Source organism: Poecilia mexicana, unplaced genomic scaffold (genome assembly GCF_051168715.1).
Source record: "Poecilia mexicana isolate PSO_F unplaced genomic scaffold, ASM5116871v1 scaffold_22, whole genome shotgun sequence".
NCBI classification, from domain to species: Eukaryota; Metazoa; Chordata; class Actinopteri; order Cyprinodontiformes; family Poeciliidae; genus Poecilia; species Poecilia mexicana.
Window position 1 is genome coordinate 9351276 of NW_028263391.1, and position 118374 is coordinate 9469649.

The 118374-nt window shown below is 39.6% G+C and overlaps 8 protein-coding genes across 9 annotated transcripts in view; 3 read left to right on the top strand and 5 right to left on the bottom strand.

Moving 5' to 3' along the window:
* Window positions 1-11149, top strand: part of LOC106922796 (interleukin-31 receptor subunit alpha) — a 16973-nt gene extending 5824 nt beyond the window's left edge. The window contains exons 4-15 of the mRNA XM_014995499.2: window positions 456-616; window positions 712-875; window positions 1222-1387; window positions 2822-2904; window positions 3303-3534; window positions 4190-4378; window positions 4471-4575; window positions 6307-6453; window positions 7272-7403; window positions 7480-7576; window positions 7676-7757; window positions 8685-11149. Of these exons, the coding sequence (XP_014850985.2) occupies window positions 456-616; window positions 712-875; window positions 1222-1387; window positions 2822-2904; window positions 3303-3534; window positions 4190-4378; window positions 4471-4575; window positions 6307-6453; window positions 7272-7403; window positions 7480-7576; window positions 7676-7757; window positions 8685-9320 (2194 nt within the window). The 3' untranslated portion in view covers window positions 9321-11149. The remainder of the gene's footprint in view (window positions 1-455; window positions 617-711; window positions 876-1221; window positions 1388-2821; window positions 2905-3302; window positions 3535-4189; window positions 4379-4470; window positions 4576-6306; window positions 6454-7271; window positions 7404-7479; window positions 7577-7675; window positions 7758-8684) is intronic.
* A 4507-nt stretch (window positions 11150-15656) lies between these two features.
* Window positions 15657-33612, top strand: plpp2a (phospholipid phosphatase 2a). The gene is made up of 6 exons (XM_014995500.2): window positions 15657-15975; window positions 30115-30266; window positions 30374-30636; window positions 30996-31053; window positions 31326-31502; window positions 32676-33612. The coding sequence occupies exons 1-6, from the start codon at window positions 15915-15917 to the stop codon at window positions 32826-32828; spliced, it is 864 nt and encodes a 287-aa protein (XP_014850986.1). The 5' UTR covers window positions 15657-15914; the 3' UTR covers window positions 32829-33612.
* Window positions 33613-36971: 3359 nt separating this feature from the next.
* On the bottom strand, window positions 36972-45523 carry LOC106922798 (TLE family member 5-like). Its single transcript, XM_014995501.2, has 7 exons — window positions 45176-45523; window positions 42310-42407; window positions 41501-41564; window positions 41285-41329; window positions 41137-41199; window positions 40651-40725; window positions 36972-39633 (listed from the first exon to the last, which is right to left on the bottom strand). Exons 1-7 carry the CDS (start codon window positions 45200-45202, stop codon window positions 39394-39396), a joined length of 612 nt encoding a protein of 203 aa, XP_014850987.1. The 5' UTR covers window positions 45203-45523; the 3' UTR covers window positions 36972-39393.
* Window positions 45524-48552: 3029 nt separating this feature from the next.
* gna11b (guanine nucleotide binding protein (G protein), alpha 11b (Gq class)) lies at window positions 48553-84403 on the bottom strand. Of its 2 annotated transcripts, XM_014995503.2 has the most exons (8): window positions 82934-84403; window positions 66198-66382; window positions 63790-63944; window positions 61184-61312; window positions 58462-58590; window positions 55773-55902; window positions 55440-55593; window positions 48553-54308 (listed from the first exon to the last, which is right to left on the bottom strand). In XM_014995503.2, exons 1-8 carry the CDS (start codon window positions 83067-83069, stop codon window positions 54118-54120), a joined length of 1209 nt encoding a protein of 402 aa, XP_014850989.1. In that variant the 5' UTR covers window positions 83070-84403; the 3' UTR covers window positions 48553-54117. The 2 variants fall into 2 exon arrangements, with proteins under 2 accessions (XP_014850989.1, XP_014850988.1); XM_014995502.2 differs by lacking the exon at window positions 61184-61312.
* A 316-nt stretch (window positions 84404-84719) lies between these two features.
* On the bottom strand, window positions 84720-89337 carry LOC106922801 (uncharacterized). Its single transcript, XM_014995504.2, has 4 exons — window positions 89017-89337; window positions 87167-87715; window positions 86931-87091; window positions 84720-86049 (listed from the first exon to the last, which is right to left on the bottom strand). The coding sequence occupies exons 1-4, from the start codon at window positions 89182-89184 to the stop codon at window positions 85617-85619; spliced, it is 1311 nt and encodes a 436-aa protein (XP_014850990.2). The 5' UTR covers window positions 89185-89337; the 3' UTR covers window positions 84720-85616.
* A 1148-nt stretch (window positions 89338-90485) lies between these two features.
* tpgs1 (tubulin polyglutamylase complex subunit 1) lies at window positions 90486-92601 on the bottom strand. The gene is made up of 2 exons (XM_014995505.2): window positions 92171-92601; window positions 90486-91194 (listed from the first exon to the last, which is right to left on the bottom strand). The coding sequence occupies exons 1-2, from the start codon at window positions 92524-92526 to the stop codon at window positions 90537-90539; spliced, it is 1014 nt and encodes a 337-aa protein (XP_014850991.2). The 5' UTR covers window positions 92527-92601; the 3' UTR covers window positions 90486-90536.
* A 1552-nt stretch (window positions 92602-94153) lies between these two features.
* LOC106922803 (inositol-3-phosphate synthase 1-A) lies at window positions 94154-99248 on the bottom strand. The gene is made up of 11 exons (XM_014995507.2): window positions 99045-99248; window positions 98825-98949; window positions 98547-98708; window positions 97577-97706; window positions 96835-97028; window positions 96587-96736; window positions 96279-96497; window positions 96037-96201; window positions 95833-95946; window positions 94976-95193; window positions 94154-94858 (listed from the first exon to the last, which is right to left on the bottom strand). Exons 2-11 carry the CDS (start codon window positions 98936-98938, stop codon window positions 94657-94659), a joined length of 1668 nt encoding a protein of 555 aa, XP_014850993.2. The 5' UTR covers window positions 98939-98949; window positions 99045-99248; the 3' UTR covers window positions 94154-94656.
* A 3854-nt stretch (window positions 99249-103102) lies between these two features.
* LOC106922804 (programmed cell death protein 10) lies at window positions 103103-117332 on the top strand. The gene is made up of 8 exons (XM_014995508.2): window positions 103103-103244; window positions 106024-106242; window positions 107433-107486; window positions 109932-110049; window positions 114527-114653; window positions 115179-115257; window positions 115333-115415; window positions 116461-117332. Exons 2-8 carry the CDS (start codon window positions 106153-106155, stop codon window positions 116540-116542), a joined length of 633 nt encoding a protein of 210 aa, XP_014850994.1. The 5' UTR covers window positions 103103-103244; window positions 106024-106152; the 3' UTR covers window positions 116543-117332.
* Window positions 117333-118374: the final 1042 nt, after the last annotated feature.

Below are 118374 nucleotides of genomic sequence, written 5' to 3' on the forward strand. Positions count from 1 at the left end.
CAAAAACATCAGTGTGCAACAATGAAATACACCAATGTGTATTTTAATCTCAGCATAAATAGAGCTGCTCTGTGCATCATGGAGACCGAGAAACAGAGAAGACAGATGAGGGAGAAAGCCGTTGAGAGGTTTATAGCTGAATTATGTTTGAATAAAATATGTTGAGCTTTGAAAATCTCTCAGAAAGACCATTCATCAGCAAATCAATCAAGATTAAAGTTTCATACTGAAATATATTTGTGGTCCAAAGCCTACATCTCCCTGAACCCACCAGGGACGACTGGGCACGTTACATTTTTCAGATTTTTACCGGTGAAAAATTTCAAATTGTTTTATTTTTTACTTTGCGGTTTGTCTTCATCTATAACACAAAGTCACAATAAAACACATTAACATTTAAGGGGAGTCCATGCTTTTCTCTTTTAAAGCCACCGTGTCCATGTGTCATCTTTAAGATCAAAAAACTTGACATTCAGCTGTACCACAACCGGGTTGAGCTGCACCGCAGGAATCAACGGATCCGGACTGAGGTTCACGTTTTGCATCAGCGTCATATCGCACAGCATAAGTGGAAATGTTTCATCTAAAATTCGGTGCCAGTCTGCAAGAATAGAAGGTGAGGCTGTGGTGGTCTTTCTTCCCCCACTTGTAGCACCATCATTCATCCCTGTGCTGTCGTCTGCTGACCTTGCCTCTTCTTATTTGTCTTAGGAAAACTGGCTCCAGCGAGTTTGAACAGCGTCCGACAAGTTGACGGTTCCCCTCACTGCCTGAGTGTGTCCTGGACAAGTAATGTGACTCATTTCCCCCTGGCTCCTTTTGAAATTGAACGTGGAGAGCTGAATTCCCAAATAAAGTTTACAGCAGAGGGAGAGGTGAGCTGTACCGAATTTGAAATCAAAAACATTTGTTCATATAGCAACATCAGGGTCTAAATGTTAAACAGATTTTCAGTTCTGTCAGGAGGAATGGGTCGTACAAGACATCTGACCAAAGTCATACTCTTTTAAAGCGGATTCTAACTGACCTAAGGGAGTAAAATATGTCTTATTTAAAGGCAAACAGTGAGCGAAAAATGTTAAGTGTTTTAATATAAAACATTTTTATTGGGAAAACTAAACCGCCCAGAATTGATAAAAAAAAAGAAAAAAACAAGAGCCCAGATAATGTCTTGTTTAACATAAGTTCATTTGTGCCGTTCTGTTTCTTTCGTCCATGCAGGTAAATGCTCAGGTCAGGAATGTGAGTGTAACTGGATATACTTTCCAGGTGTGCCTCTTCAAGCCATACACCTCGTATACGCTCGAGATTCGAAACCGTTACCTGGGCGAGGCCAGCCCCTGGAGCGAGTGGAGCAACCCATTTCAGGGAAGGACAGCAGAGGCTGGTGAGATGAAACAACATTATTTTAATAATAAAACTACTATAAGCTTATAGAATTTACTATTATCACAGCAGGATTGGAAGCTAGAAAAGAATATATGTCATTTTTACTTAAGACACAAAATACCCTGTTGTTTGAAAATTTCACTGCTGCTCTTCATTTATTGCCACATTAAGTTTTAATTTAGGCAAACCAAACAGCATGTTTCCACAGACACCACATACCAGCAAGCTGATGCTTGTCAGTTCAAAATACCTCTGCAGAAACAAATGTCCTTAATCCTAAATTATATGAAACAGTGTTAATGAGACTTGGTCAAAATTCTTCAATAAAGACTTGTCAGATTTTCCTACTGTAGCCGGTGAAGTGCGCGGCGCGGCGCGGCGCAGTGAGGTGGAGACGCCTGCAGTAAATCCACAGTGATAGAGAAGCTATTACGTTCTTTAAAGGCCTGCCAGCAGTAATATATTCTTCTAATTGGAAACTATCATCACTGAGCTGCACCATTAACACATCATTTTAGCACCCAACTGTGGAGTCGTTCTGCCGACTCTGGCCAGCTTCCTTTCCTCGTGGTTGCAGATGGTAATGTTAAATCTTTGGTTCATGCTTGTCAGTATGAATTAACATTTATTGCACCAGTCAAAAAATGTGTCTGTTCAGAGCCTTGACAACAGGCTTGGAGATAAATTTACTCATCAACTGTCTTTTGACACTTTGACTCAACATGTCTGACTTGTTAGATGACAGCAGTGCACTTATTTTCAGTTGGATTTTGGTTTCGACTTTAACTAGGCCATTTTAATACATTATGACTTAACTTGACCTTCTCATTAAAGCCCTGGCTGTAAGCTTAGGGTGGGTGTCCTACTGGAAGATTTACCTCTGCATCAGCCTCAAGATGTTTGCAGTGTTTATCAGTCTTCTTTTTCAGGTTTGCTCTTGCGTTTTGCTCCGTTTAGCTTCAATTGATTCTCCTCCCTAAACTAAACCAACACCCCAGTTTTCCCATTATAGTCCAGATATGTAGCTCATAATTTCATAGCTCACATACTTTTTCCTCTGCCAGGAAGTATTCCCATAAGAAGATGTTAGATTTTCCTTTAATGATCCATGTACAAAGAGAAACACAGTCATATAGGAAAGATATGAGGGAGAGAGTGATTTTAAAACTGTCTTTCCAGGCATGTCAGGATTTGTTATCATTTGACTTCTTTTCTCACAGTTGAGAGTAAGCAAGGTGAGTCAGAACAGAGGTGTCGTCACATTAAAAGACCGTGTTTTCATTGGGTTCGAGACTTGTTTAAATCAAGTAAAACAAAGAACTGGTCAATGTGAAATACCAACGTTGTGCTCTTGCCTCAAATTAAAGTATCGACATGCTTTCATGTGGCTCCTTGTAATTACTTTGGTAATTTCCATGCTTCTCGTCTTTAGCCCCGTCTGCAGCACCAGCTCTCTGGAGGGAGGTGGGACCTATCGGCAGGAACGGATGGAGGCTCATTTCTCTGCTTTGGAAGGTGCGTGTTTGTTTGTGTGTGTATTGTTTGTGTGTGTATTGTTTGTGTGTGTGTGCGTGCGTGTGTGTGTGTAAATCTCAGCGTTTGACTCATGATTTCTAATGCCAGCTTGTCTCCCGCACATCCGTTTGAGCTTTAGAGTTTCACAGTTTAATAATCTTTGGATGTGATTAGTTTTCTTAATCACCATCTTTCGCAGCTGATTTGTTTTTGTATCTCCCTGAAATTACTTTTGCCTTTCTTTATTGGATTTTTCAGAGCTATTCTGAGATTATTATGAAAAGTCTTCCGCAGCTTCCTTTTTGTTGGCTTGCATTGCATGATCATAATGTCTGTCATGTCAGAGCAGCTTAATTAGAAGTTTCCTTTGCCTCTTTCCTTGTTTGTGTGATATTTAGCCGCTGCCTCGCTTCATGGCCAACGGCAGAGTTGCCTTCTACAATGTGACTTGTCGGGCAGAGAATGGTCTGACTCTTAGCGATTACGGGAGCTGTGGAAAACTGCAGCCTGAAACCATGTCCTGCAGCTTGCCTCTTCCTGCTGGACGTTGCTCATGTAGCCTGACGGCATCCACCTCTGCAGGGACATCACCCAAAGCCTTGGTCTGGATCTCAGGCTCCTCTGAAAAAGGTAGAGCTACAGCCAGACACGTCACCCTGCAATAGCAGAACACCCTGAACTTTTCTGCGTTTGGTTGCCTTAAAGCCACAAGCTTCAATTTCTTTTACTGGGATGAGAACAAACTAAAAGAGCTTTAATCAGAGATGCTACCAGGAAGCGTATGGTAACTTTGATTCAGGTGGATACGTTTCTTCATGTTAAGACAAAGTCTTTCTGAAGAAACTAAATGTAGACCAATTTAAGAAGAAAACCTGTAAGAGGCTTTTGTAAGACTTTAGACTGGAAACAAATGCATTTTTATTACAGAAACGTTTCTTACAATACCCAATTATATTCTCAACAGTGGAGGTTGGTGTTGTTTCAAGACAAAACATGAAAAAGTTCAGCATATAAAAATTCTTTCTGCATCATTCATGGCGCTGGCAGTTGAGGCTTTTGGTTTCCTAACTCCGTTGCCTCAGGCCAGATGGAAGACAAAGTAGAGACTCCCTGAGCCATTGTGCACACTTGTCATGAACATCGAGATGACTTATGAAATATGTCAGTACAACAATAATATGCACCGATCTGCAAGGTTAGCTGAATCAGACGTCAACGACTGACAGCGTGAATCACTGCTGTGCCGTTTTTGTCGCCATCGCCTTTGTTTTCTCTGTGCCTCCAGAGCCGCCGCCTCCGGCCGAGCTCACGGCCACGCCGCTGGGTGACGACAGCGTGAAGATTCGCTGGAGGCCTCCGCCAGATCTGTCAGTGAGCGGCTTCGTGGTGGAGTGGGTTGCAGTCAGAGAGGAAACCAGCAGCGTTCTGCACTGGGAAAAGCTGAATAGTTCCTCTACGAAGCTGATCATCACAGGTAGCCCAGCTGGATCTCCTCTTTTGCAGTGGGAAACCGTCATGGCTAGATGTTTGTGTCATGACAGACATTTTTTTAATATATCTTTTTAGAGGGAGTGAAGACAATGGAACGTTACGCCATCTCCGTCAAGGCTCTGTATGGCGAACAAGGAGCAGGAGGAAATATAACGCTCCATGTTTATACGCAGGAAGGAAGTATGTGATCGACACAGCATGTAAAGAGATAAAATTAAAATGTCTTTTACATCGGAGGAAAAATTGGGACGCCACTTAGGATTTAGCCTTTCCCTCATTAGCTGAAAAGACTGAAAGGAGACACTTCTTGTAGCAACATGTTGGTGTTTGATGTTGAACATTTTCCCGACTCCTCACTCTCAGTGATAGTTTTGAGTTATTGTCATGTTGGGGGCTCAAATTCTGCTTTAGCTGTCAAACATATGATCTTACACGTTTTCCTTCAATACACAGAACAACTCGTGGTTCTGTAATGGTGAGCGGGTGTGACGGAGGAGCCGTCACGAGTCGGGACTTAATTATGAGTCCGTGTCAACATGCGAGCGTTCCCGCACAAACATACACAATCGCTAACTTACTTCTGTTGCAGCTTAAACTGACGCGGTTCATCGTGGGTGCACACGCGGTGTTCCTGCTTCAGTTGGCATATCCATCCTAACCTGTTTTCACTTCCAAACATTTTCCCAGTTTTGTTTTCAAGCAGGGTTATCGGAACATACTGAGTGTTTTCTATTAAATTGAGTATTGTATTTTTGATTACAAGTTTATTTATTTATTTTTCTCATTATTATTATTATTATTATTATTATTATTATTATTATTATTATTATTGTTATTATTATTATTATTTTGTATACTGTAAGAGTTTACTTAAGTTAGAAGTAATTGTTTTGTTGTTTTGCTTGTTTTTGTTGTGGGCGGAGCCTGTGGCTTTAAAAGCAGGGCTCTGTGCCACAGGGTGTCAGTCTGTGCCACAGGGTGTCAGTCTGTGCCACAGGGTGTCAGTCTGTGCCACAGGGTGTCAGTCTGTGCCACAGGGTGTCAGTCTGTGGCTAGACTCCTGAGAAGTCATGTGGAAAGTGATGGACTCTTGCATTGAAGGTACTGCTGTTTGTCTGATTTTAACCTGCCTTGGATGTCCTTGTATCTGCACCTGCCATCTTTGTTCACTTGAAGAAGAGCTAAATAAATTTCACTAAAGTGATCTCTGGCCTTGGGCAGTCATTTTTTGTTTGTCCAAGTCATAAGAGAACCCTGTCACAGCGGGTCATGACTTATTAAGAAAGTAAAAGTGAGGTTTTGGCTTCCTTTGGAAAACCTGTGCTTAGTTACTGGGCAACTAGTCTGCAGAATTGTTATGGGCAAACATTTTCACCTCACTTGTTTGTTTTTATAAAGTTACTAGTGAAATCATTTAAAATCTTAACATTAATCTCTACAATTTTGAACGAGAATGATCAGCTGCAGTCCAAGCTTAAAAAAAAAACAAAACAAAAAAAAAAGACTCCAAAATAATCTTTTAAGTTTTTCACTGAGTCTCCGATCAGTCCTCACCTGCAGCAAACTTAACAATACCTAATTTACCAGGTGATATTTTCAGATTTCCTGTAAACGTGAAACTTTATGAAGTCAAAAACACAGTAGGCCATTAGATGACTGCTCTAGCACCCCCTACCACCAAGTTTTCTGGGGGGAAACCCTGAATTCATCATAAGAAACTTAGTAGTTGAGTTCATTTTTACTCATTGTCTCCTTCACTCCTCCTACTGCCTGACTGACAGTGACAGAGCTACATTTTGCAAAACTTACATTTTAAATGTATCCAGAACCAGTCAGGTGTTTTTAAAGAAAAAAGGTATTTTTTATTTTACACTAAGCTGTAACATTTCTCCTCCCGTTCTGCATCTGCAGCGCCCTCAGCTGGTCCCGATGTGCGGGTGGAGCACATTTCTGAAACCTCGGTGGAGCTCAGCTGGAGTCCCGTACCTGTGGAGCAGCTTCATGGCTTCATTAGGAGCTACGCCCTCGTTTGCACCACCCGAAACCAGCTGGCAAGGAGTGAGCACAGAGTCACACACAGAGCTTTCATTCCCTCGGATATACAGACTGTTGCTGAATTTTCCTTTGGTCTGCTGACATATTTGTTGTGTTTCTTAATTTACTTTTTATTTCGTAATGCTACCTCGACAGTGACTGTGAAAGAAACCACAAAGAAATTTGATGTGATAGACCAACACAAAGTTTCTATGTCCTTCTGTTTCTGGATGTAGAAAGAGAAGCAAAATTATATCTGGTTATGATTTTTAGTTAGTTTAGTTTATCGGTTTATTTAGTTGGTTCATTTATTTATTTATTTAGTTACTTAGTTTGTTTGTTTAGTCATTTATTTATGTAGATCCTGTGCAGTTTACTCTACCTCCTTTGCACATCTAGTGTGTCTTTATCTAAACCAGAACTGCAACTAATGATTAGTTTAGTAATCAATTATTCTGGTGATTAATCAATTAATTGGATAAAAAGATTTTAGCTATTTAAGCTTTTTTTTTAAACATTAAAAATTCATTATATAACATTGAGATTAAATCACGCTATCAACAGTACTGGAGTCTTTATTAATCAAGTTACAGGATTTTACTTTGGTGTTTCAGAGTGATAGGAGCTGAATACAAGTGCAAGCCACACTTTTCAGATAATTTTATTTATCAGTCCAGTCAAGTTTATTTATATATTGCATATCAGCAACAAGGCATGATACCTGTTTTACTGTTTTCTTGGTCCATCTCATAAAATCAAAGTGAAAATCGGGTTTGTGGAGTATGGATGCTTCGACGTTGAATTAAATTAAATCTTTTAAACTATTTTCACTGTTTTCTCAGGTGTAACTGTGCCAGGCGACCTCCACCGCTACACTCTGGAGAATATGTCGCCTGGTATTTACGACATATTCATTCGCGCCAGCACCGTCGCCGGTACTGGTCCAGCTGGGAACCCGGCTAACGTTCACATTGGTAAAGCCCAACATGCGCTCAATATCAGCAGACGGCGTAAAACCGATGGCTTTAACTCGGCTTTATGTGTGTGAAGGCTCCGAGGAAATATCGATAGTGATCTGCATCATCGTTCCACTGCTGCTGATGTCACTGGTGTCGATTCTGATACTCCTTCTGGCTCAGATGAGAGTGTAAGACATAATGTTGTGTTTTGGTTCTTGTAGTAAAGCAGAAGCCTTTCTTTATGACGTCTATGTTTTATTTTAATAATTCTCCCTCTGCTTTTTTAGGATAAAGAAGAAGCTCTTCCATAGAGTGCCAGATCCTTCTAACAGCACCGTGTCTCAGTGGAACCCTACAACCAGCTTCGAGGTAACGGGGCTCAGAAAATGTTCAGGTCGTTTTAAGTTAAGGAAATGATAGAACTTTATGAGACATATATTTTGTATTTTATTACTACCCTATTTGATTAATTTCAGTCAAACTGTTCAGTTCAGTTTGTTTAAATTCAGTTTAACATTTGTTTTAATTGAATTTATTAACGTCCGGTCCTGTCTGCTGTGATTCAGCTTAGTTCAATCCATTAAAACTTCATTTCCAGTCTATTTCAGGTGAGTTTAGTTCAGTAACTCGATTTGGTAACACTTTATTTGAAGGGGGTTGAATAAGACTGACATGACACTGTCATAAACATGTCATAAACACCTGTCATGAACATGAATAAGCCTTCATGAATATTTATGACTGTTATCATAAAACGTCATTCGGTAAATTATGACACTTTTAATACAAAGTTGACATTATTCAAAATGTCTCTGTTATGACAACTTGACATTAACCAAGAAATCATTACTGATATAAATTTGTTATAAAAGTATTACTGATTGCACTTTAAAAATTAGGTAACTTTATGTTATTAAAGGTAAAGTTTAAACAGTAATGATTTATTGGTTAATGTCAAGTTGTCTTAACAAAGACATTTTGAATAATGTCAACTTTGTATTAAAAGTGTCATAATTTACCGAATGACGCTTTATGACAACAGTCATAAATATTCATGAAGGCTTATTCATGTTCATGACAGGTGTTATGTCAGTCTTATTCAACCCCCTTCAAATAAAGTGTTACCCTCGACTTAAAGGGACATATTGAGTGACATGGCGTATGTTATCTTCTTTATATACTTTCGCCCTACATTCGTTTTTATCTCTGTGGGTTTGGAGGCTCCACATCTGCAGCTATATGCTTGTATCTGTCACGCAGCAGATGCTTAAAATAACTTGTTTGTTTTAACCTCAGAATAAGAAGCTGATTATGGAGCAAGAGGAGCCAGAAGTCAGCTTCCCTGAAGTCATCGGGAGGCGAGATCCAGAGTGGGCCCACAGCTACTTACCCATCTGCAAAGCTCAGCTCTGTCTCGACCCGCAGCTCTCCTCTTTCCCGGCCAGAGCATCAGATAGAGGATATATCACAAACATGACCAAGACCCAGTCTGCCGATGATCTTTCCATCAGGCCCTGCAGCTACTCCACTGTCCTCTACAACCAGTGCAACCAGAACCCGCCGTCCTCTCCTCAGGCCGGTCAGAAAGCCGATATCTGCTGTAATGACAGTAACCAGCCAGCAGATGGAGTCAGTGAGTCATCAGTCTTCCGGTTTACGGAGTCAGAAGAACAGAAAGCCTTCGCTGTTTTTCTGGAGCGCCTTAAAAGCCTTCAGTCTTCTTCACCGGACTTCAGCGGTACTCCTCCTTCCTGCGTCTCACTTCCTCACCAGACTGATTCACCGAGGTTAAACGCGACGCTGTCGGCTTACAGGAAACTTCCGTCTGACAGCTTTGCATCAACATTTCCCTCTCTTGCCTTTATGGATTTATCCTCATCCCCTGTGGAGTTTGGCCCTTACATCTCCTCTGATCGCTACATTAAGATTTAAGATTATGAACCAAGACGTTATTTTCTAGCACGAAGTGTCATAGATCTCTCCCAAAATGTAATTACACTGGGGTATCCCTTTTGAAAGGGATAATATCTCAGTTTTTAATTATTCGTTAATTTAAAAAAATTATTTATACCCTTGTATCAATGGAGACGTCTTCGATGCTTTTTGCTTACCTGCTCTGGTATTTTTGCTCATTTATGTTTCGCAATGAGCTCAACGTTTGTGAGGCTGGTTTGCACCATTAGTGAATCAGTCACATGAGAGCAACCTGATAAGTTTTGGTCAAATCATGTTAGCAAATACTGACTGTAGTACCTGTGTAATAATAATGATTCTGTCAAATAAAGTTGTGGAAGTCAACTTCAGATAAAACAAAACAAAAATAGTTACTGTCTAAATGCGTCTGGACCTCACAGTGATTTAAAGATATATATATATATATGTGTGTGTGTGTATATATGTTCTCTTATTGATGGTTGTAATATGTCTTTGTTTTAAAAACTCGGTTGAAAGCTCATTAAGTTTACGTGAGCCAAAGTTTCGCTAAACATTCCACTCATTTCTCTAAATTTATGATCACAGAGCTGTGAAAATGTCGAGTCGCTGCTTTTTTCAGTGTTTGAGCCGTTTTGAAGTTTTTTAATGTGAATATTTGACTCTTTATGCCCAGTGGGGCGACAGTGACAGCTCATCCTCTAACCGGTCTGAGGAAGACGCTTCGCCCGCCTCGCCTCCGTCAGGCTGCTCCTCAGCATCGCCAGTGTGTGAATGTGTGTGTGAATGTAGCGTGCGGCGCGATGGGTTTGATAAAGCGCTGTGCAAGTACAGGACATTTACCGTTTTACTTTATGTTGGGAATGAAACGTATGTCTTAAACTGTAAATAGCAAACTGTTGTGCCTTTAACTTTCACTCGAATGTTTAAAACTTTTACTTCTATTTATGTATGCAGCTGAAAACCAATGCAGCTTTCCCTTTGTTGATTGGTGGGATTTTGTGTTAACAAGTTTGAATCTAAAATCTTGCATAATTTCGACATAACTGTATTCCAGCACGGCAAGAAGTTGTATTTACGTTTCTTGTTTTCTGATCAAACTTGTTCTGTTCCCTCTAACATTGCTGCATTTTGGAGAGTGACCTGGGACTGTGAAAAAACCGTTGTCTAGTTTGTAGATCTGCAAAAAGCAAACTGCTGAAGTAGGATTCAGCTTCAAAGAAATTAGGCATGTTTATAGCATGTTTTAAATTTGTGATTTTATTAAAACATCTGCCTTGTCCATAAAGCTTTTCTGCCTTGAAAAATGTTGACACCGCTTTATTGACGCCTGTTTTTTACATAAAGTTTAAAATATTTAACAGTAATTAAAATTAACTTAGGTGTGAAAAAAAAAAAAATTACAAAGAGGAACTTATTTTAGTTACTGTGATAGAAGAGTTAAAATGTGTGTTTCTTGTCCTTTACATTTTGAAGAAGTGGTTAAAAAGTGTGACCATGTACAGTTGAAACCAGATTACAACCTTTTCCTGTTTTTAGTTCAGTTAGAATTACCAACATTATTTCTATTTTACATATAAGTGATATATATGTATATTTTTTTAGATGTTCTTTTAACTTTTTTTGCGTTAAACAATAATTTCTTGTACAAACAGATGCTTTACAGATAAGAGGGGTGCGGGTTGGAGTCCCCCCATTGATTGTTTATTCACTGTTGCATGATTCTGTGTTTTTGTGTTTAGTGATGTAAAGCACTTTGAAATGCCATGATGCTGAAATGTGCCATACAAATAAAATTTGATTTGGTTTGATTTGAAGCTTAAACTAAAGCTTTAATCTCTTGACTGGTTTATTTAGGTGCTGCTTTAATATTTCCACGATGTTCTGTCCTTTATTTCATGAAGTGCACATTCTGCCACGATGTTCAAACTTTACAGCTGGAATATTGTTATCGGGATTTTGAAGCTCCCACCGTTTTTATCCATATATTGTATAACAAAATTCACTGAGGCTGATGAAGCTTTTCTTCCAAACGTGCAGAAAAAGAGTAAAAGTTTCAATCCTGCCACCTGCTGGCCAGCTAAAGCTATTGCACCCTCCCAATAGAAGCGCCGACACTTTAATTCATCTCAATAAGAAAAGTGCAGAAGAGACTGTGGTCGCTCAGATTCACTGATATTTTATTCATTTATGCTAATTACTAATTTAAATAATCTAGACTTTGTGTTTACTATTTTTTATCAGTACACGGAGAATGCAGTTTTGATTAGTTATTGTGTGGACGACAGTAAAGTTCCCTTGTTTTATCTTGGTTGCTGCACTAGAACATAAACTGACTTGTACACACATTTACTTAAACTCTTAAAAAAAAAAAACACTCCCGATTGAACAAGTGAAATCAGAACAAAAGCTTCGGTATCATTGCTCATCACTTCAAACACATCTTAGTTTCATCAGCTCTCGATCCAGCAGCTGGTTTTGGAGTAAAATCTTTTTCCATGGTGGTTCAGAACTAATTTACCAACATGATTCTTCTTTAGCTGAGGTCTATCTACACATTTTGAATCACAAACACATCTTTCTCTGGGACACAGAACCAGAGAATGGATTTTTCCACGATGCCGCATGGAGGCAAAGTGTTTGAGGTTTTACCTTAAGATGCCTCCATAACAAGGTCTTCGTTTAACTCAGATGCTGTTAATCCCTCTGACAGAAAGTCCAGAACGTCTTTGTTCAAAGGCACAGTTATGTTAGCGTATGTAAACTTCGACATTTAAAGAAAGCAATGTAAATCACCTTGAACTTTCTCTCATTATTCTGAATCAAACAAATGGAAATATTTTGTGGCTGGCTAACCGTTTAGCCGGATTAAATTGCTATCCTGAATCCACACCATGCGATTCTTGTGAGGTCAGGGTTGCGACACATTGGAAAGTATTTACATTGTTGCTGATTGTGTTTAGTTTCCACCAGGCAGTCAGAGTTGCATTGATGGGATTGTGGTTTTATCTGCTTGATTGGATTTGAGAGACGTTCACTGAAAGTAATTGCGTCAGGTTTTTTCTAAATCCTAGAATTCAGAGCCACTTTACGCTCCTGTCAGGTGACTCAACTTCGGACTCTCCTAATCATTTCGGGACAACGTGTGCACTTTAACGCCATTTTCATCCAGGATGGTTTGGTTGGGTTTCTTTTCTTTTTCTTCCTTTTCTTCTACACAGTAGGAAACTACAATCGCAACAAGCCTGCACAACTGAAAGGCCTTTGGTTTGTTTGGCTTCTCCACCCTCCAAACTTGCCTAAGAAGCTCCTATGGGAGCAGCCTTTGTTTGTGTGTTAGTTCAGCATTTACTCAATCACACAACGAAGCCCCATCATGCTTCAGTCAAGCTCCAGACTCAGACTTTTTTTATATATTTAATCATGAAAAAACCTGAAATTAATTTAAATTCCACTCCAACACCAGAAACCATGAAGCCGACGGCGGGTTTTTCTGACCCAAAACGTTGCTGCTTCATGAAACGCTGTGAAAAAAAAACAAAAACACATATTTACACTGAGATAACTTTGCAGATTTGCCCTAATCAGCCACCAGGTGTTAGATTTCTCATCAAACTTACAACTGGAAGCAAACAAAGGTTTGCCTCTGCTGCCCTCAAGCGAGTCAAAGTAGGAAGAAATACACAGGAAAAGTTTCTGTCTCCATTTTTTATTGACTCTCCTCCTGGCAGGATAGAGATTCTTTCTCACTAACCCGTCTGCGTGGAGACTCACGTTTTACCCCTTCATCTTTGTAAAATCTCTTCAGCTTAAGTCAGATGGGACAAGGAGAGTCTGCAACCATCAGCTCTGTAAGATACCCAAAGGTTGGAATAGTGTTTTATAACCTGATGCTGCTTTAAACTTCTCCATTTCTTTCTCCCTGACCTCTGTTCCTTAGTTTTCATAATCCTGATTGGTCAATAATGTTCTGTAAAGTTTAATTGGCAGGTTAGAAAGAAAAGATTATTTCACATCCTCAGATTTTCCTCAAGCCTCCCAGCTCAGTGCCAGTTTACGGGTGATATGCTTGATGTACTCAGGGAGTATCGTGTGTTTGGGTCAAGCATTCAAACTATGTAACACACTTTTCTCCATCACTAGCAAAAGGAAAAGCTCTGGAATAGACTCCCATCGCATCTGGCTAACAGAATAACTTGTAGACAGCAACCAGCTGTCTACGAATTATTGTTGCGGTATTGTGAAAGCTTCTGTTTTTCAAAATACGGGCTGATGCTTTTTTCGATCAAGGTATTTATATACAGGGTGGGCCATAAGTTTCCATATAAATGTAAAATGTATGTTTCTGTTATATTTCAGATACCCAAGAAGATGCAAAGAGCAAAGATCTGAAATGGCATGGCTGCACAAAACTTTAACAGGAAACATGGAACGAGCATCACACACACCACACTGTGGCAAAACTTATTTGCAAGTTTCAGAAAACTGGAAATGTTGCAAATCAACCACAAAGTGGTCCAAGACGTGCAGCGATTACACAGAATCCCACAAAAATAAAAACAGTTGTCCAATATAAAATGTTTATTTTTTCTACGTATGGAAACTTATGGCCCACCCTGTACTTGTGGCACGTTGTGCCCATGTTTTAGCCAGATACGTTCGCCTCAACTAGCTTTCACATCGAGTCAAAAACAGATCCGCAAAAGAAAATCAGTAAAGATTTTAATATGGCATCAAAGCATATTGATGAGTTTATGGGGAAGTGGTTTTCAAGTACATTGAAGCTTTGGTTTTGTATGTTGCTGAGTTTTATTGAATTGTTTCCACTTTCAAAAGCAAACTGAAACCCTTTCTCTTCTCCCCGCCTGCGGCTGGTTCTGGTGTAAAACGGACGGATGTTTACTGGAACACGACGTTACTGGAAACGTGACCTGCTGTAAATTACCAGCCAAAACATTTGTGCAGGTCAAATTCCATGCATGGCTGATGATTAAATAGGAAAACTTATTGCATTAAAATTATTTAAAAAAATAAGACCCAAGTAGGAAAAATAGTCTTCAGAGAAAGTCTATGTGGAGTACTCTGAACTTTATTGGATCTTTAACTGGAGCAGATTTGAGTTATTCATTAAAAATAGATTCAGATATTTAGATGAGTTCGGCATGAAACAAATATTATTTAAAAATCACCTCAAACTCTTTAAATGTCATGAAGAATCGTGATATTTACACTCTGTGGCAGCTTGAACTCTTTGAAATGCTTGGAGATTTTGAATATAAATCCAGTGAGCTCCACCAGAACCAGTTCTGATGTTGGTAAAACTGAGTTCTGCTCATAAGAAAGGGGGCGCTACACAGCAAAACATCTGATTGGTATCTGATTCTGAGGTTAATTCAAATGGTATTTGAGTTTTTGAAGGACTCTGGACAGGATTTGACTACTCCTAGACGCTCAGAGCACAACGTCATTATTATTCTGCAGTAAACAAAGGTTCTTATTTACAGAATCAGATTTTTTTTTATGGACAGAAAATCTTATTCTATTTGTGAAAAGCATTACTTTCTCTGCATTTAACCTGAAGCTGTGAAAATTAATTAGACCTAGGAGGATGTTTGGGTAGTAGCTACTAGCTACATTTACTTGTGTAACATTTACAGAAAAAAAAAACATTTAGGAGTATTTTTACAAAGCTGTACTTTTTACTTTTACTTGTGAAATCTTATTATAAAGTATTGCTATTTTTACTGGAGTACAATTTCTGGATACTGTGAGTAACTTCACTGAATGAAGAATAAACTCATTTTAATAAAAAAATTCACCGGACAAAGACACACACCGGTAGTTTTATATAGAAAGAAACAAATTTGGAAAATGTTTATGTTGCTTGATTTTGTTATTTATATAAAACCAACATTTCCACATAGCTTTATTCTTTAGTCTATCTGATTATTTAGATATGAAATAATCAATGTATTAAACCTTTTTACAGCGTTTTTCCAGGTGTTTCAACTGAGGATATATCCTGCATAATGAGCTCAGCAGGTGCGCAGATCCATGCTAACTGCTGCTAGCTAGTCTGAACGGTTGCCATGGAGATTAAGGGATTTCCCAAACATGCGTGAAAGAATTAAAGCAAAACTCCAGGTATGTTTTTGATGAGGGAACAACGTTAACGCCAAAATAGTCGATTATACATGACGCCCCTTTAAGAATGTTGTAACAAGGAGGAAAAAATGGACAAGAATAAGCTAAAAGTTTTCACCTTTAGCCACAAAAAGAGTTTTGATGAACTCTTTGAATGTTCCCGCGCCCCTCCGTGGGGGCAGTCCACGCTGCGCACCTGAAGCAGAACCTCCTACAATCAGTCAGTCAGAGAAGCAGGCTGCCAGACGGGTGGGAGGTCAGGTACGCAGCAGCGGAGCAGGAAGAGCAACCAGGTCGTTTGTTTTTTTTTCTTTCTTTCTTTCTTTTCGTTTTTTCTTCCCTGTTTTATTTCCACGCACGGACTCCCGCAACCAGGTGCTCCTCTCAGCCCACCTGCGTTTTCAGCGACGTGGTTTAGTTTAGGAAACGCGGCGCAGCGCTGGAGGAAACATGCCAGAAGAGAAGAAAAGGCGGCTCTTCATCGTGGTGGATGTTCTGTGCGTGTTTGTCGGTGAGTTGCCACATTTTGTTTCCTCGCTTTATTTTGACAGTGGCTGGGATTGGGATAGGTTTCACTCCGCGGCCCTTGTGTGCGCGCAGTCAGCTGTAAAACCGGAGGAAAAGGAGAAAAGTTGCGTTTCCTTTTGGGATTGTGTGACGCACAGGATTGCTCAATAGAGCCTCGTTTGATTTACTGCAGGTGATAACTGTTGCTCCACAAGCTAAAAGGGCAGAAAGTGAAATTGATTCTGTGAAAAAGGCTGCTCATCAGGTGGCACAGATGTGGATTTACTTAACTACGGAATGGGTCTTTAGAGCCAAGCAGAATATTTCTCAACACTGAGTGATCTTGATGCTTACTGGCGTCTTTCACTGAAGTAATCGGCAAATTTATTTATTTTTTTTATCTCATTTATTATCCTCCTCCTTGTCTTGCGAAACTATCGCCTGTAAATGTATCCAAGTGGGTGTGTGGAGTTGGTGCAATACTCTGCACTTTTTTATGCTTTTATTTAAAAAAAAACATGCAAGCCAGTACATTTTCCATAAATAAATTTACACTGACAGGACAAAAAAAAAGCACAGCCTGGTGGTGAAGTATAGGTTTTAGAAGTTTGTAAAACAGTTTTCTCAAATCTCATCATGAGAACAAAAAGGCTAATTAATCTGGGTCAATGACCCCATAAGAGGCTCAACAGTGAGCCGCCCTTTGACCTCCATTTCATACTTACACATTGCCATCTTATTCATGTCAATAATTAATTTTCATCCATGAGTTTAAGCCACCTGTTTTCTTTTTTGCTGTATTTCCATATTTTTATGAGTTGTGGACATGCACAGAACTAAAAATGCAGAAATTTTATGTGTAATTTTAATTTAGTTGCATTAGTGCCTGTCTCTATTGTTTGTTCTGATTATGATTGTGTTTGTTCAGTCTTGTGTAATATGTCACATAAAACCAAAATATCTCTAAGCGCCTAAATAGAAAATGACTTTAATTGGTTTCAACAGTAGTTTAAAGAAAAATGACTTATATCAGCTAAAGTTTGCCACCATTTTACCGTAACCGTTAATTTCACAAGCCTTTCTGCCATGAACTGGGTCCAAACATTCAAAATTACAGGAGATGCTATAAGAAACAGAGAATTCACAATAATATGTTAACTATTTTAGTCTTTTTTTTTTTCTTTTTTTTTAAAGTTTGTACTTTTGGCACAATGCCTTCCATTTGTGTCCTGGATTGTAAATATTCCTGCGTTCTCTGAGTTGATCATCATGGTCCTAACATTTCCAGATCCTGTTTATGGTTCTTTTGGTTTGAAAGTCCAAAAGAACCAAAAATGACCAAGTTGAAGCTCATCGTTGTTGTTTCGCAGCGTCGGAGGTTACACTACTGTAACAGCTAAACACGATTTTGAACTCGATATCTGGTCCAGGAATGTCAGGATTGGATCAGAAACAGACGTTGGTTCAGATTAGGCGCATAAAACCTGATTGGTTATAAACTGTATTTTCAGTTTTGGCTGCATGGTCCTTTTCAAAAATGTTAATTGTGACGTTCTAAACTGCTGCTCAAGAGTTTTCCAGAAGAAAACAAACTAATCTGAAAGTGAAATTTGGTTTTAAAGATCAGAAATATAAGCTGATGTACACAGTTGCAGGGTTTCTCCCAGGGTATTATAAGCCTGGCGGGCCTCCAAGCTTTACATGTGCCCCCACCAGGCTTAGCATTGCTTATTTAAGTTTTTTTTTTTTTTTTAATGTTTGCATTTTTTAAGACTTTATAGTTGGTGTTGAGGTATTAATCTCCCAATCTTTCAGTAACACATAATTATCAGGTGATATTTTCAAATTTTCCATCAACTTTAAACATTTTTAACTGAAAAACACGGCAGGCCGCTGGATGAATGACTGCTGAGCAAGTTTTCTGGGGGAAACCTTGCGGTTGCCTTATGTGATGTGACCTGATGCATATAGGCAGGATAAATGTTTATTTTGATTAAATAACGATTCCTGATAAATGGACGACAAATTTTTATGTACAAGTCTGGTTCATGGCTTTAAAACAGTCAGAACAAAAATATCTGTCGCTGATTCTTCCTGATGGTTAAGATCCTGTTTTGGAAACCACAGATTATGTGTGTTGTTGTCCGTGTGAGTCCATCTATCCGACATGGAAAAGTCTTTGTCAAAACAAAGTTTTTTCATAACTTTAAAGGCCCCATTCAGGAGGTGTGTGTGTGAGTGAAGTGGGGGGGTACAGCTTGTCGAACCGCGTCCTCGCAGAGACCCAAAGGCGGCCGTTCATGCATGCTGCTCAGGGTGGGCTCTGCTTGTGTGCAGGAGCGAGTTGTGCACGGGCAACAAAGCGACGTGCCGCAACTTGCTCTGCTGCCTGGCTCTCACACAAAGCCATTAGCGGGTTATCTTCCAGCTGTTTGCGTCACGCTGCACGCGTTTCCGACACCGCGATCCCGCCGAGCGTCGGTGATGACCCCCGATGTCGGATTCTCGCTTCGCTTGATTTTCCACAGCTGCGTGTCGGGGAGGGGGTCAGGTCAAGAAAAGCGGAGAGTTCCTGCTGGAGGATTACAGGATTTATGTTTGGCCTTTGCATGTTTTCCTCCACTTGTGGATGCTTCTGCTGAGTGACATGGAGGAATGATGATGACTGCAGACCCTGCTGTAAATGCTCTTCTGTTTGCAGGAGGAAGTCTTGATTAAAAACAGCTTTTTACTGAGTTACTCAATAAAGACGGTCCGAGTCATTCTAATCCAAGTGATTAAGCATAATGTGATGACCACTGCCAGATTGGGGGAACAACACTGATTATGACGAGGCAATTCGTTCATACACAGGGTGATAGGAAGTCCTTCACAGATGAAGGTGGAGTTGAATGAAGCAACATGTTTTGTAAAAGCATAAAAACACTGAGAGTTCATCACAAAAATTAAACAAAGTGATCAAATATGAGCAAATAAACATACGTGACAGAAATGACCCTTTTTATAGAACTGCTGCAGTAAACAGAAACATTTAAAAGAGCCAGCAGTTTTTGTGCATCTCAGGTTTTCAGGCAGATGTGAAACGTTGCCTCCTCTTCTGCCTGGTCCTTATTTGACCAGGAGCTCTGAGTAAATCAGACGTGTTCATGCCTCAGACCACCAACAAGACTTTGAGATCAATCTTTTGACAAACAGGGAGCCGATGCAGTCAGGTTTATTGCTAGACCTGATTTGGTTGTTTGAAATTCAGCTCTTGGTTCTTGAATGCAAAGTCTACAGTGAAACTGAGTCCTGATTTAGAAATGTTTGCGACAAAAACCAACAACTTCTGTCTCTTCTGCATTAACACTTCGACTCAGGGACATCATTAGAGATGAGGCTGGATAAGATATTGTAAAGTCACAATATCAATATCACAAATAACGGATTGGATGGCGATAAATAAGCGCTCTGCACTGAGGCTCTCTATGCTAATTGTATATTTGGTGAGCCTTTGGCACTTTTAATGCAAAGTTGTACTAAAAGTTGCATTAAAAGTGTAAACTTTGCATTATTTGGATAATAATGACCATTTTAATACAAAGTTCCATAAAAACTTGCAATAAAAGGGTTGACTTTACGTTATTTTACCAAATGACGCTTCACGACAACAGTAATCCATGAGGACTCCTTCATGTTTATACGGATAATTATTAGGATTTGTTTGTGTTTTCTGGACCCACATCCAGTTGAAGTCCTTTACTGAAACACCAGAACCCTTCAGGGGTCTCGTGGGGTAACGAGGTGTTTTTAGACAAGCGGTCGTAATGTTCTGCCTGATTGCCGTAGCACCTTGTTGTGAAATCGGAGGTGAGTCATTGTTGTGATGAGGAAGACTCATGAAGGTGAGCTTTCCCATCTGACAAGTTCACACAGCTTCCTAAATGTCCTGGATTTTTCTGTTCTTCCTTTTACTTGTAACCATTTATGATTAAATCTTTGTCACTGGCTGATGAACGCTGACGGCAGAAATGTCGCAAACATTCCTACGCCTTTCTGTTCCATCCTTAAACTTGTAATTATATAAAAAAAGGAAAGGAAATTCTCTCCTCATCTCACTCCATGTGTTGTTGATTTCTCTGACGCTTTAAATCTCCTTACAAAACACAGAGGATAAAATTGCCAAATTTCTCTCTTGACGAACGCTTCCTAAATTCCTGAGTTTTTTTTTTTTTTATCCACATTTCTTGATGCAAAGTGTTGGACGTCTGTATTTGTTTCTCACCAAGTTTGAATATTATTTGTGTTTCGGCTGTTTGGCAGATTTTATTTTCCATCACATCTTATGTAGCTTTCTGAAAGTAAATATGACGCCATTTTTTAACTACACCAGTAAGAAATACAAGCAGAAGGCCTTAAAACTCCTGCAACAGTTTAGTCATTCTTGTAACATGACTCTTCAACTTGTCGTTTTGTTTGTAAGAAAAACAGGCTAAACTAGATACTGAAAGCACAATTACTGTTGTTTTACGCGCCAATCATGTGGGTCATTTTTAGCTTTATGCATTTAAATATCTTGAGTGTTTTGTGAGTCATTCTTTTTTTTCAGTGAAATCAATACAAAGCGTATAACAAGTTTTATGTTGAAGAGTTTGTTGTTTTGGTTGTAAAATAATTGCCATAGTTTAACTTGTGTAGATGTTGATTTCCAGGTTATTGCTAAAGATTCAAGTCAAAGATTTATCTATTTACAGTAGACTTTATGCAGAAGTTATGTTTTTGGACAAATTATTAACGCATAAAAACACAAACTTTTAAAAATTGAACAATGCAAAACAATTCTTTTGACTGAGACAGTTTGTTAGTAAAAATTTCACAGCGACCGAACAATGATCTCTAAAGCCATTTTAAGACCTGATTATTCAGTGCATCATGTTTTCTGAGTAAATTTCCCAAAGTTTGAACTTCAACATTTTATTGATTTATTTATTTTTTTTACATGTGAAAGTGTTTTTTGGAGGCAAGAAGCTGACAAACATGTTTCGGTATTTTTATTTCTTCCTCTTTCATTCTGCACACAAACTTCAACCCTGTGGCTCTTATCTGTCGCCGCTGCATGCAGAACCATCACAAGCCATACACACAACAAGCCGTACAAGTGTACATAACACGGCTGCTGACTCCTTCACACACTCGTTTCAACATCCTAACCTCACTCTGAGCAGACATGGAGCAGTGTTTTTAAGATGTGTATGAATATAATTTTGTTTTCTTTCTCCTCTTAGCATTGCTCTCATGCATTAACATTTAAACAGCCTACATTCAGAACATTTTGGGGTTTTTATCTGCTCCTAATGAAAGGCACTAAATGAATCGCCATGACAACAATTAGAAAGTATTGAAATGATGAGAAATGTGAATCCCTTTAGCAGTGGCTTTAGATATTTAATGATGCCACCTGTCATGGCGAGTCGTGTTATGACTTTAAACGTGTCAAACTCGAGGCTCGTGGGCCAAATCTGGCCCGCTGTAGCTTTTTATGTGGCCCTCTAGATTCTAGACTAAACACTAAGTGTGCTTAAATATTATATTGATCAAATCAATGCAGTTTTTATCCGTTTACTACCAAATTATATCAATCAGTCCCTCCAGATTCTTGAGAATTATCGTGGAAATTCACACAAAATCTACAAATCCTCAAACCTTTTTGCTCTAACACATAATTTGGAGCTTATTGCAGATTTTTATCAAAAATTCTCAAAAGCTTTCTTACTATAAACAGCTGCCTCACTCTTAATTGATAATAGTCTATGATCTATGCAGTGAGTAATTTATCGTCATAAATAAGCGCATAAACACATTTTGCAGCGTTTCGTGTGCTGCTCTTTGTTGTGATCTAGATCTTCAGTGGTTAGTTTTGTAGCTGTGTAGTCTCACCAGTGACTTTCACCCCATGTAACCAAAAAAAACCAAACCTAACGGCTGCTCTGCAAGCTCAAACTCCCTTTTTTCAAGTCCAACTTTAAAGGGGATTCTGGCAGTTTTTTCCACATGAATTCGATCCCGTCGAAGCGTACCTCCGTATGCACACGCATCACAAATCGTTTGTTCACATAGACCTGGGATAATCTTACATTTTCTGTTGGATTCAGACCTACTTTTGTCAAATCACACTTTACTTTCTCTTATATGCTGCAATTCAAAGTTGGTATGTGCAGTTTAGACCCAAGAGAAGCAGAAACAAGTGCTGATTGCTCCATACGGGCCTGCTGAACAGAAACAGAACCTCCCTTAAATCTAACTGATAAACACTATTTTTCTTTTTCAGCAAGTAAGCAATTAAAATCATCCAACTGGACGGTGAAAATCTCAGATGAGAAACTGAAAATGCTAATTTCATGTACTTTTGTTCTGAACCACAACAAAAACCACCTAAGACCTCCTGTAGAGTTTAATAGGAATCGTCCATATTCGGCGTTGACAGTTTGAAAACATAATTTGTGCTCCTTTCAAAGTCACTGACAGATGTTGTTGTTTTGATTAATGGAGACACGGCGTCGGTGTCGCTTTCCGCCACGTCAGAGTCGATCGGAGACGAATGACTCCGGATCCCCGACATTCCTGTGTGACGGCGCCGCTCACACGCTTTCCTGTGCCGATGTATTTATTATGTAGCGGTTTCATAATAGGGGAGTTGTTTCAGTTTCTTTTGTTGCAGAAAAGGTCATGAACATCCATGAACGTGGTGCAAATTACAAAGTGGCAGTTGCTGGTTGGACAACTTATTTCTTTTTTTTATTTTTTCATGTTTGTGCCTTTTGAAAAGAAAAAGTACAACTCTGTCAGCATCTGGTTTCTTTTAGTATAGTCGTATGTTGGTTCTCATAAAAACCAGTAAAAAAAAAAAAGTGCAGAGAAATAAATAAGTACAAAGAAGGTGCAAAACGGAGTACACTAAACCCATGTTTAGTGGTTAAACATTGATTAAACATTTTGAAGTTTAGCTAATTTTTACTATGTTGGACACAATTTCAACAGCTGTGTCAGCTGAAAGTGTATCTAGCAACTTGCTGGACACAAATCTTGTGGTGATAATTTTTGGAAATTTTCTGTGAAAGGAAAATCTTTCTGATGAAGCTCGGTCGTTGCTCCAGTCAAAAGTCTTGAGGGACTGAATCTAAAACATGCAGGAGTCTGGAGGCGGAAACTCCTGGTTTAACCATGAGGTTTGATTTGAAGGAATGATCCTTTAAGTCTGACACACTGTGTCATAAAGTGAGACGGGACATAATCCTGGAGGAGTTCTTGTTTTTCACTAAAGTTGACTCCACGTCAAGCTGGATAGCTACACTTTTTTTGGTTACCAAAGCATAGAAAAGTCACAGATTTATTTGTTTTTAGATTGTTGATGTAGCAGCAGTTTGATTCCCCAGTAGAAAAGATAAATCTTGAGAACGTGAGAATATCCCCACTCACTAACAAAATTAACATTTCAGTAGGTAATCTTTACTGTAGTTGTGTGAAACATTAAATATTTTAAACAGAATCCTGAACTGTATGATTTTTAAATCACTTCTTCAAGCTGAAGACGATGCATAAAGTAATTTAGCCTCTTCAAAGTTATTTTACAATTACAAATTCTTAAAAAAAAGATATTTGTGGAAAAGCCATTATTTACCCCAAAATATTGCTAAAACTCTGTCCCATTCTTTTGAATACAGTTGGCAAACTTATATTTTGTTAGACACAATACTTTGACGTTTATTGAAATCATATTTGAAAATAACTTTTAGCTACAAATCTCTTGTTTGGAGAAAATACTGCTCTGAAAACAAAACTCGTCTGTTTTTTCTTTTAACACTTCATGCCTTTTGTTACATTTCCAAATGTTTATAACGATGATTTATAATTACTGATGCTCTCATAAAACCAACAAATTGTTTAAACGACAGCAGTAGCGACCTAAAGATCCATTAGTGTTCATCAGAATCCATCACAGGTTGGGAAAGTTTATTTTTAAAGTTTTCATGTCTTCTAGCCTAAATCAAGCTGTACGGTAATTATTATGAGGGTAATAAATCCTCTCTGAACATGAACAGTTGAGAAATGTGAAGCATGTGGTAAATGTACAGCAAGGCGTAAAGCAAATAAGCGCCAGGCGCGTCAAGCCGTGGCCTTTTGGACGCCGCTGCTGCGTTAACTCCCAGCTTTATTGACGTAGTTAAGCCTCAAGGTTATTGTTGAGTTCCTTCCAAGCATTGCATCAGATTTTAATACATTTGTCGTATCAGTAAAGCTCGGGCCAGCAGCAGTCGGGTTATCTTAACACAAAGGCTGGAAACGAGGGGGGGAAACGGTGCGGCTTACGCTGGCTACACTTGATAAAGCTCGCTTTGTGGCCTTCTCCAGTCTCGTAAAAATCAGTTATTTGCCTTCCTTTGTGTCGTTTCTTTTTATTTTTTCCCAGGAAAAACACCCGTCCTAACAGGAAGCGATGCTCTTTTTCTGCAACAACGCTCGTCTCGATCGCAGCGGCTGTCCAGAGAGTTCTTGGACAAACGGCGAGCGTCGCAGACGGATGAGGTCTTGACCGAGCGGCGCTGACGGAAAGCAGCCGATGTGGACACAGTGTTGCTATCGCGCCGCTCTTCCTGAGCTCATGTCATGGGAATGCGGTTCAGGAGAAACATAGCGCAACACAAACCGAAAAACCAACGTCACTCGTAAACGGAAAGATCTGAACAAGTTAAATATTTGTTTTCCTAAACGTCTCCCAGGAGGATCGCAGACTTCAAACATTCTTTACCTTTCCCCGTTTTTGGTTCTGCTTTTTGACAAATATCTGGAGTGATGGCCACTCATCTTGAGCAGAATAACAGGAACACTTCCCCCTTCCTGCAGGGTCGTAGGTCAAGGGGAAGTTATACTTGCGCATGATCCCAAATTTCATCATGTTTATTTTCTCAGGGTAGATTCAGGATCTTTTCAGACAGAACTGTAAAAGTGTGAAACAATACTTTTGCTCCCCTCCCTGTTTTTCTTCCTTTCTTTTTTTTTTTTTTTTTTATCTGTCCAGTTGACATTTCATATCAGCAAAAACCACGAGTGTGTTCCTTCTCCTGGGTGGAAACGTTGTGAGACGAACCCATTGTTTGTTCGGAGCGCTGACGGCTCACGCAGGAACTAAAACTTGACAGCAGCGTGGAAAATGTCACATCGGGATGAGACAAGCTGGTACAAGCCTGAAACTTTTTCTACAGATGTGTGCAAAACGTGGAGTTAAAAAAAAAAAAAAAAACATTTTTATTTAAGACGGATTGTGGGAGAACCACTCAAAGACAAAGAATCAGGCCAAAAATCATTTATCAGGCTGCAGAAATGGAGGAAGAATTCACTTTAGGCTGTTGGAAAATGCAGAACATTTTCTGCATGAAGTGAAAAATGCTTCATTTTTATCAAGGATCTCTGGTATGTGTCGGTCAGGACATCAGCATGACGCACAGCCCGCCGTGCTTCACTGTGGCTTGACTTTAGCGTTTGGTTTGTTAAACTCTTAGTCGCTTTGAGGTGCGAATTTATTTCGAGATCTTTTCCTGAAGTGGACTGATCGGATCCTGCTGATCCACTTTGAACTAAACCAACAGTAAATGCATGTGTGGGGTTTTTGTAAAAATATCACCCGTAGGAAGGCGGGCCCGCCTCGAAAACAAAACCAGGCCCTCTGGAATAACAGAGCAGATAGAAACTGTCCAAAACAGATAACAGGAACTCTAATCTGGCCTCAGCTCGCAGTCGATGTCCACTTCCTCATTCCCTATGTGGCTAAATGCGCTGTTGATTCCCGTGTCTGTTTTTTTTTTTCTTTTTTTTTTTTCGTTTTTCTTTAACAACAGCGGCTTAAATTTGTCCGGTTGCGCAGCATGTGGCCTCCTTGCGACTCGTGTCGAACAATCGGCGTCTTATCTTAGTGTTATCCCTCCTCCCTGCCGAACAAACGCCGGTCGGACTCCAGTTCAAAGCCAGGCTGAGAGCGACGCTTGACCTGCTGGAGAAATGTTCCTCGGAGATGAGAGGAGCAGAGGGAGGGGCGGGACTTCCTGTCATGGAATAAATCCTCCTAGACGAGGAACCGGCTCCTCATCAAAGATCAGAACGGACATCAGGGTTCGTCTTTAGGTGTCCTGGTGAAATGTGCTGCATGAGTCACAATCTGTGATTCGCTAATTATCTAACTGGTCTGACTCAACGTAAGATGACTAGGAACAACTTGTGGTTGTAAAATGTTTTGCAACACTGAACATTTCATGCTTCCCTCTGATGGTTCACCTTGGTTTGGAAATTCATTTTAAGCAAAAATGTGATTTTTCCTGAACCATCAGTTTAATTTTTATGAAAGTTTTCCTCAGGTGACGGGTTCTACTGGGTGGAAGAAAACGATTTAAGATTTTATAAGCTCATTTAATGTAAACAAAAAAAAAAACACTTTTTTTTGTTAAAATGTGATTTATCCTGTTGGTTAGGGAGAATCTTGTCCATTTACACATTTTTCCACAGATTCTGAGGGGATTTAGATCTGGACTTGGACTGAGCCGCTCGTACGCAGCAATGCGCTTTGATACAAACTGCAGTTGCATCAGATAAAGAAAACGACCAACCGTTTTGCCCACTCCAGTATGTCTTTTCCTTTGTTGTCTCGTCCCCACCGCTCTTTGTGAGCTTTTGAATCTGTTAAAAGAATAGTAAAATCCTTCCAACAAGCTAAATATGTTACTGGCATGCAGGAATTTTGTCCATGGCACTTTAAAATAAGATGCCAAATGTCCTGTGCAGCGGTCGTATTGCAAACTTCCACTGGACAGTGAACCTCTGCCACGTCTTTTTTTTTTTTTTGCAGCCTCTGACTGGATTTCATCCAGGATTTTTCTCTTTTAAGCTCCTTTCATTTCCCCCCACAGCATGATGCTGCCACTCTGATCAGATCCAATTACCGTCGATCTAAATTATAAAATTTGTTCCCCATACTTGATTTGTAGCAGTCTAAATTTTATTTTTGCTGGCATAAACTTTACATTTGCAAAGAAAAAGCAAAGTGTCACATTAAAACCCCTACAAAACACATTAAAGTCTTTAACACAACAGATGGAGAAATGATCAAAGGTGTGTGAATGCTATTGCAAAACACTCCAGTTGTGCTTTTGGTGCAGAATAGTGAGGTTTATTTGTTCTTCCAGCGTTGCATCAGCAGCCATTTACATAAAAACAACATACACAAACAAATGTGTGCAACTGTTCGCTTTGAGGCCAGCTTATAGTCGTTGCATAGTTTCCCCTGGAGGAAACGATATAAACGCTCGTACCTCTCAGTCCTGAGCTCCAGTTCTCTACGTCAGATTACTGCTGTGACTTTACATGCGAGCCGTTTGCGTCTCCGCTTGTGTTTTTGGTGGATTGTTGTCTTTCTGCTGGATGAACTGAAGGTGCGCACACCGAGGAAGCGGAGGAAGAGCCGTCGTTGTAGGGAACACTTGTGGTGTGTGTCGGTGAATACGCAGCTACTGGCCTAAAACACAAACTCCATCCAATTCCTCCCCCCCCTTGTTTCTGCCTTCAGCAGAAAGTTCTTGAAAACAGGAAAGCTATTTAAAGGCTGTCAGTCGGATAAAACTGTTGTCTTCCTCTGATTTAAGAGACGGCTTTGTCATCTTTTGTCTTCTGTGAGGGGAAGTTTTGAGCCCAGCGTTTCCTGACCGTCCTCAACAAAAGCTTTTTCTCATTACGACCTTATAAATGCACACCTCTCTTTTTCGAGTCAGCAAACTTCAACCCTTTTTTTCTTTTGTCTGTCAGGAGTGTGTGTGAGCACGTCAGCACGTCTTCAGAGGCATGTTGAATGTGTGTTTTCCCCCTCCGCTGCTCGGCTTCCCAGGCCCTTTACAGTGTGAACGCCGCCCCCGCTGTCAGAGGTCGCCTCTGCAGCGTCCGGCCGGTTTCCACGGCCACCGGGGTGTCTGGGTTTTTTTTTTTTTTTTTTTTTTAAGAGAAAATGCAACCTGCAGGGATAAAAGCTGTTGCCTCTGACAAATTCATGCTTTTGGGAGAGTGGTGTCTTGTCTGAAGCTGAAATATTGTGTGTTTGAACTATTCTTACTGGGACTTTAAAAACATTACAGACCCACAAACTGGGCCTGTTTTGACTCCCAACTGGCCACCAGTTTATCGGCATCAAGGCAAACCAAGATTTTTAAACAGTTTAGGTCTTAAAGTGCAACAAAACCTGCGATTCTGTCGTGTCCACCTCTCGCTGCTCACAAGTTGACCGGCTAATGCAAAGCTACTCCGTTCTCTTTCTTGCTTACAAAAAAGTTTAACGAAGCATTTTGGAAAATTGAGCGTGCACGACATGGAAACACTTTGCTGCGTTAACGATTACATTTGCTTTAGACTTTTTGTCACATTTTCATGTTTCAGAAAAAAAAATATAAAAGATGACATTGATCATGAATTTACAAAATCATAGTTTCAGTGTTTACTTCACCAGCAACACCCGGGTCTGATTACTGCCCGACTTGTAGGGTCAGAAAATTGACTGAAAGAAGGTGAAAGGGGTAAAAAACGAAACACGTCGTGTCAAAATTTAAGACGGGAGAATCATCCATCTCTATATCCTGACAGAAGCTGCTGCAAAGTTTGCTTTCTCAGACTTTGTGACTCCATTGAGCTGCGACAAGACACTATCTATGAAGGGAGAAAATATGAACAGTGGCGAGCATCTCTATGAGGGGCCAGCATCACATCACCTTAGTGAGTTACCCAAAGGAGCAGAAAATGGCAACATTTAAAAATACTACAGGCTTCATGTGCCTCAGATCAGGTCAGTGTCTGGATTCAACAGTAATGACTTGTAAAAAAGCTCCAAGGCCAAAACCACAGCTGACAAAAATAAGAAAAAGACAAAAAAAAACAAAAAACACACAATCTCACATTTGTTGATTTTGATCCTCAAAACTTTTGGGAAAATGTTCTCTAGGCCAGTGAGAAGAAATTCTACTTTTTTTCGCTGTTGCATCTGATATGAAACTAACAGGATTTTCTAAAAAGAACACCATACATGCACTCAAACACGGCGGTGGCGGTATGATGGACTTTATAAGATGTGCTGGGTTCTGTGGCAGAATAATTGTCTAAAATGCACCATAGAGTTCAAGTCAAATTGAAGGGTTTGCAGTGGCCTAGTCAAAGCTCAGATTAGAAATTAATAAAAAAAAAAGTGGTTTGACAATTAAGAGTGACAAAGATTGGGGAACAGTTCCTCCACAGCGACGTAAAGAAAAGTAATTGCCAGTAATTGTGAATCCTTGGGCAGCAAAAACAGTTTTAGGGTGAAATTATTTTTGACTTTTCGCAAAATAAAGTCTGTAGAAATCCCTAAAACGTCTTACTTTCACTCTCATTTGTATCTCATCACCAATAGCTTATTAAAGCAACGAGCGATCTGGACACGGCCATGTTTTCAGACGAGTCTCATTTACTGCCGATGCTGCAGAATCATCGAATTGTTAGTCGGCACATTTCTGAAGCGACTCGAATGTTGCTGCTGAACGCTGACTCAGCTCATTGTTCTGATCAAATGTAACGATGGGCTCCGTTTCTCGCTGGATTCTTTAAATAAAAGCAGGATGCATACATGACGCCATCGCTGCAGCAGACTGTAGATGTGTTGCCAAACATTCATGCAGCGCTGCTTGTGTGCGTCGGTGATGTTTTTGTAAAGAATACATTGATAATGTCCATTTTATATTAGAATGAAATTGAATTTAATGTAGAAAGTGATGACAGTTTTTGCTTTGCGTCATGTTTTCTCTCAGCCTACTGAATTTATCAAAAAAATTAAGTCATAATTTATATAAAGCTTGAACAAAATACCGGATTAATTTTGAATAATTCTAACTCTCTAAAGAAAGCAGAACTTGGTTTGTTTTTTTTAACATTGTTAGACATTTTAATCGTAACCAAGAAGTGACTGTCTGTATTTCTAGATATTGAAGTTCTTTCATTGTAGGATCACCACCGACGTTCAGGCATTTCTTCTCCTACCTAAATATTTAAAAAAAGAAAAAAACAAGAAACTGCCTTTATCACTAAATAAATTTTCCTGCGTCTCCAGCGGCTCTGCCCTCAGCCATCCTCACGCTGAGGTTCAAACCGTACCTGAGAGGAATCCACTGCGACGACGAGAGCATCAGATATCCCTACAGGAAAGACACCATCTCCCATGGAACCATGGCCGCCGTCACCATCGCCTGCTCTATGGTCATTGTAAGTCCCGTTGTCGAGCTCACGGTTGCGACTTGGCGAGAAAGTTGTAGTTTTTTTTTTTTTTTTTTTTTTTTTTTACGTTTTCCAAATGGCTTTTCTCGCTGCAGATCACCACCGGAGAGGCCTACCTGGTGCACACGAAACGCCTGCGTTCAAACTCCACGTTCAACCAGTACCTGTCCGCGCTCTACAAGGTGGTCGGCACCTTCCTGTTTGGCGCGGCGGTCAGCCAGTCCCTGACCGATCTGGCGAAGTTCACCATCGGCCGCCCTCGTCCGAACTTCCTGTCCGTGTGCGCCCCGACGTCCTGCAGCGGATACGTGCTGAACATCAACTGCACAGGCAGCCCGCGCAATGTGACGGAGTCCAGGTGAGAGGAAATGGATCCGTCACTCGCTCAGTGTCCTCAGAGTTAGTTTACACACAGCATTGCAGCTAAAACTCAAGAGTCAATTCATGTAAAGCTGCATGAAGTCCACTTCTGTCCAGATTGGATGTAAAATCAGCGTCACGATGCTGAAGTTGCACTCAGAGTGAATGATTTATTCCTCCTTGAAGGAATAAATATGACGGTGTCTTAAATTATTCCTCAACCGAAACTGCTTTTTCAACCCCCCCTAGAATTATTAAAAATATATATTAAACATTGTGAATTAAAAAAATCATTATAATCTCCCAATGGAGTGAATTAGTTGAATCTTCATTTTCATTTTCTCTCTTTCCCCTCAGGCTGTCGTTTTACTCCGGTCACTCAGCCTTCGGGATGTACTGCATGCTCTTCCTGTCGGTGAGTGACCCCGTGTGACCTTTTGTCCAGATGTGAACAGGCTGTTTAGTGGAAAGCCCACAAATGAGCCACAACAGGAGGAGACAGTCGAGACACAGACGTCTCTGGACTGAAAACACCATTGTTGTCATTTTTCATATTTCACCGTAGGAGGAAAGCAAACAGATCTAATAATAACTTTTAGGAGGGAGATGGATTTCCAAATAAAAACCTCCAGTAGTGTCATCTGGTCAGAGTTAAGTGTGTGTGTGTGTGTGTGTGTGTGCGCGCAGCTCTACGTCCAGGCCAGGATGCAGGGGAAGTGGACGAGGCTGGTCCGGCCCACCATCCAGTTCTTCCTGGTGGCGTTTTCTCTCTACGTTGGATACACGCGCGTCTCCGACAACAAGCACCACTGGAGCGACGTGCTGGTGGGGCTGCTGCAGGGCGCGCTCATCGCTGTGCTCACGGTGAGTCGGCTAGCGAGAGAAAACCAGGTCACTTAAAAAAAAAAAAGTCTTTATACCCCTGTGAACCATATTATAAATATTTAGAGATGCTCAAAGATGGCGAAAGGTTGTGAAAACCTCATGATGGAGAAAACAGAGGCAATAGCATCATGATTAGTTTGCAGCCTTATTCTGTTGTGCCATAATCTTCACAGTTTCAGATCATGCATTTAAAGCTGCAGTTTACAAAGAATTTATATTTTACATATAAACTGTCACTACGGTGTAATAGTTTGGCATCAGATAGTAAATCTGTGGAAAAAATCTTAGCTCTTCTTTCAGCACCAACTAGAAACAACCAATCAGAGTAGACTGAAAACTCCAAGACGCTCCTGATTGGTTGTTTCTGACCGGGAGCATTTTTTTCAGACGTCTCAGGGAGGAAATGGAGGAGCTCGATCTTTTCGCAAATTATCTGTTTCATATTCTACTGTCGGGACACTGTAAGAGTGTTTTTTTTTAAATACACTTTTTTCTTATAGAAAATGTTAATTCTGCAGATTCAGTTTTATATCCCAGCTCTCCTCTGAACGTTTCCATCTTTTCTCCCTGACCTGTCGGATGTGTTGCTTCATCGTCACGATTCTGTTTGTTCCTTAATGCACCATGTGCCTGAGTGAAGTTGGTTCTTCAAATCAGACAAAATTGGTGTCAAACGTTTGTGCAGCAAAATGTTTTGTTTGAAGACATTAATGAAATTTTAAAGGTCAAAACATTAACTGGACCCTCCCCCCCAACTTTTTTGACCTTTTAACTTTCATTCATGTCTTTAAAGTCAAAAGTCAACACAAGTCGGGCTGATTAACACCAATTTTATCTGATTTGAAGAAGGTGAGGAGAGGAGCCGGTTGACCTTTCATGACCTCTGGAAACATTTCTTAATATCTTTAAAATTATAGCGGCACAAACGGACATTTTCGCTGCACAAACGTAGCAGAAGATTAGGACGAAGTTCATTAATTAACAAACCTTTAAGGCCTCCACATCACAACTGCACTGGATTGTATTTATGTAGCAGATTAAAGAGAACTGAATACAAATGCTTCTCTCTTCTGGTTCGCTTGCAAAAGTTTAAATGCACATTATTTTATTACGTTCTGTGTTTTAAACTTGCTCGCTTCTCTCCGCTCTCAGGTTCGATACGTGTCGGATTTCTTCAAGCAGCGGCAGCCGCCGCTCTGCTCGCAGGCGGACGAACAGGCGGAGGAACAACTGGAGTGCAAGCCGAACCCGCAGCCTTTGGACTCGCAGCACGGAAACCACTACAGCCACCCCGGACTGGCGTGAGCCGCAGACGAGCGCCGACAGCAGCAGCCGCTCCGTTATCCACAGAACTGTTTTTTTAAAAGCCACAAATAACCCACACAGAAAACTTTGCCGCAGTTGTTTTATAACTATGACAAATATGATTCCCCCCCCAAAAACCTGTTAGAACAGAAACTTTATGACCGGGTGTTTTTTTGTGGGTGTGTGTGTTCACTGCAGAAAGATGTGCCCGATTAACTTGTGTGTGTGTGTGTGTGTGTGTGTGTGTGTGTGTGTGTGTGGATTTGTTCACCAGTGTAGAATAATTATATTTTATATCGTCTCTTAATCACTCAGCCTTTCAAATTGTGCCAAATTAAAAGTGACAGTTTTAAACAAATGGCAAGAGAACGTTCCTCTTCTTCGGTGGAGTAACAAACCGTTGTCGCAGTCCGGATCGGTTTTATATTCGCTGCAGCTGAATGTATCTGCACATTCCTGACATTTTAATTTTCCTATGCATGTGTTTTTATCCTACTCAAAGGCAGATGCATGTTTTCAGCCATGTTCTCCTCTTTATAGCTACTGTATGCGTTGAATATATAATTTCAAGATTAACATGTTTTCTATGTTACAGTGGCAGTTCCTGCTTTAATGGCAGGTTGACTAATAGAGGGTTAAGTTTTATATATTTTAAAGAATCTGTCGACAGAATAACTATCTCCAGGTTTGACTAGTGTATTTAATGTTTTGATTCTTGTCTCATGCTAAATGGTTCTAAAGCCAAAAGGCAAGGAAAACAAATGGAATAAAGATTTCATACATATCAGGTATTTTTTATATATATATATTTTTTTTACAGAAATACTTTTAAAGTTGGGCCAGTTTTTAAATGGCTTAAAATTTAAACCACAGATTACAAACTAGAGTTAAGTCCAACTTGAATCAGTAGGCGGCTAAAATACAACTGGAAAAAATTAGACCACTTATCAGTTTTTATTCTTCATAGGTTTATGTTTGAGAACATTGTTTTATCCTATGAACTACTAACATGTCTCTGAGATTACAAGCAAAAATTAAGCATGTATTTGCACAAAATGAGAAATGGTAAAAATAATAAAGATGAAGTGCTTTCAGACCTCAAATAATGCAAAGAAAACAATAATACTAATGTTTTAAGCCAGGAAGACTTTAGAAATCAATATTTGGAGGAATAACCAGGAGGTTTTCAATCGGGTTCAGTGCAGTGGGCTCTTATTTTTTTCCAGAGCTGCATGTAGCGAAGCCCCTATCAAAAACCATTTTACATTTACAGCATATTTACCGTATTTTTCGGACTATAAGCTGCTACTTTTTTTTCCCCCACACCTTGAACCTTGCTGCTTGTAGCTCGGTGTGGCTTTTCTGTGGATTTTTCTTCAACCACCAGGGGGCTCTTTAGCGTTAGGAAGTGAATCATTGGAAGTCAAAATTGGAAATCAAAGAAGAAGGCGCTAATTTTCATTTAGAACAAGCACATGCTAGCAGCAACCACACGAAGAAGTTCATATGATGCAGCTTTTAAGTTGAAGGTAATCGATCTGGTGGTACAGGAAGGAAATGGAGCCGCTGTACATAAGTTCAACATGAACGAAACCATGGTTCGGTGTTGGAGATGCAGGACTGCCTCCTTAATAGATTTATTAACTAAACCAAGAGCAGCGGAGAGATATCAGCGGCTTATATATATGTACATTTCCAGTTTTTCTTTTCTTTTTTCTTTTTTTTAACTGTAGATGCGGCTTATAGTAAGATGCGCTCTATAGTCCGGAAAATACAGTATTTACCCTTTTGTCTTACGTCATATAATGCAACCCATATTGGCTGTAATTCCCACCCTGCGTCCCGCTTCAACCAGGAAGAAGAAAGAAATTGCATAACAATGACTCCACTGAGAAAATGCTTCAATTGCTGTTCTCCGTTCAGAACCTGCTCAGACCGGGTTCATGTCAGAACCTGCTGCGAACAGTTCAGATTCCTGACAGAAAGCGGACCGGGCCTGTCGAGCCACATCACACGTAGCAGAACAAAAGACTGTGAATAATGCTTTTTTTTTCTCCTTTTCATAAATGTAATCCTCATCTGTTGGATGGATTATTATTACGGAAGCATGTCAGACATGCTCTATTTACGCCACAGTTTAAATTTTAACTAGTTTAAATGGTTTCCACTGATCGTCGGCAGCAAACGGAGTAGAACTACGGGATGGGTGAGGCACTCTGCTTTTATTTAAATCATTTTTATAATATCCAAAGCAGTCTTAAAGTATAAATTAAGACTTAATCATAAGGAAAAACCGGTAAGGAAATGTCTGTTTCTCAATACTGAAAGGATACGTTTTTTTTAAAATCACAATTATCAATTGTTTTGGTTTTTCATTCCACAGTTCACTGCGTTTTCTTTCACTTAAACATAGCTTTTATCCAACAAGCTAATGTTTTTTTTTTTACTTTTGTTTGCAAACAAAATAAACGTATCAAATATTTTCCAACTCGTTTAAGCTGCTTTTTTAAATTGTTGGAGAATTTATCCACAATATGCAAGCAGGTATTATAGATTTTAAAATCGAGCTGAGTTTAGTTGGTCCAGGTTGAAAATAAGTGTGAAACTTGCAGGCTAAATGTACTGCAGACAGAAGTGCCAGGATAGAAAACTAATTATTTAATTTTTTATAATGTGTGTGGGGGGAAAAAAGTATGTTTTCATGTTTTTTTTTATTGTGGATCACGAGTCTTAAAAGAATCAAATATAAATCTTCATTAAAACCAATGTTTTGTATATGTTTAACAAGCTAAGAGCCTAAATATTAAATTATGTAAAACAATTTCTGGCTCTGAATTAAGAGACTGAATTTGAATATTGTGAATATAACAGATGTATACAGGAGACACAACCAATTTACTGTCGAATAAAACCCACCAGAACCCAAAAGTCCTCTAGTATGAAAAACAACCTGTTACTTAAACTTTTTAAAAATATTGTCTTCATTTAGTAGCATCTTCCACACCAAAGATGACTGAGGGAAAACTATATTTTACGTGACAGTTTTATTTTAAGTTGAAAGTAAAAAGAACCATTAAAATGTAATGCCAGACCTAAATGTCCTTAATTTCATATAGTTAATTTAAGGGTCAGAAGAATAAGCGGATCTGTGGATTTCCAACTCCTGGAATAAAAAAACACCTTATAAGCTGTTTAAGCCTCCTTTATCGTGGTAATTAATTTATGATTAGACACAGATGCGTTTTACACTTAGAGTGGCGCAAACGGCACAAACCAGAACTGTTCTTGTGGATGAGACGGTCTGTATTTGGACCCTAATTGAACACACCTTCGCCCCGTTACCTGGAGATTTTACAGACTTGCAGCAATGCAGAGACCTGATGTAACTTTGGCCAATTTTGTTTGTTTTAGAAAAACCCATCCCCAACATACGGTGAATTTTAATTTGCACAGGAAAACAGCTGTTGTAATAATCGGTTTACACATCTTCAGACTGTTCAGCAGAGCCTCAGGAAGGAAGGAAACATGGAAAGAAGAGACAAAGGGAAGGAGTATTTACACAAAACATAAGATTTGAAAAACAGAAAAAAGGAAAATCAGAACAAAGGATTGAAAGAAGAGGACACAAGGAGGGTTACAAAAGCAGGAAGAACAAAGAAATTGAATTAAAAAAAAATTTAAATGCAACTCGTATTGTCAGTTGTCGGTAACGCTGGGGCAGAAATGATCTCCGGTAGCAGTCAGTCTCGCAACAAATGTGAAGTGGTCTCTGACTGAAGACTGATCCGACATGCTAACAGCTGCTAGCAGAGATGATGCATAGCATCACGTCCAGGATGACCCCATCAGTTGTCGGTGAGCTCTGCTAACCCGCCTCATTTGCTTTTGCCACTCCTTAAATTTCCATCTGGCTGCATGGTGAGAGCCTCTGGACCCAGTGGAGTCTGGGAAATGGTCCTTCCCGCTTGTGGTTGAAAGAAAGAACAATAAGGAAGTAATGATGCAAATAATTACTCCGGGAAAGATTTCCTTTTGATAAAACGAAATTCGACACGATGGCTTAGAAATCAACGCCGTACCTTTACAGTAAAGAGCTTTTCTACTTCCTCTTTTCCCTCCAGACAATTAAAGACAAACGTAAAACACTCTTAATCACATCTTTTATTTGTAAGGCACCAGAGAAGCTTCCTTACTGCTAAAAGGTTGATTGTTTCTTAAGTACAAGCTGCTTGCTTACATCATTTTTTTTCTGTCCCGAGTATTTTTAAAATGTGTTTCTTGACACATTTAAACAGGGTTTTTTTGTTTGTTTGCACAGAAAAAGAAAGAAACATGTAGAAAACTAGAATTAATGTTACAAGACAATGAGAAGGAAATTAAACAACAAAAACCATGTTATACAACATTGCGCCTCTATGCATGTAATGCGCGCACACATACGACACCAAGGTCTTTTTATGATATACACACACACACATTAAAAAGCAGCTTTGAAACATACAAAAATGCTTTAAAAAATATGTATATTGATATATCCGTATGTATACAAATTGGCCCTTCACAGCAAAACAAACGCACAAACTATTCACATGTCTGAGTTTTGCCAAAAGGGGGTTTTAGGAGAGCGAGCTCGTAAATGTGTCAAAGTTAAATCTCACCAAGAGACTCTCTCTTTTTTTTAATCTTTTAACTTCTCCAGCAGCCAGAAGAAAAGCAGAACAGGACTGATACAAATCTTAAGTGCTTCAAATTAAGATAAAGAGGGTAAAGTTTTTAATGCTGATCTCAGGTGTTCATGTAATTCGAGTAAAAGGAGTGAAAGCAAGCAGGAAATGCAGATCAGGGGGAGGAAAAAATAAAAATAAAAACTTTTCATCCTGGAATAGAGAGCAATGCTGCCCTCTGCTGTCGAACGAGAAAATTAAAATCCAACCATGGTGCTATTTGAAGAAATTCAAAACTGTCAGAGATAATTCATTTCTAATTATTAGGAGTAAGTTTATTAAAAAAAAAAACACACTAAATCAACCTGATCCAATGAAAATATATTTGACGTTTTTGATGAATTGTGAATTAAATAATAAACCGAGCCGCATTTTTCTGGTTGTATTTCACCAGCCACTCCCCAAAGTGATTATTGCCACACCTGTAGGATAAAGAAACGCTTCAAGAGATTCTGTTTAACAACACAGGTGAGCTGAAAGATCGCAAACAGCAACACTGTATGCCCCAAACGGTGGAAAACTCATCGACATCCAGTCAGGAAAGGGTTACAAAATCATGTCTAAGATTTTAGAGCAACGGTAAAGGAAAGACTCGGATATCGCAACACTTGATAGAAAAAAAAGAAAACAATGATGTGCTTTCATAGGAACAGGTTGGTTTAAATAGCTTTATCCCGCCTTAATAAACGAAATTAGCATAAAACAAACATTTACTCAGCTCGTCTTTCTCTGGTATTAAACCTGCTTTGATAACTTGAAGCATTTAAATGAGACGAAGAAAAAAGAAGCAAAAACAGTTTTACACCAGCGAATGAAATCCGATCCAACGTGCCGGCAGGCGGCGCGGTTGGTTCTCTGAGCACAGAAACTCAACACAGAATTGATGCGACATGCATACAACTCACTCAAAGTCTAGTAAGGAAGGACTCCGAGTCCAAAAGGAGTAAAAAAATGAGAGTATTCTGGTGTCTGAGCTTCACGTCTGCGTTCGACGGCGAGAGAGAAAAACTAATTTAATCACCTTTTCTTCACCTGCAACCTTCCAGTCAGTGAATTTGATGTAGTTGGATAAGGAGCCATTCCTGCTGTGCACTGGAGGAGGATTATGTTTTTGATAGGAAGCTGAAATTCACCGGGCGGGTCACGATTTACTGGAAGCTTCGTCTCATGATGGATTTGTCGGGAGCGACACTCTTCAGTCTGGTCCTAAAAATACGATGTTAACCTTTTCTCTCCAGAGGACCAGCTCAGTAAAATAAAAGCGGCGGTCTGTCTAATGTGATCAAAGTTAGGATCAGATTTTGCTCATCTGGGATGAGCAACCGACTCCAGAGTCAGACGTTTGTCTTTCAAAAGTCGTATCAAACAGACTGGAGTTTTATTTGGAATAAACTGACTTTAGTTTCACCGACATGGAGGAGAACAAAAGGTCCAAATGAACTCGGAGGATTTTAAATCTGCTTTCTGTCGCTGCCAGACCCGCGGGAAGGAAGTGAAGAAAGTCTGCCGTTATCGTTTCTCACTCAGCCCTCTCTCCGAAAAAGGAACAAACATTTATATTTGTTAGGCCTAATAACTGATTACACGCAAAGAAACTATTGAAAGTCTGAGGTCTGGACTGAGTCTATTACCGCTAAATGAAACAGACGTTACCTCTCGGGTTTTAAGCGTTTCAGGATCCAAACGGTTCGGCTCCGTCCTCCCTGTGGTTTCTCCTCTACAAGACCTGCATCAACCCCCGTTTACAGTCTGTTTCTCCGTTTCGTTTTAAACACTTACACCCCTTCCCCACCCACCCACGCATCGCCTCCCCTCGGCCCGGTGACCTCGGCGTGCCTTCACTAGTCGGACTTGTCTCCGTCCTCTGCTCTGGGCGCCCTCTCCGCGGCGTCCCTGGCCTTGTCCTCCTTGGCTGCCTGCGGCTGGCTGTGGGAGTAGTTGGCCAGGATGGAGGAGAGGGAGAGCAGGCCTGAGCTGGAGGAGACGGCAGGCAGGGAGGGCGGGGTGAGGCCCAGGGGCAGCGGGGCCACGGGCAGGGTCAGGCCCTGCAGCTGGGACAGGTGCTGCACCTGCAGCTGTTGCTGCAAAACGCAAAAGTCAAACGATTAGCAGAGCCCACGGCTCGTCGTTAAATGTGTGCAAGGCAACGTTTGGGGTTTCAATCATCAGTCAGCGCCCTCTGCAGTCAAAACAAACCCAGCTTTCATTGTTGCCTTATCTTATTTTACTGAATTCAACAGAATTACGGCAAAAAAATTAAACTAAATTATTAAATTAAATAATAATAAAAGCCAGAATTCTGAGAAAAAAAAGTTGGTTTTTCAGCAGCCTAATCCCTGTCAGTAGCTTACAGTCATTTATTTGATGAAGTAAAACACAAAAACATCGGACACCCCAAAAACACCTCAAGAAATTTACTCAAACTGCAACTAACACATTTTTACTTTATTTTTTTAAGCAGCAACAAGCTACGGCAAACATAAAAAGAACAGCAAAACTTTACCTGTTGACAAAATGGATGCTAACAACTGGGCCACCGGTGATTCAGTAAAATATACATTTTAAAGCGGAACCAATATTTTCTGCTTCAGGTGTAAATTGTCCTGCAATAATTTTTGTTTCAGGTATCTTACACACCTTTACCCTGGAAGTTAACGGAGGGTAAAGGTGTGTAGCGTAGTTAGTTAGTTAGCTAACTACGCGAATGTATGTAGCGTAGTTGGCTACAAACATTAGCTACATAATTAGCAGGCAAAACTTCATGTTTGCTTCATCATACTTTTAAAAGACAAAAAGACTTTTTATATGCATCACAGTAGATTGGTGTAAAAATCTAAACGGTAATAAAGTTTTCTGTTGTGATCTGACGACTCAATACTAAAACAAATGATCAAATTCCCTACAATAATATTTTAACTTCAGGCCCTTAAAGAAGCGGTTCTTCCTCCGATCGCTTACAGAGCAAGATAAAGGAATAAATGCCGTAAATAAGAACGTCTGGAGAGTCGCTCAGATCAACAAACAGGTGACGGCAGATCACACTGTCACACTGGACAACGAGGTTAAACGAGGCAGGAACAGTCATGAGGTTTGCTCACCCGTATGATGGAGTTCATCTCAGGAGGCGTGACCTGCTTGGCCCTCTCTATCGCACCCATGACTTGCTGTTGGTGCTGAAATGGTGAGATTTAATCGTCGTGTTAATGGATGCAGGTGATTTAAAAACGCCTTAATGTTGACTACGAGAGAAAGTAACAAATGTTTCTGTTTTTCCCGCCATTTATGTTCTGTCGATTACAGAATTAAAACATTTTAAATGGAACAATAAAAACAACTTGCAAAAATATTAAAACCTCTTTTTCTCTCTATTTTTGCTAAGTTACAATGTGTTGGTGGCAGTATTATGGTGTGGGGAAGCTTTCATTCAGAAGACGCCAGATGAGATGAAATTAAATTTTCAGATCTGACCAACAGCATCCCTCTGAAACCCGGTCTCTCCAACTCAGCCAGGACTTTGGCTCTGTAAATAAAAACCCTTATCCGCTGCAGGACGGAGTCTAATTCAGACAAGATGGCGTCCTCACCTCCTGGGACAGGTAAGGCAGCACCTGAGCGCAGATCCCGTTCAGTCTTTTCACTATTTCAGCCTGCAAAGGACACAAATTTAGCCAGGAGCCTCCTGAGCCTGAATTTTGACATTAGGAGGATTTCTAATGAAACAGACTGACTCACCTGTTTGTGCATTTCAATGTTGAGCCCGTAGGACATTTCATAATACTGCAACACAGTGTGACAAAGACAAGAATGAGAAGCAACGAAAATCCGTTTTTCAAAGCAAAAAAGTGAAAAATAAAGCCTCACAGTTAGCTACAGATCAGTAATTGTGTGAAATGTAACTAATAAGAGCCGATTTTGTTGCTAAGATGATTTTATCTTAGCGACGCTCACCATGATGTAGTGGCGCTGCATCTCCGACTTCTCAGAGGCCAGCTTGTCACACTCCAACTTCAAACTGGATGGTAAAATCAGAGACGGTTTAAACAATGGAGGTCAGATCCAGGCCCTGCGATTCTGTTTTAATCAGCATTTTAATGAACATTTTTAAAGATATCCGAAAACTAAAACTATTAAATGATTTTTTTTTACTGACTGAGTAAATGTGAAAAATAGGAACAATAATAAAATAAGTATCAAAATCAATACTAGTTATTATTTTGATTTCATAAAAAAGAAATCATTATTTCTTTTTTATGAAAGAAATAATGATTTCTTGAAATAATAATAATATTATTTTTTAATATTATTTTTTTTAATATGACTTTCAATTAATCAAAATATTCATACATCCAGGCAGAAGAAACATGTTGGTAAAATTAAAACCTCTGAACCAAAATCTATATATATAATTTTGTGTATAACTAGTGAATAAAAATATATATTAAGGCTTGATGAGATACTTCAACAAAAAGCAGCTACCAATTAATCTATCGATTCACCTTGAACCAGGTGAAGCTATGCCACTTGAAGAGGTTTGGGTACAACATATTTACAGAAAAAGGCCTTTTTGTTTATATTTTTGTACATTTTTGGCTTAATTACTGCTCTGAGCGTGTTGTTCTTTCAGTCAATGGCCTTTTTTTGAGTCTGTGTGACTCAAAAAAACAATTGGTCAACTGCTAAATTAGTTGATGATCATTTTAATAATGGATCTAATAATTTCACCCCTGTATTTTAGGGAGCTAAAAACGCGTCTGTACCTGTGATACTGTGCTTGGAGGAACTGGAACTCGTCCTTGATTCGGTCACAGGAGTCGGAGGTGGTGAACTTCAGAGGTTGGCCGGACTGGGATGACGCCTTGAGGAAAACGGAACAAGAAACACGCATCAGGTTTAGAAATGTAGAGAAAATAAGCCCCTCGCACCTGAAAAGGCTGCTCCAATTCACAGCCTTTCGATTTCCAATTTGACAAGCGAGGCCGGCGCGGAGAAGAGATAGACACGTCGCCTGCAGATAAGCGGGTTGTGTGTGTGTGTGTTAATCAAAGTGTGGTTGAGTTTGTTTAGAAACAGCAGCTTGACCTCTGAGATTAACCATGTGAGGTTAAACGAGGTTCAGCCTAAACTCCGGCTTCATTTTGGATTGAAGTGCGTTAGATTTATAGCGCACAGCTAAAGCACATCGACACGAAACATCTGTCGGCCCAGAAACACCCCGCGCCCTTTTGAGGAGCGCAGAGCGCGTCGACAAAAGGGAGCGTGTTTACATAACGCCGAGCGCAGCAGAGCGCACCATATGCGGCGAGTATTTAGACGCCGCATTAGAAGTCTGGTTATAAACCGACAACATTTAAACCATCCCGCAAAGCTGTAATCCAGGGTTTATCTGGGTCCCTAAACCTCATTACTCTCTAAACAAGTGGCACAAGGGCAAGAGGTTTCCAGCCGGATTATGGGATTGAAACGGGAGGAAGGAAACATTCGGTTAAACGGAGGTCAACGCTCTCCATCCAACATGTGTAGCGCCAACATCAATCAGAGCAGAAGCAGCGGGATTAGGGTTGGTTCTTAAAACAAAGTCCAGAATTAATTGCAATAACATTTGAGGTTGATACAGCAGATATATTGCCAGTTTTTTTTTTTTTTTTCAGATTTCATTAGATTGGAGACAAAGGATGACCACACGGTTCAAGCAGAGGTGAGTTTATTACCCGATTTGGTCCGTCTGAAAAAAAACTAAACATTTTCATAAGGACCCGATGCAATCTGCTGGGTTTTCTTACATAATAACTTCTTAAACTTCAACAACTGGAATAAGCAGAATGCATGTATGACTGAATTGAAATTACTTTTTTTGTAAGAAAAAATAAATAAACAGAATTTAACCGAATAGGGCGGCTGCCAGTATCAAGGTAAAATGTTTTCAAAAATTAGTATCGCGTCTATATTTTCCATCAAAACGTCCCTTCAATTAAAAACCACAGAGCAATGTCATTGGTTGACAAATGAATCAACAGAAACATGTAATGTATGGATTGTGGACAGACGGACAAACCGAGGTGGCCAAACGGTCACATCATACAGACAAATGGATGAACGGACATGAATGGGGGAAAAAAATGGACAGAAAAACAGACAAAACTGATGGACAAACGTAAAGACAGGTGGAAAGATGGACTAAATAAGTAGATGGACAACAAATACACTCCCTCAAAAACTATTAAATTGAGATAATTTAGTCTAAATGTTTACATTAGTCCAATAAATAAATAAATATATATATATAATACTCAGTCATTTTAGCGCAATTTTAGGATTAGTTTTTGATTTTTCTAACCAGCCCATCCCTAAATACATCTGAAAAAAGCTGGCCTCTATTTGTTTAATAATAAATTCAAAATAAGTCAATAAAAAAGTCAGAAACTACAGATGGGAGTTAGCAGCTGTGACTTTTGGTTTTTGGTTTTGGTTTACAAAAGGTTATTGGGACATAACATAAAAGTCTGACTGCAAGACTCAATGACCACATTTGATCAATGATCAATGTTCTCTAACCCAAACCCTCAATATCTGCTTCTGATCGGTCAAATGCTGAAAAATGTGACATTTTTCCCTCCAGTGAAGAGATATTCCGTTTATAAATCTTAAAGGCTGATTGTGTCAGACACTAATAGCATCAACGTTTGCTTTAATGTGGAAGTGATAACTACTTTTTAATTCCTTCGTTCTCTTCTGGATTCAAAACTAGCACTTACTATGAAATAACCTGGATATCTGCTCTTGTTTTAGTGCTTAAAAAAGCAGAATTGGTAAAAATAGTCAGACCTCAAAGATACAAACTGGTATCACTCAGGGAAATAAAAAAAAAGGGAGCAACAGTTACATCCTGAAATTCACCCAAAGATATGTAAAACTAGCTTTAAATACCTCTGATTATAATAAACACATAGTTGTGTGATTATACACATAGCTCTTACCTTGCTTGTTGTTTGGCATGTGTTTATTAACAGAGTCAGTTAAAGCCAGTTTAGATGTAAAGCTGCAGCTCATGTTTTCTTGTTTTTTTTTTTGCTGTCCATATTTTTTTAAATTTATTTTCACAATTGACTCAGAGCAAGAACAGGAAATGTGCATTTATGTCAAACAAAAAGAACAATTAAGGCATGTCTGTCTAATGCTAATAATATTTAGTATCACAGAAGGGGAATGTTATAAAGCATGTGTACTCAAATGTTACAAAAATATGTAGTTTAGCTATTTCTTGTGCATTTGTGTTATTTTAATAGTATATCTCCATTATTACAGACTTGAACTGAACAGGACATAAACCTCTATCACCTGTGCTAGCTATTTTTAGGAAGGCTAGCTAATGGCAAGCACTTAGCAGCTTAAAATAAAAAGCCAAATACACCTTTCAGCTATAAACTACGATGTTTAATATTTTAAACCTGCTTTAACTAGTCGGTCCAGACGCGGTGAAGAGACGGGCAGAGGTCTGGCTTTGTGGCAGCCAGCTGACAGCTACCTGCAGCGCTCATGTTATCAGTTGTCGGCTGCTAGCTAACGTTAGCTCGGCTTTGCTCCGTTCCCAACCGGGACAAGTTCACCCGGGCTAACTTTACTCACCGAGTGCCTGGATTGAGGAAACATCATGTCAGCGGAGCGTTTCGCAGCGTTTCCCTGGTCTCACCGAAACTACAAGGCCAGCTGGCTAAGCTAGCTCGTCTCCAGATATTATTAAATTAGCGGAGAGGCTGTTGGCACATCGTACTCTGTCATCCTTTAAAATAACATCAGCTAACGTAAAAGCGGCGGGAGAAAAGGTGCGTCTTCTGCTCTTTAGCAGGTTGCTAACGCGGTCTGAGGAAAAGAAAAGGCTGTTTCAAGGCAACATCAGGTATTAATGCTACGCCTCCCCGGGGAAAACCCTGGATGTTGACACACGAAACCCCCCCCACCCCCCGACCGCTTTGAAGGCAGGAACAGCATCACCCGGAACACAAACTGAGCAGCGGTGGAGCGGGCGCCCCGTGTGACCACGCGCTGTATTAAACATAGGAGAGCGCGAGCTGCAGGGCCGCAGACCGAACCGGTCCATCACCGGGGCTCACCCAGACTCCCATACAAAAATAAAAATATATATTTATGTATACTGCTGTTGTATGCTAATGTAAAAAATATTAAATCTTAATATTAAATATAAATATTTTAGATTTATTTGCAACTAAATCTAAAATAAATTGATGGCAGTGACAAAAGCTCTTTATCCCTTTCATGCCTAGTAGTCACTGCTATCTAAAAGCCATTCTCTTATGTTTCTTCTGGATTTTTATGCTATAAATGCACATAGACCACTGAAGTGGACGCTAGTGCATCATACAATACACCAATTGCGCTTCCATGGCAAGAGCAAGACATTTTTTGTTAACTCCAATATGGCTGACAAGCGAAAAGCATGCCAACCTGTAGAGGACTCTTGCATATATATATATATATATATATATATATATATATATATATATATATATATATATATATATATATATATATATATATATAAATTCCCTTCTCACCCTCCGCGGGTGGTCTCTCTTTCATCCTCTGAGCTCGGGTCCTCTACCCGAGGCCTGGGAGCTTGAGGGTTCTGCGCAGTATCTTGGCTGTGCCTAGAACTGCACATTTCTGGACTGAGATGTCTGATGTTGTTCCTGGGATCTGTTTGAGCCACTGCTCCAGTTTGGGGGTGACTGCTCCGAGGGCCCCAATGACCACAGGCACCACTGTGGTCTTCACCTCCAGGCCTTCTCCAGTTCCTCTCTGAGGCCCTGGTATTTCTCCAGTTTCTCCTTTTTCCTGATGTTGTAGTCACTTGGTATTGCTACATCCGCCACAACGGCTTTCCTCTGTTCTTTGTCCACCACCACAATGTCCAGTTGGTTCGCCATTACCATCTTGTCTGTCTGGATCTGGAAGTCCCACAGGATCTTAGCTCGGTCATTCTCCACCACCTTTGGAGGTGTTCCCCACTTTGACCTCGGGGCTTCCAGTCCATATTCGGCACAGATGTTCCTGTACACTATGCCCGCCACTTGGTTATGTCGTTCCATGTACGCTTTCCCTGCCAGCATCTTGCACCCTGCTGTTATGTGCTGGACTGTCTCAGAGGCCTCCTTGCACAACCTACACCTTGGGTCTTGTCTGGTGTGGTAGATTTGAGCCTCTATTGCTCTGGTGTTTAGGGCCTGTTCCTGGGCGGCCAGGATGAGGGCCTCTGTGCTGTCCTTGAGTCCAGCTTTCTCCAGCCATTGGTAGGATTTCCTGATATCAGCCACTTCAGTTATTTGTCGGTGGTACATCCCATGTAGGGGCTTGTTTTCCCATGATGGTTCCTCCAGCACCTCATCCTCTGTTCCCCATTGTCTGAGACATTCGCTGAGCTCTTAATGCTGTCAGGCATTTTTTACGCATTTTCTGTTCATGCCTCAAGTTTTCACTGATCTCAAAGAACGATACCACTGATGCACTCAAATAACAACTTTGGAATAACAAATTACAACTAATTTGTTAGTTGTAATTAGACTTTAAGAAAATCAAAAAGACTTTGCAAAAAAAAAAATCCTGACTTAAAGGATCATAATTCATGCATGAAAATGACAGGTCCACTCAGAGAAAAAAAGATATCGACACAAAGAGGTGATTTTTTTTAATGTTTGTATTATATTTAAAAAATCATTGTGCATGAGTAACAATATTGTAGGATAATTCCTGCCACTCCTTTTACACTATCTGTGTTTTCTAATGTATCACTCATGGATGAAAGGAGGGAAAAAGTGTGCTGGGTAATGAAGGGAGGGTTGACCAAGCATCATGTGAAAACTCACAAGGTTAGAATGATACTGGTTCCACCACAAGTGGAAGTTTTTCTGCTTAACTTCAGCTCTGAGAGGAGATGGTTTTTGTTGCACAGCATGTTTTGCCAATGCAGTAATAAATGTTTCTACTGTGAATGTTTATAAACCTCTTAATCTTTGGATTTGTAAGGTTTGAGCTGATTTTCCTTCTTTTACTTTCTTTTTATTGAACTGTATACTATACTCCTTTCTCTGTGTGAGCCACTTTTTTGAACCGCTTAATGAGATTAAACATGAATTTAATAAATTGAATTTAGAAATTAGATACAAAAGAAGTTGTAACCAATTTTACCAGCTTTTATCTGTTCAGTCCTCGCAGGTTCATTTTAGTCCAAGATTTTTATTATATTCAGGGTTTCCCCCAGAAAACTTGCTAAACCTGGTGTTTGGGGCGCAAGAGAAGTCTTTCAGCCGGCCGCCATGTTTTGAGTCAATTTTTTTTTTTAAGTTGACAGGAAATTTTAACTTGATAGTTATGCATTTTTGGAAGATTAATACCTAAACACTAACTATGAAGTCTTAAAAAAGGCAATAATTAAAAAAAACCTAAGATAAATTAATAATGCTAAGTCTGGTGGTGGCACAAGTAAAGCCTGGTGGCCCACCAGACTTATAATACACTGAGGGAAACCCTGATATTAATCAGATATTTCATTCTGTACTGCTGTTTGACAGCGACAGATACTTTTTGCAAGATGGTACAAATATGATGCCCTAAGGCTTATAAGGTTGGAAAAAAACAATACATTATGAAAATACACTGCTTTGTAAAGATAAACTGAACTCAAATCTTCAATAAACACACATCTTCCTCTAGGTGACACTCAAACTAAGTCAGTTTGTTGCACATTTCTGGCTTCATAAACTTCACTCTTAATCGTAAGCATCTTTAATTCCCCACTCCAATACCAGAAACTCATTCTATTTCTCCATCACTTGTTTAAAATCTTACATTTTTTGGACCCTTTCTCACAAGTTTATCAACTTTGTAATACATTTGCAAAATAATAATAATAAAAAAAAAAAACATAGTGAACTCCAAAATCTTGCGTCTTTCCTTCAGTTAGCATAAAACCCACAGACACGCCATCAGCAAGTATAGGAACAAATTTATTTCAATTTAAAACAGATACCTTGTCATTATGTTTCTCTCTTAGAAGGCGACAATGATCATAAGTCATGTTCATGTTTGAATGAGGATCAGGCAACAGTGGTTGAAACAAATACATGAAACAAATAAAAAAAATATGGCAAGAGTTATTGTAAATCAATAATAACCAACTGATTGAACCCTATTCAACAGAAGGGCTCTACTTCAGTGAAAAACATCCAAGCCCTCACTTTCAACACAAAAACAAACACCACATGCAGATATAATTACAGTTTCTTTAAAAATATGAACAAAAAAAAAGAAAAAAAGAGCAGATTATCTTTCAAATCAATCTTAAATACAGAATAAGATCTTTGTGTGTTCATAATTATCACTTTAGTCTCTGGTTTGTTTTACAAAGGGGAGCCCCCTCAGCCCCCGTCTCAAATGGTGGACCGTCTGATAGCGACCACAACATTGGCACTTAGAGAGAGCCTGGCTCTGGAGAGTGGGGTTGGCACACTCAGAATAATACATCATTTACATGTTGGTTTGGATATAAAATAAAACAAACAAAAAAATCACATTTTATACAAACCACTACATGATTGAAATTCAGCTTTTACTGGAGTGAGGAAACTAAATGAAGTGGTCCAAAAAAAAAAAAAAAAAAAAATAAGGGTTCAGGAATTGTTTATATTACATAAAAAAACGAGGAACAAGCTTTGGGCTGAGTGTCCAACTCTGTAAAGATGTGTAAGAGATAAGTCTGATTCCCTTAGTTTAACAGCAAGCTTACAGAAACATTGTAAAGGGCCATCTCTCTCAACTCAAGGCAATAAATAAGTAATGTAGTGTGAAAGGAGGATAATAAAACACGGTCACGATGAGTGACGGGAGACTGAACTGCATCCCTCTGCGCTGCTTGGTTATGTTGAAATAGTTACATGTCCGAAACAGAAAGGAAAACTGAGACCGCCGACTCGAGCGCGCCGACACCAGCAGCCACCTGGCCCTTCGCCACGTGTCAAGGGCTGCAGAGTCAAGTCAGCAAATTCAAGGTCGGAAACCGTCTGGGTGAGCTGCGCTCGGCAGAAAGTCGAACTAACACTACTGATAAAACACTGGGTTACGCGCACTGGCGTCCTGATCCTCTCTATATGACAGCAGTCACAGCAGCAGTCGTGAGGTTAGTGTCATTTTCAGCAGAGAAAATGGCAATGCCATACTGGTGGGCACTGTTGCATATTTTGAACCTGATTGCACTGGAAACCAGCTCCTCTGTCTTCTGCTTTAACAGAAAGATGGCTGAAGGTTTATAGACATCAGGTTCTGTAGAAGCGTTTTAATGGATTAATATATCACCCGCAGAAGCTTCATTTAGTATAAACCGGGGGCAAATCTGGACATAATGGTTAGTCTGAGAAGAACAGAGACCAAAGTGGACTTCTACGGTATTTGTGATGAATGCAAACTATTTTATGAACATTTAAATCATCAGCATCATCTTCATCATGTAAGCGTTTGCTGGCCATTTAAGCAGAAGTCCATTACTTGCTTGGGAAATTTGAGGTAGCAGGCGGTGCGCCACTAATAAGCTTCCTGCGTGAAATATGAACTGAGAACAAAACATGTGAAGCATTTCCGGTCAGAAAACTAATGCAGTGGAAAAATTAGACCAGTGTTCACTTGACCTGTTTTTTTGTTTGTTTCTTGATTTATACCATAAAACGACTATGAGTGAAAACACTTTACTTGTTCTGTTCTCAGTATACGATCAGTGCCTCCAAGCTCCATTTCCAGTATCCCCATGTAAATAACCAATGCAAATAATGCAATGATGTTTGCATAAGCCACTGCCGTTTTGATGCTAAAACAATAAAGAAAAACCCTTTAATATTGGTTTAGCTGTTAGCTTGAGACTCTGGTAACAACTAATCTGAATTTACACTAAATTAAAACATCATCTTGAAAACGATGAATAAGAAACCCAGATTTTTATTTTTATTTTTTCCAACAAATGCGCCATTCTTAGCCGATACCAGGTAACGCTGCAACCAACACTCTTCAGTGAGGACGTCATTACTGTAGGAAGAAGTTAATAGATACTATAAATGGTTAATGTTAAAACTCAGCCAGATGGAGCATAAAAAGTGTCAGAATCTTCTAAAACAGGAAATGTATTTTCTACGGCTGCCTCATCGGTGAATTGGACGTTAAAGGGCTGAATAGCAACTTGAAGTTTATAAATTCACATTTGCATACACTTTTGATATTTTCGGTGCCGTTTTACGACAATAGATGTCCAATTTGGTCTTAGTCTTGCAGTAAGCTTCACCAAGTAACTCTGATTTTTGCTAAATTAAAGTTCCTCCACTGCTTGCAAGATATCAACTTAAAGTCTCACCTCAAAAACCTTAAACTATCCTTTTAGCTGGACTTTTATCACCGCTTTGCATGTTATCAACTTCAAAACAAAATGAAGAGATTTCTCAAAATTACACACGTTATGGTGGGGAAGGAACACCGTAATTGATCTGTTCAGAAGGCAGGCAGTTGGTAAACTGCAGCACTTTACTCCCCCCAAAAAAAAAAAAAAAAAAAAAAATATTTTCATTATCATCACTATTCGACCTCCTTTAGCTGCCATAAAAGCAGAAATGCACACAGGTTAAAATATGCAACAACACCAGTATGGTCTTAATAACATCTCTTGGCTTACGAGCTACAACTCAAATACTTGGGGAAATCATGCAATACTTGTCCTGGTAGTAGTAGTAGTAGTAGTAGTAGTAGTACTAGTAGTAGGGTCCGTACTGATAAGCCCCTCAACACTCCATGATGGATTACAAGCAACACTGCGATACGGATGCAAACAGAAATGGTGGTGAGAAACCAGAGGAAATACTTAAAGAAAGCATCTTAAGTGTTGGTAAAAATGCTCTACTCGCACACATACACACACCTTACAATTGTGTTAACACTCTTCTGCCTTACTTCTTAATAGCACAGACAGCAAATAATCTCTTTCTAAACAAGTAGTAGTAGTAATAGTGGATGACTTGGTTCACTGTGGTCCTTTGCTCCACTCCCCGCTGCCGGATGCACTGTGATATAGCCCTTAATGAGGATGAAGGGTAAATCACTTGTAGAAAAGGTCGTGTACGAGACCAAAAGAATATATATATATATATATATATATATATATATATATATATATATATATATATATATATATATATATATATATATATATATATATATATATATATATATATATATCTGCACTTCACTGGCACTATTCAAAGCAAGCCTCCAAAAACTGGAAATAAAAGCAAACAAACAAAAACAAAACAAAACAAAAACATTTTATCTTTTGTTAAGTTACAAATAGCAAGCATGGACCTCAGAGGTCTTCAATCACTGATAAAAAAAGTCCACCTATTTTTGTACTGTACATTTTTCTAGGTATGTATTACAGCGCTGCATCTATAACCCAACGGGGAAAAAAATAAAAGAAAATAAGTCATTAAAAAATATGAAAAAAGAAACGTGAGGGCTCCCTAAGATATCAGAAAAAAGAAAACAAACAGCATTATAATGGATGGAAATGTAATGGCAAGTACATCTGGAAATGTCTATAAGAAATAGAAAGCGGAGATAAAGTTCTTACTATACCAGACATTCGTTTTTTTTTTTGTCGTTTTGTGATTTTTTTTTTTTTTTTTTTTTTTAAAACAGCAGTTCAGACTCAAGTTAGGCTCTGCCATGAGAAAAGGAGCCCTTTAACATGACAGAAACACGAGCAGTCAAATTATCAACACCTTCATCCTGGTCCATAAATTATATAAATAAAAAAATCTTTAATTACTCTCAAAATCATCCTTTCACCTTAACCGTGAAGATCTTTTTTTTTCTTTTTAGTTGAACCAGCCCTAGTTAGTTTTACTCTGAACACAGAGCTGTTGCAGTAGTGTGGTGTTCAGAGGCTGTCTGTTTCTCCGACTCCCTCCCCCCACGTCCCCACTTCATTTCCTCAACACCATGTGGCTCTTTGAAATCCTATTAATCAAGTGAACATAATTCATAATCACAGTATCAATACTACCATAAATTCATAGGAGAAAACTGTATGCTAAAGAAAGTCTTTTTTTTTTTCCTTTTTTGTCTTTTCAAAAACCAAAGATGGTGTACCACAGAGCACTTGTTTTGTACAGAAGAGTTTTGTGTATATGTATTTACAAATATACACAAAAATTTGCAGACTTCAGAGTATTTTACTGTGAAAGGCGCATCTTCCTACCTTTCCCCTTAATTTAAATCTCTCAACGAAACCCAACGTAAAAACAAAAAACATAAGAAGCACGTCCTGACGCCAGTGATGGCCGCGTCGCATCAGGAAGCGTGACGTCGTCGGACATGTTGCATTTCTGGCCGATTTAGCTACTCGCAGATCAACTCAATGATTGAGAGTGCAAACATTTCTAATGCGGGGTCCGAGACTAGTGTTTTGTACTGAGGGAGCGGTTTCGCACGCTGCGTCAAGTGGAAGATTGTCCCTGTAAATTCATTCAGGATACATTTTGGAGGAGGGAAGCGTGTGATTAACTTAAACTTTAAAAAAAAAAGGATACTTATGTCAAATAAGTTGCTTTTCTAAAAAATTTTGCAAAATATTTTTTTATACGCTTTCTGCTTTCATGCCCGCTTGACTCAGCCTGTGTAGTGTTAGTGTTTAAATCAGTGGAAATCTGCTAAAAAATTTTTATTCTGCAACAGATTTTCATTAACTCCGCTCCCTCTCTTCTTGTTGAAAATGGATAAATATGCATTAAATTCATAATATACATTTCTTTTTTTTCTTTGCGATTGCGATGCTCACACCTGGGGTACATTCATAGATGCGAGGCGATGACAGAATCCTCCAGTCCGTCCCTTTGTTTGGTGTGCGACCTCACATCCGGACCGCGTCGCTCTGGAGCGCGCGTCTGTGTTCAGCACCGCTGGTTCTCCGATGATGTCACCAGATAAGTCAGTCAGTGCCTTCCACACTGGCAGGAAAGGAGACAGGGTCAACACTGCGGGGCCCTAAGATTACCGTTTTTTGTTTTTTCTCCACCGAAATTCATTGGCAATAAAAACTGCCCCAAATACAAATGCCAAAGAAAAAAAAAAAAAAAAAAAAAAAAGATCCCTTCCGGTCGCCGCCGCAGAGCCCGTCTGAAAGGTTTGTATGCCAAGCTCTGACACACGGAGCAGCTTTTTAAGGGCCGAAGACTGATGCGACAAGCTGCCGAGAGAAGGAGGAGAAGGACGGAGCGGCTTTGGTGAAAGAAGGGGACACGATTCAAGGTGGGATTACCTGGAAATACACACCGTACTGGACAGGAAAAAAATAAAAATTAAAAAAAGCAACAGTTCTGTTGGTGTGTGAATGAGTGTGTGAGAGCCGGAGTGCTGCGCTGTGCGATGCGTGTGGGGTTTGACGGCACGTTCCCGAAGAGGGGTGCGCTTTGTGCAATGGGTGAGGGGGGAGAAGTGCGTGGTGAGCACCGTCCCCGCCCCTCTCACACCAGGTTGTACTCTTTCAGGTTGAGCTGTAGGATGGTGTCCTTGACGGCCGCAAACACAAAGCGGATGTTCTCAGTGTCCGTGGCACAGGTGAAGTGGGAGTAGATGATCTTGTCGCTGTCTGGGTTCAAGTCCACAAACATTTTGAGGATGAACTCCCGTGCCGCCTGGGCGTCTCTCTGGGGACCTGGAAGTGGAGGGACGGGGTAACGTGAATGTTTTTGTTTTCATGAACACACAAGGTGACAGAAAGCCCTATTTTTGATCAAATCGGGGTGTGAAGTGGAGAGAAATTTATGTTTTTTTTTTTTTTTATTGCAGTTGTAAACAATGTCCATCCACCATGTCTAAGAGGAATCGTCAAATGTAGAGACGGAGCCAACTGGCGATTCGTTTACACTTTACCCGAGATGGACACAAAAAACTAGCAATAGTATTTTAGCAGCTAGTTAGTAGCAGCTGCAACCACTTCAAGGTGACTAAAATGATTGCCTGATAGAAAAGTCCCTAGATTAAATAGCCCTTCCACAACAAAATTTAAGACCTCTGATTAATGTATTTAAGGCCAACTTACTTTTTTTTTTTTTAATAAATGTAAGACTTTTAATGATGCAAAGACAAGCTAGAAGACGTTCCATCTTACCATGTAATGGCCTCAAAACATGTTTTGGTGTAATTGGACTAAATTTGAACATTATGGCCTACAGGAAATGCTATTTGTGGAAGAATTTCAACACTGCCTTGAACCACCTTAAACACGGTGGTGAGGTACTGAGGGGAAGCTTTTCTGCAGGAGGGAGAAAGAAACTGATCACAGTTGGATGGAAGGAGTCAAGTTCAGGTTAGATCTTTGCCAATTTGTAGAAAACCCACACAGGTTTGTTAGAGCACTGAACAATTTATAGAAATGTGTTTGTAAAGCTTTACTGCTCACAATTAAAAGCTTTTCAATGCAAAATCTGCATTAAAAAAAGGCCCCTTATTACTGAAGGCTTTGGTGAATAGCACACGCCTCCAAATTGCACCAAGACTCATTTAACACATAATCTGTGGCATTTTATAAATCGAAACCTAACAGGATTTAAAGGTTCAGTACGACTGGCTCACTGTGACTTGGAAATGGCACAGAGGATCATTTTGGATACCGGGAACTTCAGGAAAAACTTATTTGAGAAAAATCAGCATCGAAGCATTAACGTTTCCATCTCACTGACGGTGGTTTTCCATATTTGCGAGGTCGTTAAAACCGTTGTTCGGTCTAAATCTTGCACGCAGGATGACACTTTTGTCGTTAGTTTGGTCTGAAATATTAACGCACCGTCAAATTCTGGGAAGTAGTCCACCAAGTGCGAATAAGAAATCTTCTCCTCTAGTAGGTCCTTCTTGTTGAGGAAGAGGATGACTGAAGAGTTTTGAAACCACGGGTAGGTGATGATCGTCCTGAACAGAGCCTTGCTCTCCTCCATGCGGTTCTGATACGGAAAGAAAAAGGGATCAAAAGACTCAAAACCGTCACAACTTTTACGAGAAAAAATAAACAGAAAACTCCACGCGGCCGAGCAATGACGACTTTAAAAGCATTCAAAGTTTGATCTGCAGTTTCAGTTCAGAAAGGCTAACAAAAGCAACCAGTTTATTCTTCCTCGCTCACCTCGTTGTCGGACTCCACCAGGACCTGGTCGTACTCACTCAGCGCCACGAGAAACATGATGGAGGTGACATTCTCAAAGCAGTGAATCCACTTCCTCCGCTCTGACCTCTGACCCCCGACATCCACCATCCTGACGGCAAGATGATGAGGAGGGAGGACACGTCAGAGAAATTTGTCGCAATTGGAGCCTCGTGGGGCTCAAATGTAATCGTGTTTATTTTTAAGACTTTAGGCTGAGAGTGCTCAGGCAAATCAGAAGAAATCGGTTTTGAATCCATCACAGTGCATTTGGTGCTATGCCAGGATATAAAAACACCAAATCAACAGATAGACAGATCAATCGTTCTTTCTAGTCGTAATGAGGCCTGGGGTATCTGTAATTGATCGACTGATTTTGGCTTTTCCATTTAATGACATATTAATTGCTTTTGACTTTCTCTAGATGTTTGGCTGATGTTCTTTCTCCCCCATAATAAATATAAAATCAGATGGGGACAAAAATGGTTCGTTTTCCCTTCATATTCTCTTGGCAGTATTTTCAGCGTTTAACTTAAATAAAATGCACGCCTCATCCAAAAAAAAAAAACAAAACAAAAAAAAACATTTTTTACTCCGTCGCATTTTTATTCTCTTTACAGTGATGTAGACAAATGCACCTGATGGATCCCAAACCTTGACAAAATGTTATCAAATATAAACAATCTTACCCTAATCAGTGCTTAAATGTAATGCAGATTTCCTTACAGATCTGCACCCAAAAAGTATGAATGTAACTGAGAAAATACGCCAACAATTTCCAGTCTGCGTTAAAGGAATGCCGTTCATTTCACAAAAATTTAATCTCACAGCTGTGTTTCAAATGATCACTGAGTGAAAACACGGTGTTGCTTTGAGGTAAAACTGCACTACTCCGTCCGCGGGGAAATCAAAACGCTTCACATTTCAATATCATACAAGTATAATAATATGAATAAGTACAAATAATGTGGCAACTTGGGGAAAAAAGCAAGTGACCTCTAGACTCAACGACTGGCTTGGTGGCAGCAACTAACATCAAACGTTTGCAGTAACTGGCAATACGTATTTATTTATTTTTATTTTTTTTACAGGCTCTGCCTTTGACCTTTCAAACAAACCGTCTGTCTACATCTGGCAGGGCAGATCTGCTCTGCAAAGCAGATATCTAGCGCAGGCATCTTAAGTGTGTTGACTTTATTAAACATGTGCTTGCATGACCTTCAACCATTTAGATTACTTGCATATTGGTGCATGTGTGTCTGCGTGACTCACAGGCAATAAGTATTTCATGCGGCTGCGGAAAAATACCAGTCAGATGAATATCTAAACTGTGAGTCCAAGCCCTTCATTTTGGTTCTTAAAGTTTCTTTTTAGCCATTTATTGATGTAATTTCTATTGTTGTGAGGTAAGTGTATTTATTAAGGTTATGTTTGATCTAAAATCTTTTTAGAGGACAAAAAAATAAATAAATCTGGAAGGACGCTACTACTTTTCAGGGGATTGCATACCAACTCTTTCGTATCCTTATTTAGTTCATCAAAATGCAGCTTAATCACTGAAACACAGCTCGACGTTTCATAGTGTTATTTTGGTTTCTTAAAATGAGCGACAATCCTTCAGATCCGTACACTGGAGGTAAATCTTATATGAAAATCTTATATGTACTTGGGAATTTGAGCATCAAGGTGATTCGGTTTCTGACGAGGTTTGTCAACTTTTCCCACAACGACAATCGTCAAGTTTCAGAACATGCATGGAAATGAAAAGTGAGAGAGCAAAAGATGTGGCATGAGGAGCCGAAAAGTGGGACACGGGAAGGATGGAGGACAGACAGAGGACAGGGAGAGTTAATAGTCTGGTGAAAGACAGAGGGAGCCAGAGGTGTGAAGGAAAAGTTGATGTCGAGAACATGCAGGAAAGCGAATGGCTGATCACTGCCATGCACACAGAAAACATGAGGTTTTTTTTTATAGGTTTCCCAATGCCTCCCCTAGACAGTGTCACCCACTGCTCATTTTAATAAGCCCTACTTTGTAAAAAAAACAGAAAAAAACAACAAAATAAAGATCCTGTCGGATCCTTCAGGAAACGCTAATGCAGAAAAAAAAATGCCTGCATCGCAATTAAACGTTTCCCTTTGTGAATCTGCGCTCCTCCTGATTCACAGGTGCATCGGCGCCCTCTGGTGGTGGCCCAGTCCACTGTGGTCCACAGAGACCCAGGGCCAATATAGGCCCTGCAGGACCTGCTGCCCAAAATAACATTCCTCCACAGCAGAGAGGACGACCTCGTTTCTTATGATGGCCGGGGAGGAAAGGAGGAGGAAAAAAAAAAAATGAGAGAGAGAGAGAAAGAGGAGGCGACCCATTTAGAAAGACCGGGCGGCAGAATGTAGGACTCTGTGTTCATTCTCTGTTGTGTTTTATGTGCACTGTAGGATTCTTCTTGGTGGCAGCAGGTGACACTAAATTAGCAAGGACTTCACTTTCATGATCGCATGGAAGCAGTTAGAAAAGCACGGGATAGGAGTGGGACATAGACAAAGTGTTTTTTCATTAATGGAGATGGATGAAAGATGTTTTTAAAGGCCCAACGGGAAAAGAAAATCAAATGATTATATGGACATGATGGAGAAAAAAAAAACCCACTTGAGGTTGGGCCTCTTTCTACCTGAAAATGATGCTTTGCAAGTCGAAGGGGTACTCTATGATTCCTGTAGTGGGGATGCGCACTCTGAGTACATCCTGCTGAGTGGGAAGGTAGTTGGGATCGGCAATACGATCCAGATCCGAAAGATAACTACGAGAAGGCCAATCAGGAAACGGGGGAGGAAAGAAAAAAAAAAAAAAAAAACAAAGAGGGAGGGAAAAAAAAAAAGACCGACAGGAAAACAGTTACATAAAGCGTGACAGACAATTATCGCAAACCGCTACAATTCCAGGAAAGCGCTGATCAGTCCTGTAGAAAAGGCTTCACAGGAAAAAAAAAAAAGACCACATCACAGAAACAAAGGGGTGTTAGTCTGTGCCACTCCTCCAGCAGTACTCTTTCCAGAAACTAAGAATATGGCCAAAGTTCAGTAGCAGCAGCAGCTTTTTAAAGTGAAAACAAAATCTGGAGTCAAGTCACTGATGGGTTCTGGCTCAGACGGTGAGATGGTGTCAGTGACTGCAGCAGCATTTGGGCCACATAAAGAGGGACTGGGCATGTATGGAGACAAGATTCATACAGGAAATGTGTCATTTTGATGTCAATTTATGAGTTTTTTTTTTTTTTTTTTAATTGCACTTCAGTTCCACACATCATGATTTCCTTGATATCCCTGTCCAATCCGTCTTTATCTGGGATTCTGTGGCTGCTCCCTACACGCTTCAGTGCAGCGAGGTCTGGCCTCGGGCCAACACGACTCTAAACACAAACCACTGATCACCAATCAGATTAACTGCATCAGCTACCATCCACTTCCATAAGACAACTTAGCTTGTTCCAATCCATAACCTGGAGTCGCTTCACAGATTTTGAATTTGTGTTGCAAGGTCATGCAGGAAGAGATGCACCGAGGAAAGCGGCAAGTTGGGACGCTCAAATCTGAGTTTTTGAACACATTGGGTACCAACTAGCTGATTTTAAAGTCCGCTAACCTCAAAATTGTGCAAATTGGAGTAAAGAAAATAAATACGTTTAGAGGAAACACGGCAACGTTTTTCAAGAAAAAGTTTTTGCATTACGATAAAGCTATTTTTCTACAGTATCAAAATCGGTGCTATTCGCAAAACCGCAAGAAAAGCACTTATTTGGATCACGTCAGCTTGTATACACTTATTTGTAGGAACTGGCCTCTTTGCAATGCGTAGCCACTCCCAAGTATGAGGGCCTTGTTGTTAAATAAATGCCTGAATAAAACGTAAACGTCTCCTCTGATGGCTGACGATGAGCAGCAGGCTGAAATATGAATCTCTCCAAAGTGTTTACATCCATCACTACCACAATTTTTAACGGCTTATCAAGGGTACAAGCTTATACACCTTTGATTTTAAATTGCATTTCTTATTAAATAGAAACACAAATAATGTAACTAATGGAAACGCAGCTACTGACACTCTTCAGTGTTGAAGCCTTCACTGAGGAAGGAAAACTCTGAGTTAGCCATACAAGATCGTTTGTTCCCATCTGCCTGTAAAAAGTGAAATCAAAACTTGTCAACCGCAAATTGACATATGGCAAGTAAGTTGAAAAAAAAGTCTTGACAATAATTTCCTTCTCAAATATTTAGCAGAAATTTAAACTAACAACTTCTAGATCCGGCTTTTACAAAATAACAGTTTTGAAGTGAGTCAAAGAGCAGTGGGTGCTGCTTTGGGTCCCTGCCCTACCCAAAAGTGATCACAGACTGCCCCGTAACTAGTCAGCCGTCCCTCCCAGCTGCAGTCGGAAGAAGAGAGGCTTACCCTCCGAATCCAGACTGCAAATAAAACTCAAAGCTGATCTTGGCTGGGTCATTGTTGTAGGCGCACGCTACAAAGGTTGAAATTAAACCAGACCCTAGAGCACGTAATGAAATCTACTGCCAGATTGTATTTTGGGTCATTTTTGTCGGCTACTTGATAAAGGAGCAGGATATGGATTGTAAAAAAGTAAAATAAACACGAGGCTCTACAGAAAAAAAAAAAGGTGTAGTTGTAAACATTTTTATGATGATCTAATCTTCCCTCTTAATCTCGACTATGACATTATTCCTCTCCCACAGGGTGCATTACATTTGCATGGACACTGTTAATTATGCAAATTGAGTGGTGACAACATTCACTGATTTCCAGACTTTCAGGACATTCAGAATTTCAGCAGAAAGCAGAACACAGCGCGGTGAAGTCGCTCCATTTATCCTTTTGAGTGTTCACACCGCCATCTGTCATGTATTTGGAAACGTTGGCAGCCTTTTGGAAATCATTCACTTGAGGTAAGAATCCAATTTCCTAAAATATACACACACAGACTCCTGTTTGTGTAACGCTAGCCCCGCAAACTGCCGATACACAAAACGAAAGATGGTTTAATGTGTCGACTAATCGTTTCGCCAGTCGTAGCAATAAAACACTAGCTTTAGACCGACTCCTGGCTTATAGGAAGTGATGTCACTTCTGGTCCTAATAGACATAATTGATGATGTAAGGAAAATTAACCAACACTAGCAGGTAGAAAATCTCCAGTTTTGATATTCGCCACAAAACTCTGATCAGTGCATCTCTGCATACTTGTAACGTTCTCGTTTTTGATTGGGAGAGCAGAATAAATGTCCACTCTTTCAACTTTCTCATCTCTACTCTGATTCCCCATCAGTGGTTCATGTTGTCGAGCCCTGGTGATGCTGCAGTCCTGGTGCTTTTGGGGGTACCTGAAGATGACGTTCTCCAGGTCAAAGGGGTACTCTATTATACCCGTGGTGGGAACACGGACCCTCAGCACATCCTGCTGGGTGGGAACGTATCCCTCCGCAGTCACACGGTCTATATCGCTAAGATAACTGGAGATATACATGAACAGTGTGGATAACTGTGAAATGAAGACAGATATGATGACTGACTCATATACTTTCTCACACACACACAGAGAGAGAGAAAAAAAAAAAAATTTAAGATGCAAACACAAGGGAACCAGCCTGAACATGAAATCAGATGTAATACAGCTAAACCACAACCAGGGGGCATTATAAAGTGACTCAATTCCCCCTGGTTGTGCACCCTGGGGTCACACACAGTGTGAGTTTACACTGCAGTACACCTAGTAGTACGGTTCAGAAATTTAAACCTTTAAATGTAGAATCATATAAACATACATAGGCCTGTCACAATAACAAATTTTGCTGAGCGATTGTCTAAAAAATTATTGCGATAAACGATAATATTATTTCAAGATCTTTTGACACCGATTTAATAGAAATTATGTAATAATGCATGCAATCTCCTGCCATAGATAGATCCACTTTATTTTCAAAAGAACACATAACACTGGAACTGATAAACTAAATAAACAAAACAAACAAAAATAAAATGGATTCTCAGTCTCCATTAACAAAAAACGTACTTGAATAAAAACTAAACAACATAAAGCCAAAGTGGAAATAAATACTGCATTCAACCAAAAGAGTGCAGATTATGAAGTCTATATACTGTATTGGCCTTCAGTAATCACTAGATTTAAATATAGAAGATGGGCACATCCGACTACCTAATGCAGTAGTTCACACTACACGACTTTTTGCCCCTATTTTCCCCATATGACAATCTTACATCGTTGGCTGATCTAAGATGGTCGCTGGTGATTTCGTAACCGATCATCCTGCAGTGTGTGGTGTGTTACGGTAGATCGTGGTGGCCGCTCCGATCTAAATCGGGGTTTTCCCCGACTGGGAGCTTAACGCTGAATGTGACAGGTAGCCAATCAGAAAGCGCGGATTCTCCTCCTGCTTTCTGAGGGGAAATTACGAGGGGAATCCCAAACAGCTGACATGGTGCAACCCAAAATCCGTGCAAAGAATATAGAAATGACAAACGGAGGAGTCGGAGCCAAATTGCTACCACAGTTGATAAACCCGGTAAGTTTTCAGCTGCTCTTCGTTAACGTGACATAAATAGATTATAACGATTTTCATTCAGTCGGGACTTTACGCTGACTCTAGCCACATGCATCACAAGTAGATTCTAGTAAAGCATTGACCAATGCCTGGTTTTAAAATGAATTAACTTGTACTTGGACTTGTAGCCATTATTTTGTGCCCATGTTGCTGGACACCACACGGCACGACGAACCCGATCGAACCGTTATACCCAGGATTTCTGTCGGCTAATGTGTCTCTCAGGTTTTGAAAAGCCGACAACTCGTGTAGTGTGAGCTGGACATTACACTAAGGAAATGAGGAAGGGAGGGTCAGTGGAGAGCACCGGAGTTGAGCTTTTTTTCCATTCAGTGTCAGCAACAGAAAGAATAAAAGGCAGGAAGAGACGATAAAGCCGATAATTAAAATGAGGTCGATAGGTTTAATTTATGGTGCGATTAATTGATTTATCGTTTATCGCGACAGGCCTAATATATACACACATTCATCTCTAATTATTCAGTAAAACTGAGTAAAATAACCAGAAGAATGTGGATTAGTATACTAAGGAGAACCAATGATCTTGATTCAGAGTTTTCTGTCCAGGCTCTGTGCCTTACAAGCATTTTAAATTTGGGGGAAATAAAATAAAATAAAAAATTATTCTTGGGTTTGGTTACTAGGCAGATTTAGTCTACTTGGGAGGTATTCTCTAAAGTAAATAACTCTAAAGTAAATATTGGGTTTCTGCTATTGGGTATAAAAGGCTCCACTATAAGAGGCACAGGTGGTCTCCTTAAGCTGCTAGCTGGCTGACTTTCTTTAATTATTGCCGTTTTAAATTTGGAAAAGATTTTTAGTTTTCTTCAAACCCCAAATAATGTTTTTAGGACTAACTTTGAGTTTTTAAGAATGCAAGATTATAAAACTTAAGTAATTCAAATCCAATATCACACAAAGCATTTTTTCTCCCCTTAATCACAACCTTTTATGAGCCAATATGTCAGCTGTTGCACAGAAAGCAGCCAAAACAGCCGTCATTCAATCTGATAAGATTCACAGCAGAAATTATGTGCCAACAACGTTTTCTATGAATTTTCTCCATACACAAGTAAAAAACTTTACTGCAATAATTTACAAACTGCATTATGAAGAAGTCCAAACCAACCATGCTAGCGTTGGCCTGGCTCATTGTAAGCACTTCTAGCTCTGCATGTAAAATCCTACACAGTTTTACAATTTTCAGCTCCTGTTGGGACAAAATGTGTCGCTGTCAAGAAAGACCAACACTGAAGCTTCCACAATATCACTGGTGAACGAGATGAACACAATCACAACACTGCACTTAAAGTGACTGAATTTTAAAGGATCAATGCACATTCACACAGAAAGATGAGCACACGTACTATTTAGTGGAATCGGAGAGCTGGTACTCTCTGCGACGGTCGTAGGCCTCCTGGATTCCTGGATCAGCCCACAGGCTTTTAATAGCTACGACATAGTGCTGATCAAACCCATTGATCTTCTCAATATCCACTTCCTTCACAAGCATGGCGTTGGCCTGGAAAGACATGTGAGAACAAAGAGACTGGGATTAAAAGAGGACATTAAGAAATCAATCAAATTTTATTTGTATAGCACATTTGTATAGCACAGCAAGGCATTTCAAAGTGCTTTACATAATTAAAAACACAGAGTCATGTAACATTGAATAAACAGTAAGAAAGAGAAAGATAAAATAAATAAATAATAAAAGTTAAATAAATAAATAAAAAATATAGATAAAAACATTAAAACCCGCACACCTTTTAACCAGAGGGGGACGGCACCCGCACCCATCAACAGAGTAAATAAAAAAGTCTGACAAAACTATTTTAATAAATTTGAACTGAAGTTTTGATAAATGAAACATTGCTCCTACACATTTTTCATTTAAAAGTCCCATATCTTTCCGGTTTAGAGACACAAATTATTCAGTTTTTTGACGCAATGGACACTTGAGGACAAGTATTCTGTTTTTTGTCCGCAAATGGTTGACTTTGAACTCTTATAGGGCTACTTCACCTTTTTGTGACATCTAAACACACTTGTATCATTTAAAATACATAAAACTTGGGACCCTTTTACATCCAATACAAGGACTGGGGTTTCAAAACCAAAAAAGAAAAGAAAAGAAACAAAGAAAGCTTGCAAAGTTTTTTTTAAGAGCGCATAAAATAAATTGGTAAAAATTAGATATGCATCTTGAAATACTAAAAATGGAAATGAAGTCTCAAAAATTTTACTTTTCTATATGCTCAGTTTTTTTTTCTTTTAATAATGCAGACATGAAAAATGACAAAATCCAATTCCACACATTTCAAGACTGCGTAGGAACTGCTGATAAAGCCTTCCTCACTGTCTGCCTGGACCAAGCAGGAAAAATCTAACCACCCACCAGGTCTATGTCCTCCAAATATATTTTCGCCAGACAGATTTTAGCATAACTTTCGGTGCCAGAAGTTGGTTCAAGGTAAGACCTAAAACACGCCGTCTACCCACGCAGATTGCATTCAGAAAAAAAATGCTAGTTGATTGAGTTTTAAATAAAAGGTCTGTCGCTGTGAGGACATTTTGTAAGGGTTTTAAATAATAAAAAGTAAATTTTTATATATATATAGCAACGGGAAAACCCGTTGAAGTACAACTCAAAACCACATTTTCTCTCTCTCTGCATCACGTACTCATTGCGTGTAGCTTCACTGATGTACTGCATCACTAGCACGCTGTTTCTTACTCTGCAGACGCGGAGTCAGAATGTCTGGGATGATGAGCGCCCCCTGCCATGAGGCAGAAGAACTGCCTGCCTCACCTCGAGTGTTCTCTTCCGTTTCTGATCGCTCCTCAGCACACGAAACAGGGTACACAGTTGGTGACAACACCGTACATTATACAGATAAACTAAATGATGGGAAATTATTTTATATATTAAAAGTTTTTTTAACCATTTTATTGGCGACGTATAGACAGGAGGAAGAGGCTCTCATCCAGTTAGCGAGAGGTTGCGCAATCCAAGGTTAGGCTCAGCTAGCTGCTGCTAAATACTTGATGCACAGAATGAAAATAGTAATCTAAATTATCTTATATTATTCTTCCATGATGACAGGCTCTACCTCCCAGGACCGCAAGTCAAGTTCCTTGACAATATCAAAAGAACAAAGAAATTTCTATTACATTTCTTATTCTTATCCATTAAAAAAACAAAAAAAAACAAACAAAAAAAAAACATAAATCCATAGAATATTTTATTCTGTAAATAAAATTAAATATGTTTTACTTATAGAATAAAATGGGATGCAGATCCTATTTAATTCTATAAATAAAACATATTGAATAAATCCTATTTATTCTATTTCATTAATATTTATAATAAAAAATACAATAAAAAATATCCTTTATTGTCCCGTAATGGCAAAATTGATGTAATGCACACATATTCAAACCAAGATAAAAGCAAGCCATAAAAACAAAAATACGTTTTTCTATAGTATTAAAGACCAAATTATTTAGATTTCCCTTATCCAGTGGAAACAAACAAAAAAAAAATCAGGCAGTTCTTTGCACTACCCTAAAGAAATAAAATATATTTGAAAAAAAGCTACTCTTCTTTCCTCAATGTACAAAATCAAAACAGACTTTTTGCATCCATTTTTCAAGCAGTAGAATGCCGTCTTTAAGATGGCAGACAATACATTTTTTCTTAAACATGAAAGTAATTAAAGGAAATAACCAAACATTGAGATTTTCCCGTCGTTTCCTGCGGGCCAGCATTTACCCGGTTCTGTTCATATTTGTACGGGATCTTGAGGTTCTCGGTGGCGCGGATCATGGCCTGCATGGAGGTGAAGATGTTTTGGTAAACAAGCCGGATGAAGCCCCGCTTGTCTTCATCCGAGTAGCCGGCTCCGTGGATGATCCTCATCTGCTTGATGAAGGTGCTCTTGCCACTTTCTCCCGTACCTGAACACAACAGGCAACAAAACAAAGACAAAAAGCAAAGTTACAAGGGAGGCATAAAAAGGGCCAGGAATGAAAGCAGAGACCGGAAGTGAACTGGTTTCTCTAGAAACAACCAATTATTTCAGAATTCCAGTCAATTTACACAATTAAAGAGTCAATTGTTAAAATATTTTGTTTAATGGACACTAAAGAGCAGTTGAGATAATCTATATTAAAACATCAACTCTCCACATAATCTGCACTCACCAGTTTAAAAAAAGAAAGGTTCTGTTTGATTTGGATCAAATTTCCAACATCTATTGTTTGATGGGTCAGAAATTTAAAGTCTTTTTTTCCCCAGCATTTCTTCCGTCACCCTGGCCAAGTAGTTCAGTTTCTCATAAAGTGTGAAGAGACCAGAGGGAAATGTAATGTCTTCATGCTCTAGACATGCCAGATTCTCACACAGACCCATTCAATCAATTAGAAAATTGTTGAAAAGTTGATTTCAGTTATTCACACACGGACTGATGTTTGCAGGCTTTTTATTTCTATTGATTAAATCGGTTGTCAACTTGTGTCTAATAAAAACAATATTAGAATACGACTGTAGTCCAATTAAAAAAGTGTGTGTTTAATGCATGATTATTTTCATCTTAATTTGACAAACAAGGTTCATCGGAACACATATTTTATTTAAGAATGACTTTTAACCTATGAGATATTCAGAAATGTGAATAATTTTGATCTCAGCTATACAACTGTCATTTTCTCACTGGGACATAAAATATATTTATCTACTTCAGCACTGCAGACATGACGTTATTAGAACATCAAACGTTTTGTAGAGGAGCTGCTATTGCCGCAATCTGTTGCACGAAGGAAGGCGTGGGCCAGCTACCAGTGGCAAGGTCCAACAGAGTTTTTTAATAAGTTACAGTTTCAAAACCACTAAAATATTCCATCAGATGATATCTACAGTTCAAAATCCTTTCAAAGAGATACCAGAAGCAGTGCCGGAGATCTCCGGCTGTTGGCATAAAATAGCGCAAAGCTTCCCGTCCTGGTCGCTGAAAGAAGGAAATTCATCTTTATTTGCTTGTGTGAGAGAAAAAAATTCAACTGTAAATACTTCAGGGTGTTAAAAAAAAAAAACAAGTGAAAGAGAATATGGTGGTGGCAGCATCATGGTGTGGGTCATTATTGGTCACTTTATTTTCATTGAGCAACTAGCAGCATGTGTTTAAGCTAGCCAACAGCTTAATCTATATTTTATCTTTGTATCAAACAATAACAGTAAATATATACATATGATGTTATTACGGCAGCAATAAAACTATTTGTTGCTATTCTGTTCACTTGTACCAAAAAGATACTCAGTGAACGGCACAAATGGGCAGCAACAAATAGAGTCTTCTTTAAAATGTCCAACCTTAGTCGGATTTAGTTTTTAGGAAATTCCTTCTGTTAAATGCCAAGTTGATTAATCCGGTCATGATGACAAATATGTCAAAGCACCCTTGTCTGATGTCAGGAAGTAGCCCTACAGTTTGGTAAGTGACCAAATTAAAAAATACTTCTAGGAAGAAGGCATGAGTGGAAACAGAGAGCTAACTGGATTATGATAATTAAGACAGCTAGCCTCATTTCCTGGATCCAACACTGAGCTACCGCTGCCTAAAAAGGTGACAGCAGAGGTTGCATTTCTTGAATAATCTCTCCTAAAATCTGCATTCTTATCGACCATATCTAGTTGTAAACCAAACGAGTGGAGATTTGCTTTTTTTCCTAGAAAAATGAGTTTAAGCTGTTCAAGATTTAACAGCCCCCATACTCTACATTCTGCCTGGAAACGCCACCCGGGGGCCATTTAAATAATACAAATAATGAAGAAGAAAAAAAGTCAAGCTAATGGCATTTCAGTCCTTACTGAGATCAGAAAGGTTCCAGCACTTCCATAATATCTGCAAAACTGAGAGAAGACAAGGTTGGGGGAAAAACACACACACGCACGCACACACACACCTCACCACCACCTACATTCAAGGTTTTTGAAGAGCAGCCATATTTCTGTTACTATAGCAACCCCTCCTCTGTCTTCCTCGCTTTTTCGTTCCTGCTTTTTTTTGCTTCTTTTTTTAAACCCCTCCCATCCGCCCCTACTCTCTCCTCTCTTTCGTTGCAGACAGCAAATATAACCGAGAGCCCCTCAGGCTCGCTCTGTGCTCTTCATCTTCTGGTGCACCACAGAGAACAAGAAGAAGAAGAATGGGCCCGAGTTACAATCCAATGAGACGTTAAGAGGAGGGGAGGGCAGGAGAGGGGCGGCACCGAGGTCAGCGGTATCCATGTCCACGCAAGAATACGTACTTTCTATCTCCTCCAACTCAAAGTTGGGCCTTCGAGTCCCTCTCTGTAGCAGCAAGTGACTCCTCCTCCTCCTCCTTCTCCAACAATCACTTCTCCAATTACTTCACGGCAGTAAAGGCTAACCACTGACATTAATTAGTACTGCAAACCAAACATGGAGAAGAAAAAAAAGAAGAAAAAAAAAAGTCAAATACAGAGTGCGGCACTGGCTGCATCCTGCTTCTGCAGACGAGCAACAAGATCACTCCTCAACTTACAGTCTGATTTATTTCTCGTGACCCCGTCACAAGATCTCCCTCCGCGGCGTACTCGTAACCGCCGTGTCCCCCTTTGACCAGAGAGCACACTGCGCGCCTCTGTCTTCCCGGTTTCCTCCCCACGCCGCGCCAGCCGCAATCACTTCCACGCCCTTACCAACTCGCTGCCCTTACAAATCCACACCACCACCCCCCACCCCCCAACAACCTCCTGCTCCATTTCATCTCAACCCCTCCTAGCCTCCCCGAGGCAAGAAATATGCCTCTCCATTCTCATCCCTCTCCGTCAAGAATTTTGGATATTCATAACTAGAATCAATCCATTCTTTTTTGGTAATGACCCAGAAAAAGGAGGTCACCTTTTAATAGCTCAAACACTACTTTGGCTTGATAACGCCTTCTGTTCCGAGCAGCCAGGAGTGTGAGGGAAGAGAGGAAAAAAAAAAAAAGGAGAGAGAGCTGAGATTATGTCCCAATGCAACAGTGCAAGGTACATAGCACAGCCCACACACCAACACCAGTCTTTTGTGGAGCTACAGCGTTTCCTGAATCACACAGACCTGGACGAAAGTAAAAGTTTCCATTATCATTCGCTACAAGTACCCAAATGTCAAGGAGTTGGTCAAAGAAGAACTGCATTACAGTAATCCATGATGGAGCAGGTTCTGGACCCCTGGTTTTCATAAGTCTTTACATAACTACGGGTGTCATTTTTGAGTAATACCCAGTAGAACTCGCACAGTGGTATTAAATACGGCGGTTTTAGATGAGTTGATGTCTGGAGAAACTTTTTTTACCTCCCTCACACACACACACCTCAGATACTACGGGCGTGATGTTTAGGCCCGAGGCAGATTCTGGTACCAAGGAATACAGATCAGTTAACCCACTAAATGTTTTCATCGTACCATTCCTAAGATTTAAAGTCCATCTAATGAGAGGCTTTTCTGGCTGCATCAACCAGAGGTAGGTTGCTGAATGCTTTGCGTGGCCATCGATTAAAAAAATTGCATAAACATTATATGACAACCTTGGTGGTTAATGCAACTCCACATTTAAAAAAAAAAAAAAAAAAAAAAGAGGTAATTTTTACTGATAGGCCTTTCAAAAAAGACAGAATGGTAATTTTATGCTTTAGATTTACTTTTGATGCTCCATTTAAATATTGTGTGTGTGTGCGGGGGGGGGGGGAGTTTTTGTAACTTTAATTAAAAAATAATCATTTCTAAGCCTGAAAAAGTTTTCTAAAAATTGTGATTTAATTGGTTACAGCTTCTTCGGTTTTCACACCATGACTTTCTTGTTCTCAACGGCAGCAATAGCAGCCAAATTACTTTTTTTTTAATGAAGAGGAAAAATGTGAATGTCAATACCAAATCAGGCTAAATTTTTCCTGTTCGAGGTCGGAAAGGATTGTCAAATCATTTCAACAATTAGCCAGCAACACAGGTCCATCTAACACAGAACCAGTTTAATAAGAGAGATTCTTGATTGGCTGCCTAACAACCACCAGTCGCCCAAAGTTGCACTGTAGTCAATCTGCAGTCTTTTAGGTATTTTATTTATTTTTCTTTTCTTATAAATAGGCTCTAGTGGCCTTTATTTGACAGTTGTCAGACAAGAAGTCAAAGGTCATCGGGCCAGGACTAGAACTGCTTCTATGATGGCCTCCGTATATGGGTTGCGTTCTCTACCAGAAGATGCTCTACAAGCCCACAAAGCAAAAAAGAGAAAAGAAAAATTTACTTTTCTGTAAATTTGAAGTCATGTCTAAAGAAAAATATAGGCAGGGATCAACTGCGACTGATTTTAACCATTTCATTTTAATGCAAAGTGACTACTATACTACTCCAATAAGTTAGTAGTTTTAAGAATGGAACTATAATTACACAGTTCTCTCATATGGCACAGCAACTGGATAATCCCACATAAGACAGATTTCATAGATGAGAGTTAACATCACGCGACCTCATTACACCCTTACAACTCTTCCCCGCTGCTTACCTGGCGCCTGCCTGCAATACCTGCCAACTCTCTCTATGCACCAAAGATTATCATGGGAAACCCGCATGCAAATACACACACAGATATAATACCCCACATTCAGCAGTGGTGGCTTATCGCAGGTTATGAACTGTCCACTCAGCAGGACACATGACAATTCAATCTCAGCGAGGCAAACGGATTTGCATCGACACGGCATCGAGGTGAAAGTGCTACCAAACCTCGAAACTGGGCTTGAGCACGTGTTGGCATTTCTGTCAGCACCCTGGAAAAATCACCATGCGAGTCAGAGGAAGAAGAGGGCTGACCAAAACGCAGCGTGGGTCCCGATCTTTACGCCATTGAGGAAAGTGGCCTCTTTACGGCACACAAAGAGAGGAGTCTGAGCCAAGACGGCCTGAAGCCCCACAAGACACCACCTGCCTGGCTAAATGTACCACACACAGGCTCTGAGGTCAACCTCAAGGCATGGATGTTACCTCCGCTGCGATGGCCCACTTCTCCTCAGTCATGACCCAGGCCATCCCAGGCCGCACCAAAAACAACAAACCTGCACACGTAGAGACGCAGAAAAAGAACCGTCGCCACTTGTCGTCAGAGTCTGGATGTGCTGCTTTGTGCGGACGGCTCTGCAGCTGCTGAGAGGCCTGCACGCGCGCGTGCGTGCGTGTGTGTGGGTGGGTGGGTGTCGGAACTGTAAATCGAAGATGCATGCTGGAGCTTGTGCCACACACAAACACACGCATCGCAAGCTAACACACTTGGATTGAATCACCTCAGGATCGTCTTGTCTGTCGAGCGAGCGAGTGTCGTTCTAGTCAAGTGGGAGTGGGTGAGCAAAACCAGGATTCAGAGGGCGCAGCAGCGGTGTGTTTTACCTGCGTACCTCGTTAGGGGCATGAATTGCTCAAATTATTAAAAGGAAAAGCAAACTTGGGGTTCAAAATAGGGGTGGGCATTTACCGTATCGTTTATTGGGATAAATTTCTTGTCATGATCTTATTTCGATTTTAAATTCCTATCAATAAAGTTGAGGAAACCTCCAAAACTGTCCTTTTTTGATGTGATTGTTAGCTTTACTATTTTCTTCACTGCTTGTTCAACAAAAGTAACAACAGACATCAATAAAATTTAAAATATTAAATGCAGTTGGTGTGACTGGTGTCGCATAAAGAAGTGCGTCATAAACGGGTTTTTCAAAAGCAGCATTTGTGTTTGTGGGGTATGATACAGATACCTAAAAAGGGAGTAATAAATAGTTCTTTTCGTCACTTTTACCATTATCACAATAGCACCAGAATGTATCGTGACTACTCTAAGTCCATATCGCCCGTCCCTAGAGCAAAACCAGAAAAAAGATGAATCTGCATGTCACCTGATTGGAGCATACCTGGACGAACATGTCTGCTTGTGCAAACCTGACTAATATTTCTAAGTTGTGATGGGAAGCGATAAACTTTGCAAGAAGCCACTGAACGACAGAGAGAGAGGTGAAATTCAACTCCAGCGTTAGCATGCCAAATTTGATCCTCTCATGCGCCTGTAGATGCTTTTCAAACCACAAAGCAAAAAGCAACAGAAAAACAAACCCATACACAGTCAGGCATACAAATATGTCGTCTTGGAAAAGTATTCACACCCATTAACTTTTCCAAATTTAGTCGCATTACAAGCACCGATTATTAGCTGATCTGTGAAGACCTGAGAGGTTAACTAGAGAACGTTAGCAAACGATCAACATCATGAAGAACATCGAACCCGACAGACACGTCAGGGGAAAAGTTGTGGAGAAGATTTAAAAAAAAACAAAAAAACCCCACAAAGGTCAATATCCTGAGTTTTGCCAAAAGTCACTGCTTAGATGGCAAAATCTCAACTTTTACATTCAAACTCCACAGATCCATTCTTTAGGAATTTTGGCAAGAGGAAAGCTATTGCTGAAAGAAAGCCAATAGTCCCATGTGAAGTTTTCCACAAGAAAATTGGTGTTAAACATTTTTTTCCACAGTGGAAGATGGTATTGGCAGTATCATGCTGTGGTAACATAATACCAGAAAGCTGGTCAGAGGTAATTGGAAGATGGATGCATCAAAAATGAACATTTACATAAAAAATAAACAGATATTTTTCTCATTTGACTCTAAACTTCAGTAGGTCTATTTATTTTCTATCACTAATTAGAACAAGTTGAGCTAACAACTCAACAAACACAATATGTGAAAAAAAGTTCAATGTTCACAGCAAAAGATGCAACTAAATTCAACAAACTTAGATTTAGATTTGTGGACTTCCAGTGCAGCAATATTCCACTATGCACAGTCAGTGTTGTAAAGGCCATGATGCTTTTTTACGCCTTTTCATTAAAGTAATGATTTATTTTTTTTAATTGGGAAAACAAAAAATGGCTGCTGCTGCACTTGGTTGAAGATTAAAGTGACAAGAAGTTTAGTTTTGATTTAAAAAATGAGACAGACATCCTTCTAAATAAAAAAAAAACTATGTAAAGGTAGAATCAATTTTTAAAAATACCCATTTCCCCCCCAGATTATTAAAAGAAACTGCAATGTTGCAATAAATGTATAGCCTGTTCATAACCAATGGAAAAATCTTTGGCTTTAAACCAGTTAAACCAGTTTTCTAACAGAGCAGCTTTATGCATTTTTCCATTTTTCTTATCTTTAGCCAACTCTACAGATTCTGTCAGATCCAAGTTGGGACTCTGGATAGCCTGGTCCAAAACATAAATATCACTTCCAGTCAAAAATTAAACACCAAAATCACTTCTTAATAGGAGAATGACACAATCAGTTGGTGAGCTTACTTTGAAAACACTTTCAGGATCTTTACAGACACATTTATTCACCCACTTATGCCAATTATCTCTCTATAGCATAGAGCTAGTTCTGACCATGTAAAGAGCTCTGCAATACCCAACCATGTGCAGGGCTCCAGATCTACTGGCATTAGCAGCTCTACACACACACACACACACACACACACACACACACACACACACACACACACACACACACACACACACACACACACACACACACACACACACACACACACACACACACACACACACAGAGCAGAAGAGTTAGAACATCCCCCCTTTGCCATATATGATCAAAATAAGACCACTTGGCAAGAGTAGCGAGTTCAGAAAAAACAAAGTCAGCCTACAATCTGATCCTCTTCCTGGTTCAACCAGACTGAAACACATTTTAACCAAGGTAACAACGAGGATCACATGCAACAATAAAAACAGAGCATTAAAATATGTCATCTGAGTCAATGTTTGAGCAATGCGGCACACTTTTAAGCCTTTGATCACAAAACATCCCTTTCTAGCAGCATCCATGTTTAAATGTAATACGCTGCAGCCAACATCGACTCACTAATGGAGCTTTACGAGAAGCCTAACCTCAAAAGGTTTTTGCCCAAGCATCTCACCTTCCTGACATCTCCAGCAGTCCATCTACCCAAGGCAGCAAAGGCCGCAGTTTCTGGCTCGCTGTGTTTTGACCAAGTAGAGGCAAATTACTGCTCTGTGGAGCGGGATTTTGTCAGTATGGCCTGATATGGCACTCCGTGACAAGCAGCCAGACTGCGGGCACTGCTTTACTCGAGACAGAGATGATATCTCAATATACGCGGCTACAATGGTGGTGTTAGCTTAGAAAATACATAAGGAATCCGTCAGCTCTGAAAAAAATATTTTAACCTTTAGAGACGAAAGTATGTCAAAGGATTTTCAGTCTTGTGCCCCGAGGTAAAAGTTAGCAATGCGCAACTTAAATTTTTTGAGTACTTACTGGTTGTGTAAAATAAGAAAAATGGAAAGACTGAAGTGGATCAAGCTTTTTGTTTGTGTCGATTCCACGACTTGGTAGCAAACTCCATTCCTCACATTTCGTAAACGTCCAACTTGACAAAACCTGCTGGTTACTAGAATCGGACGATTTTCAGTTCGACTGGTTAGCCAGATGGAAACTCAAAAATCAGATCTTTTTCTGATCAGTAAATGCACCACAACTAGACACAACTTTAGGCATTTGAAAACTAGGTCAGTGTTCGCAACTTGTGAAGCTTGGTTTACTCGCTAATAAGTAAACCAAGCTAAAATGATTATAGAGGAAAATAATTTTGTCACTGAGATTGGGACTTAATTCACCTTTAAGTTACAGAAAGAAGAGAAAAAGAAACTTTCGACTTGACTTGGACTCCAGTCTTTTAAACAATCTTATTATCTTAAGTTAAATGGAGGGGAATCAAGCTAGTGAGCTACACACTACTGACGTCATCAATACTGCCCACAATAAACACTATTAAATGACTCCATGCGATTTCAGAATAATATTAACAAAACATAATTCAGACAAATTATTTTCCTGTTGTTAAGACGACTGAATCACCACACGGATACTTCCTGCTCATCAAAATAAAAGCTCTTTTTATTAAGTGGGATCATAAATTGAATGTTTCACCTCAATTAGTTAAGTTGCTATTTTTAGTTTACCATCATGTTTAATGATAAAACTTGATAGATTTGACTTATAATTTTCATAATAATATGAAGCAGCTATTTTGTTTGCCGAGTTGTAGAAATAATTCTTAAATGTTAAAGTGTTAAATTACATGCAAAGAAGCGGTGCGGGTCTGCATTGCAGCGCTGTAGGTAAATTACATGGATTTCTGAAATTAGAAATTGTCTCTAATTTACAAAAGAACTACTAGTAATTTCTCTGCTTTGTTTCAAAACGGTAAAACACTGTTTTAAAAAGTTTTACAAAACCTGCTGAAATTAGAAGCTGCTGTTAATCTCTGATTTGTGCATTTCTAATTGGGTCAAAATCTGAACTACTTCTGAAGTCAGACCTGTATTTAATACACAACAGATAGTTTAAAAAGGTTTGATATTTAGGAAACCTTTGTTTTAGTTTCAAAAATACAAATCATTTCCAATGTTTCCCTATATAAAAAAATGTTATGTTGTCTTATCTGAGTCTAGTAATCACTAATCATTTTATTAAACCCTTTTTTAACACTTTAATAAGTTAATAAAACTCCATTAACAGTTTCAGCCTACAAAATAAGGTCCAAAATAGACTCTCCTCCATTTTGATGTACTAAAGTCAACAAGGCGTATCCAGAACTGAAGTACTTATTCATTTACGGCCACCGATTTTGTAATAGCATATGAATTATCAGCAAATAAGTACTTATTAACAATTTTAGCTTTATCCAGTCATTAATAAATTAAATTATTGTGCAAGTGCTACTGCAGTCAGCTGTAACACATTATGTACAAACTGTGCATACCTAACTAGATTAAGCTGTCGGGGAACATTCTTGCAAGATCAGCTGAAATGAACAACAAACTGTATCTCCTGCACATGTGCTGAATTTGCTGAGCAGTGTAAACACAGAAAACCTCAAGATTTACCCAAGAAGGCGATTGTTATCAATGTTCAACTCCAGTACAGTCGAGCACACCTGACGGCGGCTCTGTGGCTCGGTACAGCAAGTCTAAAGCGGAAGGGGTCACCGGTCTCATTTCCCTTGGGCAAGACGCCGAAACCCAATCGATCCGGCGGTCAGGGCAGCGTCTTGAAGGGTGGGCGCTGACAACCGAAGTAGTCTTCAGAGCAGCTTCGCAGCTCTGAAGAACTATAAACATCGTCTCAGTGCGGCACATGTGGTTAAACACTTGGAAACAGACATTGTCCTGTCCTGTCCGTGCAGAAGGCGACTCACTGAGGGTTGAATAATGCCAGAGGGGGATAATAGGAGTCAGTGACATCTTAAAGTCTGAGCAGCAGATGTGTTTAACCAAGCCTATTAGAGCCCGGACTAATCCTGCCTTACACGTCCTTATCCAGGCATTCACCAACAAGACTTAAGTCACACTGAACGATCCACTTATGCCGTGACTAATTGCAGCTCTTGCTTGCTCTCTGCCTTTCACCCTGACACTTTGATAAATGTCTTCTATTGCCTGTCATCAAAACCAGGGTTCATTCGGAGACACGGGCAGAGACCAAAGCACAACACCGGAGAAAGAAAGTCATACTGAGAGTTTAGATGTGGCCGTAGGCAGGGGATGAACAACGGCATCGAGGTATCGAGGCATCAACCCCTCGGTCCGGCTGTGGCGTTGATGAATGGGTCATTTCAGGTAAGGAAGCGTGAACGTCGTCGTTCACGCAAAGCATCGTGGGTTGTAGGAATAAGTTCTCCATTAAATCCTCACAGTTCAAAGTGACAAAAATAAAATGCTGCAATAGAAAGTTATGGTGTGACCAGAACTTTCTCTGGTTGAGCTGACAGAAGGTTGTTTGTCTCTACCTTATGAGACAAATTTGACTGTTTGTGTTTTCAGCAATTGGATTATTTCCAATCGTGACATGGAAACTAAAGAACGCCATCCACTAGAAGGGTAATTCTGTTTTTAAGCAATAGTTGATTAACTAAAAGGAAAATAATTTGTTAGGCATATTGACAAAAAAAAACAAAAAAAAAAACACATTTACTTGAAATCTGCTACTTAAACTTCAATGTTATTTCCAACCCAAGACACAAAGTCAAACATGATTTTAGCAAAATATTTTAGGAAAACTAACACTCTGTTTTTAGAAATAAAGGTTTCACAAATTTCATTACACTTTTATAAATTAAGTACTTAAAAAACTGAAGACCAATAACCACAGAGAAACAGTTAAAATAAAATCACCAAACCTGATCTGTAGGGGTGTAACAATGAACAATCGATATCTTGCATACTTTTGGGAAAACCAAGAATCCTCCCACCCCAAATTTCACGGGAATAAATGTGTCACAAACTGTTCAAAGGAATCTGGACTAAGTGTGGAGTCATCCAAGTCCAGGTTTGACTGGTCCATATTTTTACACGTTGTAAAGAATCTGTTAAGTGTAAAATGATCCCGTTCTTGTTTGACCAGCCTAAGAATATTACGATTTCAACCTAGAAATTATTAAATAGCGTTGCAATAAAAAAAATAAAAATAAGATAACCGTTTGGCGCTGGTAGATCGGAGTTTGGTGTTATTAGCAACTAACGGTTAGTCAGTCAAGATCTTTACTTGGTGCTTTGAAAAGGACACTAAGAAAATATAAATATCAATGGTATGCCCCCATTTATTTTTTTCTACCAAGTACTCAAAAATGCTGCCAGATTAAAAAACAAAAAAGGTTTCTTGAGTTTTTATGTAACCAAGTGTTGTCCAAGTCCAACTCTACTACCCAACAGCAAGGCAACGACCCAAGAACTACTCCCTTTTTCATACCAAAATTGGAGTTTTACAGAAATAGTGTTGAGCTGAAAGCCTTCACATCCAGTGCCTATAAAACTATTTGCATTAATTTCACCATAAGGATGATATTTATCACTTTGACAGCAAATACGTTTTAATTCTGTAAATCTCTTGACGCATCATCATGCTAGACACTTATTAACAGGCATTTTACTCAAAAATACCTTGGAGATTAAGTTATAATAGGAACAATTATGGCTTTTCAGTCTTTAAGATGAGTAATTAGTTTGTGTAAGGTCTTTGTGTATCTAACGTGACAATGAGAAACCCTGGTATTTTTCCTTCAAGTTCCCATATCATCAGAATCTCACACCAACCCATGCACGGTAGCTCGAACCCGTAGATGTGTCGAAATCCGTCCCTCACAGACAGTCTGGCAAAAACCCAAAATGATTGCAGCACACAAGCTTTTTCAAAAGCACAGCAGAAAAGCAAACACCTCTTTCCAGATCCTCTCACCTCAGCAGCGAGGTAGAGGAGAGCGCCACAGTGGTCGAAATGTACGACATGAAGCAGAATGTGCCCCATCAATGGTATGGCTCTAGTGCGGCCTACTTTACTGAGCTGAGGTATTCAGCGGGGAAATAAAGGAGACACACATGTCGGATAACCAGGACTGCTTTTGGTGGGTGAGAAATGGGAGCAAACGTTTTGAAACCAAGGATGCAACCTAGATAATTCTAATTGTCCTAAAAATGGACACCTGTGTCCCCCCCCACCACTCCTCCACCTCCCCGTTCCCGCCTCCCCCTGCAAGTTTCCAACATTCGACGATCCAAAAAGGTGCTTGACGAGCGGCTGAGTGGCGGCGCATCTCTCGACACGCGCTGAAGGAAATGAAAAAGGAAAACGGGCGCATTTGTGATAAATCGCAGCCAAATGTTCCCGTGTCCACAGAACTATGAATCAATGCAGTGGAGCTCAACTTATTCAACAGCAGCTCCCACCTGCCCACACACCAGCTATAAAAATAGCTAACCTACTCAGCTAGACTCCAGGACGAGGGGGCAAATCCATCAGAATCCTTGTCCTCCAGAAGGGTAAACTCTGTGCAACGCAGTGCTTACCGAACAATAAAAAGAAATGCAGCGGTGACAAACTGGACACCCAGCAAGGTCTAAGTGAGGGAGCCAAAGCCCTTTTCTAGCCATACAAATGTTACGCAACATGTTGAAGGCAACTCAAAGCTGCTGCGTTTTTTTTTTTTTTTTTTTTTTTTTTTTCTACCCTCCAGACTCCATTAGGTTTCTAAGTGTATGTGAATCCATCTTGAGCTCTCACACTAGAGATGTAAAGGCCGGAAGCTGCACAAATAATAAAAAGATTAATGAATATAACATGGAACGGAAGTCCATTCAGAACAACGCTCATGGATCACAAACGCTCAAACAATAGACATCCACTGATAGGGCTTTTATTGGCCGACACCAATTTAAAGTTTTGTCTAATGCCCTACCCGCCGCCCCAATCTCAACGGTTATAAAACACATAAAATAAATTGCAAGATTATTCCGTCTGATGCAACAAAGGATATGTAACCAACTTTCTTTATATCTAAATTTTAGAATCATTCTCAGACATTTGTAATTGGGTACACAAAACAAAACAAAACAAAAAATGTGCAAGATTTGCTGACACACGTCTGTTTCATTGTTAAACTGAAAAAGCACATTTAGGCGCAGGATAATGAAAAAATTCTGAGTTTCAAACTTGATGCATGAAAACAAAACAAAACAAAAAGTTAGATTTTTTTCCCCAGCCTCTGAACTGCCAATAAATTGGTGTAAAAAATTAACTAAATAACTGCTAGTACATCCACATGTACAGAAATCCTGAACATCTTCAATCACAAAAGACATTAAAAGTTAGACATTAAAATTAAAACAGTTACTTTACTTTATCTAGTCAACTACAATGCACTTATTGAGCTATACCGATTATCATTATTTTTATACAGATACATCTTACGATTGCTAGTGATTATTGTATTATTTCTACACTAAACTTAGAATGACTTTGCAAGGATTTCCTTGTAGTAGCAGCACAGTATAGAATAAAAATGATGACAATGACGGGTGAAAGTTGCCCTAATAATTATGAGATGGGAAATTACAAAAGGTGGAAACAGAATGGCTCCAAACTAAAAAGCTGTGCAATGTGGCTGTGGTGTTCTCTGTTGTTCACCTGAGCCAAGTCTTCCTGTTGTCTGCTGGAGGCAAAACAGGGGGAGTGTTTTTTTTTGTTGTAGAAATACTCAACTAAATTTTCTTTAAACTGCGTAATCTTTTATTCAATGGAAGTTGAAACTGATTAATTTGAAAGTATAAGATCATTCTACAATAGTTAAGGTTGCTGGAACTATAACTAGCCTGCAAGGAAGCGTTTGTTTTTGACAGCCGATTTAACCACAAAAAGAAAATGGAGAATATTGTTTTGTGCAAAAAAATCAGTAGTGCAAAAAACATGGAGTCCTGCAATGAACTATTTCATGCAAAACAAGCAACCACCGTTAGTTGCGTTCATGATTGCCGTTTGCAAATCCTGCAGTTAATATCATCTTTTTTATAAAACATTTGGAGAAAATGTATCATTAAAAAGTGAAGCGGTTGCACAACATGTCTGACTGCTTTACTGCAACATAAGTGTGTCAACATGTTGTTATTATTATTAGTAGTAGTGCTAATATTTTCCCCATCATTTCACTCAAGTCTTTTATTCTAATAATTACACTCAGCTTGTTTTCACATTAAATCTGTCAACTGTAATTATTGCAATTTAAATGATTGTTTAAACGGGTCTCTCGTAGAAATCACCTGTAGAAATAAACTTGAAGTCAATAAATGGGATACTTCAAAATGACTTCTATTTTTTTTCCTTTTTGCTAATGTAGATGTGTTAAAAGTCCAAATATTGTGGCAGATTTTCACACATCATCTCATTAAAATCTCACTAAGAATTTCTGAAACTGATTCAAAGATCATTTGTTGCAGATCCAAAGCGCAGGCATAAAAAAAAAAAAAAAATTTTAAAAAGCTTTTGCTTTGTGTTACAACCAAGTCTTATTTCTCTACATATCGCTTCATTGCATTTACTTTTGCAGCAGCAGCAGCAAAAGGGCTTTCTTCATGCGGGAGCTGGTGTTTTTACTGTTGGAAAACAAATAGCCCAACAACTGCTGTACATAAATGAGCAAATTGCTTAACAGCTCAATCTCTATCAGCAACACATGCTTCCTAATGCACCCTGCTTCTAGAGTTGCTACGAATGGCAACAAAATAATTTCACAAGTTTCTTTTAATAAATGGCAAGACGTGTCACAGGCTAATTACAGTTTGCAGCATGGACACACAGCGCACTGAGATTGCTTTGTTATGAGCTCGGCAGACACTAGAAACTCCCTGAATATGCTATTTGAAGTTCAGAGCATGCAAAATATTCTTTAGGCTCTTACGACTAAGGAAGTTGCATCACAGTTCATTCACTGTGCAGAGAAGGTCACAAAAAAAGAAGAAGAAGAAGAAGAAGAAAAAGAAGAAGAAGAAGAAATTTGCAGACATGCGTTATTTACATGCCGGTCAAGTAAGAGAAAAATTTTAGATGCAGTGTGCAAGTTGTTAAAAAAAATAACAAAAAAAAAACTTACAAACAAAAAAGGTTATTAAATAAACTAAGAAGAACCGAAAAGAAAATTTTAATTCTGAATATGTCAAATTCAGATCCAACAGGTCAGACCTCTCAGAAAATCTGTATTGACCAGAAAACCTATATCACTACATATTTAACTTCATACTTTTTTGAATTACCTTTAGAAAAATAAAATCACGTTATAGGGATATACATATAAACATGGATCATCGTGTAATTACTGCTTTTTGGATAGAATTAAACGTAACTGCTAACGTGCCATCAAAGCATACTTTAAAAAACTCAAATAGGCAAATCAGCACTTTGCATAAAAAAAAAATGCACAAACACAACTATGGAAAAGCCAGTTCTGTGCATTTCTAACTATCATCCACTTCTAAATAAAAAGAGAATAAGAAAAGTCACAAATGTTAATGACTTAAAGAGCTATGTAAAGTCCTAATTTTCCATTTTCTAAATTTGACCATAATAACCAATAAAACTTGCAACAGTTTGATCCCTGGTGCAGATGAAATCATTCATCAAGGAGAGGCAGTAGCACAATGGAAATGATTAATGACAGGTTTTTGGAAAAACGTGTGGCTGAAAAACAAATTGTATTTACAATTGTTTTACATTTGTTTATCAAAGTATGTGTTTTAGTGGTTCAATTAAGGTGTTTGTTTTTTTTACACGTCTGTGCCCAGGAAACCTTTGTTTCATTATTTGTCCGTGCTTTTCACGTATACGCCCCTGGTCAATTTGAATGCCCAATGTTCCCCCCCCCAACTAATCAAAATTCATGCAGCGCATTTCAGAGAAATCATTAAAAGCCTCATAGTGAAACCTGCCTTCCAGTTAGCAGACTGGGTAGCATATTTGTTAGCATTGCCAAAAAGGCCCAAGACGGTAAGTTGCCCACACAGCAAAACAAAACACTGCGAGCGATAACGGTGCTTGAACGTTTTCATGCTACATACCGAGCAGCAGCAATTTCAGCTCTCTCCTGGAGTCCCGCTTGTCTCGGCGGAGTTGTTTGTCAATTTCTGCATTGATTCGTTTCGACTCCTTCGCCTCCTCGCTCAGGCAGCAAGCCATCATGGACTCCAGAGTCATCCCCCCTGGTTGTGGCAGCCCGGATCAAACGGGACCTGACGAACACTGGCTCACGGTTTCCGTTTCTCCCGAATCCCCGGCCCTCGCTTGGCTCTCAAGCAAGCGAGGAGGAGGCGGTCAGTCGGACTGGACTGGACTGGACGGACGGATGGATGGATGGTCGGGGCTGGGGGAGGGGAGACTTAGCCAAGGGGCCTCGCTGTCAAGTTGTCCCCCGGCCGGGAAGAAGCGCGACTTCACCCGGATGTTCCACCGTAAATCACGGGAGATTCACACTGGAAACGGGAGCTAAGGACTCCTCTGACTGCACCGCTCTGAACACAGCTTAGGTTTTTTGCTTTTTTGTTCCTAATGGCAGCAACTTAAAGCCCCTTTAGGTTTTTTTTTTTCTGTCACTGCCTTTTCCAATTCAATCTTCACCATCCGTCAAGAGTGGTTCAAACCTGCAGCATCCAACCCGGTGACAGCTGATGTGTCTGCAGTCTCTTCGGCGTTATTCCAACAACATCAGTACAACCTCCCCTAAATTAGGCCAAAGACAGTCGGGAGTGCTCGCCCTGCTAGCCCGCTAGCTCGCCCAACTAAACAGCGCCTCGGCTAACGTAGTGACAGCCCGCAGTGATTGAAACAGCAGGCTGGTTGAAGGAATTTGTCCGCCTAGCTAAAAACAACAGGACAACACCCAGTTACATCCTGAGTCATCCCGACGGTAAATGACAAAGCTAGTGCAAAAAGCTGGAAATAACGGAGAAAAATCTCGTGCCGAACCGGCGGCCCTTCCCGTAAATATGTTCACATCAAACGCCCGTCGCAGGAATAAGGTGGGCACACTCCTGGATGCTGCCAAGCGAGGCGGAGGAGGGAAGCGCGGCGTTGACTGACAGACGGCGGACTGCATGAAACAGGTTTGGGGCAGACCAATTGAATGAGCGAGGCGGGTCTCGGGGTGGGATTTGTATCCGAGCGCCCCAACTTACGTCCATGAGATGCGAAAATTGTCCACAGCATATATAACCGTCTCCTATTATAAATGTAGGACGCGTGTGGTGTGGTCTAAACAAAGTGTTTGCGAAAATGGAAAAGTATGCCTGGAGCACGGTGTTAAAGTGGAACTAGACCCATATTTTAACGGCACTGAAGCAGCACCGCCGCATAAAAAAACAAAAAACGATGTAACCAGAAGGCGAAGGTGCGCTGGAACTGCAGCGACATCTTGAGGCCAGGGGGAAGAATTGCATAAGACCCATTCACAAAAATGTGTGGGCTACACAACTTCCAACAGTCTGTAAACCTCTCATATTTTATTTGCAATAAATAAGAAATTTATTGCAACTAAAATATTTTTAAAAATATGCATTTTTTAATATAGAAGTATTTTTCCTCTTCCTTTCAGAAACAGCTTAAACGTCCTTGCAAAACGCTGAATTTATAAAACTTAAAAATTTTTAATACAAAAATAAAAAATCAAATCAAAACCAACTAAAATGCCTTGCAGTCATCTACCTCCAGATAGCTAACTTGTAAACACAATCTAGTCATCTGTCATTTATTCTCAGTGTAAATTCAGCTGCCACATGAGAGCCTTGGAGGTTTGTTGGAGAACATTGGTGAGCAAACGGCATCATAAATACCAAGGAACATACCAGCAAGTGAGGGATAGAGTTGAGACATTTATAGCAGGGCTAGGTTATAAAACAACATCTCAAGCTTAAAAAAAACTCTCACTTCACTGTTTCTAAATTTGATCATAATAACCAATAAAACTTGCAACAATTTAGCCGTATTGCCCAGCCCTAGATCACATTTTATAATAAAAGAAAAGGGGAAGAGGATGCCATATCTGCTAAAGTTCCAAAACAAGGTTGTCCAACCAAGCAGACGGGCTAGATAAGGAAAACATCAACAACCATAACAACCATAAACATTCAGTCATAATGAAGAATTCTTGAGGTATTTTGCAAATAAGAACGGAAGGGGTGGGGGGGTGGGGGGTGGGGGGGGAGTCAGTCTTTAGATGTGCAAAGCTGGTAGAGACACTATAGGCTTCCAGCAACATACAAAAAAGTGATTCTGTAAAACACCAGCTCTGGGAGGATGAACACAAACCCATTACATCATTTCTCACTTTAAAAAAATAAAATAAAATCATACATACGTTTTACAAATATGCACGTCTTTTAGATTTCCACGTAAAATCCCAAATAAAATCCATTGAAATTTGCATGTGGCAAAATGTGCAATAGTTCAAAGGGATCAGTATTGTAACTGCGTTAATGCACCTGCGTTTATCTGGCGGTAGAAATCATCTTCAGGTTAGGTTTTGCATTTCCGTAAGAAAACAGACCGGACTGAACTGGCCTTAATGGAGGAACTGATACCAGACAGGTAAGTCAACATGCTGTTTTTTACAGAGAAGATGAAAGCGCACACCTGTCTGTGTTCAACATCAAAAAGTGTTTATGCTTTGAATGGATAAGTTCAGTAGGTTATATATTTGCAAAGACAAAATTGATATGCCAGTTGAGAAAGCTTTCTCGGCAGCTAAACTCAGGTCCTTTGCTGTTGGAAATAGTCACAGAAGAGGCCTCGGACCTCCTCGGCATCACTTTGGTCCATGCTGGCAGGAGCCAGGGCTTTGTGGCAGGGCTGGGGGTTCTCTGCCTCACACACCTCCACCTGCCACTCTGCTTTGAAGGCGTCTCCGTGGGACTCGCACATGTTGTGCAGAATGCAGCAGGCCAGCATCATGGTGGGCACCACGTCCAGCCCGCAGTCGTTCCTCTTACTCAGGCACTGCCAGCGCGCCCTGAGTCTCAGCAGCGCCTCCTCCGAGGCGTGCAGCGCTCTGCCGAGGCGCCGGTTGAACAGCTGCTGAGGCTCCGGCAGCGCCGTGCGACATCCCCGTCGGCTCTTTTGCTCCGGATAGGCCTTCATGAGCCAGCTCTGGAGCGGGTAGCAGGCCTCCCCCAGCAGCACATACCTGCAGACAGTAGATGGGTTTCAGGCTGAAAATCAAAAAACACAAGGCCCTCAGGCACAAACGAGTAAACAATGTATATATTCCACTTCTGAGGCTGACCTGGTCAATCTAATCTGCTTTGCATTTCCAACTAATATTTTTCCAAACGCTTAAAAGCTTTCTTGCAGTCTCATTTTACATCTTTTATAGCAGGAAAGATGGTTTTTGTTTGATTGGTGTCAAGTTTTGTTAGTTTTATGCTCAGTATTCTGAATTCAGTTTTGATTACCTTAAATCTTAAAAGTAAGTATTTTCATTTTACCAGATTTTTTCCCCCATACATGTTGTTTCTTGTTTCATTTTAGTTGTCAAAAGTATAATTTCCCAGCTTAAATTAATTTAAAGTTTATTAGTCTACATGGAGTTTGAAATTACGTGTAACAGAATCTTTGGTTATTGTTTTTGGGGGTTTTTTGGGAGGGGGAGTTGTTGCTGAAGAGAACAGATTTTTATTTTTGCAAAAGGTGATCACATTTTTGGGATCATTTTGAAATGTTCTAATGGTTTCGGTTCTTTTACAATTTTTTTTTTGTTTGTTTGTTTTAGTAATTTGCGCAGCCGCAGTTTAATGTTTTGCTACCAATACACAACAGAGTGGTGAGAAAGGAGAAAATGAGTACAACAAAAACTAATCAATAATTATTTATATCAACTGATAAGAAGCACTTATATTGTGATATATTTTTCAGCCATGTTTCCAAGCCCTAGATCATATTTTGTAAAAAAAAAAAAAAAAGAGAGAAATATTAGTGAAACAAAAAGACTGAAGGATGATTTTAACTGATCCATTGTCGTCATGTGAAGGTTGTTCTGTGATGTGTTTACTTTCTTACTAACTGTACCTAAGCGGTTTCCCCATGAAGACAGGCGTTTGGGCAGGAGACAGTCCACCCTCAGCAGCTGTGGCCCACAGAGCAGAGTTCTGTAAGATCTCAGCTGGATCGGTCCCACCGGGGAAACTGGCACATACATCCCAGAAGTAGCCTTGACCGCTGATGGCAACCTGGAGAGAAAGCAAAATATGTTACAAAAGAAAGTCTAAATCGGATGTGAGCGGGAACGTGAGCCACACAGACACCTGAGACAGGACAGACAGCCAGCCAGCGGGGTTGGCGTAGTCCGACGCGTTGCTCGATGGGGTGATGATGGCTGTGTGAAGCGTTGTGATGGCAGCCACGCAGTGAGGAAAGCCCAGGTAGGAGTGGAAGAGCTGGGCCGATTCCTCCAGCTCCTGCTCGGTGGGGGGACGCAGGTACGTGGAGCTGAGGAGCGCCACGATGGCGTGGCACATGTCTCTGACACACCTGCACACGGTGGACTTCCCCACACCGAACAGGGCGCTTATGGTGCGGTACTCGACGTTGGACGCGAGACGCCACAGGGCCACAGCCACGCGCTTCTCTACCGGCAGCGCCAGCCGGAAGCTGGTGTCCTGGCGCGCCAGGCGGGGCCTCAGCTTCTCGCACAGGTAGAAGAAGGTCTCCCGGCTCATCCGGAATTTGTCCAGCCAATCAGAGGGCTGGAACTCCGTCATCACAACCCGCTCCCACCAGTCGGAGCGGGGAGTGGTTGTCCAGGGTCGGGTGCGGATGCGGACGTTGGAGCGCATTCCTCCCGCTATCATCATCTGTCGGGGCAGAGGCAGAAAAGATCAGAAGAACTGCTTTTGGAAGAGGCTGGAAGTTTCAAGCTTGCTTGTCATCCTCAGAAAATTTGGGTCTTCTCAAGACGCAAACCTGTACATCAGCTAAATAAGGTAAAAACAAGCTCTAGTCCCCTCTATATAGGTTACAAGCCAACAATAAAGTGTTTTCTTTGGTTTATTTGGGTATGGTTTTAAAAGTACTTCCCAATAGTGTTCACATTAAGTTTTTCCCCACTTAATCATATAAAACAAATAAAGTTTAGTGTATTTTATTGGGATTTTCGGGGTATAAACCAACAAAAAGCAATTTATAATTGTACTGTGGAAGGATATGAATCATTGGTTTCAACCCTGAAAATGTAGGCTGCATGTATTCGGCCCCTTTACTCGTGAATAAAATCTATTTCCACCATCTGCCTACACAAGACACCATTTAAGTAAATGGTAAATGTAATTTACAGCTTAAATGATTTTGTGTGAAGATTTGTTAGGGAACACATGCGAACAAAAGCATCATATGTATGTTTGGTAACACTTTATTTGAAGTGAATAAGACTGACATGACACATGTCATGAACATGAATAAGCCTTCATGAATATTTATGACTGTTGTCATAAAGTGTCATTCGGTAAATTATGACACTTTTAATACAAAGTTGACATTATTCAAAATGTCTTTGTTATGACAACTTGACATTAACCAATAAATCATTACTTTTATACATTTGTTATAAAAGTATTACTGATTGCACTTTAAAAATTAGATAACTTTATGTTATCAAAGGTAAAGTTTAAACAGTAATGATTTCTTGATTAATGTCAAGTTGTCATAACAAAGACATTTTGAATAATGTCAACTTTGTATTAAAAGTGTCATAATTTACTGAATGACACTTTATGACAACAGTCATAAATATTCATGAAGGCTTATTCATGTTCTTGACAGGTGTTATGTCATGTTTATGAAAGTGTCACAACAGTCTTATTCACCCCCCTTCAAATAAAGTGTTACCGTATGTTTTTGTATGCTGACAATATTAGTAGTTTCTTCTATACAACTAGCCTTTATGAAGGAATGAATGAAAGAAAGCCACCGTAAAGAGAAAGGCTTTAAAACTCTTACCTGGAGTTTCCCTGGTGTACAAATACACAACACAGTTATGTGTGCAAATGGGACCCCATAACTAGAGTTCAGCTCTGGATTTGAGACATTTTAACTAAAACTGAAGTTCAAAGCGCCAATAACTATAGATTATTACCGAACCGGCTCCCAAAGCACTGACCATGAGCATCCTCCTCTGTCTCTGGAAGAAGTACTGTCGATGTCGGATGCGCCTCTGGATTTCATCGCGCCTCTGAATGTCTGCGTGGTTTATGTCTCTCCTGCGCTTCAGCAACATGTAGGTCAGGAGAAACATCAAGGAGCGCTGCTGCTCCTCCTCGTCTCCCATTCTGGAGAAATTAACGGGGAGTTAACTCGGATAAAGCGAGAGCATCATACTGAACTATCTGAACGGTTAGAGAAGCGACAACCAAGCTATGATGCTTACTTCCGCCTTTGCGTCCAATGTCTGTTTCTAAATGGTGCTGCCATCTAGTGGTCATACGTAGTCACTGTGTCTGTAGGTCAAAGATTGAGCAAAGTCCAATTTTCGCTTTTTTATTGATAATAAAACGGACTTCATAAAGTTATACAGTAAAAATACAGTAAAACCGACACCGTAGCTACAAAAAGAGGTGGTCTACGCAAATGCTGTTTGTTGTTTCTTTAACAGTTTTTTTTTATTTAGTTTCTTTGTGTTATGTTGAATATCTATCTCTTCTTCAAATCGTGACTAATGGTAGTACTTTATTGTTCTGTGCTTGTAATTAATTTTGATTTACTCTCTTCTCAGACTTGAATTTTTAGTGACGCAATGATTTGGTAGAAGTTTCCAGACACGTTGGATTGTTTTTAAAATACCATTATTATTTTTGACACACTTAGTCACAATAGAAAAGCCAAATGGAGAATGTTTTGATTCCCCTCCTTGTCGACGCCAGCACACTTGGGAGGATCAGGTGCATGTTCGCAACTTTGGATGAAAAAAAATCTCTAAACGAGGATAGCTACTTCAATGTCTGCAAAACAAAAAAATATATTTTTCTGTATTTTCTTTAAAATAATATATTGCTTAGTGAGCAATATTAACTAAAGGAGGTTCAGTGTATGCATGAAACGTTTGAGACACAAATCATCAGAAAGGCTAATCAACATTTCTTACAGCAGGTGTAGCTAAATTTTATGTGTGGCAGGCATATTATATTTTGATAGTGAGGTTGGAGAGACATTCTGATTGATATTTTTGTTACTTTTCCAATTTGGAAATACCAGACTTCTGAGAAATAATGACCTGCATGTTTAACTGAATCACATCCTTTAAAAAAAAAGCATGCTGTAGCAATAGATAAGATTTTTTTTTCCTTTTAGTTTTTAATTTTGTGCAGGGCTTGTAGTAGTGAAGGGCTTGTACTACTATTTCAAAATATCTCTCCCTAAAAGAATCTGAGATCTAGATACTAAAAAAGTAATTACACTTGCAGAAATATATGTTGTTGTTGTTTTTTTTCTCATTAAAAAAGTTTCTGAAGATGAATACTTATAGGAGCTGATTTAATAAAATATCAGAAGTCACCAAAAGTGTTTACTGTGGTTACTGAGTTTATTGTTAGTGTTAAGGTTTGTTTTTATTCTGGAGTTTTCAGACGTGTGTTAGAGATGAAGGATTGTTTATTGCTGTACATTCATGACATCTATGTACCTCTAGGATACAACTTTTACACGAGCGATGAACAGGTCTGCGGCTGCGTTTTCAAACTCCTTCGCATCCATGTTGCCACCGGGCCCGCGGGTCTGGGCTCCGGCCATGGCCTGTGCCAGTTTGTGGGGGGAGATCTTGGCGCTGGCCTCCAAGTAGCGGATAGCCTTCGCATTTGCTTCCAAACAAGCACTAGATTTAGCGTTGGCATTAACGAAGCAGTTTGCATCACAGTCCTGGGAGGTCTCAAGCGCTTCCTTTAAGGTCCCAAGCACTGCGGAGCACAGGGCCCTGGTGGCTGGCCCCTCGTCGGGGCAGCACACCTCGGCGTAAAGCCTCTGAGCCTGCCGGATGTAGTCCGAGAAAACAGCACAGGTGAGCACGCCATGACGGAAGACATCGTAAGGGACAGCTTCGTGGTCCTGGCAGCAGAGGCGTCGTAGGAGCGGGGCGGAGGTTGAGGCAGGGACGCCGCCTTCGCTGCAGAGGCACTCCAGAGTCTGCGTGTAGAGGCCTCCTTTTACGCCCCCGCTGCCCTCTGCGTCAGGAGGGACGTCAAGGCAGGAACCATCTGGGCCCTCCGGATTCTCACTTGCCTGCCTCAGACACCTGTTAAGGTTCAGGAGGTCGTAGGCCACACGAACATTGTTGCTGAAAGCTGATCTAAAATACAGAAAAATCATACGGTCAATGTGTAGAAAAATGTCTTTTTTTAGTTTATTGTTACTAAAGATGCGTATTGACTGTTATTTTCCCAGCAGCGACAGAAAAACAGCAATCTCCGAGACAGAGGGCTAGAGACGAATAAGAGCAGGGGGATTTTTTTGGAGCTAAGTGAATAATCAAGTGTTTTGTTCTTTCTGACAACAGTGCTAAAATGTCTTATTGAAAAAATAGCATTATAAACTCAGTAAACAGATATTTTCAAAGACATTACTGCCAGTATGATAACTTATACTAATAATAAGAAATGAAATTGTTGGGATGATAATACAGTATCCCTAAAAAAAAACCTCATTGAACTTTTTCACTTTTTTCTCACATTACACCCATAAACTTCAGTGTCTTTAATTACGATTTTATGTGATGACCAACACAAAACTGCCTTGTTGTAAAGTAGAAGATAAAGTAAACATGTTTCTAAAAATAAAAAATGCACAATAAATATTGTGGTGGTGTATCGGTGCCACCACAATATGTACTGCTGGGGTGGGATGTTCATGGTGCAGTGCTTGTTTTCTCCCAAATTTGCATGCAGGTCAAGCATCTTATTTCATCTGTATGGTGTTCTTATAATGTAAAGGACTTTGAACTGCCTTGATGCTGAAAATGTGCTGTAAGCAAATAAACTTGACTTGACTCATGAGCTCCTTCTTTTACTGTTTCCAAATAAATACGTAAAAATATGAGAATTAATAATATTTTGTGTTGATCTATCGCATAAAATCATGACATTATACTTTGCAATATGTTTCTGTAAAATGAATACATTTGAAAAAAAATACATACGCATTTGTAAAATTGTCGATACATTTTTAAGTGTTTCTCAATCAGCAAATGTAGTCTCGCGAATAGTAATCCTACTGACAAATGCTGGTGTCTATGGGTGCCTCAAATTGAGCGATAAATCCGCCCACACCTCTGAGAGTGATGCGCCAGCCGCAGGTGCCACAGCGCCCTGTTAAGACGCTGCTGCTCGTGTGCGCCTGCGCCAGCAAGGCCGGTGCTCTGCTGCTGCTGCTGCTGCTGCTGGTCCTCATCCCCGCATCCAGCCGTCCCGCTGTCCGTAACCGAGGCCAGGTTGCAGAAGTGGTCGGCCAGGAACCCGATGGGATCATCCGACCTGGCCTCGACCATCTTCAGAATGGCCCCGCGGAGCAGGTCCCCGACGCCGGCCTGCTCCAGGAACTCCCTCTCGCTGTCCGATTTGACGACTTTGCCCGAGGACATCCCCGAAGGAAGAGCCGCAGACCGGCGCTTCTCCTTGTCAGCCATCGCTGTTGACGTCCCGTGTCGCAGCAACGGCAGCGGAAGTGATGGAGCACCGGTCGGGAAGCAGGAAGCAGTGCGTCATACAATAATAGCGCATTGTTGAAATTTGTCAATATAATGACAGTAAAGAACAATACATTTGGATAGATAGATAGATAGATAGATAGATAGATAGATAGATAGATAGATAGATAGATAGATAGATAGATAGATAGATAGATAGATAGATAGATAGATAGATAGATAGATAGATAGATAGATAGATAGATTTGGAAAAAATATACTTTATTTTGCTCATAAAATAATTTTGATATCGTACCTGACTGAAAAAAAAATGTATGTAAACATCTGATTTCTGCTCCAGATGGGTTTCACAAGGCCAAATTGAATTACAAAGAATCTATAGTTCATAAAAATAATTCAGTCTAAGCTCGAACCTTATACACTTTTTGGTTGTATTAATGATCTTAGAAAAACTGTTTAAAAATAGTACTCCATCTTCAGCTCTTCATTAAGCTTTTATAAATCTCTAATCTTTTTTAAAGGGGAAACAGTTGTTATAAAATACTATATATATATCAAATATGATTTGAAAGACATTTTGCATCTTAGTTTGACTATTTGAAATTGACCTCTGTCTCTTTAAGGAGCTCCTGCTCTTCAGCCCTTCTTTGTGGAAATAAGCAGCGTTTAGGTACCCCCTGAATGGTTGCTATGGGAGATTCAAATATGAAAGAATTAAAGCAACACTGTGGGTATGTGTGCTTTCAATTCTTGTTCAATTCGAAAAGATTTCGGTGATTAAATAGGATATTTAATCCTATTTAATCACCTGAATCGTGTGACAGAAGGATTTAAGTGGCAGCTAACTGGTTGTCTTTTCATGATACAGATAGGAGAATAAAAGTTTCCTTTAACTTTGAACATCTGAGGTCAAGTAGCTGTGAAATTATATATTTTCGATTACACACCTTCTGGTTTTATCTAGGGCTGCACGGTGGCGCAGTTGGTAGAGCTGTCACCTTGCAGCAAGAAGGTTCTGGGTTCAATTCCCAGCCCTGGTCTTTCTGCATGGAGTTTGCATGTTCTCCCTGTGCATGCGTGGGTTTTCTCCAGGTTCTCCGGTTTCCTCCCACAGTCCAAAAACATGACTGTCAGGTTAATTGGCCTTTCCAAATTGCCCCTAGGTGTGAGTGTGTGTGTGCATGGTTGTGTGTCTCTGTGTTGCCCTGCAACAGACTGGCGACCTGTCCAGGGTGTACCCCGCCTCTCGCCCGGAACGTGAGCTGGAGATAGGCACCAGCACCCCTCCTGACCCCACTGAGGGACAAGGGTGAAGGAAAATGGATGGATGGTTTTATCTGTCCTTATCAGCAACAACACATTCATTATTTTTTTTTATTAGTTTGGATTTTAGTTGTTGGACCAATAAAACATAGTGTATAATTGCTAATGATAAAATATTATATTAAAGTCTAAAATATTGTAGCCTGCATGCTTAGCAACTTTACTGAAACTCTTAAACAAAATCCAGAGCAAAAATTGCTTACATTACTCATTAAGTACAGCCTGTCTGTTAAAACATTTAACCAAACGTGAGACACCGGATAAATTTAACAAAAACTTAATGTTCAACCTAAAAATTCTAATTTTATTGTAAAATACTCAATTTCACATAAAACCTTTAAGAATTCTGCAATACATCAGAAACAAGATGTCAACCCTAAACCAGTGAATGCAACATTCCCTCTTTTCACACCATAGGCTGTCTATTCAAGTAGAAACAATACAGTATTAAACATCTATTTTTCAGATATATACATTACATTTGTGCTTTAACATTCTAAACTTGAAAACCTACTTTAATTTAAACATTGTAAACTCGTAAAAACAGCATTAAGTAATTTAAAAACAGTGAAATGTTAAAAAGGTGGAGTACACAAAAGATTTGGTCAGTTACTGTGTGTGGTTTCCACACATTTCTAAACAACTGTGGTCTCTACCCTCAAGCACATTTAGCTAATTCCTTTTCATATTTGGATCAAAATTTGATCAACTGGGGTGTTTGTTCATCTCAAACAATTCATTAAACTTCGCAGCAGTCCGTTTTGGGCTTCAGTGGAATATCTGCCGTTACATAGCGCAAGCCGTGTCGCTCTGGTGAGTGTAGATGCCGTTTTTCAGTGGTACAGAGGTATGGTTCCCATTGGCGAGGGCGGCTTTTTTTAGTGTGGCCACATCGTTGTTGATGTAGGTTGAGTGCGCCGTCAGGAAGTTCCTCTGCAGCTTGTGCTCCAGCAGCATGTGGTTCTGGGGAGGAAGGCCAAGGCACGCTCTGGACAAGAACAAAAAGAGATCAGTCAGAACTTACAATTCTTGTGTTGGATGGAACGTTAAGTTCATTAGAGAGAGAGAGAAAAAAAACACATTCTCATTTGAAAGCAGTTCATACCTCATGATGTTTTCTATGCAGGCTCTCTGGCGGAAGAAGGCATTGACGACTGGAGTCCCTGATGGGACCAGAGGGGCCTTACAGAGGAAGGAGAGCAGAGCGAGGACGCTGTGGAAGGACTGGAAGTCCTCCTCTCCCTGAGGCCTGACTGTCACTCGCTGGCAAAGCTCAGTCAGGATAACCAGGTCCAGGATGATCGGGCTGGCCAGGAGCGAGTCCTGTTAAGATTCAAAGAGGAAAATTGAAAACTTAAGCTGAGTCAAAACAAAGCGTTTGTTTTCTTAGTTTATCTTGATTATTATGAATAACTAAGTTCAAATTAGAGTAGTATTTGGTAATAAATGAAGCTGTTAAATATAGAAGAGCTATGTCTCATATGAAGCTATTTAGATGTCTGATGGTGTGGGCAAGGCATTCTGCAGAAATGCTCGCCTTTTTTCTTTTTAACCACTAGAGGGAGACAGAGTAAAAATATCCCAAATCAAGACGAATGTGTTTAATTTGGAGTACTACAAATTTTTTAAAAATACTATCAAAAAGTGTATATTTGCCTTCTCCCCATTTACTTTGTTGACCCCAAATAAAATCTAGTACAAGTGCCTATAAAAGTTCCCTAACTAAAGAGTTTTGAAAATTGATCAATGAACAAATTTAACTTGGATGCTGTGCTTCTGTGTCCAGCTGGTAGCAGAATGAGTTAAGACAGTGTGTGACCTGCATGTGTCTCTTTGTATTAGATTTAAGGCTTAAAAAGATGGATTATCATCGGGATCAGTTGCTCCTGAGCCTCTCCGCTGTAACACTGCTTCCACTCTAATCTCATGGCGGTTTTGTTGCTGAAATGCATTGATACTAACCTCACAGGTGTTGTGGAGCGCGATGGTGTTGAGCCCGCCCATCATTATTTCGGATGTGTACTCATCCATGGCGCGCTTGCTGTCTCCCACATATGGGACGTATTTAATCACCACCTAATGTAGGAGGGAGATGCGGCAGAGGTTCACCTTGAGCATCCACACAAAAGTTCCAGTGTGCGTTTGTGCTTTTTATATTTCACTCACACAGTGGTCAGGTTTCTCCCCAGGCTGATACAGCACAGGATTGGACTGGACCATGTCATCCACCACGTTGCTCTTGGAGATCTCCTTGGAGCGGAACTGCTGAGGGGCGGACAGGTTCTTCCCGTCGTTGTTGCCGAGGTGATTGTAGCTGACGATGGACGTCGGCTGTCAAGGCGAAGCAAAGCTGCTGAATCCTGGATTACTTTCCGTCTAAAGAAAAAAAAAAAAGTGTACTATCTTACCTTGATGCCTGCGCTGACCAGGAAGTCCACCAGAACTGACTTGATTTTGGTCTGGCCGGACTTAAAGTCGTCGCCGCCGATGAACACGCCTCTCTGCATGGCCAGCTCTATGGCCCCGGGGACGAAGGTGTTCTGCGGAGAGCCGTTGATGTAGGCGCAGTCCTCCAGAATGCTGGCTACGGCAAACAGAGTGGAGGGAGAAATCTCTGCTGCTCCAGCCTGAGGAGGAGGAAAAGTGTGCAGATGAGAGAACTGAAGACTTCAAACCAAACCTGCTCAATGCAACCTCGTATAGAGCTCTTTCTCACCTGGATTCCAGCCAGCAGGTTCTTGGCTGAGTCACTGACCCCTGGGACGATATCGCAGAAGCGCTCCGTGTTGGCTGTCCACAGAACTATGACTTTGTCCACGCCGCTGGACCGACGGAAGTCTCTAATGTCAGCTCTGATCTGCTCCATCTGGAAAATCATTTACATATTTTCTTTTAATAAAATGGTACAATAACAGCTAAAATTGATCAAAAATAAAAAAAAAGGGGAGTGGCAGCATCCGTTACCTGCTCCGCCATGGTGCCAGTGAGGACGTTGTCAGCCCGACTCTCCTGGTTCGCTGCAATAAATTCGGGTATATAGATGGAAGGCCTTGGTTTGAGGCTGCTCATGTACGGTCGCAGCTGCTCCTGCAGGGACCAGTCCAGCACCTGCGCTCGCTCCATTGCTCTGCCCAGATCCAGTGAGGAGATGTCCCAACCTGAAGACATGGATCCATCACAAATTAAAGGAATTTTACTTTTACGACACAGATTAGCTAGAGAAACGTCACTATGCTCTCTGTTCCGATATGAACATTAGTTCATATCAGAGCCAGCACTTGGCAGACTTTAAATTTATCGTTTCCCATTAAAACACAAAGATACTCATCTAGATTGTCATGTACTATGCAAAATTTGTACTAAAAATAGTATTCCCCACAATGAAACTTCAAGAAATCTTTTAAATTAAGCTCTTTGTTTACAAAGTTGAGTGAAAATAAAGGACTCATAAACACAAATCTTCTGTCTTACAAGTACGGAGATCTTGGGGGCCCCCTGCTGGCCTGGAGGCCCTAAGCAGTGTGATTGTTTGCTTATGACTTGAGCCAGCACTGGTTCACATTCACTTGCTTTCCATTGGATTTTCAAGCCACAGCTTTAAGGTCAGGTTTTGCTAACAAAAGTCTCCCTGTCTTCACTTTCCTACATAATCGCATTGAGGTGTTACAGGTTAACCCATGAGGTGAATATCTGGGGTTCTCCATACCGTCAAAAACAATGTCATTAGGGTGCACCATGGGCAGCAGGTCACGGAACGGCACGTTGACCTCTCCCTCCAGCCCTGACCCCAGACAAACAGTGGATGCCTGCAGCAGGGAGCCGTAGTAGTTTGCTTTCTAAAAGGAATAGAGATGAGAGAAAGGGCAAAAAAGAAAGTGAGTTCATTCTGTTACAGGTCAGATTAAACTATGTTACATCACATAAAGGAAGACATTTGGTTTTATAAGGAAAACACAAGACTTGACCACCGGGGGTAGTGTTGCATATCTCAGCCCTTTTATGGGAGATATCTAGGAACTCTGATAGTTGAGAGTGAACACTCAACTAAGCAGGAGCAGGAAGTTGATGATCAGTGGTGGTACCAAAAGTAGTGGTGGGATAACAAACTAATTATAGCATTAGACAACATATATATTAATTAGCTTAGCAATGGTTTTCACAGAAAAAGATTTCACCACAGTTTGGCAAATGAACTGAGATCAGTGGGACTATTTACATTAGGAAATATGACTTTCTGCTCAGGGTGGCACAACAGGGGGTGACACAAAGAAACACATGCAAATAAATAAAAATGGCGATAGACTATGAATTACTAATTATGTTGAAGTCGACATCTGATTCACAGTTTACGTCCACAACTACATTAAAGGGATTATTTCTGTGCTTTTAAGGAATCTAGACTCCATTTCATCATTTAGTTAAGAATCTTAATTGTTTAGGCAAATAAGAAGTAAAAATGGATTGTCAGCAAACTGAGGTTCTCTAAGAAAATAACCCGAGTTTTAAGCATCACCAACATTCACTGACAGACACACATAATTTTGTGTAATTAACTGGATCCTACAATCATTATATTCTTACAATAATATTACTATTATTCTCAAATATAACAACTTTAAAGACTAAACGGAATTTTTCTATATTTTCTCCACTTCAAACTGGGTCCCTCCGCTCACCTTTTCTCCGTTCTTGGTCCTCCAGGTGAGACCCAGCTTATTGGCCAGGACAGCGGCGGTGACCGTGGTTCCGTTGTTGCCTCCCCAGCCCACCAGCATCACGCCCAGCCGGGGAACGCGCCGCTCGGTGCGGAATGTCATCTCGGTGCTGCTGGGGGTCACCTTTATGCCACAGAGACCAACGTCAGCTACGGAAACTGGGACAGATTGCACTCTGTGCGCAGCCGCACATTTACTGTGATAGTAGAGGCGATATTCATGGCTATTGTTATACTGACCGTTACTCTGTTTCCCTCCTGACACACAGAGGTGGTTTGATAGGAGTAATGCGCCTCGATGTGAGTGTCTGTGTACTTCACATTGGGGCTGTTAACGTGAATGCTCGCGGACATGGCGACAGACTCTGAAAAGCAACGAAATAGTTATTAAAATTTGTAATGAAACACTTCCTGTTAGCTCCAGGCTTCCGCAAAGTAAGAAACACACTCTCTAACTAACCTATTTTTCTTCTTTAAGCGATAAGAAAAAGCTTTCAGCGCTAGTGTCGTTGTCGGATACTCTCTTAGTCCTTGTGACGAAGTAGTGACGGGTGGCTTCCGTTGGTTGGCTCTGCTAGCAGACTCCTCTTCTTAGTACGTCGCACTCATCCGATTCTTCGCAACCAGCACACCCCATCCCTTTATATAAGGCGCGTGGCTGCAGACAAAAGGCCAGCGCGTGGTACTGTCAGCCAATGGGAGCGCTGCTTTGAAGCTCAGCATCCTCGAGGAGGGACCTGACACAAGTCAGAAATATTCCATTCTAGAGGGTTCTGATAGAGAAGAAAATCTTCCACTGGCGTGGATCTAATGGAGGCTGTTTGTAGAATCACACAATGCACAGTTTAGTAATTCATTGCTGTATTTGATCACTTTATAACCAAATAAAGCATTTATTGAAGCTTGAAATAACAGCGTTAATAGTGTTTTTTTTTTTGCATTTTGTTGCTGTCCTTGTGCCTTCAAATGCAAACGTATTAATTCAGGAGAATTGCATGCAGTTGGAAGTGCTTGCATGTATGAATACTGAATCACAAATGCTAAAAAAATTGGTCCACATTAACAATAACCAATTCAATGTTGCATCTTGACAGTCATTATGAGTTTAAAGTTGTAGTGGGTGCTTTAACTGCTTTTCCTACTTTGACCCAGATTATAAACAAAATGCACGATACCAATGATGCCCATTTTTTAATTTCAGTTTAGAAATGTTTGACATAAAAATAGTTATACACTTTAAAAACATTTTTAGTCTTTTAATTATTTGCTAGATGTATCATACACTTAATTTCAAATGCAAGCTACTTCACATGACCAAATCTCATGCAAATGAAAAATAATTGCATTTATGTTTACATTTATTAAAAAAATATATCATTGTGCCAATTTTAACCCCGGTGCTGGCTGTATGCAAAACATAAACAGGATGTGGAACTCGCACTTACCATTCCACTGTTTCAGGGTTTTCTTTGACAATTTCTATTGAAACATATATTTTTTATATATATAAGAAAACGGTATTAAAAGATCTTACAAAATGAACGCCTCTTCCTGACCAATCACTGCCAAGTAGAGACCGCCGCCAGCCAATGAGCGACAGAAAACACCATATCACGTGCAATTCACGTGCAGCTGCTGTGCTGTGATCCACTTCACTTCATAGGTAGAAAACAACGCAGGGTATGTGTAAATCATGTTCAGATGTATTTAACACGCATTAACACAATCCCCTTGCCTTATAGTGCATGTTAGCCATAGATCATCTTCCATTTTAGTTTTGAAGCCGGTGCATGCGCTCCGACAGTCGGCCGGTCTCAGGAAAAAAAAAAAAAAACGGTTATCAAAGACAATAATACTGTCATGCAATAATTACAATGTAGAGACACAAATCATTCTGATTTATTCATCATAATTATGCGGAACTAAAGAAAGTCGTTGGAAAGGCGATTAGAAGAGGAGGAAAACACCACCCCCTCCCACTCCACTCCACAGTGCAAAAATAATCTTAAGAGTGGAAAATTCCTGTGTAACTTCACTGACTGCAGTAAACATGGGATAAGGCTATTGCTCTTTGCAATTGTATTAGTAAAAAAAAGGGGGGCAGGGGGGTAAAAAGTCTTGGTTGCTATTGTATTTATAATAATTATATTCTCAATGATTTTGTGCATGCATATTTTTGCATACTTCTCTTTTTTATTTTATCTTTTTATCTTACATACCTCTGTGACAACACTTACATCCTCTGGCAGAATAGATGGGAAGAGTTCACACAAAAGCACTTAGCGCCTGCATTTTATGACTTTTGTGGTCCAAATTTTCCACGAGCATGTCTTTGACCCTCAGCCAATCAGATCGCTGGAAGTATAACGCATGACCCACTGTTGACTGTCACCCCACGTGAATGTAGGTTGGAGGAGGAAGAGAAGGATCCAGAACAAACACCCGTAGACAATCAGACAGATATCAAATGGTTTGGGGAGGGGGAAAAAAGACAATAAAAATATAAATATAAAGACAACATGTAAATGTTAATTATTGTGTTTTTTATGTTCTTCTGATGTAAATCGCTTTGAACTGCTGTGAAATATACTATAGATTTGATTGGTTAATAAATAGATACTGGAATTAAGAAAGAAAAAGCTGATGATCCTTTGCTATTTTTGTTGAAAATAAATTAATAGATGAATCCTAATAGTGGCAACAGTATGTTTATTTACAATGTTCACACTACACTTGGACTCCCATTTCAATTGACTGACTATACAATTGGGAAATAGAAAACACAATCAGGGGGAAATAATAGATAGCTTTTCTGTTTTTATTGTCGGCTTTGTGACATCCCCCTATGCCGCCCTGGTCAGAAAGCCATATCACCCATTATTAAAATTTGTGAAGACATATAATTTGCCAAACTCGGCTGTGCTTTTAGGTGAGGTCTGTATCAGTCTTTGCCCTGGGTGTCACTGTCTTCAAGGGTGCCACAAGTCCTAAAAAAAACTGAGAAAAAAAAAGAGCACTCCAAACAGATTTCTATTGTTTGTTAGCAAGTCAAAGAGGAGTTTGTGCCTCTGTGAACAATATAACCACTGCAAGAAATCATAGCTGCACTGAAGCTGGTTCATAATACAGTCGGTACTTGATCCAAATTTCAAGTTGTAACACAGAAAATGTAACACAGAGAACATTTTCTGCGTTTTTAGCTTCAACACAAAATAGATGGAGACAAACAAGAAGCTTTTGGCAACAGCATGAGACCCTTGCCCAAGTTGGCCTTCACAGCATTTTTTGCTGTGTAGCTGAATTTTGACCTTGGTGACGTATTGTCTGTTTTGCATGGGCAAGGAAATTTATAACAAATGATAGATGACAAAATAGACAGTAAAAGATGAGTTTATGATTCAGTTTTAATGTATTACTCAGATTTAGACAGAACCACATCTATTGCCATATAAATGAAAAATCTCTGCAATGCTGAGATTTTTACTCTATGACAATCTAGGTCAGATTATGTCAGGGTGTGTTCATATCTGTCTGTCTGAAGTCTACGTGCAAATTAACATCTTATCAAAGGAGATGCACCCAGGCTTTCACAAACAAGACAACACAGCTAAAGCTCATGGATAAAGCCAACCAACTGTGTTTCTTTTTCTTCTTCTTCTACTCTTTATTCCTAATGTGTTCTATGATCCTGATTTTGGTGTGGATCTGCATACTCTATTTGATCCTGATTTGATTGATTTAAAATAGCTTTAAGTCTAGATTTAAGAATTTGAATGTGTCTCAGACAATATTGACTCTTGCTAACAACCTTGCTAAATTGCTTGTCATGTTCTGTGGTTGTTAAGGACCCAAATGTAGAACATTTTCACAGTGACTGTCTGCCAAATGGCAGTAATGAGAAGATTTAATAAAAATCTGAATGAAGGGATTTGCAGGGAAAGGCATGGAGATTTCAACACATGGATAGGTGACAGCAGCAATAGGATCCAGGAACGAACAATTAAACTACAGAGCTTTAAGGAGTTTTTAGATTAATACACAGTAATGCAAGAAAAATATTGCATAAGTTTCCAGTGTTATCCAAAAAAATCCTAAAAATGTGGTATATATTCAGCTTGATTTATTGTTGTATTACCCTTTACATCAACTCCATTTGCTAGCAGGCTAAATTTGAACCATTTTTGAGGATTTCATAAAATTATACCTATCCACGAAAACAGCTTTCGGGCCAAGTTTGGACACCTTCGGTTCAGGTATTTCGTATTTTTTGAAGTCTGGTAAGCATATTTTCTTTGATTGATAAAACTTTATCTGTTCTTTGAACCGCCGTAGGCGCTTTTGGTGTCGACTTATAAAAAAACTGACATTCCCCGCGGGGAAAAGCAAAGTACAAAGTAATAGGCTGCCTTATCTTTATAGTACCTGAAAGCACAGACATGAATACGCCTGAAAGCGGCAACGCCAAAAATGTTAACCATTTAAGTTACGTCACGGTCAATTTAGCCAGCTGATTGGATGACGCATGCTCACACGTAGCATTGGTCCGGAAGATGTCGCTTGGGCCAGTCCTAAAAAACTTCCGCCTTAAGTTGTAAAGAAAACACAGGAGCTAAAAGGCAGTCGACGGGAGAACCAACCTATTTAAGAAGTCAGCCAAAAGGTAGATACTAGTACCAGTTTGAAACGAGTCCACGAACATACGCATTAATCCCTCAATAGTTCGTTGAGGTATTTTAGCCCGACTGCACATACAAATATACAAATTACCTAAGCTAGCTCGCAAGCTACGTTTCGGTGCTATCATCGATCTGCTCGGCTACAGGCCTCAAGTCAATATTACGAGTTAATAGAGTTTAATTCGTTTTGATACACGGCTTATCGTCGTGATTTGAATTGCTCACAACAGCTTGTCAACTAAAATAAAATGTCAAACCCCGGTTTTCATTTCATCTCCCACTTTGTTAGCTTTCCTGTTAGCCAAGTAGCCTTACCCAATGTCTGCTTCTGTGTCTAGTTAGCTTTCTGTGTAGCCCTCAGTGGTAAAGACATCGCTTTAGTTTGCGTTAATAAATAAACAGAATCCTTTATCTACTGTATATTTTCAATGTTTTCGATATATACGTCGCGAGTTGGGCACAGACGCTCCCAAACTAGTATTCTTTACCATCTTAAGCATTAGCTTCCAGTATTGTCAGTTTGCTGTTTTGCATATGTTGAAATCAGCCCGTCAAAACCAATTCCTGTTTTTATCATATGGTGTTTATGGTAATTTTCCTTTGTTTGGACGTTTGAGAATGAGGTCATCAGCGAGTTAACCTAGATGTGTGCCACTCCCGTCCGCAGGGATAAAAGTTCTCTCTTCCTCATTACTGGCTCGGCATAAGATTGGATAGGCTCCGATGTGCCAGACTCCGTATTTACTGACAAGAGAGGGAGCAGAATTGATGTGCTGTGCCACAAGGGTGGTTATGTCTGTAATATTACACAATAATCGATGTGAATTAATTTGTGACTGTGATTAATCCTTTAATTAATTCACATCAGTGAGATATTCTCGCAGTATATACACCCCGTGGTGACAAAGTGTGCACACAAATTTTAAACAAAAATATGTTATGTGATCTTTCAAAAGATGTCGACTGGCATGGGATTGGTGAAAATGAAAAATATCCAAGAATAGTATATAAAGAAAGTAACGTGAGATCGAGTGAAGATCAAACAAAAAAATATATATATATTTGTAAATTTCCAGTGGATTGTAGAGAATATTTTACCCTTTAGAGTTTTAACAAGCTGATATTCTCCAGTTGTAAGCAAGTGTTGCAATTCACCTTAAACCTCCAAGTCGAAGGTGTTGCATACATGTATCCATCACCTGTTGATGCACATATAATTCATATCAAAAGATTGCTTTGGGAGTGATTTGGCTCCATCTGGTTGTACGTTTTGTTCAAATATGCCTAATTTTACCCATTTGAATTACATGCACAAAAATATATTGTGCGCACTATGTTCAAGTTAAGAATTGTTACTTAGTTCAGAATCGGTTTGACAATAAAAGCACAAATAATTAGTTATTTTTTCTGTGAGATGGTAAATAATTCACGCCACAAGAGTTTTACTAGTTGGACTGTTGGCTTGCAGACATAGTGCTTGTCGTTTACCGTTTATAAATATATAACAGAGGTACCTGAATTTAAATCAGAGAGCGTGCTCTGTTAGTTTCTATAACACGACTGTGTAGTTTTTGTACCACAACAACCCCAATGCCTTTCTTTTAGCCAATATGTAGCTGATGGACAGTGCATTACGGTTTTTTTTGTTTTGTTTCTTTGGTTGGATGTATTTTTATTTTTATTTCATGAAAAAGATTCATCTTTGTAATGGTAACTTTGAAACCTCAGCATATCTTCATACCAGAAACCGGCCCATGTCTTACTGGGGTTCAGATACGTGACGTTACACTACTCTATATTTCACCATTATTGTTTTCCTCATATTCTCTGTATTCAGAGATGTCTTTTTATTGTTATTATTATTATTATTATACAAAAACCTTCCCGAGAGCATCTTAGAGGGGTTTGTTTTAAAAAGCAAACTTCAAACTCCTACATTTATTTTGTCTATTTAGCTTATTTAGTTGAAGTGTGTTGATAAGTTGTAGATGTTTTAATAGTGTTTGTATTTTGTTCATTTAACAAATTAAATTTTTTCTTAATTTTTTTTTTTACTATGAATGTATCAGTTTTTTTGGTCATTATTTTTGATTTAGTCAAGCATATTTTTATATTTTTGTTTCCGTGGTTACAAACTTAGATTAGCGCTAAAGCACTTTATAGTTATTTCCTAAGTTGCCTCATTGCATGATTGTGATTCCTCAATTCTTTGTCCTCTGTAACTGTGTAATTTATATCTTTTTTTTTTTTGAACATCATGTTGTTTGACACTTATTTGAATGTGAAATGCTGTAGCAATTAAGTTTAACCGTTCAGTATTTCATATACAAATCACCTTACCCAAAGGTTGTGGCTCCTTACAACCACAGATATTTGCCATTGTGTTATTTGACTCTCTTTGAAAGTATTGTGCTTAAGTTTAAACGGTAAATTTGAAGCATTTATCCATTTATCATGTGAAGCATTTTGCTCCAGAAATAACGTGATGAGAGCGAATTAAAACGAGCGGGTAGAGCATCTGACTGGAAGTGGCTGCAGTTTGGCTGTCGGCAGCCACCTGTGATTGAATAAATATATTTGAATGCTGAGTTATAAGTTATCAGATGAATTAAATTTGACCCTTTTCGTCTACATCACAGCAATCATCATAAGTGTCCTCTCGCCATGTCAGGATTAGGTCCATCCCTTCCCTCTTAACAGCGATGGTTAGCACATTTGAATTTCATCATTTCTCATTTGTTTTTTGTTTTTTTGTCTTCCCAGGCTCTCATCCCTCTGGATCTTGTGTGGTTTCCAGGGTGTGTGAGTGTGAGTGCGTGCGTGTATGTGTGAGTGTGTCTGAGCTGCAGTTTTCTCTTTACTGTTTTGACAAGAGCTACTCCTCCCTGGAGGATGACAATGGAGGAGATGAAGAATGAAGCGGAGACAAACTCCATGGTATCCATGACACTGTACGCCGTGATGTATCCGGTTTTCAACGAGGTAAAGCAGCCGATGACAAAAGGGTTTTCTCCTCTAGAGAGGCAAAGAGAGGGCGGCTCATAATCATTATTGAGAGAAAAATGCTTGCATTGTGAATATTGTCAGTCAAATATTTTCTTCCATCTAAGCTAGAAATGAAATAAATCACTGTTATTCATTTGACCAGGTTAACTGGATTTGTTCCAACAACATAATGATAATAAAAAATTAATATAACCCAAAATTTTCAGCATTTTCAACCTCTTCTCAAGAACTTGATGACACATGTGGGTGGACGTAATCTATTGAGTGACTCAAATAACTTAATTACAACACACACTCAACAGCAGATCCTCTCTGAATGCATTGTTTAATCTGCAGAAGGGTTGGGTGATGTGACCTAAAAATAACACACAGCCTGCATCTGTTTAGTGGCTCTTATCCAGGTTCTAAAATGATTGAGTTCAGTTTGGCTGTTCATTTTGTTTTTTGTTGATCTATCGACTATTTTTGAAAACAGCCAACTGACAAAATAATCAGGTGATTTTATCATCCAGTTTGTTTGCAATAGATTTATCCCTCACTTCGCTCCATAGGATGAAATTGAAAGGTTTGCACTTTAAAATATATTTTCAGTGCACAAAATAAATAAAATGAACTCTTTTTGCTTATTGTTTTACATATATGAAAGTCTTGTCATTGTCAGACTCTTTGTTTTGGTGTCACCTCGCTCCCTCTCTCACCTGCTGTCAAAACAGCCATCAGATGGGCAGTGAATGATGCATTTGGGAATCTTAAGTTTACACTGAATGAGATGCAGACAGAAAATTTGACCTGAAAATCTATTCCGGATTGATATATGTGATATGCGTTTTGTGTTTGTTTACTTAAGAAACATCCTAAAAGATTTTTAAATGCTTCAGTAACGACAGGCTGTAGAAAACTAAACCAGGGCATGTGTGGTTTCTTCTGCACTGGCAAGTTGCCTGAAGTAAAAATGCTTAGCAAGTGTTTTTGGAAGCCATTAAACTCATGAACATAAAAGGTTGTATGTCTGTGGGGACTGCAGCTTCACACATGCTTGATGCCCACAGGAGGATGTGAACTAAAGTAAAACGAAAGCATGAAGGGTTGAGCTAAGTACCTTCTATGTCCTCATTCCCAGTTCTGGTTTGGTTCTGATATGCCTTCCTCTTGTTTTCTTATTCTAGCTGGAAAGGATTAACATGTCAGCAGCTCAGACGCTCAGAGCAGCCTTCAAAAAGGTAAGCAGACGCATCAATAACATGAGCGTAAACATGAAATGGCAGGATCAGACCACAGCCACAGCAGCAACTTGGAATGACAGCCGAAGCTGCCGGGTTTCCAGTTTGCTGTGAAATGATTGCATATATACTTGCATCTAAAAACGAAACCAGAAAGGCGCATAAGTGTGTAATATCTCCTGCTATTTGTGTTAGAAAGTGGAACTTTTCACATTTTTTGTTATTTTGAATGATTATGGCTTACAGGTAAAGAAACCTCGAAATTCAACGACTTGGAAAATTAGCATATCACATTAGACCTGGTTTCTAGGGCTGTGTAATTTTATCGATTCCACCACATGAATTCTTTTTTTTTTTCCTCAGAAAGTATAAAAAATTTTTATCCGCGATTATCGATATATTAAATCCTACTTTGAGTTTTATGTCAAATCCACATGAATTAAATGACAGCTATCACACTTGACATGTTTTACCCAGTTGCACATGTACATTAAAAATGACATGTAATGAATCAACCATTTACAATTAATTAAATAATGATGTAATTTAACTATTTAATTTAATCTAATATAAGTGAATAGGACAAAAAAAAGGTTCCTTTTCTGCATAACCAAATACATAAAGCCACACAATTAATATTTAAACAAAGCAATTGTATAACAAAAACAACATTTATTACAGCAGTGGTTTGATTAATTTAATTCAAGTCTATGGAACAGTCACAAAAAGTCACCAAAATCACTCTGTCCCTCTAAAATCTTTCAAAATTTCTTAAAAATGTATCAAGTTACAATGTATCGTTTGCAGAATATTGTGTATCGTATTGTATTGTGAGATTAGTGTATCGCTGCAGCCCTACTGGTTTCCATGTACAGAGCCTGACTTGGAGCGTAAACCACACATTTTCAGCATTGTTGACGTCTGGCTTTTCTCAAAAGACCAATAGAAATCTTTAACAATTCCAAATCCAGTTTTTATCTGTGAATCAGTTTTCCTGTTGGAACAGCTGTTTGAGTCAAAGGCTCAATCGTCTGCTGAACTCTGGGTCCTTCCTTCATTATTCAAAGCACAAGTACCCTAGGCAACAAAAAGGTCCTAAAGCATTTTTCTTCCACCACGCTTGGTGGTTAGTACAGTGTTAGCATGTCTGAAGGCCTCACCTCGACTTCTCCAAACACTTAAAACTTTTCTCTCTGAGGTATTTTGCTTATCCCAGGAGGGATGCAAAGTTTAGTTGAGCATAAAGGCGTCAGTTTGAGAGCAGAGGAACCAAAACTTTCTTCTTGGTGATTCTGCAGCATTCAGGACATGTGAGAAATCGTACTTGGTGCCTCCTTTCCTACCAGTTTGCTCATTTGACCTTCGTCTGAGGATGTTGGGTTGAATCACAACTGGGTGATCCAACAACCACGATCCAAAACAAACATCAAAACTAGTTTTGGGATGGATTAAGCTTTTTGAAAGCCCTGAACTAAACCGAACTCAGAATTTGTGTTATACGCCTAAGATTAAAGTTTGTCACAGACAAATGGACAAATTAAACAAACTCAATTTGCTAAGAACAGTGGTCAAATATCTATATCACATTTATACCAGTAACCCATTAATGGCAGAGCAGGTGTTTGTCTTTACAAGGAATATTTAAGGAAACACTAGTGGGGATTTCTATTCAACACTTGTTGTATTCATTACGATGAATACAAGTAATGTTGTGTTCATCATTGTCACGTCTTTGACTTCCAGTTTTATGCATAATAATTTGCATAGCGATTTATGGGGAAAAACCCCAGTTTTTCTCAGACTAAAGGACAAGATAAAAGCATTTAAGGAATACTAAATTACTAATAGTTTGCTGATTAAGAATTGAAAACATTCTGAACCATCACTCGAGTGATGAAACATCAGTTTCAACCTCTCAGCTCCTCATTCAGCTTTAGCTTCATTTTCATGTAATACCTTCACAGACCACTAGAGGTCAGGGTAACTGTTTAAATGCAATTGACTTATAAGCACAAAATGTTGATAATTTAAAAACTTGTTAAATCTGTCTTTTTTTATTACAGCTTCCTTTTCTTATGCTTTAGCATACATTTAATTTAATTGAATTATAAGTATTCCCATTATTTAAACACATACTGTGCTTAAAAATAATCACACACAAGTAAATGCCTTTATTTTATAACCTATGTTATCCTCAGAATATGTTTTTCTCTATAAACAAACCAAATGCAGATAAGAGCACCTTGCAGCTCTTTGACTACAACCTTCACTGTTTTTTTTTTTAATCACCTGCTTTCTGTGGTTACTGGCTATTGTAGTGCAGTTTGAATTATTTAGTGGAGCCCATCTGCGCGTTTTGCTCAAAGCAGTTATGTTTTTTTCTCAGCTAAGAGCGGTGCGTTTCACCTTCCTCATCTTACTCGCATATTTCCCTTTTGCTCCCAGGCGGAGCGAGAGAACCCTGGTCTGACGCAGGACATCATAATGAAGATCTTGGAGAAGAAGAACGTGCAAATTAACTTCACCGAATCCCTGCTTCGCATGGCTGCGGATGATGTGGAAGGTAAGCAACGAGGAAAATGAGATTTTGTTGTGTTATGACCTAAACGGCCTCTTCAGGGTTTGTTGATGGCACAGCTTTTTGTGGTTCTGGTCACTTTCATTCACACCGCTGGAAGAAACAAAAATCTAAAAAAATATACAACTTTTCTTTGTAAAGATTACTCTTTAGCAATTCCTTTAAAATAAATGCAGTTGTAGTATTTATAAATATAGATTTGAACTTTTCTTTATATAATCCACCACTTTCAGACTCATATTTGTCTTATCAATCAATCAAATTTTATTTGTATGGCACATTTCAGCAGCAAGGCATTTCAAAGTGCTTTACATAATTAAAAAAACAGCATGTGACATTGAATAAACAGTAAGAAAGAGAAATAAAAAGAAATTAATAAATAGATAAAAAGTAAAGATAAAAACATTAAAAACATCGAAGACATCAAAACCCACACTCTAACCATAATTTAGCCATAAGCTGCTCTAAACAGGTGGGTTTTAAGTTAAGATTTAAAGGCACCCAGTGTTTCAGCTGTTTTACAGTTTTCTGGAAGTTTGTTCCAAATCTGTGGTGCATAGAAACTGAATGCTGCTTCTCCTCGTTTGGTTCTGGTTCTGGGATGCAGAGCAGACCAGAACCAGAAGATCTGAGGGGTTTAGACGGTTGGTACAGCAATAATAGATCTTTAAGGTATTGTGGTGCTAAACCGTTCAGTGATTTATAAACTAACAATAGTATTTTAAAGTCTATTCTTTGATCTACAGGGAGCCAGTGTACGGACTTTAAAACTGGTGTTATGTGCACCATCTTCCTGGTTTTAGTGAGAACGCGAGCAGCAGTGTTCTGGATCAGCTGCAGCTGTTTGATTGATTTATTAGTCAGACCTGTGAAGACGCTGTTGCAGTAATCAATGCGGCTAAAGATAAACGCATGGATGAGTTTTTCTAGATCGTGCTGAGACATTAGTCCTCTAATCCTGGAGATGTTCTTCAGGTGGTAGAAGGCCGACTTTGTGACTGTCTTAATGTGGCTCTGAAGGTTCAGGTCAGAGTCCATCACTACTCCCAGGTTTCAGGTCTGATCGCTGGTTTTCAGTTGTAATAACTGAAGCTGAGCATTGATTCTAGTTTGCTCCTCTTTAGGTCAAGGGACAATAACTTCAGTTTTGTTTCTGTTCAGCTGGAGAAAGTTTTGGCACATCCACACATTTATCTGTTCTAAGCATTTATTCAGTGATTGGATGGGTTCAGAGTCACCTGGTGACATCGCTGGGTATCATCCGCGTAGTTATGGTAGCTAATCCTATTTCCTGCTATAACCTGAGCCAGTGGGAGCATATAAATATTGAAAAGAAGGGGTCCTAGGATTGAACCTTGGGGTAGCCCACATGTGACCTTTGACCTCTCTGATGAGAAGTTTCCGATTGAAACAAAGAAATCCCTGTTCTTTATGCAAGATTCAAACCAGTTGAGCACTGGACCGGAGAGTCCGACCCAGCTCTCCAGTCGATTCAGTAAAATGTCCTGATCAACAGTGTCGAAAGCTGCACTGAGGTCCAACAGAACCAGCACTGAGGTTTTCCCACAGTCTATTTATGTGGATGTCATTGAACACTTTTACAAGGGCCGTCTCCGTGCTGTGCTGAGCACGAAAACCAGACTGGAAGGAATCATAGAGGTTGGTTACCGTCAGGAAGTTATTTAATTGTTTAAAAACTGCTTTTTCAATAACTTTGCTGATGAATGGGAGGTTGGAGATCGGCCTGTAATCCTGCAGTAGTGATTTGTCTAGATTGTTCTTTTTTATGAGTGGTTTGATAAATGCTGTTTTCAAAGCCTGGAGGAAAACACTCGAATGAAAGCGATGAGTTCACTATTTGGATCAGATCATTAGCAACGACAGGCAGGACTTTCTTAAGAAATGTGTGGGTAGGACATCCAGACAGCAGGAACTGGAGCTTAATTGACTTATAATTTCTTCAAGGGTTTTATAATGAAGTAGTTGAAACTGGGTCATTTTTCCTGCATTTGTTTTGTTTGGGCACAGCATTGGTACTGGCTTTGGAGTGGATGTGCAGATTCATCCTCTGATCTTTTGAATTTTCTCTGAAAAGAAACTGGAGAACTTGTTGCAGGCGGCATTAGATTGAAGTTCAGGTGGTAACATCGTAGGAGGACTTGTGAGCCTGTCAAGAGTAGCAAATAAAGCTCGAGCATTGTTAGTGTTTTTGTTTATGACATCTGCAAAGAAAGCCTCTCTTGCATGTTTTAGTGTGGAGTGATAGTTACGTAGTCTTTCTTTGTAGATGCCATAATAAACGTGAAGTTGAGCCTTACGCCATTTCCGTTCGGCCTACGGCAGAGTTGTCTTGCAGATTGAACAGTTTGTGCATTTCTCCATGGAGATTTCTTCCTACCAGTCACAACCTTCACTTTAATGGGGGCAATGTAATCAATGATATCTGAAAGTTTGCACTGAAAATCATCTACCAACTTATCTACGTCATTATAGCTTAAGGGTGAGGAAGAAGAGTAGATTTGATTAAATGTTTCTGCTGTGTTTTCTGTGAAAGTACGTTTTGTGATAGTAGCTTTTTGTACAAGTGGGTTAACGGATAAAGAACTGTCAAAGATAACAGCATAGTTATCTTTATTTTGCACACAATGATTTGGTTGATGATGGGAAACTCGCGGTTGGAGAACCGCAGCATAAAATGGCCTCCCAAGATCAAAAAGTTGGGATCTAATTGGGCCACTCTTTGTTTTGGAGTGATGTCAGTAGGAAAGCCTTTCCTGTTCTCCCACATAAACATCTGGACTTTGCTGAACTCCGTTGGGGCTTCAGTTGGAACTGTGTTTTTTGGTCAGATAAGGATAGTTTGTGATGCTCAGCACCAGAGATCCAGGCGGGGGATTTCCTGCTTTAGAGAGCATTGGTCTGCCTCAACCTAACTTTAGTTAACAGACAAAAAAAAAAAAAAAAAAAAAAGACGAGAAAGAATGGTGAGGTATTTAGAATTGGCACAATTTAAAAATGAACAGAGAAACATCAAAATACTCGACATATGAAATCACTGCAAAAACTTAAACCATGCAGATTATATTAGCCTATAGAGTTATGTTGTGTGTTTTGTGTACAAAACATCTGCCTTTGTCTTCAAATAACGCTTTGAGTAGACTTTGTGCTCAATGTTATTTTATGTTTTGTTACAGTTTGCAGTTTGCTATTATCACGTAATAGTGAAGAGCTGTTTTGATTTCCAGAGTTAAATTCTCTGTTTTTCATTCTTCAAGGCACCAGTTTGATGAGGAGCTTTTTATTTAACATGGATGTATGGTCTTATTATAGACATCATTGTATAAACAGAATATTTAATAAAACACTAAGAAGACAGAAGTTTCTTTGACGTCCACTTTCACTTCAAGATTAAAATCTCTCAGCAGTGAAGGAGCGTATGAATTTTTAAAAGACACCTTATTGTAGGCTGCTGCATTTTATTTTGTCTTTTGAAACAAAATAAGATGAAAATATTTCCTCTGGTGTGCCGTGCACCTCCGCATGTCGGAGCTTCCTAACTGGAACCTTGTTGAGGTCAAGGTTACTTGAGGTCGGCTTGTTTATTGTGCTGTTAGAAGCCATTGTTTGCACTTTTCGGCTTTGGTGTGAGACCAAAAATACGTAGAGAAATCGCTTCCTGTCTTTAGTTGAACAAGAAAAGGAACCTTGCTAGAATGCATTTGATGATAAACTCGTTTTGAACCAAAATTGGCACCAACATAGGAAAACATCCACTTCTTCTGTGGTTTGTTATGTCCCAGTTCCTTTTAAAGAGAATGTAGGAGGATCCAGGATCCCTCTGAGGGAGACTGTAGAAAGAGGAAGGGTCAAGTGTGTGTGTGTGTGCGTGTGTGTGCGTGCACCCCAATGTTATAAAATGCCGTTGGATAGAAAATGTAAGAGTTGTAGATAAAGTTGTCTCAGTGGCAAAAGGGTGGAGATGTGGAGTATTGACCGTAGAGGTTCAATAATCGGGCCACTGTTGATTTTGTTTAAAAGAAAAAAAAAAAAACTTTAAGATGCAACCAGAATAAAACCAGAATTTCCACGGTTTGCAGATCCATGTGGCTGCCATCGGATGCTCTGTTGTAACTGAGCTTGGTCTTAAATTTGTGTAAATTTGAATTATGGAAATAAATTTTGCTTCATGGAAACAAGGCAACTTTGGAAAAGAACACATTTTTGCACTAGGTTGAGGTGTTGTTTTTTATTTTTATTTTGCATCACTGACAGAAAAGACAGGAAGTGATTGGAGGATGATGGCATGTCATGTTTTTAAATTACTTATTGCATGTGATTTTTGTTATTTAATTTAATTTTTCCTCCAACATTTTTCAACAATTTTTGGCGTTTTGCGGACACTTGTTATGAAACGCAGCTTCTGATTGTTTCCTTAAGGATGTGTGAACCTTTCCTCCTGCAGAGTTCATGATCAGCCGGCCTGGACAGGAGTTCCAGGACCTGAACGAGAAGGCCAGAGCTCTGAAACAGATCCTTAGCAAAATCCCCGACGAGATCAACGACAGAGTACGGTTTCTACAAACTATCAAGTGAGTGCACACAACCGGCATCTTACTCTCATTCAAGAAAATGTTGCAATTATTGCCAGCATATTCCAAATGTACATAAGCAAGAAAACCTCCAGTTTTGTTTCTTTCTCATTGGAGGCACTGGTTTTAGGCTCTGTAAGTTGTTCAAGTTGTTTTCTTATCTCAGCATCCAGCACTTCCTGTTGTTGCAGAGCAACGGCTTACTCTGCAATCTTTAAAACCTTCTAATGAAGGTTTTAAAGATTAGCTAACTGTTCAGCTAATACTTGAGCAGTGGATCAAACATTAGTGGATCGTCATGGATTATCGTTTTGCACCGACGTCTCCTGAAGCCGATAAGCATTTTGTTCATATTGTAGTGTAAATTTTATTTATTTAGACGCCGTTTGCTTTATAATTTCTAATCCGACTTTTAGCAGCAGCTGCCTGTCTAAAAGTTGTGAGGCTGAAAAACAAATAAGACACACTGACATTCAGACGATGTTTAATCTCATGTGTCTTCATCTGATGCCTTTTTGTCCACAGAGACATAGCCAGCGCCATAAAAGAGCTTCTGGATACAGTCAACAATGTCATTAAGAAATATCAGTACCAGAATCGCAGAGTGAGTAACACCTCTGGTTCTGAAATAATTCGTTGAGTCGTCCGTCTGTCTCATGGTGTTTCTCTGCCCTCCAAGGCTCTGGAGCACCAGAAAAAGGAGTTTGTGAAGTACTCAAAAAGTTTCAGCGACACCCTCAAAACATACTTCAAAGATGGAAAGTGAGTCCCACACAACACCACATGCTGCTTCAGCTCAGTGAACGTGCATCCTGATATAGGATGGGCAAATTTACATAAGACGGTTAGACAGAAAACATGAAGAACTCAAGTTTCAGGCTTTTAGTGACGCATTTAAACTTCTCTCTCTTTTTATTTTGGACCAATAGAGTTATATGATGTTAGTTCATTTTAAAAACAAGACTCGATGTGTTCAGAACTATTCACTAAGGCTCAAATATTTACATACTTCCTAAACTCTTTGGTTAAATGTTTTTCTATGTGGAGATATATTTATTTATTTATTTAAGCTTGATTTAAATAGATGGTCGCCATAGAGATTAAGAATCTCGTTTTGACCTGGCAGTGATGAAACAAAACTTTCATAAAGACTACTTAAAAAAATAGTTTATTTATTTTTATCTTAATTAAAATTAAAAACATGGTGTATATTGTTACTGCCTCTCATTGCAATATGAATTTTATGACATGCCACACATCCCTACTGTCATGTTTTTAAAATCAATATAATGAATGTTCTTAAAGGGCTCGTACTGCCAGAATGATTTGGTAAAATCACAATCGTTTTAAAAATTTTTTGTCAATAAAAAAATCACTGATTTTTGTGGAGCTAATTTGGAAATATTTGCCAGAAATTTTGAATGGCGGTAAATTAGACTTTTTGTTTCTCCTGATATAAATCATGGACTTGACAGTAAGAAATACTGCCACCTTCAGGTGGGAGTTGCACCAAAAAGTTTCTTCCATTTTTCTGGAAAACTTTCATTAAACTCACAATTTGCATTAGAGCAAAAAAAAAAAAAAAAAGCAGGTCTGTGGTGATTTTTGGGTGAATTTCTGGTGAAAAACTGGAGGGAATGATTGATGTAATCTGGCAGTGTACAGATAAAAACTGCTTTGATTTGAAAGATAAAATATTTATACTCAGCTGTAATCTTGAAGTTTGTATTTGCTCGTCCCTCTGGAGTTTAAAGCTCTTGAGTTTGGCCCACAGTCAGATGACTGAACTACGGCTTTCTGTTTCCAGGGCAATAAACGTCTTCATCAGCGCAAACCGGCTCATCCACCAAACCAACCTCATACTGCAGACCTTCAAGACCGTGGCCTAGCCCGCAGAAAGCACTGAGTCCCCACTTCCCCCGTCCCGTGGGGAGACACTGCTAAAGCGGCGGAAGCCTGAAGAGCGCCTCGCCCATATATGTAAATTAGAGTTGATTTTAAGGGTCGGGGTCGATTTCCTTGGAGTCGAGATTCTAGATTCCAGTTCAAAAGACTGAAAAGTGCCATTTGTTTTCTCAATGAGGATTTTCCAGTCTTGAAGTGGAACTGAATGGGCCCAAAGTCTTTTGGTTAAATTGATTTTATTTGGACAGTTTTAATTTATAACCCTGTTCTTGTTCGGGAGGTGGTGAGGCCAGGTGTTTATGAAAGACTAATTGCCATTTTTCTAATATATTCATGTTGATCATTTTACTTTTAGCTTTTCAGTCACGTCTGAGAGCACATTCAATTAAGTGTGCGTCTCAGCTTTCTTTACTGGTTTTCTCTTCTCGCCTCCTCTTGGTGTCATTTTGCCACGGTGTTTTTTTTTTTTTTTTTGCACAGGGTTGACAAAAATTGGTCGCCCGGCTGCGGGTGGAAACAGTCACGAGGAGAGGGAGCAGTGTTGGACATTTTGAGAGGCAGACTCAGATTTTCTTTCTCGCTATCAGAAGACAGAAAGCCAAATTACTTCCAGCACTGTGTGCGCCTTACAAAGTCCTGTAACATTCCCTCCTCTCAGAGTGTAATGAAGTGGAACTGGTCCCTGCTGTTTAAGGGGATGTAGAGAGAGAAATTAAACTTCTGTATTTAACTAATGTCTGGTTGCAAATGTTCAAATAAATAGTTTCCAAATGATGTCTCTTTGTTTTCTGCTCTTAAGTTAAAGTTTGTCATAATTTAATACATTTATTTATTCATTTGTTTCTACACACTGTTCTGATTTTGATCTTTGACAGATGTGGACATATCGGCGAACATTTTCTTAAATCTGATATCTACTTTGCAGGAGTTTTGACAAATTCACAGACATTTCTAACATTTAATTCTGACATTTCTGCTGGGCATTTTGGACCAAGCATTGCCTTTACTTCCTCCAAATAGTCTCACTTATTTTTTTAATCAGACCACAGGAAAAGTCTCTTAGCATTTGTTTGTTTCTTTTGGGATAAATAAAATCAGCACGTGTCCCAAACAAGTTGAACATATTAAATCCACTTTGTTTTTTTTAAACCACCTAAAAATGTAAAAATGGCTTAAATGTGAAGTCTTTTCATTTCGCCAGACATTAAATTAAATTAACAGTATTTAATTGAAATAAAGTAGAAAAAAATAAAGTATAAAGAAATTGTAGATTTGAAAAGTTAGATGTTTTTAGTGAGTTATAAACAGTGTTTTATGTATGAAAGGATAAAACTATGACCCACTGGGAAGTAATTGATCCCAACACACATTGTATCCCAAAGGGAGAAGGACAGCAACACTCTGCAGAGATGTTTATACAGTGAAACAAGAAAATCGGGTTTCTGTCTGCCACAGATCAATGACATATCGGGTTTATCACAACAAAATAAAGAGCTTGCAAAAAAGCTGCTCTGTGATACTGCTAAATGCTAACAGAGAAGCCTATTTTTCCTTCTCAAACATTTGTCCTGATTAAAAAAAAAAGCTTTTTCAATCAGCTGTTTCCAATGTTGTGGTCTAAAATGTCTTTAGTGCATTTCAGTAACGATAGCCCATGAATTACTCCTTTAAAACCTTTTATTTGTTTTTTTCAAACCTCTGCTTTTGGCCGTTGTTTGATGCAGGTACACAGATTGAGACGTGTGGACCGGCATCATTTACAGTCCAACATTAGCCAGAATTTATCTACGTAACCCGAGAGCAGTCTTTGCTGTTT

Coding starts and splice junctions, on each gene's coding strand:
- tpgs1 (XM_014995505.2), bottom strand. CDS start 92,526: ATGGCTGACAAGGAGAAGCGCCGGTCTGCGGCTCTTCCTTCGGGGATG. Junction 91,195..92,170: donor CTGGCGCATCACTCTCAGAG/GTGTGGGCGGAT, acceptor TCTGTATTTTAG/ATCAGCTTTCAGCAACAATG.
- LOC106922798 (XM_014995501.2), bottom strand. CDS start 45,202: ATGATGTTTCCTCAATCCAGGCACTCG. Junction 41,330..41,500: donor TGCAGCGCCACTACATCATG/GTGAGCGTCGCT, acceptor ACTGTGTTGCAG/TATTATGAAATGTCCTACGG. Junction 39,634..40,650: donor AGATGAACTCCATCATACGG/GTGAGCAAACCT, acceptor TGCGTTTTGCAG/CAACAGCTGCAGGTGCAGCA.
- LOC106922804 (XM_014995508.2), top strand. CDS start 106,153: ATGACAATGGAGGAGATGAAGAATGAAGCGGAGACAAACTCCATGGTA. Junction 110,050..114,526: donor GGCTGCGGATGATGTGGAAG/GTAAGCAACGAG, acceptor TTCCTCCTGCAG/AGTTCATGATCAGCCGGCCT. Junction 115,416..116,460: donor ACATACTTCAAAGATGGAAA/GTGAGTCCCACA, acceptor TTCTGTTTCCAG/GGCAATAAACGTCTTCATCA.
- plpp2a (XM_014995500.2), top strand. CDS start 15,915: ATGCCAGAAGAGAAGAAAAGGCGGCTCTTCATCGTGGTGGATGTTCTG. Junction 30,637..30,995: donor CGCAATGTGACGGAGTCCAG/GTGAGAGGAAAT, acceptor CTTTCCCCTCAG/GCTGTCGTTTTACTCCGGTC. Junction 31,054..31,325: donor ACTGCATGCTCTTCCTGTCG/GTGAGTGACCCC, acceptor GTGTGCGCGCAG/CTCTACGTCCAGGCCAGGAT.
- LOC106922803 (XM_014995507.2), bottom strand. CDS start 98,938: ATGTCCGCGAGCATTCACGTTAACAGCCCCAATGTGAAGTACACAGAC. Junction 97,029..97,576: donor TAATGACATTGTTTTTGACG/GTATGGAGAACC, acceptor CCATGTCTTCAG/GTTGGGACATCTCCTCACTG. Junction 95,194..95,832: donor CGCTCCACAACACCTGTGAG/GTTAGTATCAAT, acceptor GAATCTTAACAG/GACTCGCTCCTGGCCAGCCC.
- gna11b (XM_014995503.2), bottom strand. CDS start 83,069: ATGACTCTGGAGTCCATGATGGCTTGCTGCCTGAGCGAGGAGGCGAAG. Junction 63,945..66,197: donor ACAAATATGAACAGAACCGG/GTAAATGCTGGC, acceptor ATGTCTTTCCAG/GCCAACGCCATGCTTGTGAA. Junction 58,591..61,183: donor CTGGAGAACGTCATCTTCAG/GTACCCCCAAAA, acceptor GCCTTCTCGTAG/TTATCTTTCGGATCTGGATC.
- LOC106922801 (XM_014995504.2), bottom strand. CDS start 89,184: ATGGGAGACGAGGAGGAGCAGCAGCGCTCCTTGATGTTTCTCCTGACC. Junction 87,716..89,016: donor GACAGAGGAGGATGCTCATG/GTCAGTGCTTTG, acceptor CTGCCCCGACAG/ATGATGATAGCGGGAGGAAT. Junction 86,050..86,930: donor TTCATGGGGAAACCGCTTAG/GTACAGTTAGTA, acceptor TACTGTCTGCAG/GTATGTGCTGCTGGGGGAGG.